The 144,179-nt window shown below is 39.0% G+C and overlaps 1 protein-coding gene across 4 annotated transcripts; it reads right to left on the reverse strand.

The window, feature by feature from the left end:
- Positions 1 to 8,981: 8,981 nt before the first annotated feature.
- epha3 (eph receptor A3) lies at positions 8,982 to 99,408 on the reverse strand. Of its 4 annotated transcripts, none has more exons than XM_082508966.1 (18): positions 99,164 to 99,407; positions 91,653 to 91,717; positions 81,953 to 82,613; positions 48,609 to 48,764; positions 43,370 to 43,729; positions 38,991 to 39,115; positions 34,094 to 34,256; positions 33,316 to 33,418; positions 32,512 to 32,576; positions 31,211 to 31,336; positions 27,980 to 28,165; positions 24,511 to 24,572; positions 22,267 to 22,476; positions 19,407 to 19,556; positions 18,985 to 19,178; positions 14,655 to 14,810; positions 12,498 to 12,611; positions 11,118 to 11,229 (listed from the first exon to the last, which is right to left on the reverse strand). In XM_082508966.1, exons 1-17 carry the CDS (start codon positions 99,255 to 99,257, stop codon positions 12,530 to 12,532), a joined length of 2,958 nt encoding a protein of 985 aa, XP_082365092.1. In that variant the 5' UTR covers positions 99,258 to 99,407; the 3' UTR covers positions 11,118 to 11,229; positions 12,498 to 12,529. The 4 variants fall into 4 exon arrangements, with proteins under 4 accessions (XP_082365090.1, XP_082365089.1, XP_082365092.1 ...); XM_082508965.1 differs by having other exon boundaries at positions 33,316 to 33,421; positions 99,164 to 99,406; XM_082508964.1 differs by lacking the exon at positions 12,498 to 12,611 and having other exon boundaries at positions 8,982 to 11,229; positions 99,164 to 99,408.
- Between the last annotated feature and the right edge of the window lie 44,771 nt (positions 99,409 to 144,179).

Here is a 144,179-nt window from a genome sequence, read left to right on the forward strand (position 1 = left end):
TCTTTCATTTTTGCTTATTTTAGCATGAAGCACCTATGAAATCTTGGGAATAGTGACTACATTTTGCCCACTGGTAGATTTAGGTATACAATGACCCCTATAGTTGTAATGACAAGCAGATCTAGCTTGGCCAGACTTGCCCCTACACATTCGTTTAGAACTAAAATAGAATAGAATAAAGAGCACACTTAGGAGCAAGGATTTCCGCACACGTACTTCCTCCTCCGCACACAAAAACAATAAGGTCCCCATGAAAGAAGGGCTGAGATCTAAGGAGATCTAACCAAGTTTGACAGTCAACAGCCCTATTCAAGCAGGGCTGGCTGCAACCAAACACAGTCGTAATTGTAAATGTCAGGCAGAATTAACACAAAAATAAATAGCTTAACCTCCCTTACATGTATATGTGAGCAGGGACAAGGGAAAAACATTATAGCAGAGCCAGAGGACACAGCTTTCTGCAAGTCAGTCATCGGCTAGTTTCATAGCATCAAGTCTGTATAATTCGGATTGTAAATGAAATATGATCCATGCTCACAAACATTACACATAAATTACTCACAATTACACTTTTTGACTATATAAACAGATTACGCACATGTGAACCGTGTAACATTTATGGCTTTTCAACAAAATACATGCCATTACACTTATATCTAAGTTTCCACAATTTCTTTTTCACTGTGATCACACTGTGAATGATATGGCTGATGTTTAAGGGACTAACTGAGGGTTGACGGATGGAGTGTGTTAAACTGACTTACTTTGAGGAAAGACAGGGGAGAACTTCATATGGTTTTACCAAACATGGAAACATGTTAGAGGAAAAAATGAATGAAGGAAAGAAAGAATAAAAAAGACAATAAATCACAGGGATAGAAAGCTCTTTACGTACTGCTTCTATCATGTGTGCAAGCACAGATCTAATGTTCACTGGTTAGACCGTGATTCATGGATTAGTCATTCTGGGGTAGTCATGATTAGCCTGTAACTGTTTGTGCTTAGGGACTTAGGGATTTTTTTAAATTTGGGGTCAATATTAACTTAAAAAAATAAATGATAATGATGATGACAACAAATAATTAATTTAGATGGGAAAACTTAAGTTAAAAATGGCTGTAATAAGTTTTAGCTTGTTACAGCTATCTTTTCCCATAAAGTTTATTATAAATGTCAACACTTTTCTAATTACATTTTACAAAAAAACCCCACAAAGACCAAAAAAGAAAAAGAATAAATAAATATTCAAAAAAGAAAAAAACCATAAACAGTGATAATAATATAGTTCCATTGTGCATTTGATTACCACCTGATTTTTAAGCAGCTTTCTAAATTTGAGTATTAATTCCCCATCACAGTTACTCTAAGTTTGACCCTTTTACAGATACACATCTTTTTTATATTTTAAATTTCTTATATTTCTTTTGAATGCTTTTTTGAACATGCGTTTTCCTGTGGAAGTTTATGCTCAAACTTTATCGTTCTAATTTCAAAAAACCTCTCAATACAATTTGGAAGGCAATTATTTTGTGCTTTACATTATTGGTGCAGTGAAATCAAGTAAATCATTACATTTTAAGATGTGTAGTTTAATGACTCATATGTGGATTGGCTTGTTATTAATCTGATCCATATAGAATATGCGTAGCTTTCTTCTGTAGGATATAAACTGGATTACTGCTTACTTTGTATGTTTCCCCATACATATATGGAGCTATTAGGGAACAATAGAGTATGGATAATATTTTTAGATTCAATATCTTTTCTATGGGCATTTTTGTTTTTACATGGTTTATATGAGCCTTCCAAGATAAGCTCTGATTAAAAAAAAAACACTGGTGTTGGCAGTTGGTGTATGTCAAACACTTTTATTAAAACTTTCAATTCAATTTCCACTGCATTCAGAATGTTTTTTTTTAATTTTTCAGAGAGCCAAAATAAATCAGTGTCATCAACATATAAAGTGTTTTTAAACAAGTTAGAAGACTGGATTGTTATCATCAAGTTCATTATTTATTACTTAACCACGAGTGTGCTATCCCTCTTATACTGCATTATTGTATTTGTACTGTATATGTACTGTGTTTCTCCAGCTTTTTCACAAATCATTTCCAGATTTTGTATATAAATGAAAACACGCCCTTTGATCTTTGTGCAGTAGAAAAAGAATAATTAGATAATATAAGAACTGGTGAAACTAAAAATAACATAATATTGCAGAAACAATTTAGTGTAAATTTAGTACCGTAAAAATACAAATTTGATAGATCTTGAAATCATGATGTTGACCCATACTCTTTGGTACATTACATGTTTTCTCTCAAGTACATTTAGAAATAATGTTGCAACATTATGGCAACCCACTAAAGAATAAATATGGCCATCCCTTAACCACAGTAGCAGCTGGTGATCCTTGGATCCAATATCTTCTGAAACTCAGCTGTTTAAGTCAATAGTAGCATTAACATGTGGCCTTGCAATTCACTGAGGTCAAACAGAGTGAAAAGGCATGAAAAGTGGCGAGAATACCAGTAGTCATAGAGAGACCTTGTCAGAAATGTATCCCTGTGTCCATGGCCCTCGACCCCAGTCATAAAACTAGCAGACACAGAGGAAACCGAGCAGTAAATCAGCCCTTTGCTGCCTCTCACACACTGATTTTGATCCTGGTGATATATGCCTTTAATATGTTTATGGAAGCATGGCACAATGAAGAGAATAAAAGTAGACAGGAAGAGAGAGACAGAGGGCACACTGATTGTTTTATTTGTTTTGGGGTTTTTTTTTTTCAAAAGTGCTCGTACATCAGAGGAAATCTTAATAGCATTTAAAAAATGTGCTCCTCCTTTGTCATTACATTTTAGTTTGATTATTAAAGAAACAATTTATTAAGCTACTTATAACAAACACAAGTATAATCATTATAGCCACATTTCAGGCATTATTGACATAACAGATACTTTCATTTTAGTCCAACAAAATGCAAACTACTTACTGTTAAATCAACAAATGTTTTTTAATAAGGACAATAAAGGAGAAGGTCGAAGGAGAATATGAACTAGATAAAATCCATGTTGTTCCAAACTGACTACCATGCTCAACTGTGTGAAATTAAGTGAATGATGCAAAAATACGACAACAGTGGAAATATGACTCTTTTTTTAGGATAATGATCTTGTCATGTAATCACCCTTCCTGTTGCTATAGAAAGAAAAAGAGATGAGACCAGCATGGTATGATGAAATTGTGTGTTTTTGTCTTTTACTTGCCAGTTTGCACAGTGTAGTGTCAACTAAGGATAACTCAGACTCGACCCTTAGCCCAGCCTTAAAGATTTGGAGTGCCATTTAACACCACATCATGGCATTCAAAAAGCATCTCTGTAATATCACACAGCAAAGGAAAAGGCATGAAAGGCATTACTATAGCTGATTCCTTTGTAATAAAATTATTACTAATGAGCTGTTCATATATAAATTGACTATGGAACTTACTACGTGATGGGAGAGAAGCAAGAAGCTGAGGAAAGGCAAGAGAGCAGGAAAGAGGAAAGCCGAGGAAAATCATGAGGAAAACTGGCAGCGAGGAGAAGAGTGAGGAAAAGAGAGGGAGGGTAAAAAGATGGGGGAGAAGAAAAACTGAAAGGAGAATGGTGAATGACAAAGAAAATGCAGAGTGAGAGAGAGATGACAGAGTGCTGACATCAGAGGGCTAGCAGTCCCTTCACATCATTCAGCATTCATGGAAAATCCATTCTCCCTGGTATGGACAATGGTGTCAGCAGGCGGCAAGACCAGCCCCTCTGTGGCCTTCGTTCTGCCATTAACACTAAAAGACAGAGTGGTAATAACACCTTCTCTAGAGGTTAACCCCATACTGATTTGTTAAATATCCCAAATCAGTAATCAAAATTATATAGTGTGATTATTTCATAAAAGACCGTGAATATGAATATAAATATGGCAGGGTTCTAGCGACAATTGAGGTCCTGTAAGCAAAAGGGATACAACTGTGTAGTCTAGCATATCCTATTATTTAGCAGGCATGGAACACCTCAGTCTAAATAATCTCTATAAGCAACAACCAATGGTACTGCAAAAAAACAAGTTCATCACTCTATACGACAGAGGCTAAGGGTGACAGGCTGGGATAAATAAATTAAACACAAAAATTTGCATAGGCATTAAGTATGCCTTGCTAGTACAGTTCCTTCAGAACTGCATTAATTAACAAGGTGCTGGGAAGAAATGCTGTCCCATACTGACATGATAGCATCACACAGTTGCTGCAGGTTTTTGTTTTTCTTCATGTGCATATCTCCCACTCCATCATTTAACAAAGGTGCACTGTTGGAAATTTGATAACTGTGGTGGCCATTTATGTGCAGTGAACTAATTCTCATGTTCAAATAACCATTTTGACCATTTTTTATGAGCCTGTGCAAATTATAGCCTTCCTGTTCTTAGCTGACAAGACTGGCACCAGGTGTGGTCTTCTCTGTAGCCCATCTTCTTCAAGGTTTGACAAGTTGCCAGGTGTTCTGCTGAATACCTTTATTGTAATGAGTCATTTGAGATATTCTTGCCTTCCTAAGTGTTCAAAGCAGGCAGGACATTCTCCTCCGACTTTCACTTTCAACAGGGCATTTTCACCCAGAGAACTGCCCTCACTACAAATTTTGTCTTTCTCAGACTGTTCTCTCTAAACCCTAGAGATGGTAGGGTGAGAAAATCCCAGCTGATCAGTAGTTTCTGAAATACCAGCTTGCCCTGCACCAACAATCATGTCCAATTCAAAGTCACTTAAATAATCTTACTTGCCCATTCTGATGCGTAATCTAAACTTCAAGAGGTTGTTTTGAACATGAATTGAGCTGCTGCCATGTGACTGGCTAATCAAATACGTGTGTTAACGGGCAGCTGAACAGCCATACCTAACAAAGTAACTGGTAAGCGTATTCATGCAGTTATTTACAAAAACACTATTTTAACTTCTTAAGCCCCAACGCCCCCTGATATGGGGGCAAAAGGCAGGAGATCAGGTAGGCTTGGGGCTTAAGAGGTTAATGTAGTTCTAATGTAGGTATAAATTCAGGTCTATAAAGAACACATTTTTAAATTGGCTTTCACCCGCATAAATAATCCTTTTGGAGAACTATTCTAACATTTGAAATCAAAAAATCAAACCATATACAAACATTAAAATGTTAACGTTAATCCAAAAAGAAATCATAAGACAGGGTTTGCGCTGAGAATGCACTCAATCAAACAACACAACAAAAAGTTTTTCGAGGTAATTTCATTTGAGACGACTCAGTGACAGTGATTCCACCTGGGGCCCAAGTTGATCAAAAAGCACACCTACTTGTAGTTTCCACTTAAAAAAAGACAAATATCCAGTAGTGGTGTAGAGGCTGTGATGATAGCTTCACTTCCCTTTGTGATGGTGCCATTTGTTAAAATGACAGAAGCAGTCTGAGCACTGTAGTCCTGGGACCTGTGTGTTAGTGTGTGCTGTGATGATAGCGCAGAATGTGGTAATAAAATGATTGAAGAGTTAGGATGTGTTTAGGTTCCATAGAGAACACAGACATTACAAAGCCACCAACAAACATCCATCTACAGTATCTTTGAATGTGTGCACCGGTACGTGTGTGACAGCTTAGTGGTCCCTGCAGTGTATATGTTTTCATATAAGATTTCCGTTGTGTCAGCACTGCCCCGCTCTGTGTGTGCTCTTGCACATTCTGAAGAACACTGGAGGTACACAGCTTGTATTTATTCATAATATGCTGCTGCAGACAGATAAACCTGGTGTGAAACAAAGATAATTAACACATGACACCCTGGTTCCTTTTCAGTGAAGTTTAAATCCGGGAAGTAAAGTTACAAGGATGTCATCCTCACAGCAGAACTGGCTCACCAGAGCAACAGAAGTTTGCAACATGTCGTCAGGCCCTGTAAAGCAGCTGCACACAGCTGGAGACCTGTTTTTACCAAAGACCAAAAGGGAAGATAGGGGAGACAGAGCGATGAGGGTAGGCCACAGAACAGGGTTCAAAGGAAGGAGATATCTCTACATGGGGAGGATAGGACTCGTTCTCCATAAGAATCAGGTTAATTTCCATCAGCTGTATTTATGTGGCTACAAAAGCTCCACAGGATGTGTACACCAACAAGTTTCAAGAATTAACCACAACTTCAGCAGAAAATCTAAACACAAACTACGGACCCTTGAAGATGATGGAAAAATGACTGACACCAGATTAAAAACACTGGCCTCAAGTCAACATAAAACATTTTTTTTATTGTTCTTCATTGTCCTGGTGTCTAACACACAGGGTTGGGGAGATGATTTGAAAACCACAGCAATAACAGTTTCATTGACTGTTCTGAAATGTCTGAGGCCAAACGGAAACAGTGGTGTTTGGCAGATCCTAGAAAGAGGACCAGTATGTTACTGTAAAGCTGTATTTTTCATGATTGCATGTTACCCCTGCTCAAAGTGAGAAATTCATTTTACACATCATGACTCTGTTTTCTCATTATCATTACTCTCCAACTGGAACCGTGCTTTCTGTATCTGCCAAGCAGGGTGATGAATACTGTTGGCTAATCTTCTCTTGCATTATTCCGTGATAGTATGCCGTTGTTTGAAAAGTTCTTATCTGCTTAGGCAGAACTACCACCGGCATCATGTGTTTAGCACACCTTCCTTCTATCCTCTGGTCTGTGGCTTCATAATCTGTTAACATTCACTCTCTGTACCTCCCCCACTTTCATTCTCCCTCTGTTTTTTCTCATCACCCTTGCAATTTCAGTGCCACAAAGGTCTTCCAGATAAAAAACAAGAGAAAAATTGGTGGCGGTGTCAAGCATACTGTGTTCATTGTTTGAGGAGGGCAATGTCCTCTTATTTCACTGTGCACATCTGCCTGGGACCATCTGGATAATGTCAGCATTCAACACTGAGCAGAGCAACCATCACTCTTTCCCCTCTCTGACACATCTCATCTCCTCCCAGTGAGGAAAAAATAGAGAGAAAACACAGATCTTCCGCATTAAAGTCATGAAACAAATCAACTTTAACCATGGATGATCGGAAGCAAAATGCTTTATTAGATGTGGCTGTGGACACAAGGAGGAGAGTGGAAGAGATTAAAAACAGAGGCAGAGGTGGGAAGCTGGTTAACAGATGTGGAGGATGTGGAAGAGCTGGGTCCAGCATGGATGAGTAGAGTAATAAGTGGTTTGGAATGTGTCTTGTGACAAACCTATAACAGACAGGATGTTAGTAAAAGACAGATTACTACAAATTAATGACAAAATGTTTCAATGTTAAATGTAAGCTTTTTAAAAGTTGTTTATTTAAAAAGTTGGTGTGCATTGATACAATGGGAAAAATACATCATTTGGTTTAGTTTGGGGAATTTTGGAATCTTAATACTTTGTTTAATATACACACATGGAGTTATTCTTTTATCCTGGTAAGTGTTTATAGGTAGACATCAAAGACAGAATATGAATAATTACAAAATTGCTGGCTTGTTTTATCAATCTGAGATTCCTATTTAAGTGGCAGAGGCATGTTTGCATATATCTGTGTCTTTTTTTAAATCAATTGCAATCAATCAGTCATAGTTTTGAAACTGATTTATTCGTTAACCATTCCAATAAAGGTATTATTCATCCTGATACCCCACCTGCTGGTAAAATATGTTCTTATAACATCATGTTGAACTCATTCCAGCAGTTAAAGAAAGTTTCTTGAAAATTAATGTGACACACGTGTACTCTCTTTAATTCTGTTTTATTTATGTTGCACCAAATCACAACAATAGTTGTCTCAAGGCGTTTTATGTTGTAAGGTAAAGATCTTACAATAATACAAAGAACAAAGGACAGAAAAAACCCAAACAATCACGATCCCCTTTCAGAAAGTGCTTTGACGACAGTGGGAGGGAAAAACTCCCTTTAACAGGAAGAAACCTCCAGCACAACCAGGATCAGGGACAGGCAGCTATGGGCCATAACCAGTTGGGGTGAGGGGAGGTAGATAGGACATCATGGTTATAAGAACTAAATTGAAATGGTTATTTAACTAACAAGCTAAACCAAGTTAAATAAAATAACATTAAACTCTAAGATCTAATCATTTCTTTCATTTGGAATTTTGATTCTGTGTATTTTAATTACATGATAAATTACCTGTTTTTTATTTATATTTCACAAACATACAGAGTTTAAAATGAAGGTTCAGTTATTTTCTTATTGTAAAGTACCCTACATTGTTATTACCAGTTCCATGAGTGCGGTTTTTGATGGTGCCTATCAGTGATCATTTGGACTATATACTTCAAATGTTAATTTTGGGATTGCTTGAATTCTTATTAAAAAATTCTCTTGGGTGTAAAATTATAAAAAAGAAAGACATTTAATAATGTTTTAGATTAAAAAAACAACAACTTCCACTTGTGATCTATTTAACATGTGAATCATGCGCTCGTAATAAAAATTGTCGGCCTGCATGACTACGACATGATCAAATAAAAAAACACAGGAGCAGGTCTGTCATCATCCGTTTTTTGGAAAATATTTTGAGAATATTTATTATAAAAATATAAATGTTTCCACTACAAATCATTTTACATTAGTAGACAAGGCGATCTACATTTCCACACATAAACTCTCACACAGACACTCGAATCAGACTTGAAACATAAATTTAGGAATCTGGATATAGGGCTCATAACAGTATTGCTCTCTCAGGTGTGTCATTTTTATAAAGTAAGTCTAGAACCAAAACACAGACAGCATTGACACAGTATTTACTCTACGCCCCTCCCCCCACCCTCCCAAAAAACGAACAATGCACTGTATAATGTTAACAAATAAATAACGTAATCATAATTGCCTTTTTATTGTAGAAAAAAAAACAAAGCTGACAAATATAATTCAAAACAAGATAAAATAAAATACAAATGCTTTTTCTCTTTTTTTTAATTAAAAATGTTGCACAATTTTTATTCAGGCTTTTATACATACAAACATTTGTACAAAAAAGGGATGGACATGTACATATAGTGGGATCTGTAGTGCTAGTTGCCATAATAACAATGGTTTACATTATGTACATGCTAATTAAAACACATAGCAGCAACAGTAGCATCCACAGGTAGACCAAAGAAAAGAAGACAGGACTGACAGACTGACCAAGGCTGGGTTTCCCAAAAGCACCAAAATCACCCCGTCTGTTAGACAAGTTTAATCTAGCGCCAAGGCAATAACATTTAATTTCAAAGTGCTGCAATACTGCGTACTAAGTGCTTGAAGAAACTTAAATATTGCATCCTTCTTGTTACATATTACCCAACCAAAAGCACAAAGTACCAAAGTGCCAGTTAAAAAAATCTGGGTACATGTTGCACTGAGGGATTGACTGGGTGACATCAAAGCAGGAGACTAGCATCGTAAAGTACTTCACTGTACAAAGGTCTTCTAAGGTGCTTTTAGGAAAGCCCATACTGGAGATATGACGCACTTGGATACTATCTCAGAAAGCAATCATCTATTAGATATGCTGCATCTCTTCCAGGGCAAAATCTAGTTAGTTTAGGTAATAACCAACTCTATATCCCAAAGAGAACAGAGAAAGAAGGCCAAGACTTTCTTGACGTCAAACCAAAACCAAGTCCAACTACAGGAGGCACTCAACTTTTTTTTTTGCATTAAACACACCAAAAATAATCGGTTAAAGTTAATTTTACAATATAACAAACTATTTTTTACACAAATTTTTCCAATCAAACAAAATGACAACTCCTAAATGGCTTTTATTAATAAATTATGAATTCAAACCTAAGTTACTGGACTATAACCTCAGATAGGCAGTGTTAATCTCAACCTACTAAACCGATCTTACACAGGCAAAAATTACACTCTTTAGAAAGAAAACGAGAGTTGTGAGAGTTTGATGATGCTAACTTGTCTTCCTTAAAGAAGAAACGTGAGCTCTGAGTATATTACACTTCTGCAATACATCAGCAGCAGTAGCAGAGGGCTGACATTGATTTTACTTGTTGTCTCTCATCATCATCTCTCTGTTTTCCCTTTTCTTGCACATGTATCTTAACCTGAATTCTCAGTTCTAGTTTGCTCCATTTTCCCCATCAGTTTGTCCTTGCTTGAGAAAACATAAGGAAGTATACATCCTGAGATTTCACACAAAGGGGTTACAGAGAGAACTGCACTAAAACTGTACAATATCTGTTCATAAGCACACAGAACACAGATGTCACCATAAAGAAAAATCTGTGGGTGAAGTGATTTATGGCCCCTGTTATTTTTAAAGCACAGCATTCAATACATTTTACATGTGATAGACTCATGGCTTCCATACAATGAAATTATTCCACTGATTATATCATTATTGCTTTTAAGTGACATGTCTACTGAATGCAAATGCTATAGATCAGAGCTACAGAGTAAAATGGCTCGGTCAGCATCTCGGTGTGTCCATTCCAGCTGAGATCTCACATGGATAGAGACGGTAAATGAAGGTAGTTGCAACAAAATCTCACGCTTCAGACTTCCTCACTCCAGGAGGGCTCTACAAGTGGGTCAGCTGCTGCTGTCCGTCGTACCCTTCTTGGCAAGGTGTTTCAGTTGTTTCACTGCCTTGGACTACAGGCTGATTCTCGGGCGTGCTGTGGGTAAGCCATAATCATGGAGACGTCCGGCTATATGTTAATGCAGTCCTTGCCCTGCATCCCAGTACAGTTCTCCATTGTCTTCCTGATCAGGTCTCTCTGACCTTCTTCTCTTTTCTCTGCTCTCTACCCCCCTCTTAGTCTGTAAGGCAACTCAACATGGGCACAGAGGGGCAGAGGGTTGAGTCAGCCAGTTACCTAGCAGGTAGAACTGAACTGAGCTCTTCTCCACTTCTCTGCCGGGACATCTTTCAAATGAATCAATGAAAGACATCATTTGAATCATGCCATATTTTTCCGCCATTTTCAGTCTGAATATGCAGCCACTGTGTTAGAGTGCAATTAGCAAACACAGTCTGTCAACACAGACCAACAGATAGGTCTCTGGTGGTTTTCATTTGTCGGGTCCATTTTTTTAAACAGGTACTGGGCCATTCTTGTTGTGAGAATCTAGGGCTTTCAAGCTGCTCACTATCTTCTTCTGCGGTCCTACAATAGTCACTCCAACCTTTTTTAGATCCCTGGTTTGCAAGAAAAGCGAGAAAGGGGGAGAGAGGGGCAGAGTGAGGTTGAAAAATAAATGGGACAAAATCAGACAGAGAGAAAGATGGGAAGGAAAAAAATGGAAACGTGTGCGTTAGTGATAGTAAATATGACATCCGTGTGACAATAGTGGCATGCTCCCAGTGTTGCTCCCTTCGCTTCGCTGTGCGCCTGTCATTTGCAAAGGACTGCATTTCCCAGAAGGCTTCACTGACAGCTGCCATTATGACCCTGTCAGGGTAGAAAACAATAAAATACAAGGGCCACAGTGGCAGAACAGAACTACTCTTCTGCATTGCATTAAGCTGGATTTTTTTTGACAGGTACACTTAATTTTGTGGAGAGGAGCAGCACAGGGACATGTGTTGAACACGACACTGGTTCATAAAGTGCTTCTGTTAAAGCGTTAATACTCTTAAAAGCTCTTAGAAGGTTGGTTACTTGCATTCAAAGAAAAGACCACTTGAGTTAACTAGAATACAGTTGTTAAGAGTGTTATACAGTGTAAACCTACAGTTTACACTGTATACAGTGTATTGATTTTACAGCACACAGCAATCACAGCACATGTTAGGACTCCTTTCTCCTAAATAGTGTATTGTATTAGTAGAAGCAGTGGGATTATGGCATTACTGCAAGAAACTCTTTCAGCCATTTAGTGCTTTTTAAAAAAACAAAAAAAACAATGTTTTTATTTTCCATATGCAAGCAGAAAGTTTAGTTTGAAATAGAGTTAAAAAAAATACAGATACAATTTGAAAACCCAGAAACTGACAGTGATCCAAATTACAGATTCTGCCTTACTTTGTGTGACGATTTTAAGGGATAGTTTCTTCAGTGTTGATTATACAAATTATTCTGTTGTCAAGTTGGCACAATACTTGGGTTTACAACTATCTACCTTTGCAACAATAAAGATAAATAATTAATCTGTAATTTATAAGCTTTTTATTTGGTCTGTTTTCTGGTCATTAGCATGCAAAAGAGGCTGAAACCAGCATCTACTGCTGATTATGTGTGCAATACTAATCAACATTTACACTGTATTAGTATTTTGAGCACCAAATCAGTAGCCCTGTTTTAGAACATGTGGCATTTTACTCTTTTTTTATAATTACAGCCTAAAATGGGATGAAGTTACCACTCAATAAAAACTAACTATCCCTTCAAAGGTCAGACAAGTAAAAGCCCATCAGTGGTTCTGGAGGTTATTGATCTTAGACCTAGGCCTTGGTCCTCCACCCACCATCCAGAGCTTGAGTAGGGTGGAGCTGGGTGTTAGAGAGTGGTGATCCCCATGGATGGCTCCCATTCTGGGCAAGTGGCTTGTGTGACATGGACCTCCGTCAGAACCACTCTACTGAGAAACAGCCAGGCCCAGCAATGTTAACACATTAAACTAGATATTATTGTTATGGGTGGTATTAGCACATTTTGTAAGAATAAACACAAACTGCTTATCTCACCTCTGTGGCAGACAAGACACCAATGATGACTTGTCTGCCACTGCAATGAGAATGTTTTCTTTAACGGGCAATAAAAATAAAGTGTATAGATTGTGATTATATTGTATGCTGATTTAATTTTTTTTTGTGTGTGTGTCTATCACATTGTAAAAGAAAATCTAAAAAAAAAAAAAAAAAGATCCTAAAATGATTTGAAAACATTTTGACATTGACAGTGTAAAGGTAAAAAAAATACTCCAAATGATGCAGTATTTATATGTCAGTCCATCTTCTCTTCTTGAAAAAGGATTAATCAATTACTCCAACAGATGACTCAGCACACTGCGGCCGAGTATGATAACTGTTCCTCTGAGGTCAGAGCATTGCCAGGCCTTGTGCTGAATATCAAGGACTAGATTAAGACTGTACAGATCAATACAGAAATCTATACAGTGCAATTCATAGTCTGAGCCAAGGCTTCTGCCTTGTAGCTGAGCTTAGGTGCCTTAGATGAAGCCTTCAGTGGATTAATACTGCGGTGATCCAATTTAGCATCTAGCCACTGAAAAGGCATTGTAGACCAATATATTATGTTTAGTGCACGATTCCTTCAGTGCAATTTGTCTTTGATGTATTTTGTCAATACTGATTGTGGATTTCCACCTAGTCTGTGCACTAAATACAACATTTTAAGATAACCTTTTCATAGATTAAACACATTCATTTGTCACATTGGATAGTGACTTATAAGAGAAGAGAAAAAAACATTTTGTGTAGTACTCCTACATAAGAAAAGAACCATAATAAAAATTACAGGAAGCTGAAAGTATATATTTCAGAATTAAGCACTCTGTGTGGAAAATAAACACACTTGAGCTTGTCTTAAGGTAGTACAGAGCATTACGTATAATATTTCCAGGAAAAACTATTCTGTTCCAGTTACAAGTCAATGAAGTCTACAGTTGGCACTGTGAGGAGGTCTGCTAAACAACAGCTTTTTTTAATATCAGCTCCAACCAATTTAACATAGTTTAAACTCATGCACAACACACAATCCTTCTTTCCAGCATATTAAGCCCAACACAGTTAATGACTCCCTGCTTTGTACAGTTATTGAGTTACAACTGCTTGTAGTACTGACCACCAGTCCCCAATTGCCCCCGCAACTGCTATCAACGCAGAGAATGGCTGCTTTGATCACAATGATTAGAAATGTCCAATTATTTACTCTGTCACATACCACATCAATTAAACTAGCAGCAGGCCAACAGAGCGAGGAAAAAGGAGGACAGGGAGAGGGAAAGAAAGGGACCGAACAACAATACACACTGTAGGACCTACTTTCTTACCAAGTGAACATACTGTAGGTCCTATATTGTGTGCTCGCCAGTTGTGATTTCTCTGGATGTGGCTGCCAAATAATTTTCTAGCAATCTATCCTTGCTCTATTCTTTGCATTTTAATGCTTTACAGCACAGAGAATGCCATGTCTTTGCACACCTACTTGACAGCTATGCCTTCATTTTCTCTTTCAAAGGCCCCTCTCGCTATCTTGTCAAATCTCCCCTTTCATTCTCTCTCTCAATAGCGTCTCTCTTATTCCCTTTCCCTCATGGAACTCACAACTCTTCTACCCTCTTTCTCTTTTTTTTTGGTTTCTCTTTTTTTTTCTCTTTCTTTCAATGCTCTCACCTTCCCCTCTGGTCATACTTGCAGCATTGAAAGCATAGCTAAAGACCTGTCTTTATGAGTTACCATGAGTCTCATCTGGACACCTTTAGTAATGGCTCTATAGCTTTCTTTACTTAGTGAGAACAAGAGAATGTGTGTGCTTGTTCTTCACCAAGAGTCTCTTCAAATTCCTGGGCCTTACCTCTGATACTTGGGCCCTGTAAACACTGCTGACATGAATAGGCAAAGAAGCCTAATGTGTGTGTCTCTGTGTGTTGTTGCCTTACTCTGTGGAGGTTTTGGCCAGTGTGTCACAGGAGCTGTAGCTGACCCCAGAGAAGGCCTCCTTGCAGGGCAAGGTCCTCATTCCATCCATCCAGTCGCCCATTGTTCCCACTGAGGGAACCTCTGAACTGCTTCTGTCCAACAACAAGTTGGCTGGCCTGACAGAGAGGAGAAGAATAGTCAAGGGAGAAGCAAACATATCAATAAGTGATGATGAACCACTTGTAAGATTTTCGTGTCCCAGATGTCATTAGAGTTCACAGCATACTGTAGTTTAAGGAAAACAGGAGAATAAACACCACCAGGTATCACAGTTTCTGTTTTATCTACAGCCAGCTGATGTCATAGTGAACTAGTCCTACAACTATGTATATTGTCTTTTCAAGCATACACTATTGCACCATTTACAGAGTCTGAAGCATGTCAGACATGTCAGAGTGTGTGTGCAAAATGGTCTGCATGCTTTACGGTCTCAGAAACAGTTTGGCAACTGCATTTTCACAACAGACATCAGCCTTTGTTCATTGTTCATGCTATCACCAGCAGTCATTGCTTCACTGTCCTTTTTTATTATTTTGAGCTAGCAATGTTTCTGGCTAATTCCATCATTATTTCCTGTAGCAGATGTACCATGCAGCAGAACGTAACATTAGATTTGATTAGACTTGATGGTTTCAATTGGATCAAATCATATTAAATGCTCTGCGTTGGGCTTTAAAATGCTCAGTCAACTGTAGAGGGTGTAGGGAAAAACTGCAGGCACTGTTGTGACTAGCTCTGATTGATGTTTGCCAAAGGGAGGGGGGGCTGAGGAACAATGATGGGTAAAAAGACTTACAGAGAGTAAAGATACATTAGAGCTGGAGAGTGCAGAGGGCCCAAGGAAACAATGTGCTTTATTAATGGCGACTTTCAGATACCGCAACTCATGTTTATACAAATGTGATTCCCTCAGCTACTGTGAAACCTGAGCACATTAGTGCAGCGAACGGGAAACAAAGCCAAACCATATCAGGTCAAACTACAGCTCATAACACAATAATCAATCCACTAGTAGCACACTGTGCATTTTCATTTTGATTTTCTGAGTATCATCTAAAACTGGGTTCCAAAAATGAAGGACACACTGCATTTGTCACAAAGATCAGATAAATACACCTGTACCAAGATATGTATGGCACTCAAGGGAATACAGCAAAGCAGGTCAAAAAAAAAAGAACAACAAAAAAAACAGATAGCGCTCCCTTGGGGAAAACTATTTATAGCACTGTAAACAAACTCATTAGAATACCAGAAAGTCCACATCTGCCTAATTGACTTGGAAATTGGCAAGGAAGTTTAAAGCCACTCTAAATGTGCCAGGGTTTGTGTACCTACAAAAAAAAAAAGGTTTAATTTCATATAATATGTTACGTGCTTTCGTCACCTGCTCTAATTAAAATGTATTTTATTGATTTGATTTTCTTTAATGAAATCAATATAATATAATTAATGGTGTCAGAAACAGCACACTAAGCCAACAAAATATTAGGCACATTGAGATTATTGAGATGGTATCCCAAGTGGTGACAGGAGAAAAGAAGAAAAAGAAGGAGAAAAAAAGATGCACTTGAGGTGGTGGAGTGGGTGCTGTTACAGTGATTGAGTCTTTTCCTGCCAGATCAGAGGGTTGTCAAAATGCTGAGGGCCCCCAGGACCCCCTGGAAAGATGGTTTGTCTGCAAAGGAGGGAATTGAGGGCTAGATGGAGGGGGTGGTTTGCATGAGCACAAAAATAAAGTAATATGTGAATCTTCTGACAGTAGAAACCCATTTAAAAAATATTTTAAATATGTGTTACTTCTTTTTGAAAAAAGAGGAAGAGGAATCAATAGAGGTTTTTGCTGATATTTGCTAGAAAACAAATCAGGAAAAATCAATTAAGATATATAAAAGATAACTATCTTCCGTTTAAAGTTTTGGGCTATAAAAAAAAATTCTTTTTTCAGGATTATTGATCTTCTTCCCTCCCCTCCTACACCCCTTTTTCTTTCTATCTTTGATCTTTTTTCCTCTTTTTGTCTCATTTTTTCCCTTCTGCTGTCTCCACTGAGAGGTAAACTGCAGATGACCTTGATTCATCTCCCTTATCATTTTCAACGTTTCCTTTGTTGTTACATTTTCAGCAACATCTTGTTGCAGCTCAAGAGACACGATGATTGGTGAGGAAACAGAGAGATGTGATGAATTGGAAAATCATAAAAAAAGCATCTGTCTGAGACTTGGGGTTTGGGGCGGGGGGGTATAATGTCTACTTAATACTATATAGCAAAGCAGAAAACACCCACTTGAAAATATAGATGAAAATATGACTACATCAGAGAGAAAGGGAGTCGGGTTATATATTCCCTTTTTTCATCTTTTGTTCTGTACTCCTTGTTTTAATCTCCAAATAATCTTCTGATTTTTGAGCTCACAAAAAAGGGAATGAAATTACCTTTCAGCGTGACAGCTCCAAGGCAATTCAAGGACAGTTTAGACTGATATTTAGGGGTAATATTAGCCCTTTCAGGTGCAGCCCTTTGCTGCCACTGCCAAATTGGATGATATCATGTAGTTTTAACCAGTACTCTGGTGGGCTGAGGAAAGCTAAACTGACATTTTGATTTGATTTCAGCAACAATACGTGACTGTGCTCCGAATTCTTTGTTCAATTTATTTTCACTCTGAAGTTTTGGTAGTGTCTGAGCTAACAGTTTAAGAATTTTTGGTAACTGAATTGAAGTATTGCTCATTATAAAACTATTCTATTTAACTTCTATCCAGTTTTTCATACTTGTGACTTTTTAGATATTCTCATCAACATATACCTCTCTGTGATAAATGCCTGTGTTCTTTTCTACTATCAGGCGGTTTCCATTCACAGGTGAATGTTTGCCCATTGCAATTGCCAAGCATAGACCAGGCACCAATCCTTGTTGCTTCCCAAGTCCTTTTATCCAACCTATGTTCCTGGCCTCTCTGGATAAAGGTTGATATTTGAGATATTCTCTATATAAATATTTTAGATTTGATAAAACTTTGAGTGTTATGTATTTAAAGGTAATACTGTAAGCAGCCATTGGCATGCTTTGTTGTGCAGAAAAAAAACTATCTTTGATTTAGAAAGTGCGATTGCAGCAATCTCACGTAATTTAGACACCCTGAAAGTTAAGTCAGATACCCAATGGCTGCTAACCTCTACTGGACACCAGTTGGCCCATAATTAGCCCCTGACAGTCAACCTTGGCCTTCTGACTCTCTCATCATCCATATGCAGGAAGAGTAAACTGACCAGGTCCCACCCTCGAAGTTTCCAGATGCTCTACTTGGTTCACAGGCTTTGTTCTGGGCTTTGTGGAGGAGGGGGTATTGCATTAGCAAGCCAGGACAGCCCTGAGACAAACGAGGTGTGTGGAGCTGAGTGCAGCTGCTCCCGCTGTGCAACTGCCGCCGCCACCACACACATACACACATACGCACAGAGAGTTCTCATAAATCAACGCACCAGCCTCTGTCGGCCAGCCTGTGCTCACCCAGTGTTAAAAGCCAATCAGGAAAATTACGTGCAAACTCCAAGGGACCTATTTTCACTTTCTTAAGAAATCATTAGTCAATGTTACTAGCTTTGACATCTACATAATACCATGGCCGTCTGCTGCAGACCCAATGCCTGTATTCCTTCTTGCCCAGGACTGACAAGTGTATCTTGCCCTGCTTACCCACACACCCCTGGGAGAAAATGACTGATTCAATAAAGGCAAGGAACAAAGCATTAACAAGGGCAAAAAAGAAAGTAATGTGAGAAACAAATAAGATAACATTTGTAAAAATATCAGAAAAGAGATCTGATACATTTTCTAGTGGTGCTAATTTGCATTTAAATCTTACAAGCAGAAAAAATAGGCGGTGTTTATATTGAGCTCCTTTGTGTACAGGTGGTAAAACAAGTGAAAGAAACTTCCCCATCCCAAATTTTCATGACATTAAAAATGTTAAATTATGTTATTGAGAAGTAGAACTTTCATAAATATGCTGATAATATGTCTAGTGATCACCAGCCAGAACTTTATATGACCTAAAATACAGTACTGGATTGTCTAGTACATGGCAATAAAATTAAAAGAAGAAGAGAAAAAAAGAACAACTTAGAAACCATTCAAGACTAAGAGACATTCACCAGCCTTGCATGGTTTTGACCACCAGTTCTGGGTTTTTCTTTTCGTATTTTCTTAAGTGTAAAGTTTTATATATGCAAGTGACAAGCACCTAAAAATAATAATGAAAACAAATACACGTAAGATAGCTTTGATACCTGGATGTGGTGTTCGCTGTGATTTTGAGGCTACTGGGGTTGCGGATGAGTTTATCCAGGATGCTAACTATCTGCTCAAACTTGGGTCGATTGTTCCTCTCTTTTTGCCAGCAGTCCAACATGAGCTGGTAGAGAGTGGCAGGGCAGTCCATGGGTGGGGGCAGTCGGTAACCTTCATCTACAGCCTTTATTACCTTTATGAGGAACAACACGGACAGCATTTGAAAAAAGGCAGATAATATTCAAAACAAAATACATTGTAATAGTAAGTGATTTTTTTCTCAGTTTTGTAAGAATACTTTACTAGAGTATGTCTTTCTGTATCTCAGATGAGATACAGAAATTATTCAGATGTGCAAAGGTGGTAGCCCTGCATGTGTAGCTATTAAAGGAATGCAACTTTGCAAATAAATAGAACTTACATCCTGATTGGACATCTCCCAGTATGGTCGTTCCCCATATGACATCACCTCCCATAGCACAATGCCATAACTCCAAGCATCACTGGCAGATGTAAACTTCCTGTAGGCGATAGCCTCTGGAGCAGTCCACCGAATAGGGATTTTACCTCCCTGAAATACAGACAATGAGAGGTCATTCATTGAGCTCATTTTGTATTTCAGTCATTCAATCTGTCATTGAAAAACATCAATAATTCTTGAGCATAACTAATTTTCTACCTAAAATTATGGTTTTTTTTGGATAAACCTTTTAATATTACATCTTAAAATCTTTAAAAACTTTTTAAAAATAGAATTTCAAAGTTTAGTACTGCTCGTGGATATAAATATTTAAAACTGGATGTATTCTTGAGCAAAATTTCTGAAAACCAGGATTTGGATCTGAGGTGCAGGTTTGTGTCCAATGCAAGAATATTTCTTATGAATATTATTTAGGGTGTTCTGAAACCCCTAAATCCTGGTGGTCTTCGTGGTTTGGATTTAAGGTTTGAGATCACAGCTTCAGATTCAAAACTGTAACAATTGTAAAAATAATATTTTTATTATTTTTTCCAGTCTGGTCTGGAAGAGTCTAAAGTCCATGTTTCATCACAGAAAGGTGAACCATGCATAAGCTTTTTTTTTACCTTTCACTTTCATTTCATTGTCTTTAATTAATTTGTTTTCCCAGACTGGCAAAAAAAAGTCTAAGACTTCTAAAAAAGACTTTAAAATTGTCACATAAGGGGACATTGAACTTTATTGTAACAAAACACATTATATTAAGATTTAATCAAAATGGATTATCATCAGTCTTAAAGAAAGTTGAAGCCAGAAAGAAAAACCCATTCATCAAATTGTAATCCAAGGTGTCCTGGATAACCCCATACTACAGTGTGTAGCTGTATTTGTCATTTTAGCTAAAAATCAAGACAGATGAACAAAATGGATCATAGGGTAGGAGGCTGATGGTAGCCAAAGTTAACAGAAACCTTGGCCCAATCAGTTGGGTTTTGCCCAATGCTGTGCAGTCACACTCTAAACTTTACATTCCTCTATTACTATTTCCATACTGAAGTTATGGAAATAATGGGGAATGTATGTGAGAATGAAATGCAGACAGCCAACAAATGGCGGCACACATAAAGCAGTTTACAAAGAAACACTTTATAAATACAAACAAGAAAATACACTCTGCTCTTGCACTTATACTATACCCAGCTGCTGCACAAAGATATTAAAGTCTAAAATGTGCAGAAATACCCTTAAACGTGGGACGCACATGCATGTAAACATGCACATACGACCACAAACTTTTGATTTTTTCCTAAAAAACAATGACTAAAGAAGTGGAGAGAAAAAAATCCACTGAAGCCCACATGTGCTAGCATTGTCAGTTACTTTAATGCGGCAGAGTTTATTATTCTGTCTCATTATTTCAGATTATGAATTTCTGGGAGAAAGGCAAACGGCACATTGACTGTTTATTTGACAAGCCATTCTCAGCCAGAAAATTATACTCTGTCTAAAAGGCTGCACGCACGGTTAAGACCACAGATTCCTCAGTTGAGAATGGCCACACACGCACACACTTCCAACGGTTAAGATCAGTGTCTGGATCATAATTTGCCTACTGGGTGTGTTTCAATTTGAGCATCTAATGCTAAGGCAAATAAAAAATGCTTTTACAATATTTTTTGTTTTTTAACTTTAATGGAAATGGTGGAAAGAAATCAATAAATCAATAAATGGCATAAAACATCCAGGTTCTGGTACTCAAGGTAGGTTTGAAAAAGCAATCAAGGGCCTTTATTTCACAGGGCTAATGACATTAAAAATACATGAATGCATACCAGGTTATGCTTCTTCAGGATGTAGAGATGCAAAGACACAAACAGAGCAATTAGAGCTTCTCTCACCACAGGTGTGCAAATCTAATTACATGCATACACTTCTTTCTGAAAAATTGAATTGCCCAAACTTACTGGGAGACCATCTGTAGGATTCCATTTTTATGATCTTTCTCATAATACTAATTTTCCATTGCCTATGTGCTATTATTACATTGTTATGGGAAGTATCCTAAGTGGATTTCCAAGGTAAGTTGAAACACAGATTTTCCATCATCGTAAGAAGCACTGTAAATGTCTGAAATTGTCTTCTTGGCATGTGTGCCTATGCCTCTAAAAGCGAGACATGATACTTTTTGAAAGTATCGGTGCTTTTCCTCCTAAAGGATGAACTTTATCAACTTCTGTGTATCACCAAAAAGCAACCAATTCAGAATTTATTAGCATGTCAAACGGCTTTTATAAGTTGTAATCAGCCCAATAGATCTGGTCAGTAGATGCCTTCTCTACTAGCTAGCAGCCTCAAGAGGCAGTTCCTGCCATTGTTGCACCAACAGATTATGCAGGATACCTCAAAGAGTTATCTGAAAAAAGTTCAATCTAAGAAGTAAAAACCTCTGTCATATACATCATGAAAGCAAATGACAGTGGCAAAGCCCAACAATATTCTTCTCAATGAGACGCATCGTCTTATGGCACATGGGGCTTTAATGGTCTTCCCTATGACCTTCCAGTTTAGGATATGTGGATTTATGTCTGCCCTTTAACAACTAGTTTTTTATGTGTCGTTCACCCTTGCTGTGATATGTGAGGGGAACAGGTGCACAGTATCTGTGTATGTGTGATGACAAAAACAAAGACAAAGACCGGAAGAGGATGGAGTGTGTTGCTTTTTGGTGGGGGGATTATTTTTGCTGGAGAGGATATATATAGAATTGATATAAAACAGTGTTGTCTTTAAATGTTTTATTTGTATTTGTATTCCAACTCACCCTAGTTGTGTAAGCAGCCTCCGGGTCATCCTCCAGCACCCGGGACAAGCCAAAGTCTGACACTTTACACACCAGATTGCTGTTGACCAAAATGTTTCGAGCGGCCAAGTCTCTATGAACGTAACCCATGTCTGACAGATACTTCATGCCTGAAGCAATACCGCGCAGCATGCCAACCAACTGGATTCCTGTGAACTGGGCATCATGTTTCTAAAAAGGGAGATAAAAGAAATAATTATAGAAAGAAAAGCGTGCTTTTCCCTTTATGTTACACGTTAACATACATTATATAGTACACAAAGGGAATCTGACCTTTTGGGGTATTTGCATAAAATGAAACTTTTCTGCATTACTGTCCACAAGATTTTCATTAACCTTTAAAAATCACCTTTGACATTATGTACCTCATCTTTCGTTTCAACTATGAAATCCCAGAGCCAAATACAGAGTAATGTATGGAAATAAGGATTAGACCATAAAAATGAATTTCTTTTTTAAATAAATCACTGCTGTTATTGTGGAGCAGTTTTCATATGCTACATATGTGATGACACACATAGACAATATGAACACTGGCATCCACATATATATATTTGAATGCTGTATATTCATCAGAAAATCATATCATGTGGAAAAAAGGGATATAATGCATTTTCATGGCACATTATCCAATGGATTTTTATAGCCAAATGTTTGCCAGGTGTTGAGTTGCAGCAGTCAAACATATAGTGGGTGAGATGTAAACACAAAGCATATTTTATTGTTTGCATTGGCAAGCAGCGGTGTTTACACTGATTCAAACTGGCAAGAGTTCATAACTAGGCATATATGTTCTATGATCTGCTGCTACTATCTGAATATGAGATAAATATAAACTGAGGAAACATGAGGAGAGCCATATGAATTTTTTTTTGTGCTCATTATCCATAGCGCTTTCATTTTGTCTGTTCTTGCTGCTCTTTGTATCTTCTGTTGCCCTGCATTGTCAAATTCATTCCATTCAGAATTTGAGCATAAATACTCTTATCCTATGGTTTATGTGTCTGTGTTGTCTGTTTAAGGCAATCGTCCAGTCTTCTCTATAAATTCAATTTAAATAATCATCTCTTCCAAGTAACTGCAAGTTATGTAAATTTTGCATGGTCACAGTTTTTGAAGTAACTTTTACATTTTTCGTTCAAAACTATGGTAAATGGCCTGCATTTGTATAGCGCTTTACTCAGTCCCTAAGACCCCAAAGCGCTTCACACTACATTCAGCCATTCACCCATTCACACACACATTCACACACTGGTGATGGCAAGCTACATGTAGCCACAGCTGCCCTGGGGCGCACTGACAGAGGCGAGGCTGCCGGACACCGGGCCCTCTGACCACCACCTATCTATCTAAACTATCTATCAATAGGCTTTCATTAGGCTCGTTTTAGCTAGTATGGCTTGTCTGTTTACATTGATAAAGATTTATTTTCACATGAAATGGCTTATTCTGAGTGTATGATAAGTATGTTTTTCTCTAAAAACCAACCAGACCTTCCACTTCATTTTGAACCATTAGTGGCCAGGACACCTGGTTTAGTCACTTCAAAGCTTTGTAGATTCATAACACAGACATAAGCTAAAGCGCAAAGCTATGAATTTCCGTGTGCGTGCTTGTGTGTTTATGACACATTTTCAATGATGAAGTGCAGGCCTCTGTCAAAACGTCGGCAGACAACAGCTACACGTCCTGGATTTGTCTATGTGTGTTGCAGACGCATGTGGAAAAAGGCTAAAACAGGCATTAGTACACATGCTTTCATGCCAGTGTTGCGGCTTGGCTGCCGTGCTTTGGGTAATTTCAGTAAGGCAGGTCAATTTCTCTGTAAGAGACTGAGGCATGGCAAGAATCACATTCAGTCCTGGCTGAAAGAGCAGTTCAAAATATTTTGTTCGCTGACAAGGTGTAAGAAGAGTACAGCTGAAAGAAATCTGCTAAAGCCAGCATATCTCAGGTACTTTATAGTGTATACAGTGCAATGTGTTATAGTGTAGTGTTAAAACTTACTATATTAGCTGACTGTCCTAATTCGTTTCATATATAAAATATAAATAATACTTACATAAATTATAAAATAAGAACCTATGACAAAGCTGACATTGAATGTTTCTTAATTTTCAACTAGCCATTAATCGTTCATTGCAAAACTGGTTTGGGTTTTCAGTGCATTAAAATTTCATAAGTGTGTTTTTAATTATTACTCACTCTTAAGAAGCTGTCAAGAGATCCATTTTCCATGTACTCGGTGACGATCATGACAGGTTTACCTACAACAGGAAGATTTCAATAAATTCCCATATCATACCAGCAACAGGACTAAAAAAATTTAGTGCAATAACATCCTGAATACTTATATAAAAAAAACAACGAAAGAAAACCCTCTTTTGTGCCAGTATTGTATTGATTTTAGATTTATTCTCTGAAACAAGCAAAAATAATAATGAGTGGACATTAAGAGCTGTACTTCGACATTAAACAGACGTACACAGACCCTGAGAGTGACCAGGCTGAACGTACTCTCTTTTCTCTCAGTTACACTCACATGCACGCCTACATACACACACGCCCACACACACCAGAATGAAATGATCCTAGTCATAGTTTTAGGGTCCCAGCAGGTCACCTGTCAGAGTGTGACATCTTTATTTCTGTGGAAGATCTGGCTGTAAATCCATGCTGCCTGCTATCATCTGTACCTGATCAGACTGTGGCCAGCACAAAGTTTATTACAGAGGGGGGAAAGGGGGGGAAAAAACTCTTTAAGAAAGCTTTAAATCAGCCATGGTTAAATGAACAGCATCCGTGTCAGGACTTGTTTGTGCCACAGATGGCTTTGTTCTCTCAGCTTCACTCTTGACTTACCACCAGCCATATTCTTCTTTTCCATTTTTTATTCTGATTAATGTGCCCTGCTCCCTCCTCTTTCATTCCTGACCTACCTTTTCTCTATCATACCTGCCTCTCTTTCCCCATCACCCCATCCCTCCCTCTCATCTCCATCCCTCTTGCATGTATTAATGTGAACCAACCCCACATCTGGAAAGAAAGGGACTTTTTTTCAGGAATCGCGCAGGCTGAAGGGAGAGGGTGATGGAATTAGTTGCGAAAAGAAGCAAATCTATTAAACTCAATGGAAATTTTAAGAAAAGGGCCGTTTCATGAATCTGCATTGCACTGGTAATTCATTTTCTTTATCACAGCACATTTAAACAAAACAGATGTTGTCAATTTCAGCTTGAAATGACTCTGAAAGATTTTGAATCTATTTCAACTGATTCTGTTTATTTACATCTTACCAGAGTAAGCGTAGCTAAAAATGTGACGTTGACAAAATAAAAATAAACCTTTTTTTAAAAAAAAGGGGGAGATTAAACTCACAGAACAGCATGTCTCAGGAAAGTTGCACCAATTTCACTTAGCAAAAATCTCTCATCATTTAAACACCGTCACAGGACCAGTACAACACCCTCCACCCACACCCTGTCCCAAAAAGGCTGTGATGGATTGTTCAGTTTAACAGAGAACTGCTTTTATAGTTGCAGACAGGCATGCACGCACCCGGTCCTCCCTCCTGTCCTCCGCCCCTTCCTTTCCCCTCTTTCTCTCTACTTTCAACATTGGCAACAAAGATAAAGGCCCCCAAGCCCCTTTGTTCTGCGGACCCAAGTGTGAGTGTACTTGTATGTGTGCAAGTGTGGATGTATGAACTTGAGCAAGAAGTGTGCATGTGTGCGCGTGTGTGTGTGCTCCTGCAAATATGCAGCCTGTGGATCAGCCAAAAGCAGCAGCAAGGTAAATGGGGTGTGAAAGTCTCAGGATTATTAAGAATTAACAGGAGCAGCTTAATAAATCACCCGACAGCAGCGTGCATTTGTGTGTGTGTTTGTGTGTGTGTAGGTGTGTGTCTGTGTGTGGGAGCATATCAAATGGACCTCCTAAAACTATGCCCTGCACTCATGCTGCTCCTACTTATGCACATGTGCTCAGGGCATCTCTCCAAATGTCATGTGCGAAGTAGTGAATTTGGGGCCTCCCCTATTAGTCTCAAACCAGCAAATGAAACCGCAGTCTTGTGTTATTGCAGCATTTCTCACAGGTCGGACATTAACAGGAAGAGTGGTTTAAGATGTATTAGGCAAACAATGTGTGATGAGGGATCACACACATGCACACACACACACAGACTTTCACTTTCAGAGTGGACTGATTTCATTCATCAGTACAGTGCAGAACCATGCCGTACGTTCTAACTGAAAAATTATTCTAAAAGAGACAAAACTGGATGAAGGAGTATGATTAGCTTCTGTTGTTCTGGTTACTGTTTTCTATTATTTGACCTTATTTACTGACATTATTTTACAAATACATGCGTATTAGCATGTTTAACAAGTTTCTCCTACAAAAACTGCATAAGTGACAGTTTAGTAGCATAATTTGTGCCACTGTTGACTCAAAATGATATGTTATAAGATATTAACTGGTGTTGTTCTGTCTTCCTTCTATTGTTTTGTCCTTCATCCCTCCTTCCTTCCTGCTTCCTTTGTGTTATTTCTTTGTGTTTTTCAATTTTTCCATCCTTCCTCCCTTCCTTCCATCCTTTCTATTGTTTGTTTATTTATTTATTTGATTCTACTGTCATTACTTTCTTTCTCCCTTTGTTCCTTCTCTTGTTCCTTTCTTAACTTCTTTTTTGCTTCTTTCCTTCCCTCCTGTTTCCTGCCTTCTATCATTCTTTCCTTGTTTCCTTTGTTTCTTTTGGCGTTCCATCCCTCCTTTCTTTTTTCTACTTTCCTTCCATCCTTCATTCCTTCCCTCCCTCCTTTCCTTCCCTTCTTTTTTCTTTTTTTCCTTCTTTCTTTGTAGAGATGAAGCATAATCAGAACAATATGGTTTACATGCCCAGTTCATTGCTGTTTGGAAATTACATTACATTGTAAGACTGGGCTGTTTTTGATTACAAGTCACGGCAGTAAGTTGCTAAGAAGATAAGTTAGGGAAGCAGGTAAAACAAGTTGATGTAAGACAAGGTGGAGACGAGGAAGCAAAGAACAAATGAGACGGAACAGAAGAACCTAAAATCCAGAATAATAAAGAGAAGGCAAGTTCACTTGGTATTTTATTCTACTCTTTAGAATAACAATACTGGCAGAACTACTTAACAAGCCAAGTGCCGCAGGGAAATATAGAGGCCAGGACTGTTTCTTTGCGACAAAGTTCAGACTCATTATTTCCCTTTTCTGCAGTCATTCCATTTTAAAGAGGCCTTCTGTGTGCTAATGATAGTCTTATAAAGAGGCCCAGAGGGAAGCTAGTCAGAGATATGGATTTATGGATTTATGCCTGCTTTGGACACAGGCTTTGATCAGAGCACATTGATCTGCAGAGATTTACACCACGGCAACTCAATAAAACTCCTTTGCTCTTTCACAGAAGTGTCGGCCACTTTAGAGCCATTTGTCAAAGACAACTGCAAATCCGGAATCGGTAAAAAGACTCTCAGGAGAAGCCTGCTCTCTTATGGAATGTGACTAAAAATTGTTGTGTTCTCTGAAACATCATGCTTCTGAAAAAGTAAGTGCTTCATAGATTAATATTCTCCAAGAACCAGAGTAACATATAATTATCAAAATAGCACCTGGTAATTCAATTCTCTTCAGTTTGTCGTGGAACTTACTGCGTGTTACCACCCCCTCCAGCCTGATGATGTTAGGGTGGTCAAACTGTCCCATGATTGATGCCTCAGAAAGGAAGTCCCGCCTCTGTTTGTCTGTATATCCACCTTTGAGAGTTTTGATGGCCACGCAGATCTCCTTTTTGCTGGGCAACTTCAGGCGACCACTGCAGACTTCTCCAAATTCACCTAAAGATAAAATAAAGGCAAGTTTTATGTATGATGTCTATGACATTGCCATGAAAAGCATTTTGGAGTGAATATGGCTAACTTAACTAGCTCTCTTGTACCAGAGTACATGATCAGCAGTAAAACCACAAAGACAGGTTGCATGCTGATACTCCTTAAACCTACGGCTAGGTCAGCTTCACAACTGAGAGCCCAGCATCTAGCATAGCATGAGTCAGAAAATCCTGACTGCTCTGATGTACAACAGGGGTTCAGATGTGTTTTAAGGTGTTACAACATGTGATTTTTACAGCTGCCTGTCAGTGATTCATTCAGACAAAGCTGCAGATCATGAAGGATCTTAAAATTTCCATCTGTAATAACTTAACTCCAATTAATCAGGAAATGCTTTGGTTGATGTTGGACAAAAAACAGCATTTCCTGATTAATGCATAGCGTGTACCCATAGCCAAAATAACAAAGTGAATAGACACCAATACAACTTTTCAGCTTCATTTATATGTCGAATTAAAACACAAAATTACTTAACATCCACTCGGGGAGAGCTCAATTAGCATTCTTCGCTGGTGAGGGGATGCATGAATTTAAGTTACTACTTGTAAGTATGTGCATGCAATGGGGAGCTATCCAGAAGGTACTGTAAGTTTTGTAGGTATGCTGGCCACTTCAAAGGCAGTCCTGGAGACAGAGTTTTGGCTGGACTGCAGAAGATGAGGGGTGTGTGTATATGTGTGTGTATATATATATGTGTGTGTATGTGTGTGTGTGTGTACTGAATGTAGGTGTTTGAACAGAACGTACATGCATGCTGAGTGTGCTCAAGAATGGTGATGTCAGAACTAAGATATGCAGATCTCACTCTTCATCCAGTACAATCATGTCCCATAGCTGCTCTGGATCAGAGAGCATGGGTCAAATCCTGGACTTGAAGCAATGGCATCTGGAAGGACTTAAGCCTGAATAATTATAACCTGTCTAAATACCCAGACCATCCCTGTTCTTTCCTTCTCTGCTTTGCACCTCTTGTCCTGAGCAGTGGACAGGCAAGTCAAGCCAAGGCACCTTTTTATGTGGTCACTCAGAGAAAGAAGATCTTCGTCTAATAAGGCTTGATTAGGGACACTCGTTCCTTTCCTGTTATGAGTAGAGCTAGGTATCTCACTTTGATGTTAAAGTCTAACCCATGTAAGCAGAGTGGAGCATGTGTTTCATGTCTTTTAACACACAATCACCGATTGGCAAGAGGATCAAAGTCCCTTTAACGTGTTTAATGAAGACAGATGGAGTTGAGGCAGGAATGGAGAAAGAGAAGGTATGTTGTATATTGTTCAGAGTGCTTATGTGGCTTTATAAAAATCACACAGATGGGTGGCAGGGTGCATTGAAGCTGACGGACAAAAATGTTTACATCATGGCTGGAGCTTTAATGTTCACCTCTGGTGTTCGGTTCACATTTTATGAAGTTAAAATAGATTAGCAAGAGCAGGCCAAAGTCCCCTTTCTTCTCCTCTCATCTCACATTTGGATCTGTAAATTTATGGTTTTCTCATATAAGGTTTCTGGCTTTTATCTGAAAATCTTTCAGGGATTTTCTGTCCATCTTTCTAAAATTAAACTGCTCTGAACTACTAAGTTGCTTTTCAAAAGTAATCACCCTGTCAACTTGTCATTTTATTTATATTGTCCAGAACTTGTTCTCAAAGTTGCACTCTCCCTTCTTTGTGTTACTATGGAAGAACACTAAAATAAATACACTTTGAATCAGCTGTGCACTGTACACATTAAAAATGTATAGTACAGTATAGACTTTTCTGCTGTAAATCGACTATGGGTTAAGGTATTAGTCAGCTAATACTGGTTTAGAATGATGATAAATTGGAGCTACTCTTCATCTATTTGCATTTTCGATAGATTATGTTTCACTGCTGTTTCACTTTTCATGCCTCAAACATCAAATTGCATGTATTTAATAATATTAAATGAAGTATGGACATTAGTTTGTGTGCATTTCTTGCAAATGGTCATGCAGATTTGAAGAAGTTCATGCTTGTGTAAAATCAAAATGACAGCCACAGTGAACTGTGGACAAATGTGTACCACATTTTTTATTATATTAAAAGAGAACAGCTGATTTTGTTTTTTATATGTGGTTTTAATATATAAACAGTTATCTCCTATGTACCATTGCAGCCCTGTGAAAATCATTGTGCTTTGTGTCTGCTATGTATGAAAAATATATTGTGGTTAGCACTGCAGAGTGTGAGTCCAGTGTATACTCAGGTAATAGACTCTCAGGCTGTCCTGACAGTTTTACAGTGTGAAGGGCCGGTGGGACTCTGGAGACCAGTCTGCTGTTATGTGCTGTGTGCTTTAGTCTCCATCTATTCTGACTGCACTCGACATGAATCATAATGCATTACCCTCCCGTCTGCACTCCTGCTCAAGTTATCAGGGAGTACATGAGTGGAGAGGAAAAGAGGAGACAAGGCTTCAATTACTATTGCAATTACTGTACATCGGGAGTTACGAACTTGAGCATAAGCTACGGAAAATGGAAAGAAAAATAAAGGAAGGAAAGAAAGGGTTAAAGGAGACATGAACCAACTGAAGGTTTTCTCATTTCACCACCTTTCCCTCCATCCTAGGTGAGGGCTGGAAAGAAGAGACATCAAGCTGGGGCACAGAATGCTTTCTCATTCCTGGCTGTGCAGCATGACGCATAGATAACTAGCTCACTGCTATGAAAATATAGATGTATAGGAGCTCTGTATATACTCCATTTTCCTTAAAGTGGTTGTGCACTTGGTTTGTCTTTGTCATTTAAATAGAGCATGAAAGAGTGCAAAAGTAAAAGGAAGTAACTGATACGAAAGTGGGAAAAGTCTTTTTTGATTTCCCTTTTTTTATGTATCCCACCAAGCTCATTTTGATTATTGTTTTGAAAATATTAGAAATGACATGAATTTTTTGCAAAGTTGCCAAACCTATATGGAAGCTATACAAGCAGCAGCATCTGGCCATACACTTTCCTTTGCCTATTCTCACCTGCTCCCACCACTTTATCTATGGCAATGCAGGAGGCATCCAGTTCCTTGGCAAATTCGTGCACAGCCTGGCTCGGGTCCTCATATGTGTGGGGGTCCACATAGGTTCTGATCCCTGGCAGACGCACTGCAGCAGCACAGGAAAGTTGCATTGGTTACCAACTAGTTAAAAACTCCAAAATAGCACAGCTTACAGTAATATTGCACTTTCAGAGGAGTCTAGGAAACACACAGGGTGGCAAAAGATCCAACTAACCCTGCACAATGAAACCAAAACCATGAAGACGATATAGTCCTGAGTATTTCAATGATTGAATTTTAGTGAAGAATTTCCCTCAAGGAGCAGGCAGGGCTGAGATTTTCTCACTTAATATATTATGCATTAAAGCAACAGTCACTTATCAAATGGATATGAAGACACTTTTAGCTGTTTTAATGGAAAGAGTTTTTTTTACAATTCCCTCTTTTCTCTTTCCCCAGAGAGTCTCTCTTATTGAGATTTGATGGAGGAACAATAACAAAAAGAGGAATTATACCCTTCATAACACATCAAGTTTAAGAAACACTATGTTTCAGAGATATGTTTTATTTTATGATAAACTTGAAAACAAAGGGAAGATATGTAACACAGCTGTATTTTAGTAGTCCCTGTGTGTTAAAATTTATGCTCTGGGTTTGACCCATCCAAACTACTCATGAAGCAGTGGGCAGTACCCTGAGGAATTCTAGAAGCCTAGGTCAAATTTAAAGGTAGGACTATTTCAAATAAATAACATCTCGTAAAGACAGAAAGAGAGAAGAAACAAGGAATAAAGGGATGAGGAAGTAGCATGAAAAGAAAATTAAATTACTATTTATTTAGTACTGACTCTAATAGTAGAAGTAATATCAAGAAACTTTTTTATTTGGAAAGTAGAAACTAAAGCGCAGATTTAGCCACTTCACTTGGCTGGTTTGGAAAACGGTGTTATTTTGTTCTCCTTTTAAATGAAGCCTCAAGTACTTGTTTCTAAATGGGCCAAAAACATGGTCATAACATGGTCTTGTTTGATTATTGTCTTCTCGTATGAAAAAACAAAGATATATCTAAACTTAAAGGGGAAATCCACTTCAAGCTTTGACATATCTACTCTAAAACAACCGCTATTGGTCAAAAGGTTCTCAGAAGGACATGCATATTCAAATAACATCCCTCAAATTATCTTTTATGTAACTAGCTAGTTCTATCTGTATTCAGTGACTAGTAAAGTACGGCAAGGAGAGACAGAGCCAATTCTCAGATAAACAAAGTCCAGTACTTACAGTGTCCATTGCCAAAATGCAGTCTTTTTTCATCAGGATGTTTGGATTTGCTCCGGCAACAAAACCTGCCAATGCAAACAGAGAAAGACCAGAAGTAGTGCCACATCTTCAATAAAAATTCGCCCACAAGCCCAGCCCAAACGCTACCAAGATCCATGTGTGCATACTTATGTCTGTGTGTATATACTTCTGGCTCTTATAACCCAAAAGAGTATCAGTAAGTCTTATAATGTGATGTGGATTTATACTCTTTCCTGAAACCTGCTGACCACCAACTTCAGCCGCGCTCACATTGGCATTCAAACGCCCGTGTTGTGCATGAACGCACTGAAAAGATTCCATTTATTGAAGATGCTCATGTTTTTTGATTGAGTGGCAACTAAGCCAAGAGCAACTTCAGCTGAAGTGTGTATAGATCTGGACTTTAAAGGACCATACAGGCTATCAGAATGTGTACTTCCTGAGAAAGCTGACGAAGCTGTTCTAAAAAGAACTTCTTTGAACAAATTTAGAACACGTTCTCAAATATTTAATGAATAATGATAGCATTACAATTACAAGGAATCATCAACAAGGTTAAAACACCTTGTAAACCACAGCGGTAAAAGTTCCTTTGGTTATTAACTGGTGTTTTTTAATTTGCCCTCTTTTATGGCACATCATTTAACTTGTTTCTTCTAAGCTTTTGAAAGTACATTTTGGAAAAGTGCACACAGAATCAACTGAAAGGAGAGAGTACAGATGGTGTGACTAAAGGAGACAATGCTCAAGGCGAGAATCCAGGCAAGTGATTGGTGGACAGACCTGCTAATCAGGACGTAGAGAAGCACAGTGAGCAGGATGATGGCTACGGCAGAAGAAATGGCAATCAAAACAACCTGGCTGCTTTCACTTGAGATAGAGAAGGCTGCTGAAAGACAGAAAGAAACAAGTAATAAGCAGTGCTAACTTTGTTTTGTTAACATTACAGCACATCACAATACAAACTTCAATTACCTGCTAGTCCTATTCCAACGTACTGCATGCACATCAAGAATAAATATACCTTTGATTCAATAAGATATTGTATTTAGTTCCCACAAGAGCAGGTAAAGGTGATTCAGCTCACTCTAGAGACACTTACACATATTTGGCAGCAAAATTGATATAAACAGTAATGTGCTTTCACAGCTTTTATCCCATGGAACAGTAACAGCTAAATGAAACAACTTAGGCGTGTAACAGACACAAAGTAAAGCAAAAATCTTGGGCAGTATTTTCACATTTTCCCCAAAGCACTTGCATGTTTGCTGCAATAAAAAATGCGATGGTTGAATTCACTTCTGAAATTCTGCCAAAGTTACTGCATGAATATCTAAATTTCACCAACAGCAAGAAAGGAAAGAAAATTGTTCTTGTCAGCGAACATGTTTGAAACAGCTGCTACACAACTGGACATAAGGTCTTCCAACAAAAAAAATTAACATGCACACATCCTGCCAGAGAGGTTTCATAACCCCACAATTCAAAATAAAAAATTGTATGTAAAAGGCTAATGGACTATCATATAATTTAATTTCATTTTAATCTCTACTGAGCTTACAGTCAGGGCTGGTCTCGAACTGGAAAGTGGGGCTGCTGGCTCCATATCCTGCTGCGGTACGGGCTCTGATTTGAAGTAAGTAGGCAGTGTTGGGCTTCAAACCATTCAGGGTCACATTACAACCTCGAGCACGGAGGATTGTGTAGCTGGTCTCCTGCTCCTCCTGTAGAAAAAAGAGAAAAAAGAAACAGGATGACAGATGAGAAATCAAATCGTTTTGAGGAATTAAATATTTATTTAACATACTGATTTAGTACTATGTAATTTATAGACGCAGTAGTGTAAACTAATAATGAATACAATGTGTGTACATATATATATATATATATATATATATATATATAGACATAAAGTTTTCCATAGTATAATCATGTATCTCTCTTTTTGTACTGATGCAAATGCGTAAACATCCCAGACAGTTTGATAGCATTCTTGCAAATCTGATAAATTTTCCCCTTACGTTTTATGACTTCTCTCCTACTGATCTCCACTGATAAAACAACAAGAGGATTTACACACCAGGTCTGTATTCAACACATTGTTTCCAGATGTGGAAGGAAAAGAAAAAAGAGAGAAAAAAAAAAACAAACTGAAAGAAAAGAGAGGGCAGAGAAAAAGTGGGATGGTGGAAAGTAGCACTCTATGAAATTAATTAACACTGAGTACATCTTACAGAGGTACAAAACAAGATCTCATTGTATAATAGAATACACGTGCACACAGTTCTGTATTTTATAGCCTTCAACTGTCCTGAGTAAAATTTGCTAGATTTGTCCATGCCCACAGAGGACTGCAGGCACATTATTGCTGACCCAGTTCTGGTATAAAACAAACTTTGGATTAAGAGGAAAACCGCACAAGGCCACTTGTTAATATTAATGACAACCTATTAGGGATGACTTCAGCGATCCTAAAAATGAGCTACATGTTTTGCAATGTAGCCAATGTTATAAAATTCCTGACACTGTCATATTCTCTTTTTTCAAAGACCCTGGCATGTAAAAATTCTGTCCCCCAAAGAAACTTAATGCTTATTAATGGACTAGATCAGAGTTTTATGGTGCACAAAGCTTTTTAAAACGGGCATGTGTGTGAGGCAGTAACTGATACACCAGACCTGCACTGGAACAACCCTTCATCACAGCTATAAATCTCTTACAGCTTGTCATTGTTCAGGACAGCATGTCATCCCCTGAAAATCATACACAGGTGTGGCACAAGTATCTTTGTGTGTGTGTGTATATATATATATATATATATATATATATATATATATATATATATATATATATATATATATATATATATATATAGATAGATAGATAGATAGATAGATAGATAGATAGATAGATAGATAGATAGATAGATAGATAGATAGATAGATAGGTGTGTGTGTGTGTGTGTGTGTATGTGTGGGTGTGCATGTGTACTTTCTGTTCTGTGCATGAGCCTCCATGTACTTTTTTGTGTGTTGAACACCAGAACGCTGTAAGGATTTAATATGGTCTCAGTGCTGAATTGTGCTTTGATAACATAAACAAAGCTGCAGTAAATTATAGCTTAAACACACACACACAAGACACAGAGGCAAAAAAACATACAGATCCTAAGATGGGTGATGTACAGCAGAAGTCTTGTGAATTGTTTTAGTAAAAATCCCTTTTGTCTAAGACTAAATAAACAGCCTAAATTAATTTTATCTGGAGTTCTCTCTCGGCTCTCGGCTCTTTAGATTATAGTGATAAAACACGCAAAAATAATTAGCAAAGTGTATTCGCACAAATTCGATTTCCACAAAGTGCACTAGGAACTGTCTTATCGGTCTGCCCTTTAGCTTGTTTAACGGACACGGAGAGCATGGAGCTACCATGGGATTTCCAAAAGATGAAACACCTCTCTTCTTCTGGGAAGCCTTCTAGTTGGAAATTCCCAAGATTATTACAAAACCTCCCCATCCCCAAATATGGGACATAAAATGTGCAGCCCCTGCAATTCAGACATTCTGACCCATCAGTTTTACAAGTGTGCTAGCGAGAGCAAAGTGAGCAAAGCCAGAGGTAGAAAACTGGTTAGCTGTGGTTCATTTAATTATAATGAGTTGGCTTGTTTGTCTGGTATAACCCTTCCCAGGTAGTATTCATTTTAGATTTAAGCTCCTCAATGTATAGTGATTTATTGAGGCCTCTCTTTAATGTTTTTTTTTTTTTTACTTTTCAGAACAGTTCTATGTTGACACAATATTTGCGATGTTTTTTACAGCTCTGGGTTTTATTTGGTTTGTTTTTGTTAGGTTTTGGCTGCTGCTAACCTCAACTTTTGGGATTAAAAAAAAGTATCTCTCTTTTTATTATTATTCCTGCCATTCTGCAATAAAACACTTTTTTGTATCCAGTGCTTTTTTTCACTTATGTTATATATAAAATTTCACATCTGTTGAATACTGGATATCAAAGGAATATGATTATTTTTAATCAAGCCGCTAACACTATACTTAGTGCCTTAGCTTCACGTGGTTTTATCTTGAAGTAACGTGGTCTATTAAGTTTACACAGATGTCTGGAAAATACACATTTTTATCAGTTAGCAGAAAATACATTGCAATTTGGTGCATTAGGAAGGCCAATAATCACAGGATTTAGAGCGGTAGCCCACAATATGAGATGAAATGACTTGTGACAAATAACATTTTTGTTTTGCCTCACATTAACATCCCAGTAGAGAACTCCTGTTTTTAAATTTTACCAGTGAAATATGTTATGGTCCAAAATTAAACTATGAAGTGTTTATATAAAACAGTATTTGATTTTATCACCCAACAAAAACAACAAGGCTGTAATTTTATAACTTTCCTTTCTGGTTTCAGTGGGTTAACCCCCCCCCAAAAAATGTTGGTCCACTGAGGATCCATTACTCTATGCACTATATGCTCGGCATTTTTTGATATGACTGCAGTTTCTACAGTGACAGATGCTAGGCTGGAGTCGCTGGTAAATTTCTACTGGATTACTGAATTCTTCTCACTACAAATGTCTGTTTTAAACTTGTTTAAATCCAGACAGGAAACCACAGCAAAAAAAAGAAAAAAAAAGTCTGGCTGTTGATGTAAACCTGAACATCACTTCCTTGGTAAAAGCTCTCTCTTTTAATCTCTTTAATCTTAGTCTGTTTTTGTGTTCTGTTTCACCATCCTGTTTATGTCTATGTGCAATTATATCTGTGTGTCTGTGCATGTGTCTCTAAAAGCCTCTTTCTGTCTCATAAGTGAGTCATGGTGTGGTCTTGGTGTGGGGAATTCGTGTTCCAGTGTTTCTCCTTCTGTGGCCTTTATCCTTGGCATGCTAGTTGCCCTCAGTGTCCCTGTGCCTACAACAAGAAGAGGCCTCTGTCTGGCATTCGTCTTGGGATCTACCATGATTCTCCAAGTTTGCTCTTCTGCGTGGAAGAGCCTTTTGTCAGGGGTTTAAAATCCCTGGGTATGTATGTCTAGTGAGGAGAATCCTATGGGAACTTGCTTTGTGGGTATGCGTGTTTGTGTCTCCAGCACTTCCTGAAAGATAATGCGGTTACCAAGCAAAATACCCAGAAGGCTTTATTACAAAATGCTTTACTTTAGCTCCACCCTCATATTTTTCCTGTCCTTTTTGAACGAGCGTGCATTGGTGATAAGTGAGCATGTGTGTGCAATTGGAAAACCACAGCTGAGAATAAGACCTGCAGTGAGCTCTGACCCAGCATCACTCATTAACTTTTCCTCTCACTGTTTTCCGGCCTTGTTTTAACATCTTAGGTAGGGATGGCTGAGCAGAGACCAGAGTTTAGAGAGGAAACAGCTTCTGTCAGCCTACTAATCAAGAGATTAGGGGCCACTGTTGGCATTCAAGCAAACTGATTTGGGGCACACACACACACATATACACACACAAACACACAGACACACACACTGAATCTGCCAGAGTGATTAAACTTGCATCCACGGCTAATTTCACCATCAAATGTCAGCCATAGCCCAGCATTGGTGCTGAAAGCCAGTGTAATTCGTTCTGCACTAATTTCCCTCACAGAAGAATGAGGGACCCCACAGATGCATTTACTGTCTGCCATAAAACTTGTCTCCATTAAGGAGTGGACTAGAGAGGAGGGCAGCATGAGAGATGGAAGGATAGATAGAAAGAGAAGAGAAGCAAAAAGAAAGGAAGAATGTAAAAATTGTCACATGAAAAAGAAAACATGGTGGAAAGGGAGGTCTTCTGATGAAGAGATTTCTTTTATTGTAAAAATAAAACATTATGCACAACATAACGACAACTACATTTTCATTTCATTTTAATTTATATTAACTTAAATTGTACCTGAAAACCCAAAACTACAACTCGCATTAGTTCGAATAACATTTACAAAGACTAGAAGGGTTAGAGTTGAGTTAAATTTTATTATTTTCACAGAAATTCAGTCTACTAGGCCAGAGAATAAGTCCAGGATGTGCTTCCAAATGTTAGAGAAAGACTGATGGATATACTACATGGACCTAAAAAGGTGGAAATGTAAGTAAACCTTTTCAGTCTATTCCCCTGGTGAGAAATATTTTCAGGAAATTCAAGTGACCAGTTTTCAGGGTATTTATTTCTCTTTGATGCCTAAATTGGAGACACAGCTGGATTGAAATAATAAAATACTAGAATCTATTCACAAGCGGCTCACGAATTACTATGCCATGTGCGTTTATCTTCTGAATTTAGCATCATTCTTACCAGACGTTTAGAGAATGCTTACAATCTTCCCATCTTAGGTGTACTCCCCCAAATGAGTTAGGGTTAGATATTTTTTCTCTTAGAGAGGCACATTTTATGATGCAAATGCACACAAGGAAAACTTTAACAGTGATATATACTGAACCAACCTTTTCGTAGTATTTGATCTCATAGTCAAGGATGATACCGTTGGGTCTTTCTGGCTCCTGCCAGGACAGGGAGACACTGCTTCGAGTTGTCTTCTCCTTTTTGATCACTGCTACTGGAGAGGGAGCTGGGCAGGAGACATAGACAGTCAGAGAGTGAGTTCCGTTAGTGTAAGGTTCAGTGGAAGTTCAGTCCACAGTGTTGAATCCTGGCAATTGTCTATAGTTCCTGTTAGCCTAATTCAGTTTGCTGCTTGGTGGGGTGGCATTCTAAAGCAAAGGCCCAGGGTTGTGAGTGGAACAAGACCGTGTGAAGTAATGTACAAGAAACTGCACTGGATCAACATATCGGAATTTTCTACTGGTTTTAAATTTATCAAAATGTGTATCGATATTTGTCGTTTTAAGTAAAGATTAGGACCAGTAAGATTTACATGTGTACCAAAAACAAGCAAAAGCACGATCATTTCTGCTATTTCTGATCAGAGTATAGTAGTTTGTCCTCCATCACTTATATTTAAAACACTATAAACAATTTCCTCTCTGCTGTCCTCATCCATTTTGGTTAGTCGCTTTCTCTCTCGCCAATCTTCCTCGCCAATCCTTTGCCCATGCACCGCTTTGCCTCAGGGAGTTCACATGGTCCCAATCTAGTAATTCAGCACATCTCTCCTTCTATCAAGACTCGCACCCCTCTCTCGTTCTGTGTCTCTCTCCTCACTCCCTTTCTCATTTCCCTTTTTTACTGCTCTCTAATTGCCAGGCAGCTCCAGGGCCAGCTCGGCATCTGAGGCATCGACTTTTAATTTTATTAGACCACAGGAAAAAACATGTTTGTCTTTGAAATGTTCAAGCCTTTCTTGATTGTGATTATATGGCTGCAGAATGCGTCTGAGTGTGTGTGTACATTTACTCGTGTGTATTTCCGCGGGAAGTTATTTTTTCTCCTGTAATGAATCCAGATGGGGAGAATCTGTTTCTATACCCCCTGCTCCTCCTCTTCTCCTCTCCCTCTGCTTCTGATAGTGGGGTGAGGCTGTGCTTTTTATTGGCTCTGTGGTTTATGGTGGTAATGATTTACTGTGTCTGGGTTGCTTAGAGGCAGCTTCAAGTTCCTCTACTCCTCTGTTTCCTTTGCCTTGCTTCCCTTTCTATCTTCCTCGGCATGTCTACTGCTAAGCACTTAATTTGCTGTCACTCTGTTTTTTGTCTGAGGCATAACTGATACAGTATACCAGGCCTGTACTGGTGTTAAAAACTGTCCTTCTTTGTCATTCACTCGTAATTTGAGGGCCATGCTGCAGATGTTGAAACAGTGACCTCTACAACACTGGCACACAGTTAGAAGTAATTATTATTGGAAACTAAATTAAACAAGATGCTATTCAATGGCAAAAATCATTGCCCAAATGAGAGAAAATATACAACTTTGCCTTTACTTTCTCATTGTTTAACAGCTACCATCACCAACCATATTATCATATCACTAGAGATATGCAACTAGATATTACTCTGCATCTGAATCACAGTTACTCTGTTCTTAGCATAGTTATGAAATAAGTGGAGGGCAAAGGAGGCGAGAGGCGGAGAACTGTCTGACAGCACCTTGACAGCACAACCAGGACACACTGCTCCTTCCAGGGAAACACTTAATCCAGCTTTTAACAGCTTTGGCATCTATACGTGTGTGCTGGTGTGTAAGTATGTGTGTTTATTCGAGGGAAAGCATATAGACGGGTGGGGCAAGTGCACTGACATACTTAATCCTTGTAAACTCTGAGGGCTGATGGAGAGTGTGCAGCTGCAGGCTGAGATATTTGTTAAAGAGAGAGGGGATTGTAAGTGTGAATAGCCGGGACAGAGGGTGTAGTACCGAGGTGTGTATGTTGTCCTTCTCGGTGTGTAAATCTGCTTGCATCTATGTGAGCACACTGATAAATGGTAAGTAAAGATGAGTTTCATTTCATCTGATTATCACTTAGACACTAAGATGGCTTTTGATATTCTGTGCACACACAGACCTCTTAGTATTGATAAGCCCTCTTCAAATCTAATATATATTCAGATTGCAGAGATAATCCTACTAACTAACCACACACTTACAATATAATGCTTACTAAAAATGTGCTTATTTTTTATTTTTTTGTCCAAATTTGTATATTTTTAATTTTGCTTTAATCTGAACTTTTGATGCATGTGCACTTAAACATACGAGCACCCAGAAAGACACTTAAAATCTACATTTAACGCTTATTTGCCTATTTGCACTACTCTGCCTGGTTTACACCCAATGTCACTTACCCATTATATTGTATATTATATAGCTTTCTTGTTATATGTAAAATTGTATTTATTTAAATTTTTACTTTTTAATTATTTTACTTGCATTTTTTAATCACTTTTATATTTAAATATATTTAAATGTTCATTTGCTATTTATCTAGGGATTGAAGAGTAACGCAATTTCTATTCTCCGTATGTCCTGTACATGTGGCAGAATCGACAAATAAAGTTGACTTTGACTTTGACTTTGACTTTTGACTTATCCCTATTTTGTCACTTAAAAGGCACACACACAGCAGACTCTTTATATGGTATGTGATTTATATATATCAAAGCTCCTGCATTTGTATTTGTGTGTCTAGTTTCCATAAGTACACTGTTTACTCTATGCAGTGCCTCTTTTGAGTCTCTCTCTTGGAACTCTCTGAACCTTAAACTACATGCTGTAGTACATGCATGTTTTCTATCACAAGAAAATCAGCCTGTCACCAAGTCAGCCCAACACGACATTTCACAAAGACTGCTGCAAGTAGCAAGATCTGAATCAGTTATCCAATACAATCCAACCCTCATGGTATTTCCCGTTTAGCGTACCCACAGGTGTGAGGCTGTTTTTACAATTTTGGATCTGTTGTTATAATATTTAACATTTTACATTACTTGATTTTCATTTTTCTCCACACAGCTTTCCTGATTTACAGGCATGTGAATTCCAAGGGGACTACATTACTGATACTGATACTAAGAATAATCAGTACACCCTGTAACCTGTGAGAGAAAGCGTCTCTTTCATTCATAAAGCAGAGGCACCAAGACTCGACATTTGCATGTAACTTTTAAAACAAGCAAAAGACTTGAAGTACTAAAGGTTTCATTGCATTTTGCTTGAAGGCATCTCTACTCTGACTCTGTTTAAATTCATTGCTCTTGCCATCTGCCTATCATCATCGATGTGATGGAGTCTGACCTTGCTGTATGACAGCTTATGAGAGAAATTCACATCTGTCTGGTCTGTAAAAAAAAAAAAAAACACCCTTCCAGGTGCTAAATCAACCTTCAAGGTTTAGAAGAAGAGCCATACAGAAAAATAGAGGAACACAGAAAAACTGGGTGTGGGGTTGGTTTGGGACATGACAGGTAGAAGTAAAGGAGGTCGGTAGGGCGGTGGGGGGGATGTAGGGAACCACACTGCTTGAGAAAAAAATGCTGAGCTTCCAAACACAAAGGCAAAATGTGTAGGGGAACACTGAAGGAATGGCAAAAAGAAGAAAATAAGCTGATGAACTAGACTGGGACCTTTGCACATTCCTTGCTAGAGTCATGGATTTCTGAGGTTTGGCACTTTCTGCTGCAGCTAGATTTATTTTACCCTTGGAATTTCACGGCACTGCTTTCCTTTGCCGTCTTTTTCTTGTAAGAACTGGATGTGTGGAGACATATTTGTATAAAAAGATTGATGGGAGTTTTAGGAGCCCATCCTCACGTTAAGAGAGTATGTTAAAAGGAGGAGTTATATTTTGGAAAAGGAGGAGGACATTCGATCCTGGTCGTTAAACAAGAGAATAGCGGCCTGGGATCGCCTTGTAAATGTCCAGGGTTGATGGTTGTAGTACATATGTTTGAGGTATATAAACCATAGGCTAGGGTATTATTTTATGAGAATATTCAGAAGCACAGGGGGAGGAGGAGGAGAAGCTTGTGTATGTTATCAACATGGTAGCTATTTTTTTTATTTACACACAGTACTTGTTATTACACATATAATACACTTGTATTAAATGCACTTTTCTTCATGCATGAATCAGCCACTCCATAGTTCCCAGTCCTCAGACCAGCTAAAAATAGAGATAAGCAAAATCTTGCAACCTGCATGAGATGACCAACCTGCTTAACCTAAGATCTGCCAGAGGCTATTTTTTCTTTGTTGTTGGAGAATGGGCCTATGTTTTTTACATCAGTGATCTATCTTTTTTATTGATTATACGCAGACAACTTTCAATCAATATCCAAAATGGTTCAAAAGTATTGCTGTTATTGTGTATAGTCAATCGTCTCAGCTCATATCTTTAGCTAGCCACCCATACATCATGACATCTCACCCGCTTGGTTGGTGGTGATGGTGACGGCAGCGTACTGTCTCATCTTTGGTGCCAGCGATGACACACCGTTCTGTGCTTCAATCTCAAATGTGTAGTTAGTGTGGGCTAACAAGTCGCCAACCGTCACTGTGGTGTTGTGCAGTCCCATGGCTCTTGGCAGGAAGCGAACATTGCTCCGGCAAGGTTCACAGCGCTGGGTCCCACTGCTGCTGCCATTAGCAGCAACAGCACGGCAACGTTTGCAAAGGACAGTGAAGGTGATATCCCTGCGCCCTCCGGTGTCCTCAGGCCAGCTCCATTCCAGGATAACAGAAGTCTCATTGATGGAAGAGATTACGTTCCGGGGAGCTGAAGGAGGTCCTGGTAGACAGAAGGAGATGAGGTGAGATCGAGAGGCAGGTCACTGGATTTACAGAAGGACAGAACGCTTAGTAGTATAAAAAACACACAAAAACTGATTAGTATAGTATAAAAAGGCAGATTGAAAGGAAAGAACACAAAGAAAGGAAAATGCAGCAGCATAACAGACGAAAAGCAATATTAACATCAGTCAGTAGACTGGCATTAAACTGAATTACATTTAACAGCAAAGTCATATGCTAAGTGTAGTACACAGAACATGTAACATGAACTTTAACTCTAACTATATGGTCATTTTACTTCTTTGCTGTTATGTCTTTCTCTTTGAGAATTGGAGCAGGGTTGTGAAAAATCACCCATTTATAGCTGGATTTGGTGTTTATTCTTCCTTAAATTTCCCAAAGTTTTTCCTTTTTCTTTCATAAGGAAGACAATTCACAAAAAATTAAAAAAAAAAAAAAAAAAAATATATATATATATATATATATATATATTTCACAATGCATTATTTGCCTACTTGGACATCTTCATGGAAGAAAATTCTTACTATGAGTGCTATACAGTGAATGAGTTGTCGTAATACTAGGGTTATGTTAATGTAAATAGGTGAATCTACTACAGTATGTATGTGTTTACATCTCACTTTCAAATTCCGTAAGAAATAAGAGGAGCATGGCACAGTCGGAGCAAGTGAGTCTGACTCACTCAGACTAACATAAAATCTGTCTTATTACAAACAGATTTCCAGATACTCATATGAAAAACTATGACTAATTACATGGGGGACATAGCAAAACTGCCAAATAGCTCAGTGGGGGAAACTGAGAAGGCAGAGGAAGGAAAAAAAAGATTCAAATGGGCTTACTGGATTGTGTCTTGAGATAAAACGCTTTGTTTAGTTTGTTTTGCTGAATTTACTTCACTCCCAAACTATGCGTAGTGGCTGTCTCAGTTATCTGCATCGCAGATATTTATGTGCTTGAGCCAGAGAAATCAAAAGAAAAATACACACACGATTTGGCTGCAAAGAAGTTCTGATAACTGCAAGTCTCATGAATCTAACTTTGAAAGACATGTGAAATTACATGTCAAGTTACATGATTCAAACTTTTTAACTCTAAATACAGTTGCACACAAGAAGTTTCTAAAAGTCAGTCATTTAAATATCTAAGTGGTAAAAAAAAAAGGTCTGAAACATCAGTAAAAAAATGTACAACTAACATAACATCCACTGACCACATCAGAGTTTTGAGTCTGCATTTCAGCTTAGCTTTACCCATATGTGCATACATGTATATGCACTGCACTGCTTGTATGCACATGCATACAGGGAAGCTAAAGTAAAAGTCAAAATGATTGAACACATCTTGACTGGCACGTGAAACCAAACACAATGTGTTAAAGCTAAAGGTGCAAAACTACTGTGGAAGAAGTTTCAGTCACTTATATTTTCTTTAACTTTAACAGTTTGGATTCGTCATTGAAAATTAAATTCCTCCAAGAAGTCAGTTAACTCATTTTACTTTCAGCAATGTACATTTTTGCTGTGTACTGCATGTACTGCAACTTAGAACTTCAAACTCAGAATTAACACCCATGAAAATACTCAATACTCAAATACTCAGATCAATACTCAGAGTTATCCACAAATACAGTAACAGTGGTGCCTCTGCTTTTGAACACAAATTAGTTTGTTATCCTACTAAACTAACACTGTTTATTAATGTTACAGATGCGCTGGGCTGCGCCATTAACATTATTGTTTTATTATATATATAGTAGCTAGCCAGTAAACGCCTTAGTTAAATGACAAACGTTATCATGTGCTATTTAATGCTTCCGTGATGTATAAACGGGAGCATCAGTGACCTCTCCAAATCCCTCAGTGTTGTTCATTGTTCTGAAGGTCAGCTACCTTACCTGCTAGCAAGGAGAGGGGCTGCGTACCTGCCTGTCTGCAACTGTGCTGTGTGATAGGGTTGTGCTGATGAGCGACGATGTCGTGGATCAACAATGATCGAAGTAAGCGCAATAGCTCATAACTCAAGGTGAATTTTATTTCATTTACCAATTGGTGCATGAAATCAATATCATTATTATAAGGTTCATAATAAACTTCAAATAGCACCTTCACATATAAGCAATATTTGTAAGAAAGACATGTCTGGGCATGCAGCGGCGTGCAAACACAAGTTTACACCCAGAATTCTGTATGCTTTGAAGTTAATGCGCGTGGAGCAGCTACACTAATCCATCATCAGCATCAAGTGAGAGAAAACAGAAGAAGATACTTTTGACTGCTGGATGGATTTTTAAAACCCCATTATGTGACTTTCATTTGCAGATGCTGGCTTATCTTGTTAACTTTTTTTTTCTCCACAGTGTGTATGCAGCGCATGGTGAAGACCGAAGGGAAGACAGATGAAATATTTAACGCCTAAACAAACAAACAAAAAAAAGAACTGTAGGACAGCTATACTATAGGTCTAATTTAAAAAAGTAACAAGCCAGAAAATGTGATGAATTAATACAGTTTTAGCTGTTCAGCTGCTATCTGTCTAATTATGGCCAGCTCTGACCTCTGCGCCTTTTACATGTGGGCCACACTTTGTGTGTCATGAACGGTGCTACCATAATTGTGCAGTTTAACTTCCTCTGCTGCCCTGCAGCAATGCTATCGGTCATCGGCAATGGCACGGTCATGATCATGTGCAAAGCGCCTAACCCTAATGTGTGAAGTGGTCAGCTAAAGCAGGAAAAAGTGGCCCTAATCTCTAATTATTAGTCGGTCAACATTACAATACGGTTGTGGAAAAGTCAAGTCAAGATGAACAGCAACATACTATAATTTTTTAACGTCATATGTAAGTGGTACTGTGCGACATGTGTTACATTTTAATAATAGCAATAATGCAATGATTCATACAGGGAGCGCAGAATTATTAGGCAAATGAGTATTTTGTCCACATCATCCTCTTCATGCATGTTGTCTTACTCCAAGCTGTATAGGCTCGAAAGCCTACTACCAATTAAGCATATTAGGTGATGTGCATCTCTGTAATGAGAAGGGGTGTGGTCTAATGACATCAACACCCTATATCAGGTGTGCATAATTATTAGGCAACGTCCTTTCCTTTGGCAAAATGGGTCAAAAGAAGGACTTGACAGGCTCAGAAAAGTCAAAAATAGTGAGATATCTTGCAGAGGGATGCAGCAGTCTCAAAATTGCAAAGCTTCTGAAGCGTGATCATCGAACAATCAAGCGTTTCATTCAAAATAGTCAACAGGGTCCGTGGCTGGATTGGTAAAGGGCAGAGAGCTCCAGTCCGACTCAGACGCCAGCAAGGTGGAGGTGGGGTACTGGTTTGGGCTGGTATCATCAAAGATGAGCTTGTGGGGCCTTGGTAAGGTAAAAATTTCACTGGCAGCACGGTGGCACGGTGGTTAGCACAGTTGCCGCACAGCAAGAAGGTCCTGAGTTCAATTCCACCATCAGGCCGGGGTCTTTCTGTGTGGAGTTTGCATGTTCTCCCCGTGTTTGCGTGGGTTCTCTCCGGGTACTCCGGCTTCCTCCCACCGTCCAAAGACATGCAACTTGTGGGGATAGGTTAATTGGATAATCCAAATTGCCACTAGGTGTGAATGTGAGTGTGAATGGTTGTCTGTCCCTATGTGTTAGCCCTGCGACAGACTGGCGACCTGTCCAGGGTGTACCCTGCCTCTCGCCCTATGACAGCTGGGATAGGCTCCAGCGCCCCCTGCGACCCTGAAAAGGATAAGCGGAAGCGAATGGATGGATGGATGGTAAAAATTAAATAATTGAAATGGGTATATATTTGTTTTTTGTTAAGTTGCCTAATAATTATGCACAGTAATAGTCACCTGCACACACAGATATCCCCCTAAAATAGCTAAAACTAAAAACAAACTAAAAACTACTTCCACAAACATTCAGCTTTGATATTAATGAGTTTTTTGGGTTCATTGAGAACATGGTTGTTGTTCAATAATAAAATTATTCCTCAAAAATACAACTTGCCTAATAATTCTGCACTCCCTGTACTGAATGAAGAACAAAATAGAAACATTTTCTCCTTTTCTTCAACCTTCCCTCTGACCTTTGAAATTTTCTTGCCAACAAATTTCCAAAGTCAGCTTGAAACAACCTTTATCACACCGCTAACAGTAAAAGACCTCTCCTGAGATAATCACGATTATTATCTCCTAACAACTTATCTATTCATTTTCAGCTCTAGCGTTGCTCAGTTTGTCCCAATGAGATGAAATTTGCGTAGTTGACAAGATGATGTTGAGATAATCACAACAGGGACCTGCTGTGGTGATTGTCGTTATAATTAGCATTCTGTCTGCGGCTGCGGGCGTTATATTTTCCACCATTCCCCACACAGTTTTTTTTTTCTTCCTAGCCCCGTTAGTAACGGATGTATCAATAATCTGACATCAGGGAATGCAGTGATTTATTGGTTTAGAGAGAATGCATTTTTGAATACTTGCAGGAGTCGTCTGCATCTGCAATCCATTTGCATGAGATGGAGGCAAACAGATTCACACAGGAAGTGCAAAAGGTGGTAGAAAATGTGACCTTTTAAAAAAATGAGGGATTTTTATCTTCCTGTGTCCACTTATTCACTGTTTTCCCAGTGTGTTATCTCTGGAATTCCAATGTTGTGCTGAAGGTGTTTATTTTCATGGGCAAACATGGACGACTGCAAAACAATAAGTTGTTTAAAATGTCTGGAAACCTTTATATTAGTGACACAAAATACAAACTGCAACATATGAGACTCACTGACTCACTATGTGATAGCTCACCAGGAAATGTTAGTGCTATTTACACTGGGGGAAAATGCACACTTACGAGTACAGGCCATAGAAGCAGGATCTCCCTCAGCACGGAAGTAGTTTTTCTCACAGCCACAGTGAAGAGACCCCTCATGGTGAGAGAAACTATGAGGTGGACACTTTGAGCACTCCATATTCCCGAGAGTAGATTTGTAGAAGCCTGCCCTGCACGCTGAAAACAAAAACAACACAGACAGATACATGAGCATCGCGCTGAACCAGCACATCGGCAGCTGTGTAATAGCTGCATTCTTCTTCAGAGCACCTTCAACAATTGCAAGTCAAAAAATGAAAGATTGGACATGTTTAATGCACTCTCTTTGTCTCTCACATACACACAAACACACAGACACACTGACACCAACAAAGTGCTGGAAGGAGACAGAATGTATATCTCCTGTTAATGTAACAGGAATCCATTGGCTGCTAGTAAAAACAATAATTCTCTGAAATGTATTTGCATCTATTTCCTCCTCCCTTCAACTCTCAGAGGGCACAGCATGAATAATGCAGATTGTCCCCTCAGATAAAAGGGATGTTCTCTTTAAATATCTGTGGTATTAAATGTGCACTCAGCAGCTCTTTTAACTCCTACTCACCACTAATCTGTTGCAATCTGTGCAAGTAGGGTGACACTCTACCTGTGTAAAGTATATTGCATGTGAAAGTAGACTGTATGTGTGTCTGTTTTTCTGTGTAGGATGGAAGATCAAGGGGGGAAGATTAAAAAAAAGACTTTCCCTTGTGTTTTTTTCTGTTCTTCTTCCTTTCTCTACATATTTAGTTCCACTCTACTTTATTCAGTGCTCCCCTTTTCTCCCACCACCAAAGGTTGAAACCTCTGTCAACTTATCCAGAGTTATAGTGAGATAAAAAGCATTTAGGCATACAAACTGTCTCTTTCCATGATGGTCAACTGCATTTAGAGTTCACCATCAACAGTACTGTATTTCCAAGCATGAGCGGTATCTCCACTGCCGAACCACAGTAACTGGAAATTCAAGCTCCTATAACCATTCCTCCAGTTCCTGCCACAAAAATGGCAGAAATTTTATATCTTAGAATTGGAATACTGTATGAATGTCCTATCCATCTATCCATTTTCTTAAACATATCCAAGTCAAAGTCAAAGTGATTATAAAATCAATTCAGCTAAGTGTGCATAAGCTGTCTAGATGGGATGTGCTAATATGATGTTAATATAGTACGATTTTTACTTATGGCAGCTCATAGGTGTGTCTTTATGGCATGCTTTTATGGATGGATCTCTTAGGCATGTGTTTCACCAGCTCTTTGAAGACAGATATTTATCATCTGTTTAGCGTAGTACTGCTTTTAATTCTTCATCTCTTACAGCTTATAAATTAAAAGTAAAAAAACAAGGTCTCAGAGGACAATATCAGTTTGCAAGTCTTCTTTGTTTGGAAGGAAAAAAAGAGCATAATGTATTCCAAGACTGAGTCCATGTGCAGAAAGATCGAGGCAAGGAAGTAATCAGGTTTAAATGTTTATTTTGTGCATTTTTCACTTTTTATGAAAAAGTTTAAACCAACAGCTACTGTGTTTGTCTTTTTATGGCCATTAAGGTGTATTTGATGACCTTTTTATTTTCTGCTGGATTTATAACCAATTGCAGTTGTAATATATGCTCCTTGTAAACCCAGTGTTGTGCACATACTCAGACAAGCTTGCGCTCTGTCTCTCTCTCTCTCTCTCTCGCTCTCTCTCACTCACACACACACACACACACACACACACACACACACACACACACACACACACACACACACACACACACACACACACACACAAGCGATTAAAGAAATAGCTAGCAGCAATAGCAGCCAGCCAGCAGAATGTGTGGGCTCAGCAGAACAGATCTGACAGATCCCAGTGGTGGACAACACACTTCTGCAAAAGCCAAGACTGCTGATCCTACTGCCATATCCATCACTGACACTGCCACACCAAGGTCCCTGTGCTGCACTAAATACTACCTCTCCTCCACAATGTGGTAGTCTGTAAGAGAGGGTACATGCATGCTTGTGTGAGAGAGTAATATAATGTGAAGCTGATTCAAACACCCCCAGTATGATCCTACTGATGGAAGAGCAACCCCAACACTTGCTGACACACAGAAAACAGACCACCCTGATTGGAGGACACGCCAGGAAATTACACCTGACAGCCAATCGTATAACAGAAGCAGAGGAAATTGCTGGGTTAACAGAATTGTGGAATATAAAAGAGAATTATAGATAATGGGCAAGAGTTAAAATGCATTAGTCTCATACTAGCGGGAGAGACTGATTAGTCTAGCCATGAGCAGACTTTGATAGAGTATGTATGCCACTAACAATTCACCACTGGATAACACCAAACAAAGATGCATTTACCATATATACTGGCCAGCTAAGTCACTGGGCTCAAGTCCAAGTAGATCTGTTTTCTTTTAGGTACCGTATTATACCAACTTCACTCAAGGGTAGAAACAAATCACTTATGCAGACACATGCATATTTATAGGAGAAGCTATTTTTCACATGTGGCAGATTTTTTTCCAAGTCATTTATATCATAGCTTAGAGTTTTGCATGGATATTGCCAGAGAATGTAAATCAAGTTGTTTTTTCCCCTGCATACATGTTAGAAATAGAAAAAAAAAAGGCATGTATATATATACATGTTTTTGTTTTTGTTTTTTAGCAAAGCTTGCTCGCACAATAAGGCATTGCAAATTAGCTTGGACTATTTCCAGCTATAGATTAATACACATCTTAAGTACTTGAGCTCATTTATAAATTTCATAAATTTGTGGAACTAAAATTAAATTACTGAGTAGCTTTATTAACCTCTGCACCTACTAAATGAACTTCACATCTTCCATCCATTTATCCATTTTCTTAACTGCTACAGTGTCATTATCCTATTCATCACAGGGCCAGAGGCGGGGCATAGCGTGTAAAGGTGGCCAGTCCATTGCAGGGCATACTAAATGACTCTGGCGAGTCAACACTGAAGACTTTTCAACACATCTATGAAACTTATTGGATACCGAGAGGATCTTAGAGAACAAAATCTCTACTTACAGTATGAGATTTTTCATATGTCAGTGTACAGATTTTTTTCATGACCACAACCATATTTTTACAACTGCTGGAAACGGATAATATAGGTCTGCCAGAATAAAAAGCCGCTCTAAAAGAGACTGATGGTAAAATCATATTTGTACCGAGGGGATTAACTCCTCATCCAATCAGGAAGTGTTACACTGACATTCAGAGAAAAATATGAAGGTTTTCCACCATTAATTATCTTTTATTTATTCGCAGTCAATAGCGTGCAAAGGCTCTGTCACTATTCCTACAAGTACTCATTTCTTTAACCATATAAACAGCCGTTCAACTGATGGTCTTAAATACTCACGCACACATAAAGGTATAACATGATGTCTTTTTACTTTCTACATATCAGCAGATGGAACAATCCTTTTACACACTTTGAAACAGCAGTTATACACGCACAGAAGTACACACGTGTACACATACACAGCTGCAGAAGCCACATGACATGGTGGTTGAAAAATAACTGGGAATGCATTCTGCTCAATCAATACTCCTCTTCTTGTTTCAGCTGGTCCCTTTAGGGGTCGCCACAGCGGATCATCTGCCTCCATCTCACCCTATCCCTAGCATCCTCCTGTGTAATACAAACCCTCTGCATGTTCTCCTTCACTAAATCCATGAATCTTCTCTGTGGTCTTCCTCTTTTTGTCCTGCCTAGATCTTCAGCATCCTTTGTCGAATATATCATCTCAGCCTTTCCTGTCTAACTCTGTCTCAAAATGCTTAACCTGAGCTGTGCCTCTGACATGTTCATTTCTAATTTTTTCCATCCCGGTCTCTTCCAATGAAAACCTTAACATCTTTAACTCAGCTACCCTACAATTTAGCCTCCTGTCTTTTTGTTAAAGCCATCATTTCCAAACCGTACATCACAGCAGATCTAACTATTATCTTGTAAACCTTCCTTTTCACTCTTGCAGCTGTTCTTCTGACACAAACTTCCTCTGACACTCACCTCCAGCTATTCCACTCTCTTCTTCACCTTTCTTGTGTATTGTCCATTGCTTTGAATTTGGTTGACATTGGGTATCTAATCTCATCTTCTGTACATTTAATACCTCTACTTCTTGGATCTTCACTGTTCACCACTCTTCATCTCATTCAAACACATGCTTTCTGCATTACTTCTACTGACTTTCATTCCAGAGCATACCTCCACCTGTTCAGGTTCTCTTTCACCTGCGCTTCACACTCACTATAGGTCATAGTGTTGTCTGCGAACATCACAGTCCATGGAGTCTCCTGCCTGACCTCATTTATCAACATATCCATGACCACTGCAAACAAGAAGGGGCTTCCTTTCCAATAATTAGCATAAGTGCTAGATCATTGGTTTCATTTTGTTGTATTTATCCACAAGGCCGGTCCGTGAAAACATTGCCGGACATAAACTGGTCCGTGAAAAAAGGTTGGGGACTGCTGTACTAGATGGTCTAGCCATCATCCATCCATCCACTTCCGCTACACCCCAGACAAGTCACCAGTCTGTCATAGGGCTAACACATAGACACAGACAACCATTCACACTCACATTCACTTCCACAGTCACACCTATGGGCAATTAAGAATTTCCATTTAACCTATTCCCACTAACTACATGTCTTTGGATTGTGGATCTAGTTCCTTGATTTTTTTTTACTAGTAGTGACCATTACCAGTAGTGATCATTATTATAATTTGGTGTCCAGTCCAGTACTTCAACAATTCTACATGCTTTGACTGCTGTTTAGGATGGAAGGTCTCATTTCGTACAAGACTTCCGTTCAATGTCTTTATCATCTTCCATTAAAGGAACTCAAGGGGAAGAAAAATCCTGTTACGCTGATGCTGTTTCCCTTTTTTTTAAGTAGAAAATCTGTGATATACAGCTTTCAAGTGGCACCTGCAGTCTGTGTGTGAAAGGTCGCCAAAACTCAGCTACAAGGTAAAGAACTGGGAAAATCCAAATCACTACACTATTAAAAGATATTAAGCTCATTTTATTAAACTACCTTGTGATAATTTTATCAAAATGTGATGACATTCAGAATGTTACTTGTCACATGATCAGTGTCTTAACCCCTGAAGATAACTTGCAAATTGATACAATTTACAACAATCAATTTACAGTGGGAAAGTGGGAAAGTGCTCTGCCCTTGACTCCCTATCATTGCATCATGCTTCAGTCTTGATCCCAGCATAGTGCTTTCTCCCATTCACACACTTCAAGGTTAAGTCAAGCTGCAAACAGAGCCAAACCAAAACGCAGGCCCAACAATTGATTTCCTGTTTCCAAACCACCTCTCTTTTTCACTCCAATAAGATTGCAATGACTTTCACTCTTTCTCTCCTCCTCTTCCATTTCCCTCCATGTCCGCTTCCCTTCATCTTGCACTCCCTCCTTGAGTTCTTTTCTGCGGCTTTTCCCTCTCATTCTTTTGCTCCAACTTTCTTTCCTTAATTGGAATAGCTCTCTTTGAAATGGAAAAGTTATTTACTTTGACAGCTTAGGCATTTGGCTGGCGGTCTTATCCGGAGCCACTTGTAATGTTACTGGAGACATGGCAACAGTAAACATCTTGCCCCCTGCCATGAAATCCTGCTTCAGGCAGAACCAGTAACAAGTTACAGAAATCTCAGAAAGGTCAAAGTCTTTTATGAAAGGGTGGCATATTTTGGTGGGATTTTTTTGTCTTCCTAATAATGGGGTTGATGTAGAAACATGTTAAGCAAACTGTTGACTAACGCATAAAAATACACATGTTTTTTTTTTAATATTCAAAGTGCAGTTTTGCTGTTATTTTATGATCTCCCATCTTAAGTTTTTTCAATGCACTTCAGTTTGGCATGAAATGTTAGATATAAGCGGCTATAATACACTAATATTGCCATTTTTATTACCTTAAAAAAACCTGCAAAATATACCCTAGAAAGTCTTATTGAGGTAAGAAAAACTAATTTATGAATATATAACTCAGTATTCTGATATACAGAGTAACATGGATATCCAGTGCGCTGAATTGCAAACAATTTGCTGAAGTTAATATGTCTGTAACCCAATAGACCAAATTAATTTTGTCAGAAATATAAATGAAAACAATCATCAGAATTGATAGGCTGTGTCTCAAGGCAAATCACTACACATTTTTATCTCTTTATGTTCAATTATCATGTCATTTACCCTGCTAATCACTACAGGGACATGTGAGAATATATTCAGATGTCAGTAGTCAGTATTGTCGACCAATGCAGAAGTTATTCTCTGCATTTTCAAGCCTCCAGAAGGTCAGGAGCAAGAATTCATTTTAACAGTGCCTCCAATTCAGGTTTGTTTTTTGTTTTTTGTAAATGGGATGAAAGCTACTGAAGCCAATTGAATAACAAGAAGGGTTTTATTAGACTCTAAACTTTCAGGGTCATATTTTTTGATCCTTTTACTGTTTTTGTTTGGGTCACTTGTTTGCACATAGCTTGCAAGAAGAAGAGGGGATGTAGAAGTGACAACAAGTTTATTACAGTTTCTTATTTTTTCTTTCTTTTTTTTGCTAGATTTAAACTATAAATATATATTTTTTTGTTTGCTACTTTTTAATACCAGTAAATAAACCAATCTGTATCGAAAAACTTTGGTATTGCTGTATTTAATTAAGACTAAGTTCAAATTCCTCACTAATATTAATTAATGAGCTAGCTCTGTCAAGAGCACCTATACATGCTACATCAGTTTCAGACCATGCTATTTAGTTTTGCCACCACAATCTCATAAGTAGCACTTTTAGGAGCAATAGGAATGAAGCAGTTGGCATTGCAAGGTGAGCAGCGGAGGGCCAGATTGGAGTATAGATACTAACTGCAGGCTAATGACTTGGGAAAACCCTGCTATTCAAGTCTTTTTATCTGCACTCACTCAAAGAGGTGCTTTTGCTGCACAGAGGGACCGCTTGTGTGTTTGTGAGCATGATTTCAGACTCCGAATACCAATCATTAAACCTCCCAGTTCCTTTAATGTTTGTTTAAAAGTTAGGATGAGTATGTGTTATTGTGCCTGAGAGTGTGCTTTGTACATGTGTGTTAGATTTCACACGCAAACTGGCATAGTAAAGCTTAATTAAGTGATGCGGTCCAACAATGATTTGCATAATAAAGCAGCCTGATGAGAGGGTAAGTGGAGGACCAAAGGAAATAGAGGAGGATGAAAGGAGGAAGAGGAGGAGGAGGATAGGATGAGTTGAAGAAAGGATGAAGAGGAGGAGGACAGTTTATACTACTGATACTTTGATACACAAGCAAAAAAAGCATATATTTTTGAAGTTAGATACTCAAAGGCACATCATCATAGTAACAAACCAAATACTATATGTGTTTGTTTTAAATATATATAAAAGCAAATTATATGATACAGGGTTTATGTGAAGTAACGGATCATTCTTTGTGTTTTCTAAAAGCAGATTCACCAGATGTAGCCTTTGAAATTAAACTTCATTAATTCCAGCAAATTAAAATCATGTTAATTAGTGTAATGTAATCATAAAACAAGCAGTGTGCTAACTGCACTATATTAGATTTTAATTGGAGCAAGTATCGGCCTTCATATATCAGTCTAATCTTCTTGATTTAATAAAAAGAGGAAACTCAAGCTCCCCCCCCCCCCCCTCCCTTTCATATTCACAAAAGCTTCAGTTTGAGAGAAAATGATCAAAATCAACAGAACAGATGCCAATTAGAATATATTGTTTACTGAGATGCTACACGGTGAAATCAGCGTAGCATTTTTAAATCAGAAAAGCACTGAGATGAAAACACGACATGTTTTGAATCTCATATTTATAGTAAATTTCACATTTTTGTTGTTTGTATCTGCGCAAATTACATAGGTCAAAAAAATCTCCCCATCATCAGGAATTTAAAATGTCTTGCTAATTTATTTTTTCCATTTTATTATTAGCAAATACAATGAAAGCTACTCTAAGTCACATTACTCCACATTGCATTTGATTTGACAAGGGCACTTTTATTAAAATAGCATGTGTGCGTATGTATGTGTGCAAAGCTGCTGTGAAGGACAATAAACTGGGACAAAACAGGGCAAGGACTCTACTAACCCCACACATGCAGAGGCATGGATCAACTCCCTGCTGTATCCATCAAGGATGCAATAACTGTTTCCTACACACTCCACACTCCAGAGATTAGCCAGGTCAGTAAGAAAATCCAGGGCAACCGGCACACCAGCCGGAACAAACTTCAGAAACATACACACACGTACCCCCACACACCCACACCCCTACACACCCACCCACCCACACAGTGAGGTTATGTTAATTTCAATAATAAAGGGGTGATGTGACTGTAAGGAGGCAGAAGTTTAACCTTGCACTTGATGGAGTGATAGTGGAGAAAGTATATACCACCTTTTTTTTTTCGTTGCTATATACTTTGGTTTTTCTACCAAGAAAAATTTTTCCGATGTCTCTATTCTGCAACTGGCTCAGGATTTTAATTTGTACCTGCCACACATACTACGAGGCATAAAAGTGTGAGAGACATAGACTCTGGGGACTAAATTTTCCATCTCTAGCATTAAAGGAAGGAAATGCTTGTTATATATCAATAAACAATGAATTATGGTTAACCTCATTCCAAAGACACAAATGATTTCACCTTCCCTAATTACTGAAAATGAGTGGACAGATATCAGTTGAACAACTTAGGGTAACAATGTTATTAGCAAATTACTCCCCCCCTTTTTTTTTTACCTCTTTGTACTCATTTTATGAGCATTTACCAAACAATATAGGCATTTTACTTTATAGTTAATGCTTGTTTCTAGAAAACCTTTTCAAAATATTTCTGAGTGGTTGACTTTTGCTAAAGTGCTGAGCGTCCCCCCAAAACCTGGATTCAATTCTTGTTTAAACGTTTATGATACAGGTTATAGTCAGTGCACCATTTATTTAACTGCATGCTACATCACTGAGTTTGCTCGCTGCAAATAATAAAAAGTGTGTACTTACTAAGTGTGTACATTTAACAGATGGATTCTAGGTCTTATATTAATGATCCCATGAAGAAATTTCTACACTTTACATAAGCCCTTTTTTTTCATTGTCCTGATGTCTGCGGAAATGTTGCTTGTCAATAAAAAGCGAGTAACTCATTTCTAGATATCATACTCTTTATCATCATATTAACTTTTCTGCCTTTATCCACTACACAAGAAAAAAAAAACAGTCCTTGTTTTTAAATTCAACACATGTGGGGTGTTTATCTGTTTGTATGCAGTCACTGTGTTTGAAGAAGACATTGGCCTCTTATTGCCCTCGCACTTGCCCAAATGCAAGTGCACACACATACATAGACATTCCACTTTTACAGTCCCTGGCAACACAGCAGTCAACCCAATCAGCATTTAAACCCATTTGTCTCCCCTCATGCTTTACAGGGCTATTGTGCTTCTGTTAACACTAGCGATAACCAGTCATGTACACATGTCGTCATCTTGTTGATTTAGCTGGCCAGGCTATAGTACCCTAAACCCATTTATGGCAGTAGTAACAAATGGCAACTGCATTACTATTTGCAAGCTTGTTTATGAGAAACTGATCTGTAGTTGACAGATTCCCATCTCTTGCTTTATTTTCTAGTTTATTTTTCCAGAAAGTTTTTTTTTTATTATCGCTATTGAAAAAAACTTCATAATAACAGTACTGAGCATAAGCAATCCATTATTCGAGATGATGAAACTCACAACATCCTCTCTTTAAGTGCATGTCAAGCATTCTGTGTCGCTGTTATTCTCTGAAGAAATACTTCAAAGCCAAACATATTTATCATTTGAAATCATTTACTGTAAGAGCGAATACGAGAAACGGAAACTGTTTTTAATGAACGATATTTTTTTTGTATGTTTTATGCGTATTGGGGGTTCTTAACAGGAAAGAAAAATATTTTTTAAGATGCAGACAGATAAAGAGTATAACAAAGAATGGATAATGGGAAAACTGAAAAACATACTCAAGTTGTAGTGCAGTTTTCAATAAAATGAGGAAATGTGCTCATATTTGCATGTCTGCTTGGGTGCGTGTGTGTGTGTATGCGTGTGTGTGTTTGTGTGTGTGTTTGTGTGTGTGTGTGTGTGCGTGTGTGTGTGTGTGTATAGGGGGAAAAAAAATCCTTGCTTGTCCCCCCCTGTTTTTAGAGTTAAGCTCCAACAGGGCAGTTTTATTGACCAGTGCTGCAGAGGACATGCTCTTTTCTTTAAAAGAAAATAGGTCAGCTGCACTGCTGCTGGACACACACACACACACACACACAATGAAAGTGCAATGACAGTGACCCACTTCACCGAATGAACTCAGTCGGCAATACTTTAACAACTAGTAGTAATTGATGTGATGATTGCCTGCCCACAAGACTACAATATTGAAATACTACAATAATGATGCATATTACACTATCACACTGTGTACTGGAAGTGATTACAAAAAGGCATTCTGTTTAAATGTAATTCAAATATTTTCTCCTTGTTTAAAATTAATGATGATACAAATTTTATTTTAAAGGCTTCCCCAACATTACATCTATATCTATATTTATTTGATGTCTTATAAATATGGCTCATGCGTTCTCACTCCAGTTTAAAGTCCCCTCAGTACTGTAATTCAGATTAATAGGCATCCATGTGATTGCTGACACTGAGCCTCAGTCGGGGACATGTTACTCTGCCTGCTGAGGTGCGTGTGTGGGGAATTAGAGTAAAGAACACTTTATTGCCAGAACACCTGAGAACAGCTGAAGGAAACATGCAGACAGATGCATACTAACACGCACATAAACACACATCGCATATGACTATGCTGACAGGCACCTCAGGCACAAGCCTCAGAATGTAGCTGCTGCCATATGCTAAAGAGCCCCCGGGCTCCTTTCACTTCAGACAATATGACACTCTGGTTTTCATATAGCCCACAGTGTTACTCTCAATGGGATCTATGTAACCAGTACTGACGAGGGGTTGTTGGGAAACAATTTAAATAGAAGAGAGAAATATTTATTGGAAACTGGTAAATCCTGGGGGTTGCTTTCTCAGTTTTGATATGCTTTATTGCCGAGTTAACACATATAAGTTTAAAATCTGATCAGCACTTAGTGTCGATTCACTCTTTCTTGTTTTAATAATGTGTCAATTATGCAGTCTTTCATTCTGAAAACAAATAGCCACAACACTGGCGTTCTGTAATCTGACACCCCAACATCTGGTTTTCATTTGTTACTAAGGGAAACAACATAAACTACTGTAAAAACAGGGATATAATTCAAGCAATTGTATCCACTTTGAGTTTCCACTGTGTAAAGCTAAAAATGTTTTTTCACTTGGGCTTCAGTGAGAGCCTTCTTAGATCATGCTTCCTAAGAGTGTGTTTTGCCATGTCTTGGACTTTGGAAGGAAAATAAACATCCATATGTGTTGAAATTTAAATTGAGTAGAAAACTGTTGTTTTCAAGAGTTTAGAAATGGTAAAAAAAAAAAAAAGGTCCTTCATCTAAAGCTAGGATGCACCTGATTTTAAAGACTTAATTACCCTAGTGCATTGCAATGTTATCTCAAAAATCACATTAAATCAGATATGTTGCACGTACCTCATTAGTTCTCACCTTGAAAGTGAACAACAGAACAAATTTCTGACAAAGACAGGAAGGTCAGAATGTATTTGTACAGTGCAGGCGTGAGGGGGCCAATAAGATTCCCCCATATGTAGCAGGGAATATAACAGGCAATTTAATCAAGGTTTCATATAAACATAATAATAATGAAAATCTCAGCTTTATACCAACATTGAAGCCCATTCTACTTACAGTGTTGACCATTCAGATTAGTGTTGTTTTATGCTTTATTCCATTATATACAATGTGCAAAATCAAGCTTTTTTAATGCTGTCCATTACAGCCAGTAACTGTATTATACTGCTGTAATGGAAAAACACATCTCCTCAAGGAAATAATGTACAAATGCTGTTACATATTTTGGATTACTTTTAGAGGAGCTTGAATAAATTGTTGCCATATAATTAGTGAACAGTGTTTCAACATCTTTGAAACTGGACAGTGGCCACTTACAGGTCCCCTTGTAAAAGATTAATTAGCTAGTAAAAAATGGGGAATATACAGAAGAATGCCTCAGTTCATGATCCACTCAGAGCTGGTGTGTAAGAATTTGTGAAAATAGCACAATGGGGTCTAATCAGGCTGTAGAGACCAGAGCATTTAGAGGTTTTGGTAGTGCTTAACCACTTTGTTAGTATGTGTCCATCATATGCTTGCATCTGTGTGTAAATGTGTGTCTCTGTGTGTGTATAGAGCAGGATTCCTGGGGCAGGTGGCTCAGCAGTGGTTGGGGTAGAACAGCACTAAATCACTCCTCAAATGACACACCTCACCACGGGTGTCCCACCATGTGTTGCTGCTAAGAAAGAGGAGAGAGAGAGAGACGGCGGGAGGGAGGCAGAGAGAAAAACTCATGGGCAATGGTTACTGGGTCACACAGAGAGAAAGACAGAGAGACAGAATGAGGAGAAACCTCTCTAAAACCTTCCTATGAAACAGAAACTTTTGATTGAGATGTGTGTATGTTATGCTTTGCCTATTCCTATCAGTGTTATGAGGTTACGCGTGCGTGTGTGGGCTTGTGTGAGTGACAGACCAGCGCAGGTGAACCACAGACAGGGCCAGACATCCTGGCACGATCAAAATACACATCAGGACTCTCGTCTTACCCTCTTCTTCCCAGCTCTTCTCTCTGCCCCTACTCTCAGTCTCCCATCACCCTCGGCTGGCGCAGCGTACAGACATGTAAGGTGAGTTAATGTCAGCGAGTAATGCTTATTTTTACACATTTGTAATTATTTTCACATGTGATTACACACCATCCTATGTGTTACTGTGTGTGACATTTAATACCTATGAGCGCATGTGTATTCAGATGAGCGCACACCCGCTTTAATCAAATTAAAGGCACATGCCCAAACATACAAAGACAGGCACAAAATCCTGCTGAGTGTGTAAACAAGATGTTGTGTGGAAAGTGGGTTTGGGATAATGAGTCAGCACTGACTCATAGATAGAATTCACATGAGTCCATTTAAAACAAACTCCTTGAACACGCACACAGATAAACCGCACACCACCACAGTTGCTGTGGGAATGAATAAAAGCCCTGTGAAACAATGCACTGGAAACAAATTAAGATCAATTGAAATAATGGCAAAACCTTAATTATTAAACATGCAAAGACTGTTTAGGATGAGGAACAATATATGCAGTTTATAAATATGAAAGAAGAGCTACACTAGCATATTTTAACTGATATCATTGTCATATAGCTGCAATACCTGGTAGGTTCATGGGGAATGTGGACTTAATTACCAAGGCGGAGCCATAGATTACTGAAAAAACTGTAAGCTGTATCATAGAGCATTATTATATTAAATGTAATTAATGTGTGCTTTATATGGTTATAAAAGTATCCATGACTAAAGAGTTATCCTAAACAATGCTAATAAATCAAAAATCTGAAATGCTTTTCACCTTCATTTATTCAGAACTGACACAATCATGCCTTCCCAAACTTTTGTTTCGGTGACTTTCTGTGCCCTTGGGATGCAGAGAAGATGATGTTTGGTGATAGTGAGGCTGAGATACTTGGAGAAGTGCAGGTTCAGCAAAAGTGTATTTCTAGTGTGGCGCCCTGCAGAGCTAATGTTAGTGGGAGATTGTGAAGCTCCAGCACATTGCAGTGGGACACAAATGTTAAATGACAATTACAAAATATGCTCTGCTCTGGATCCTACATTCTTACAGGCACTCATACAAACCTTGCACACTAACTGATAAACTCAATCATGTATATTGTGTCGCCAGTTAGTCACGCTGATGGAACTGGCAACTGAGACAAGAAATACAACATTTCCAGACACCACTTATGTCATTTTTGCATCCCTACAAATACAATCTAGTGACACAAACATATTGTACATGAATGCATATACACAATCAACAATGAACTTCACACTGTGTAAAACGTCCCTCACTCTATCTCAAAAAGCTCAAGACTTATAGTACGTCATGATAGTCTAAAAACCGTTTCAGAAGCTTTACCTGCCATGGGAACAGTTACATGTTGCAGACACAAAGAAATCCAGTTTTAAGGTCTTATCCCAAGTGCCTTATGTGAAATTAATGAATACAATGACAATCTGCCAAGGACAGCATCAACTTAGTTAAGCTCCTCTTTTCCCACAGTCTATACTGTTTGTGGAACATTTAATTGACGGCATTACTAATTCTCTTGTATTTTCCATAGGAACCAGAAACCACAACAGTAAATCAATTAATTAATCCTTCCTCCTGAAAATTTCCCTTCTTAAAGATATTAGTTAGCATTACTTAAAGTTGTTATTATGAGGAATGGCAGGAGCCAGAAAGGTTCTCACTGGCATCATTCATCAAGGGAGAAAGAGGACATTCATCATAGGGTTGCTAAAGAGTCTTGTAAAGAATGTGCTTCCATGGGCCATTTAAGCTGAAACCACAATTTGAATCCTTTTGTGTATTATTTTAGCATTAAGCAACATTATTAAGGAACCATGTATATTGTTTCTTTCTACTTGAGAAATGGTCTGCAATTAGGGTAATGGCAAATATTTAGGAAAACACATAGCTGGATGGACATTGTCTGTTTCCCCCGTTTCACACACACAGAGACAATCATGCATAAATACGCTGGTGTCCCCCCTTAATACTGGGGCTAGTGACAGGCTGAAAGGCGAGAGTGATGGATGGGAAGGGCTTAATCACCTTTAATCAGCTCTGTCCTTGAATAATGATGAACAGCCATCTTTGCACACACACAATGCCGGAAAAAAGGGAGAATCTTTGAGAAAAGATGTGTGACGCATACTCGTTGAATTTATAAGTAGTGGCAGATGTTGTTCTTCTTGCTCTGCTTTCACTCCACACATCCACTTTGTCAATGCAGCAGATGCTGTGAATTCTTCTGCTTTGCTCAGGCAACGTCATGAAATTATCTTTTGTATGTAAAGGGATCAAATAGCATTTAACTCAGAAAATAGCAGGCGGTTTGGATTTCCTTTGTTATGTGCCTGCCACTTTAATACATATATTTCATGTTAAGCTGAGACAGAGATGAAATCAAGAGACAAATCGAGAGCGAAGTGTAGTTTAAGGCAATTGATTTTCTTCTTTGCCACTAACTTTTCCCCTCAATTTTTAGTTTATGAATTATACTTCACGCCTCATATGAGGAAATCTAAAATATGCACTTGTGATAAGCAATTCAAATTTTGCCAGAAACTTATGAAAGTCATACTTGTGGTGAAAAAAAAATGAATAAAAAATAATTCAAGCTAACTAAAAGCTATATTAACCCCATCCTTGACCCCATTCTCCCATTGAGCTCCCATCAACCATCGTGGACTTGGTGTGGCTGACAGGCAGCTGAAGGGCAGTGCTGTCAGGGAGGCCAAAGGGGGAAACGTGGGGGGCCTAGTGGGGCAGCTGAGCCCCAGTACAATGCCATTACAGTGGGGATGAGAACTGCATGAATGACCTGAGGAAATCATGGGGCCAGCAGGAATGTTATCCTGCTGGGCGAGCACATGGTATTTCACTCTACAGCAGGGTGATAACCCCACTCTTCCCAATAACAGCTACTCACGGTAGTCCATCATTAAAAAGAAACTTGGTGAACGATTGTCATGTCAGGCAGATGCAGAATGCATAGAAATGTGAAAACAACTTCAGGATCTTTACACGTTATCTCCTGAACTCATCACACTCTTTATTTCTTTTTAGATAACTGATTAGTTGCACCGACAAGAGATTTTCCGAGTTATGATGATATTCTCAGATCTTCTTTCAAACCTTCAGAGTACTCTACTGCTTAAGCAAACATAAAATCATCCTTCCAGTGTATCTGACAACAGTACATGTGAGCGGCCTCCTGTTAGGGTTACCTTGAGTTCTATGTATTCTCATGTAAGCCCATTTTTTTAAGCTTTAAAAGACCCAGCAAGCATGTTACAACCCCTCACAGACTAATCTTTAGTGCATTTTACACTTCATTGTTAGTCACTACAGGTTACCCAGGTTCACTGGCTGACAGAAAGTCTTGCAGTTTAAAGTCACTGGACCTCAAATGGTAGGGAGAACATTCCCAGGACTACAGGGTATGGGTAAGGAATAACTGCACAGTTGTCAGCCAGGCTAACTATGACCTTATTTTTGTCCCCACAAATCTAATTCTGATCATACTGTGTTTTTAACAGTGAGTTATAATACAAATTTAATTCAGCTGTCAATCAGCTTTCCACTGACAGATTACAAATAAAAATAAGCAACAGTCATGTTCATGTAATCAAAAACCCACATGTATTTTAAACACTGTCTTACTCGCACACTAATGTCGTTTATTTTGATCACACAATTCCAGATTGGCATCATCAAGAAGCACAGTACCAGACTTTTGTCTATCTGTTGTTGTTGACAGTTCTCTTGGAACAATGCTTTATTTTTTCAGCTGGATAACAGAGATAAGGCTGCTGTAGATGTTCTACATCTCACTGCTGAAGTTTATTCAACTTGAGGCATGAAGAAACAATAGAGGCCTATTGGGTAGATATGGTTATGGGTGCTGCAAATATACAAAGTGAGGCATCAGCTTCTAAAGACAAATTATAGCATGTTAAACTTACACCATACTTGTGACAGAGGTGAAGTAAGTGCACCCAGTACAAACTTGTATATGTAAGGGTAAACATACAAAAATTACCACAATAACACAATTTAAATATGTGCTTTTTACAAACAGTAAAAAATAGCTTCTCAATTACTTTGTTTCACGGACATGCTAAAGATGATTGAGCTTTCCTGCCATCATGAGCTATTTGGGGTAGAGGGTTTTGACCAAAGACATTTGAGTGGAGTGTCATGGATCAAACCACTAATGTCAGGAAAACCTGCTCTACCACCTGAGGCATGGCTGCTCATATTAAAATTGATATGAAGTTTACAGTTCAACAGTTTGTGAAAGTTTAAGAATGTGCTCTAATTGTCCTACAATGCTACCTTCAATATTAATGAATTCTAACCTCAACTTATTGCATTGTAGCCTGTGTTTGGTTTTCTAAAAATCTGTCTGCATAGCCAGAGTAAATTCCCATTTATTTATTTATTTTAGTTTTTGTATGAAATATTGACTTAAGTACTTTTAATTTTTCAAATGAATACTGGGTATTTGTAACCATTGTCCAATGTTAACCAGATGTTAAGGGTCAAGTGCAATTAACTGAAAATTATGTGGTATGCTCCATCTAATTTGACAGGCTTCCTCATCTTTCCCATGCTTTGGAAGTATCTTTTTTTGCCAGTAAAACCCTTACTCTCTTTCCTTATTGTTTTTATAGGCCCATAAATAGTCCGGGCTAAATTAATGAGGCCACAGAGACAGTGATGGAGGAGTGAGGGGATAAAGGAATGGAGAGATGAAAGGAATGATAGATGGCATCATTATAACACAGCACATCTCACTTAACAGAACTGTTGGCTTTGGAAGTTTCGTGTTTTAGCATGTGCCAATTGTAGTCTCGCCATGCTTGAATGTACAAACACACCCACCCACACACACACACACACACACACACACACACACACAGAAAAAGTGCTTCAAAGCATCATATCTACTCGCACACACAACTCCAAACAGATATACATAAACATATACACAGACATACACACACACAGTGTACACCAAAGCATACACATACAAATGCACGTAGAAGCTTCCACTCTCAAGTGGCCCTAAACATACACAGATGACAGAAAAGGCTTTGCCAGCACAAGCCGCTTGCACACACTCACCATCATAATTAGCTCAACTGCAGTTATGAGAAATGACGATAGAGCCTATTCTTTCCCCACCTGGGGACAATTTACTGAGTATCTCAGTTAAGCTGAGCACATTCGTAATTAAAGCTGAACCTCAGCCAGTATGCTAGTTGATAGCAAGACTCGGGAAGAGCACAGCTAGGATGAGCTATTCTTCACACTTAAAGGAAACTTAAAACTGATACTTGGAATATCAATTACTGTAAAACTAGAATAGGTTTGCAAGAGAGGAATGCAGAATAATTGTTTATCATGTCACACCCAAATGACACTTTCATGATCACAGATATTACAGAGTACAGAAAGGTAAGATTATTTCTTATCATTATAAATTTTATGACTATTTCTAGCTTTTGAGACAGTAATGAAACACAAAAACTCAAATAACTACCTTTTTTTTTTTTTTTTTTTTACCAAATTATGAATATCAATGAAGTAAAAAAAATATTGAACCTACATTAAAAAAACTCCTCATGTGCAGGGGTCTAGTGGGAGATTGACAGATCAAAGATGTTTGTTTCGTAATTAAAAGGTGTGTGCACCCACAGTTGATGTATGGCATTGCAATTAACACCCTATTTTGCAGATAATGGGATGTGGCGCAATCTATCAAAGATCAAGCAGTCATGTCTCTCTCTCTCCCTGAGACACTTTTAGTCTCTCAGCTCCTAAATTTCTGCATTCGTGTTGAGTGTCACTCAGCACAACATTAGCATGGTAAGTACATGCAGATGGCAGCCACAGCCAGTAACCTTTCAGGAGTCATTTACATGTAAATCGATGGATTAATTGGCTAAAGCTCATTAGATTTGAGGTCTCATCAATACAATACACCTAAATTACCTCTGGCACTGAGCTGTCATCCTCAGCCCACCCCCACTGACACACACATGCATAGCAACGAGTGAGGCTCTTTGACCAGGAAATTGCAATTCACCAAGAATGAAAATAAATAGTCTGAAAAGTGGAAATTTCTTTAATATCTTCTTCTTATTATTATCATTATTGTTCTATTGTCTGAATGCTGCTATTATTCTATTAATTCATATTTATCACATGCTCACTGGAGAGCTTTTCTGCCATATTGTATTGACATCTGATAATACTAAATCCACACACACATACACAAGAAAAATATTGCAGCGTCACACTGCATAATTAATTTCTAACTCAATTTAGGGAATCAGCTGTCCTGTTTACGTGTTTATGAAATTAATGTATCAGATGGACAGGACAAAACAAAACAGATTTTTGTGCAACACAAGTATCAGCACAGTGCACATCACTGTAGGCATTTGCATCAACAGCAGTACAAAGCCACTAGAAACAGGCAGGAGTGAGTGCAGGGGTGTTGCATTAATCAGTGAGATTTCTCTAACATTCCTGGAGGCTTTGCTCTTTGGCATCACCTCCAGGTGCTGAAATTGAACACTTAATAGCAAAAGACTAGCAGAGCGGAAGAATGGAAAAATTGGTTGGTTGTATTGCGAGGCATGGGGCGCTCTACCTTCACCTTGACAAATGTCTGGTGCCATCCATTTGAACAGACAGAGGCGGAAGGAAATGAATTGGTGGAGGTTGGAAATCTGTGGATGATGAGTACAGTAATCTTGTTGGACATTGCTGTCTGCCATTTTACTTTGCTCATCTTCACACTGCACCCCCAACCTTCCATGCATATTTGTGCGTGTGTGTGTGTGTGTGTGTGTGTAGTGAGTGTGTGTAATTGTAAGAAAGGTCATCTCTGCAATATCCCTCAACCTTTAAAGGTTGGATTCTTTGTCCTGGTATAAGTGGCACTTCACTCAAGCCTCTAGAAGAGGAGAGGCTGAGAGAAAGGCACACAGAGACACCTCTGTTTTGAGGGAAGTGGCGTTTAACATTTTTGGCAGTGCAAACACTTCCTGGCACACAAATCTGGGATTAATAAAAGACAGCATTATGGGGCTATGCTGAAAAAAAAAAGAAAGGGCTGCACGAATGATTTTGAAATAGGTGTTGCATCATGCATCTTATCATGATATTATTGTGATGGCTCAATAAGTCTGCAAGAACTTGCAACACAAAAACATTAATATTGACCAAGTTCTTGGAACAGACGTTTCCTTTAAATGTCAGGGTGATGAATTGTGGCGTCGAAACTCCCATAGTCTAACTTTTGCTCGTACAGCATGAATGGCTTAAAAGTTTGCTTGACAAATCAGAGTTAAAGCTTAGGAAGGAATACATAAAGACTAAGACTCGCACACTCAGTAGTGCTTTGTTTAGATGCCGAAAATTGGAAGATGGAGAAAAAGTGGCTTTTTGAAAACTTTTTTTCCCCATCTATATAACTTTATGTTGTCTGTGAAGAGCATAAAGGAGAATAAAAAGATGAAAAACATGCACACAGCTGCAGTCCTTTAAGGTTGTCCAGTGTGGTCTAGCATTGCAGACTCTATGCTTGGCTGCACTGGGAATCCTCGGTTGTGTTTGGCATTCGAAGTGCGAGCAGAAGGCCTGATCACTGAGGCCTGACTGCCTTTAATCAGCACCAAAAACTGTGCATGCACTCACATGCATACATAGCAGCAGCATATTTCTCACACACAAATGACCCATTCCTCTCTCACAGATGAACACTTTCCCACACACACAGATGCATGCACATTTACACCGCCGGGCATGTCGTTCCATTTGACACCATTTTTAAGTTAACCGCCACTGATGAAGGTAAAATGTCACCACTCTTCTTCGTGCGAAAGGATGGGGATGGCTAGAGTATGCATTAAATGAGTGCAGAGACCTTTTACTTTATCTCTATCAACTGTTGGAGGAGGAAGAATCAAGGATGCGTGGCGTCTGAGTCTATGGATCATTTCAGGAAGACAGCACTGTCTGGGACATCAGAAACTTCTGCAGGGGCACCAAAACAGATATATATTATCCTCTGCTTACTTTATTTTGTGTTTCTTCACATAAAGAAGAAGGCAATGCAAGGAGGAATGAGTAAGTAGAGTACACTTATTTGTCTGTGCCATTCGCTGATTTTTCATTTTTTTCAGCAAAATGGCCTGTCAAAAAAACTAAACAAAAACCAAAAATAAAGAGATAAAATAAACCTTTTCAGGTAAATATCAGATCTACCTTGAAGTACCACTCATTTCGGCCTATTTTGTCATGGTCTGGGTGAGTGCGGGATTTTCCAGCATGCCAGTGAATCCATCACTGGGCAGGGGTTTGCCACACCTCCTCGTTTGTTGCACCTGTGTGCAATCAGCTGGCAGGCTCTTAAGACCAGCGTTCTCAAACTTTCGTTGCTGGAACGTCAGCTAACTCTCGTCAGTGAAAGTCACAGACATGTAAATCCTGTTTTAGTGTGTCTTCTGGAGCTAAACTTGTCTTCTCGCCCTCTGCAGCTTCAGGGAAATTTGGATCTCGCCGTCATAAACCTGCTCAACTCTCAGTCGCTGGTTTGTTTTCTTTTCTCGGCGTAGTCACCTGCCTGCCTCCCTGCCCAAGACCTCGTCGTGAGTGACGTGAACTGTTTTAGCCTCACCTGGACTTTCTTCCCCCCAAGCCTCACCTCCACCTAGAAAAGTAAGACTAATGCATTTTAGCCCTCACTCCCCAGACTGCTGCTTGGGCTCGCTCTGACTTCACTCTCCTTTGTTTCAGTGACTCAGTGAGTGTTGCCCTGTAATCTTCCACCTAAGTGTGCCTGCTCCGGAAAATACCCAGTATCGAGCCCAGGCTGTTTTTCCCCAGTTCATTAAGAGCGACCTTTTCTTTTGGACTCTGCTGCTGTACTCGCGGTGTGATTCTTGTTTACATGTTTGATTATCATTGAGATTGCTCTAGCCAAGAATAGTGCTTCATAGTTTTGCTTGCGTCACAGCATCTCATAGAGTACTTTTGTGTAATATTTAGTGATTTTGAAGTTCTTGCCAGTCACAGTGTCTGTTACAGGTTCTTAGTCCCCTGGTGTGAAGCTTTACGTTAGTATTGTAATTGAGCAAACTCAGAGGTTTAGTGTTTTCCCTCTCGCCCTTAGTTCATGTTTAGTACTTCTGTTTGCGTGTTCCATTTTCATGTGCCAAAATAAATCTTCACAAATCTTTTTTTTTTTTTTTTTTTTTTTCCACTATACCTCCGAGTCTCCATATGCTATCTGCATTTGAGTCCACTTTCCAGCGTTCGACCTCCCGGTTGTGACATACCTGATATTATTACCAGGTTTGCCACCTTCATTGAGCTCTTGCACCAACTAAAGGAGCCTAAAGTTCAACTTCAACTGCTGTCTCCACAGTGCTTGTCGTCATAATTCTATAATTTTCCAGGAGCAAACTTAAGTTTGCGGGTCAAAACAAAAACACATGTAAGTCATTTTTTCTCTTAACCACAGAGGCACAATATATATACATATAAAACCACAGACATATTCCCAACATGTTTTTCATGCACACTTGTAAACAAAATCAAAGTACACCTAAATTCAGGGCAGCAGGCACTGGTTCAGTCCATTTCCTGTACAGCTTCAACATGGAAACCGATCCAATCATGGCCTCTTTAACTAAAAGCACAGCTCAATATACAGAAAAGTAAGGCACTTCTTTATCAAAGCCTTAATCCTACTCTCAAAGGCAACATATTCTGTTATTACATACAACTAACTGCGCCTTAGGCATAGAAATACAGAAATTGGATCTGGAAACTCAAAAACAAAATCTTTTTAAAGGCTAGAAGTGCTGTATTGAAACAAACAACTTCTGCTGGGGTTTATTTAAAACATAAAGCGGGAAAGTCATTTATGGCATCTATTTAAAAAAATGTAATAAAAGAATTAAATAATACTCCACCAGTAAAAACAGACTCAGATTTGGTGTGTGTGTGTGTGTGTGTGTGTGTGTGTGTGTGTATGTGTGTGTGTGTGTGTGTGTGTGTGTGTCGACATGTGTCAGTGGTTGCTGTCATAGTAAGCACCTTCTCTCTAATGATCGCTGTAACATTAAAAGGCTTACTGTACGTCACGTACTAATTCTCACTCTTATACACATAAGCACATATAGATCCCAGAGGAACTGTGAAGCCCCACATCTTTCAGAAGTGATTAAGATGGAAGACGCAAACAATATTAGCACCAAGGTCACGGTAGTAAGGTCAATGACTCACAAGCAAACACACGTAGAAGGAAACAAGCGCATTCAAATATACAAAAGAGGGTAAAGAAGGAATAAAAGCCCCACTCTTAGATATACAGGGACCAGAGACCATAGACATTCGAGGACTAAATGTGAAAAAAATAAATAATATATAATTTTAAAAAACTGTGAGCACGTCCCACTAAACTTTTCTCAACTTTGAGGTGAGTGATTTAAGTATCCAGCGCAGCTATTGGTGACTGACTAATGGCAGAGTAGTAAATAAATTAGAGGGTTACCTAGGCAACTGGACCCTGGGATGAATAGTCCTTGCTCACTCTGTCATCTTCTCCTCCTTCCTCTATGTAGGCACTCTCCTCCCTCATCTCAATGTCATTCCATCCTCCTTACTTAAAGCCTCATGTCCTGAACTACAATCAATACTTTAGCATGCAAAAAACCCATACATAAACAGCATTGTTGCATTTAGCTAAGTTATTGTTAGCAGATGAGATGTGAAACTCTCCTGCAGAGGAAAGTAAATCGTCTCCGGACAGCTGACCATTAGCAACTATAGCAACAACAACAACACCAGTTTATAAGCTAAAATTATACCAGGACCATAATTTGGACTCAAGTATCCTAAAAAAAGAGCATACTTTCCCTGCACTGAACAGTTTAATTTCATAGAAACCAGCTGCTGAGAGGATTAGCTTTACTTCAAATAACACTTCAGTAACACCACCTAACAGAGGCTAACAATTCCTAACACCACTGGCAGTCATTAGCTAACACTAACAAAAAAAAAGCACCTAAGGCAGTAAAGTATCACCTCAGTATCACTGTCACTAAACAGAATTGATGCTCCATTGACTCATTGCCTTTCCTTGGACTCCTTTCACAAAGATTTTCAGCTTCTTGAAGAGTTAATAGACATGCCACACTGACAGGCTATTCTTATTACAGACGAATGCCATCAAGGCATTTGAGGTGACTCAGGAGGAAAAACTGAAAAATACTGCGAAAATATGTAATTGACATACGAGAATTGATATTATTCACATAGAATAAAAAACAGTCTGTATAACAATGTTTTCATACATAGACAATCATAGAAACTACGCAACAGAAAAACAATGAATTGTATGAATTTAGAAGAGCTGCCCTCAGGTGCTATGGGATATACGGGGTTAAATCAAAACTGGGCTAAATAAAACAATTAAACTTGATTTGACTTTGTGTAACAAGGAATTGGGTTAGGTGGACATTGTGCCGTCCTTGTTGCCCTTGCAGATCATTTGTGGTTGCTTTTGCAGACTGTAGGCTGCTGTGTCAAATTAGCCGTCAATTGCATTATAGTATGCTAATTAAGTCTTACCTCTGATGTTTACCTGCTTTACCATATATAGCATATAGAGATTCCCTGTTTGTATATTGCGCAGTACAAATAATTGACTTAAACTGGCTATAGCCAAGTCTAAAATACTGTTATCTTACACAACAACCTTCCACAACAAAGTCAGTCTGACAAGGTTTTAGATAATACTGATTATGATGTATTGATATGTGTCACATAACTTAGCATTAGAGCAGCATATGAATGCAGAAAAGAAAAAAATATCAGATATCATAAAACATCTGAATGTCTAGGAGGCTTCTGTAGCAACAGAGGTATCTGACAAATAAGTACATCAGTTCTAATGTGCCACCACATCAACGGTAACTGTCTCTACATTAACTGACTCAGGCCTCACTGCAGAATTACCACCAGACTTCCATGCTGTGCCCTAACCTTCAGAAGTTTTAAAACAGACACTGCCTTTTGTTTTCATTTTTCCTTTTTTTCTTTTTGCTTGGCTGACATTAAAGAATGTAGCGTTTGTTAAAACGGAAAGGTTGTTATGCTGACATCTGTGATGCAGCAGCACAGCAAGATCAGACAGCTGCTCGAAGACAGACATTTATGTGGTGACGCTAGGGTTTTTCAACTGAAATGACACTGAGAGGGCTCTCTCCACTGAACGCATCTCATCTATACAATAAGATGATGCTTCTGACAACTACTCAGTGTCACTATACATGCCTGTAGTGCGGGCTTAGATAAGTGAGACACTTGACAGTCGCAGCCTAGAAGTGTCTGAGGTTGCAGCTTCAGCACCAAGGACAGCAGAGATCACACAAAATAGATTTACATTATTAGGCCTCTTTTATTCATAACTTTAATTAAGAATGTGATATAAGTGTAGGCTGAATATCAATTTCTAGTATAAGTAGGCATATTATTGGTAGTAGTAGCATTCTAATGAATGTTTCATTACAGTATTTTCTGACATTATATGGTCCTCTAATATGTCTTTTGTGCAGTCAGTCAGCTCCATTACCAACTGAAAGTGGTAATGGAGCTTGGTTATGGTTGCACAGATATACAAAAAAAAGTCATTGCAGAAAGTGGAGAAATAATTTAAAATACAAAAGAGCTTCTGATTATGCTGCATCCAGTTTCCCAAGAAAGAATCACACACACACACACACAAATATATATATATATATATATATATATATATATATATATATCTATATATATATATAGATATAGATATATATAGATAGATAGATAAGGCTTGCTTACTAATGGTGTTTCTAGAATTCCTTTTGTAATAATATTGTGTTTTCCTTTGATTCGTCTTTTTTAAATAAAAAGTGAACATACAACTGAGTAGAATATGTTAAGGTGATAGGTTAAATTACAATAAGTTAAGCAGTTCCAAAGAAAAGCTAAATATGCACTGACTTTTGTAAATGTCACACATAGTCATTTCATCTTGTGACACACCTGCCTGTTTTAAACTATCGTGGATAATCACTGCATGGGTTAATATGCAGAAATGTTTTAAAATAGCACAAGTGGAAAACAATTTGAGGAGCAAAGCAGAAAGAATGACGCAGATGTCAAATTAATGCCGGTGACATCATAAATCATAAAACCGACATTCAGCACCAGTTAACAGCGGGGGTCTACATCCCAATGACAGCTGCTTTCTTTCTTCCTTGCCTTCACCTCCCCATCTCCTCCTCCAGCTCTTTCCAACTACTTGCTTCTCATCTATCAGAAATGATGGAGTGACTGCCGTATTGTACTGCACCGTTTCCCTCCTGTGTTACATTACATGTATACTAAACATTTACTCTGGTGTCCATCCTTCAGTCCTTGACTTTCCACTGAAACAATGACACATATGCTCACATGCATTCTTGGAGTGGTCAAATACTGATGCCAAACCTGTTGCAGTTGCGGATTTGGTGACAATATTATGATGGGGTTTTTTTTTGGTAATGGTAAGGAAGATCCTAATTATGAATCAACATATAACTGTTGTTTAGGCCCCCTCGGCTTCTTATTTAAATGTTTTGTCTATGCTTAAGTAGCCTAAAACTTTTTTTTTTCACCAAAGCTTATTTTCCTAAACTTAACCACATACTTGTACAAGCACTGAAAGCAAATGAAGATGAAATTTATTGTCAAACAAAGCAAAGTACAAACACAAAACTTCCAAACTTTCACAAAGTGATCAACTTTGGCTGATGTATCACGGCACTGAAGCCAAACAGACACTTTGCGCATATGTCTGTGATAGAGCTGCTTTTGGCAAAATGGGAGTACTAGATGCCCTGAGATTAAAATGTATTGCTAAATCCACAGTTATCATCCATCAGTATTAAGCTACACCCATGGGCTGCATCTGTGGATATGGCGTAACACCAAAATCAAAGCTATGCATGTCCATCTATACATATGCTGTTCTTTTTTTTTGTGTATTTGTTTTCTGTCTGGACACACATACTGCCTGTACACTCTATCTCTGTGAACAGATCAGGCACAAACACCCACATGCATCACACACATACACAAAGACTGGCTGCTGTGAAGAGGTTCGGTCAACTGGCAGGGGCCTCTCCAACAAATAAACACCCCATCTATCTATCCCTCTTGTTTCTGCTACAGGCACGGTTTTGTGTGTGCATTTGTGTATATTTGTCTGTGACTGTGTGTTAACTTGAATTCCTGAGCCTGTGGTTACCAAAAGCTTTGAAGTCCCAACAGCACCAGTGCTCTGGGTTGACAGGCTTACCCGCTACCCCCAGCCTGCACTGGAAGGCTCATAAAGAGAAAAGTAAACAGGCAATAATACCAAGAATGAGCAAACCTTTCCTGCTTCCTTGGCTACCGCTTCCTGAATGCCAGCCACATATGCACACACACACACCTACACACACAAACGATGCATCAATATACTATAAGACTACACAAAGAGATAAGGAAGTACACAGTGATTTAAAGATGAACTGAGACTTTGATGCTATATTTCAGGCTGCAAATGAATCAGTGGATGAATGTGGTCTCTCTCTCTTTGTCTCATATACACCGTATACGCCCTACAGTAAATAAGCATATTCAAGATCATTGCTGAGGTTTTTCATCCACTTACACTACAGCTCAATAAAATCTGTAATTATGTCTGTTTTTGTGACACTTCTTGTCCTTTTTACCTGCTTGAACACACAAACACACACATAATTCACACATACAGTATAGTCTCCTAGCTGCTGTGAAATGAGAGTTAGTATAAGGGTGGCAGGGCGATTGATATGAATCCCCCCCGATATTTTTTTAACCTATTTTTAACAAAGACTGTGTAAAATTAATTTTGATCTACATCAGGGTGGGGTGTAAATTTTGTGTAACTACATATAATGTAGAGTTAGCATCATGATCTTGAACCTTTCTCTCCGAAGCACTCAATCCACCCCTTGTCTTTTTTCTCTAGCCTCTTTTCTTCTTTTCAGCTCCAAAGCGGCTACATGCCAGGCAGCACACAGCCAAAACGCTGCAGCAGAAAAAGCATCCCCACTAAGCTAAACTGACAAGAGATGAGGAGACCGATGCAACGGAACACCAGTGTTAGAACAGAGCCGTGTACTGTATAATGCTCAATTCACCCATCCAAACACACACACGCAAACACACACAGTGACACATGGGACAGATTTAACTGATGTGATTGCCTGGATTCGATTTTTAAATGTGTGTGTGGCAATAGTCTAAAAAAGACCTCCATTCTCAACCACAAAGAGCAAAGGTGCCCTTCATTAAAGAACCAAATACCGAATAGTACAGGCTATTGCTATACTGAGCTAGGCTGCTTTCTTCATCATGAATGTGGGAAGGACGGTATATGAAGTGCAGGAGGATTCTGCTGGAAAACTGAATAATGTCCCACCACACCACTCAGTGAACTGGACACATAAGTGCTACAACAGACAGATGTGTAAAAATGTACCTGAATGCAGAAAAGAAGGCATGACAAATTTTAGTTTTGTCGTGGGTTAGAAATAATAAATGCAGTTTAGAAGGCAGTGCTACGTATATGTGCATTTCAATTGGTTTGTGGGTTTGTGTAAATTTGCGGGTACAAGTGACATGTTTTGTGAGAGCTGGGCAGTTATATAATGGCCAACACAAACAAACAGAGTCCTTCCAAAGCACCAGAGGAGAGCCAGCAGCTCCATGAATTCACAGCACTCAACTTCAACAGTCTGACAGAAAAGTATACAACAAAGACACTACAGCAACAGCATGGAAAAAACACACACACACGAAAAATATTAAGCATAACTGTAGGAGCTCTGCAGGGATATTAAGAGTATTTTTCTCACGTGTGTGTGCATAAAATACATGGGCCATTGACAATGTAATATTTTTTTTTTTATAAATCCAGGGTTTTTATATGAAACATGTAGTTGCATTAAAGGATTGCTGATCACTAGGGGGCAGGGAGAGTCCAAAACAAAAATAGATGGACATTTGTCACAAAAAGAACAACAGTGAATCCATGCTGGCATTTAGCTCTTACAACCAGCTTCATGCAAATTGGATTGGCCATATATTTTCCTGTTATGGTGATAATATATGGGCCATCCAAATTGCATGATAGCGAGTCAGTAGATTGGGAATAAACAACAAATAAGTGTTTCAGGGAAGAAGTTATTTTCTTGTCTTTCTATACATAATCGTCTTATAAGATGCTAAAGTCGGTGTTGAATATCTTCAGGCTAAGCTTGAGTATTTCTTTGACCAAGCTGTTGCAGGTTTGCGTGACAGTGTCAGTGAAAGATGTATAATGTGAGTCCAGAATGTCTGCTTGAAAGCCATGCAGTTCAGTGCACGAGGGCAGCAGCTAAATCACTTAAGTGAAAGAGTGGAGAGTGAAATAAAACATTTGACATGAGATGGACGATGGGCTTTGATCCGGCAGCCAAGTCGATCGGGCGCTGGGATGAATGGAGAGGAAGGAAACAGAAAGGGAAAATGATCTTTTATTTGGTGTTGGTCCAGTCGCCAGTGGCAAATGATTTTAAAAAGAGAAGTTAAAACCACTTTTAAAACAGCTCGCCTTCCTCCTCTTATCGTGAAAGCATACGGTAAGCAATGCTGGCGAGTAACAACTGAGGCTTATGTGTGATACTTTGTCTGTGTAATTGTAATAAGCTTTACGTTACTGGAAGGTTTCAGGATTGTGTGTCTTGATAAATCCAGCAAGAATGTAAACTTAGGTCTCTCGTCAACGTATGAGCGAACAGCTGCTTGCATTTGCAACGTGCATGCGCAAACACACAGTCGCACACGCGTACACAAACTGGCATGCGTTTGCTGTTTTAGGATCAAATTAGGGTTGCAGGAATTTCACACTGATGGTAGATAGGAGTTGGTTCACCTGCTCCAGTCTGTTCTGACAGATGAAAGAGTGCCTTAGCGAGATTAAATCTGGCCTCACATTCTCTGTGTGGAAAGGCTGAAGGCTGCTCACAAAACATACAGTAATCCAGGCGATCAGCGACACGTCCATTCGCATTGTACTGTATTATAATCTTCATCTTATCTTTTCACAGAGTTTCATCGCAACAAAAATTGGATAAAAGTCGCGGCTCTGACATGGATTCAAACCACACACACACACACATATATATACATATATATATATATATATATATATATATAGACATAGCGGAATATTGTAAAGTTTATATTGACACACAGTCTGACTCAGATGCACAAAAGAGCATGCACATGCTCGTATAACTGCCGTGTCCCTTTGCCTAAGCCAGACAGAATTCACATGGTCCTTTGAAGGCGCCACTGAAACAACATCCTTGCTTTGACAAACATTGCTGACTATGGACACAAACACGCACATACACACATACACAGTCCAGAAAGATAATGATGGTTTAATGCTAGAGTCGACTTTATTAAAGCCCTTAAACACACTTTGGAGTCTGTGTAAACAAAAGCAACTGCTTGCGAACTCTTTCTCTTCCCCCTTCACTCGATCAAAAACAGACAGACAGACTCACAAAGTAGAGAAGGAGGAGAGGAGGTGCTGCAACAAGGCATCTTATCAAAGAAAACAAAGCATAAAATATTCAGTAAAGGTGCTTAATCTTCACTGTCAACAATACTTAGTCCAAGCATTTTTGTCTTTAAATCCACCTTGTTATTCCTGCCAGAAAAAATAAATGTTTCATCAGTTCAATGTTTGTCTGTGTTTTTAAGCATCTTAATAACATATTTGTTTATTTTTGTCAAATACCAACAGAAATTTCTCAGGACACCGGGGTGCCTCGGAAGAGTTTACCAACAGAAGAGTTTTCTTTGTCTATAATTAATATCACTGAAGTATCTCTCTACAATATACAGTGCTATTTATTCTCCACTTCTCCATTTTCTTTTTCCCAGAAAATGTTGTGGCTTGTTGTTCGTAGCACTGTAAATATGTCTTTTTTTTCTTTTTGCTATCAGTTTGGGATGACCTAACCCCATTCAGCCATCTATCTGTTAACACAGAAGGCCTGGAGAGCAAGCTGCATGATGGGGCCCCCAACGGCTGCATGCAGGGATTGTGGGGGCCTGTTGGTGCAGCTGTCCCACTCCATGGTAACATAAGACCTTATTAGAGTCCATTAGACCACTCTGAAACTAATAAGAGATTGTCAAATACATCTAAACATTCACACAATTCACAGAGGCAGGAAGTAAGAGGAGGGGGGGGGAGCAGGGGGGGACAGGGGTGAGCCATTTGTCTGTACAATGTCCCATTCTTGAAATGACATGTCGTACTCTTTCAAATATAGGGACAAAAAGCAGAAAAATAAGAAAGATATAAATGAAAAATTACACTTTTTCTGTGTAATTTGGAAAAACAAAACCAAAATAAATGCAATCCAAAAATGAAAATCACAGGTGACACTTGGGAGAAATTCTAATTACTCTGAAGATGTTAATCAACGGGGACAAAGGGGTTCAGCAGTAGATACCTTTGGCTTTTAATGAGTAAATTCAGAAAAATATACTGACAAGTGTGGAAAAAGTTTTCCCTCCTATCTGTACAGTTAGACAGGTTGGCCTGGAGTTCACAGCAACAGAAAAAAAAAAAAAAACACTTCCCCCTGGCCCTGACAGCAGGAGCTTGACCTGGGAGACCATCTTTGATCTTTAATTAACACTGGGCATGGCTCTGGAAAAGAGAGAACTGATGAACAAGGGACCATTTGGGACCCACTATAATAACCTAGAATGCTAAAGATGGATTTCCTTTTCAGAAACTTCAACACCGTTTTAATTTAAGTCATTCTGGGACAGCCGCAGTGCAGGGGTGGCTGCTTTCAGATGGATGCTGTGTCTGGCTTCTTAAGCAGAGAAGATCTCACAGAAAATAAGTAAAGAGGAGCAGATATAGAGCATCATGGAAGCCTTCAGCTAACTTTGGTCTTGTTTGCCACTATTTTATATTTTGTATAATCAAACAAAAATGTATAAATGTAATATAATGTAATCATATCTATAGTGGCATTTACATTTATATGAACTGAACACATCTGCATTGTATTGTTCACACCAGGGACCACTTTCTACTTCTTCTTTTTTTTATGCATGGAAACACTGATGAAGTACTGTAACTGTAATTGATGAAAGCTGTTATAGCAGCCACAGAAGCAAAACAGAGGAAATTTAATTTTGTGTAAAGTGTAAAGTGGTGTAATGATGTCCTATCTGTGTACATGTCTACAAGATTTAAAACCCAGATCCAAATATATATGTTTGGGAAGTTTATGATGCATTACACCATGGATATTGAAGACTTTGAAATTTTCATTTTTTTATGCTAATCCCTTTTTTTTTTTAATCTCAAAATGGATAACTTTACTTCTTTTGACAAAGTTGTTAAGGCAAAATGATGTGAGGAGGAACAACAACAATCAGAGGCATTTTACATGTTTTCTACTATACTTTAAACTCTCATGTAGAGATGTGTTGCAGAGCAAGGTGTCACCCCACTGGCCAAGCACAACTCTTTAACTCTAGCAGCCAAAGTATCACTACAATCATTCTGACAAGCTCACTTTAAAAACCATCCAGCAGCAACAAAAAATAGTCCCCTGCATAACATGTGTGACGATAGTACGGAAGACCAGTCCTGTTGGTCAGGACATGAAAGGCAATTTTAGGCATGCAGATTTGCATACTTTTGAAAGCACATCAAATGACTACTCATTGCTACCTTCACCAACACCCACAACAATCACCGCAGCTATCCCATCATTCACCATCCACTCCAGCCCACTCCTTTCTTCTGTGTTATCAGTCCCATCTTTCTGCTCTGCTTAAAATCTTCCCATAGCTAATGATGTGTCACAGAGAAAATTACTATTGAACCTCTATATGCTGCACCCTGGACCTGGACAACACTCTACTCACATGTATGGGAATATGCACGTATAACTACCGACCAATCACCTAGCACCTTGGGAATTTGGGGTTAGTTTGAAGAGCTCACATAAACAATGCATACACACACAAACATATACACACATGCACACAGAGAGTGTATTTGACATTAAACCTTCTGGACTGACAGATATGAAGCGTGAGAGTCCTGATATCACACTGTTTACTTTTACAGCTTTAAAAAAATCTGCTTGTTTAGGCCAAAGGTTCAAATAAGGGAAATGTGTAGAAGAGAAGTGACACGTGCATTTATACATGCAGAATCAATGCATGGCAAGGCATGTGTGAGAGCACTGTTGAGAAATAGTTGCAAAAAAAAATATGTTTCTTACTTTGGCAGGTGCTGCTTCTCTCCTCATATCCTGGGTTACACAGACACTTCCCAATAGGCACAAGCCACTCCCCTTCTGTGCTACAGTACATTCGAGGAGGCTCTTCCTCTTTGGAGTGATTGACGCATGAGCCTTTGACTTCCACCAGTGACTGGGAGTCCATGGGCACAGTATCAGGGAAAGAGGCAAGATTCCTCACAGTGTGTGGGCACTTCTTGAAGTAAACCCTTACTGACACTAAAGCTACACAGGCGCCCACGTCCTGGAATGCGAGGTAGAAACCCTTCTTGGTCATGGGACCCACCTCGCGTACCTCAGTATTGAGCTTGAGAATGCGATCTCCAAGGTCAGTTTGAGTAAAACTCTCATCAGCAGCAATGGTATCAATCTTGGAGAACTGATGCTCTTGGAAGTGGCTGCCCTGGTCATCATCTGCCTCTAGGTAGAGGAGGTTGAATGTCTCCTTGCAGGTGCCCAGTACCAACGGGATTGAGTTGCAGTCCCTCAGAGTGAACTTCAGCTCTACATAGATCTTCTGAGCAGATTGGCGAGGGATCCAGTTGGTCCGAAGCCAGTTGTTCTGGCTGTAGTCCATCACATTGCAGACCTGAAAGGTCCTGATGGGAGTGTAGTGCTCATCCACCCCACTGATCTCCTCCCACTGGAAAAAATAGAGACAAGGAAAGGTCGAAGGGAGAAACAGAGGAAGACAAGGAAGAATAATAGACAAGAGAGACCAAATACAGAAAAAAGGGGAGAAGGTAGATTTAAAGATTGAGAGCGATAGATAACAAGGAATGGATGCAACAGAAGGAAAAGTAGAAGAAGCATAGATACAGGAAAGACAGATTTTTTTATGAGTAATGAAAAGGATCAAGTGAAAATATATTAGATTTAAAAAAGGAAAGCAAGGGGATTGGGAAGTTTGGGGTCAAAAGAGAAGCAAAGGGAGTAAAGGGAATGGGGTGAGTTAAAGATAGAACAAATGAGGAAAGTGAGAATTTGCAGTCAAAGAAGGAGGAATAAGAGGAAAGGAGGGGAAGATAGCAGAGAAAAAATAAAGTTATCTCCACCCTGTAAGCATTTAGGGATGAATTATTTAGATCCAGAAACATTCTTGCTGAATACTAAGCATCTAATAAACACTTAAGGGTGAAAAATCACACTACCAGATCTCTTGTAAATTGTTGAAATTAATTAAAAGCAAACTTGCTGGCTTAGCCAAATTTTCTACATTAGAAGGCTCTGAAAATATCGCCAAGAAAAAAAGCTAGAAAACGTGATCTTCAATTTTTTTTAAATTTGTGTGAGGCAGCTTAATTAATTTTAAATATTAACAAAATCTCATAGTGTTTCTTTTTTCCACCCTTATACTAAAATGTTTTTCTCTAAAAGTGAGGACTTTCAAGCTGCAGTCTTGGTTATTTACATCACACTACTACTTCTACTAAAGGAAACGTGCTGAATCCACTATGAAACAAAAGGAGCTACGACGTATAGACAGATGAGAGTGTATACCAGGAACGTTTGTGTCTATCTTACATTTTCCCTCCACTGGGAGAAAGCAAAGAGAGAGGAGAGGAGAAAAAGAAAGTGGGGTCATTCCTTTTGAATTCAACACAGCGGGTAGACTCATTGATCATGTGCTTTGGCTTTGCTGTCCCGGCAAATCAACGCTGAATCGGAGTGATGATGAATGGACAAACACCTGAAATAGCGGGCTCATAGTGGCTGAAATGGCAGTCATTAGAACAAATGGGCGTAAATGCGTAAATGGATGCTTTTGTGTATATTTTCTCATGGTGAAATCCAGAATGCATGTGTGTCTAAATGAGCAGCACTTTCTTCAGAGACGGAGAGATATACAGAGAAAGAATTTCGTGGTAACTGGAACCTAAATTATTGCTCCTTTCACCCACAAGCATTAATGGTAACATAAACCCACACACGCACTCACATAAAGCTCATGTGAAGTGTTTAAAGTCTCATAGCAGGCAAACACAGCAGGTGCCTTCAGCTGAACTCAGAAATTAATGACGAGCTAAGAAGGAGTTGGTTCTCTGTTACATGTTTTTGTCTGCCTGTGTGTGGGGGTGTGCGGGTGTAAAGCATATGTATGAATGTCTGATGTTCAAGAGGCTCTCAGGCTGAGGGATAGCCACTCACTTTTCATCTCACGGCAAAGTTAATGAAACACCCCTGAGAGAGCGAGAGAATGAGGAGGACAGGGGAGAGAAAACAAGAGGAAATAAAGGAAAGCGCTAAAAAAAAAAGGAAAAAGAAGAAAGCAAGAGATAAAGTGAAATGAAAACTGAGGGCCGATACTTCTTTGGTGTTTAGTCTCCCCCATCACCCTCTTTGGTATCACGTCATTCATCAGCCAGTAGTCCTAGCTCTTTGGAGGTCTAACAATAACAGGGAAATGTCTGCAGGAGTGAGTGGGACTAAATATAGAGAGGTAAAGCTAAACTTAACATTTCACCTTGTTTTACTCAAAGGTGTAAGAGCACGACTTTAAACAGAAGCATAAAAATGATGTGATGACATGCAAAAAGCTATGTTGAAAGACTTTGACATAACAAAAAGGAAAGTGAAGGCAAGGACTCCCACTTTGATTAATGATTTTGCTGACATTAAATTTTACAATATAATAGACTTCCGTGAACATGAGAATAATAATATATCCTATTATGCTTGTCCTTTATATAGATGTGTGCTTTTTGTCATGGTTAAAGCAATGTGTTTCTGCCAGGAGAGTTCAACCAGTAATTTAACTTTTTTTTGTGGTGACCTGCTTAAAAGAGAAGTGACAGATGTTTGCGTTCTGTCTAAAAATACATGAAATTGGGTGACTTGTGCCAGTGAAGGTGCTAAGAACGGCAACAAAAAAGATTAAAGCTGAGGATAGAACCATACTGCATATGAGTAAATTGTAGCATATCAATCCCATAATACAGCATATATCATTCAATATTACAGTGGAAGAACAGTTATTTTACAAAAATTGGATGAAAAACTACGGTTTTGTCATGTAAAACATCAACATTTTTTCAGTTGCTGTTTATTCACTTTTTATACATTTTTTAGGATTAACAAAGGATGATACTGTGGACAAAGGCTGTATCAGGTGACCCTGAATGTTCTATGTTACGCTGCAATAGGCCTAGTGTTTGTTCTTTACTCACCTATTTTCACTCACAATGTCTTTATCACCACTTAATATACCAGATTGGTTACTATTAATCTCTGGATTTCTTTCTCAGTGGGTCTTTTGTCCTCCCTCCCATTGCCGCTAACAGGTCGCAGCAGATGGCAGTGCCTCCCTGAGTCTGGTTCTGCCAGAGGTTTCTGTTAAAAGGGAGTTTTGCCTTCCCATTGTCGTCAACTTCTTGCTCATAGGGGGTCGTCTAATTGTTGGGGTTTCCTTTCTATTAAAGGAGGGTCTTTACCCTACAATATAAAGTCCCTTGGGGTGACTGTTGTTGTGGTTTGGCATTATTATAAATTAAATTGAACTTAACAGGAATGAAATATAGCAGTTTATGAACTTCTACCATTCTGCAAACAGCCTTCTCCTCCATTTTCCTTTTTTTTTTTTAACAGGTGACAAGTCCAGTGAGACAGTGTACTTCTTCTTCAAGTTAGGCTCATAGAGTACCCCTTCAGGTAGGGGTACTACCTACTGTACTTTACAATGAGGTAACAGACTGCCCTGTTCAACCATCAGTTCTTTGTGTAATGAGTTTGGAGTGAGACAGCCTTTGTGTGAATCCTGTTTATTCTCAGTAGTGCAGATCTCAGTGTGAGCTACTAGCTTTGTGTCATTCCTTTTTATACTCGTCCAGTATGCTCCAAACTGGGCTTAATCTAAAGCAACTATGACTGATGGCAGTCTGTAAGCTGTCTTATGGAGAAGCTTGCCAAACACAAACACAGAAAGGTTTTCAAATCAAATCCAGTATATGTCTGTATGTGCCTGCGCATGTGTGCATTAAGTACGCTATATGAGAATATGACTCAGCTTCAGCAACTTTCTGCCAAAGTAAATGAGAGGGATATAAATGTCTCCCCATCACTGTCCCTAAATATTACATCATGGGAGTTAACTTGTCTAACCTTGAATCACTTCACTTTATTTCTAAGTTGCAACTCTCTGTCCTTTAGACCAGAAGTAAAAAAGAAATAAGAAGAAATAGAGAATATGTTAACATCATTATCCGTATTTAGTTGATTGTTACATTATGTGTGGGTCAGTGGAGGTGTACCACAGTACCCATGAGTTTCTAGACCCAACATTTCCACTAATATTGCTATTACTCACTCATTGCAATACATGAAATACACAAGAAACGCTGAATGTCAGTCAGGATGAAAAAAAGATCTAGTCAGCAGCTATTCCCTTGTTTCTCTTCAAGGGGTTGAGGGTGTAACTCCCATCCCCCTGCCCTCTAATTGATATATAACAACACTAGGACCCTACAGCAGTCCACGTGACCTTTGACCCTGACCCCTGATGGTCACAGCTGGGACAAAGTTCAGTGTAATCTTGCCCCTGGTTTCTCTGATCTGTGCTGTAGGTGAAGTAGCTAAAGGGACAGTAAAATGAAGTGTGGTAACTTGATCTGCTCTGGACATACCTAGAGCAACAGGCACATCTCTGAGTCACAGAGTCAGCACACCAGTTTATCCACTTCAAAGACACTCAGGTCAATGGTAGTTAATGGGCCAGTATATGGACTTGTAAAGGGCAGCAATACATTAAAAGCAAGTCTTGTTAAGTGTAAGAAAACAAGCTCAATCATGCTCTTATCACAAGTCTAACTTGCTCAACAAGAGCTTAACATAACAAATGTTTCATTATGTTATAGTTTAGATAATTTATAACATAGTGCATAATTCAGTTTAATCAAGTTATGTAAAATATATTTTTTTATTTAAAGATTTAGATAATTATTTCAACTTAATTTGCGGGAGAAAAACAATTACTTGCTGTTAAAATCAAAACCATAATGGTTCACATTTTGGTTTTTACTTTTAAAATAAGCTCTTTATTTACTCATTTGCCAAAATTGGCTATTTGTGATTTTGGGATATCAGATTACTGAACGGAAAAAGAAAACAATTATAATTAAAACGTTCTGTTAAATCTCTACAGCTGGAGATGGTGATCCTAAAAGCCGGAGTGTCTGCAACAAATGCTGGTCGAGAAGCTTAGAGCACAGAGGTCTTTGGGGTTACAGGCTCAACAACTGCAACATATCAAATAGAGGATATTTCATCACTCTGTCCGGCCAAAGGAAAACCTGAATGTTTATGTGATCCCTCCTTGTATTCATCCCATCTCTTGTTTATGTGCGACCCTGAGCTTTGCCTGACGAATCATTGTTTGTGTTTTGTTCAAGGACAGACTAGCTGATGGCAATTGTTTGGGGATGCTGGAATCACAAATGCTGTTCATTTATATTTAAACAGTACTCAAGAAAGAAAAATGTGAGTACTGTAATTGTCAAAGTTCTTAATGTTCTTTTTCTTTACTTTTTTCATTTTTTAAGACACGCTTGCCTCAAAAATGTCATGATCTTCACTGCACTGGTAAAATATATGTTTACTCGTTACTAATGCTTCTTTGTAACACCGAGGTGTAAGATTTTCATAGTTTAGGGAGGTTTAGTACAAAATCTGACTGTGCTTATCAGTACAGTTGTATAATGCATACAACTTTTAATAGGATGTAATAAAATAAACTCCTCAGGATTTGTGCCAACTTATCTCAGGAACACGAAAGTAACAATAAATCATTTTACCCTCCCCCTTCCTCCTTACCTCTGGTCTCTTGCATTACCAAACTAATCCTTGTTTAAGGATAGGTTTGCTCTCTTTCTCCCTTTAAAGCAGTTTATCTGCTCAGGCTGATTTTGCACATGAAGTAGACGCAGTTCGCGGGGGCTTTTAAGCACTTGGATGATTAAAGAAGCTGAAACAGCAGTTGTCAAAATGAAAGAAGACAGATAGAGAAAGAGAAAGAGTAGGCTGACTGGTGGGCCTGATCCCAAAGCATAATCAGCCCTGCTATTATTTGCCTGTCACCTCACCCTCTCATTCCAGACCTGAGAATTGGAATGTGAGGTGTGAATGTGTTTTGGTTCAATTTTTGTGCGAGTCCAGACACTATAAGCAAAGTTCACATACTGTGAGCACTGGCTTTTTATTCTACAGATGTCAAGCTTCTTTATCATCAACAATACAAATGTTACTGCGCTTTTACTAAAGTCTGACACAGTAATGTAGACTGTTGAACCCATGTAAAAACAATTACAAGGCAATGTTTTTACTGTATAAATAGTTTTAAACTTTTTTATTTTTGCTGATTAGCATGTAGCAAATAACTGACATAAACTTGGTATTTAATCAGAAAATCAAACTAGAGTTAAGCTATAACTTGTGGTAAACACTTTGGGTCTAAATGCTGCAGCGACTTTATTTATTTGAAAAACAATGAATCTAAGTTCCAAGTACAACCAGAAAGGACATTGTATTCTCCCTTCTTATGAAGAATGGACTTTAGTTTGTAATTATCCATTAATTCTATTTTGTATGCACAGCCAGTGTCTAGGGTGTTGGTTTGTTGCTGAAGAATGCTTTCAAAGCATGCAAGAATGTAATCTTTAACACTCTTTAGTGATGGGCTAAGCCCCCTGGACACTGCTAAGCAATCAGCCAGCTTCCAAGACAGATAACTGTATATCTGGATCACACGCACACAGACACACACGCACACACACTCATGCACTCATCAGTCCAGTCGGTGGCTCTGGAGTGAACATCCTGGGGAGGCTAAGCTCTTAATTTGTTCTGACCGGAGCACGTTGTGTCTCGGTAGGCCAATAGCCACGGCCTCTCCATCAATGTGAATGAGTGTTTGTCTGTGTATGTATGTGTGCGTGAGAAAGGGAGGGAGTGAGGGCTCAGTGCCACTGCCACATTATGAGAAATCATTTGTGAGCAGGAGTCTCTCAGGGCACTCTGCTTATCGGAGCGCAGTCAGTGGATGACGTGAGTAATTACAGATGATTCACCTTGAGGACTTGATCATCAGCAATATCTCTGTGTGTGTGACTCTCTCTCCCTTCCTGTCCTTTCCTCTCCCTGCTTCCGTCTCCCTCTCCCCACCCCTCTCTCTTCATCCCTTTTGCCTCTATCAGTCTCCTTCTTTTTGATCCTCCCCCCATTCCCTTCTCTATCTCTCTGGAGTTATTCTCATTTAACAATGACATTGACTCACATTCCTGCAGCATTTTTATGAATTATATAACCACACGCTCTTCATCTGAACTTGGTCAAAGCAAAAAACTTGAAGTAAAACAGACATGGTTGCACAAATTGCCTAACCTCTGTCAAAAAAGTCTGGTGTCCAGCGCTGGATCAAATAGCCGTATCAATGAGTATTTCCCTAGCTGCTTACATGTGAATAATGTCTATCAACACAACATCAATCTGGCCTGTCAGCTGGTCATGCAGTTGTTGTGTAGGTTGCAATTGTCTTTTGACTAAATACATTTTAAGTACCTGAAGTTTTTCCTTTGGGTAATTTTTTCATTGTGGTTGAACCTCATGAAAAAACCGAGTGCTCTGTTAGTGCCAGCTCTGTATATGGCCGAGAGAAACAAGGTTTGGCAGCTCAATGGAACAAATGACTGGATTACCTTAAGCCACTGCCAAGGAGTAATTCTAACACTTAATAAAGGAGAAAGAAGGAAGTGTGTGTGTGCGTGTGTGAATGAGTGTGTGTGTTTGTGTGTGAGAGAGAGACAGTGGGCTTGCTCAGAGGCACAGAAGTCTAACTAGTTGGAGAAATAAACACTGAACGAGAGCCCATTGGAGGATTTTAGAAGCAGAGACTGATATATGACCTTTTTTTTTTACATCCAATGAAATAATGCTAATACTAAAAACAATATTAATGTGACTCCTCCTTGTGCTCCTGTTAATTTCAATTGCATTAATGGATAAAACAAACTTGGAAAAATGCTTGATAAAAGGTTACAGTAGTTTCTGTAATATAATGAAAGACAGACAAAATGAAGTGTTGCATATTATGGATTAGCAAATCAAAGGTTTACTTGATATTGCCATGTGGGTGGGTGTTGTTTATACTACTATAAATTAATGTTGGTCCATGGCGACTGATTGAACTGACCTATCAGATTGCTGTGATGTCCTAGCTGTGCTACTCTGAGAATAAGGCCATAAAACACTAGCACCATTAGCCCTGTGGGGCAGAAGTATTATCAATAGAAGAAAATACATAGAGTTGACATTGTGGTAAATGAATAGATTAAAACACATGTGTTTATGAAAGTCAAAGTTGAGTTAATATTTTTAGATGAAGTTAATGTTTTTGCTTGTTTTCAGTCACATTCTGTTAATTTTACACAATACTTGTGTAGGCTTCAGCAACACGGGCCTAGAGGTTGATACATGACCCCTTTGTCAACCTGCAGGTCACTAGGGATAAATATATATTCCCCAACCGGATGGCAAGCAGTTGCTGACTGATTGAAATCGGTCGCAAAAAGGGTGCTCTAAAAACTTCCTTGCGATTGCTTTAGTGACTAGCAGTATGACACAACTGCCCATCGTTTGCAACGAAACTTGAAACTTGTCCACAAACACTCACTAAGTAACCACGGAGTGATAGTGAGACATAAAAAAGTGCAACACAAACTGGAAACAGAGAACACCATCTCCATTTCCGATTGCACTGTTCACAATTCCATAACCTCTCCGTAAGCAATTGGTGCATTTTTTGCAGACAACTCATCATCTTCCAAAGAAATTACTGGCATCCGCGCCAATGTGGTAGCGATCAAAGCAATCACAAGAACCTTTTCAGTGCATCACTGTTCATGACCAATTTCACAAAACAACACAAAGCTACATCTCACAACCATTCGCCAGTCAGTCAGGGAATGAACATTTTTTCCAAGTGACCGCTAGTTATCATGGGGTCATTGACCAGTGTTTAGGCCTGCATAACTGAGATGTAATTTGTTTGGTTTAATCACCAAAACTACTTGATGTTAAGAAAACAAAAATATGATTTGGGTTAATATAAACCCATTTGATGATGATTATATAAACCCATGATTTCTGGAACAAAGGTATTAAAAGTATGACATGAGAACAGTGTGTCTAGTCAGTGATGGCCATTTAACACCATTATTTAAGATACTGTAGGAACAATACTAACATGGCAATATCACATTGTGCAACAAGTCAGCTTTTGATGGAATTTCCTGTTAAACGCTATCTGAGTTGTTAATGGGAGGCTGGAAGTAAATCTGGAATTCTTTTGCAGATGTTTTTGGACCAAAAGTCCAAAATGTATGCTTTTTCATGTTTAATCTTTATTTATACATACATGTATTCAAAAACACAAACACATATATAGGCAGTATGATTGTATGGTAAGCTCTGAATACTTTACCCTGCTAGATAAAAAAATGAACAAAATGCCTAAAAAAGTGGGTTAATCGTCATTGGATGATTGTTTCAACACGGCATAGTGAGAACGACAAAAATCTGAAAAAGCTTATTTCACGGTTGAAGCTGACATTCAATTCATGTTATTGGATCTGTCTCCTAAATGCAAACATATTCAGGCATGATGTGGGTAAATATAGAGATGGAAGATACTCACCCCATGTAATGGGTAGGAAATCCATCCTAACTCCCCTTGGCTTGCTTTTGAGTCTAACAGGTTGACTGTGGTGAGGAAGAGAGAGAGGAAAAACAAAGAAAACATATGAGTGTCTAGCCCTTGTTAGCCCCAATTAGCCTTTATCTAATCCCACAGGAGGATTCACCAACCTCAAGCACTGATCATGACTCTATTTACTCAGCTGCCCCCCACGCACACACAGACATATGCACATACACACAACCACAAGCACTTGTACTGATGTCTTTGTGAGGAGATTCATTGATATAACCCATTCCCTAGACCCTTAGCCTACCCGTCCCTAAACCGATTTAACTCTAAAACTAAGTGTTAACACTTAAGGGGCTCTTGGAAGAGAGAAGAAAGTTAAGACTGGTCAAATTGTCCTCACTTCTCCAACACATCCTTGTTCTGAAGGTAAGTGAATAAAGTAGGCTTTGTATCCTTGCTTTGTAAGGCATCAAATCAAAACTTCACTGGGCAAACAATGAAAATATCCTGAAAAGGTACTGAACTAAAGTACAGTCAGTTTTTCAAAAACCACCAGGTGTCTTTTTTCCTTTTTTTTCTTTCTTTTTTTAAAGACTTTTCTTTTGACCCATCTGACCCCCATTCTACCAACCCACACACATATCCATGGAAAATAGAGTGTAACCAGGTGAAGCAAAACTCTATTGGATCTAAATTCAAATGCAATCACCGGTTTCAGAGGTGGTCCGAAATTCAATTGGCCACACTGAAATCAAAATATAAATCCAATCCAGAATGAATGGAAAAAAACAGTTTTAAGTGTGTCTCCTGCCAGAAATTCGTTCTTTTCAAACACACATCAAGCAGCAGAAGGGGATCCATGTCTAATAGAGGAAATATGACTGAGGACAAATAAGACAAGGAGCTTCAGTGGTTAAATCATGCAAGTGCAGGCTCTGGCTTAGCAAAACAGGATTCAAATTATGGAATTTAAGGGACCGAACGAATAACTATGTCTGTTGTGCAGAAGTTTTGAAGTCACAAATTACTTGTGAAAGCGCTTTTATTGCCTACCTCCACAGAACATAATTAGAAGTACACTTGTGAATAGTAGATGTGATGGCCAAATTGACTCTGACACAGAGTATCTTAAAAGGAGCTGAAGCATTTTCTATTCTTAGTGTATACACTTGGCTGTGGAGTGAATAATTGTCATTGAATACAACTGTCAGCATGGGTCATGACACATGGAGTGAGGAATGTGAAGGCAGCTTTATGCTCAAAGGATGCCCCACTTCAGCAACCAAACTGTCACGAGCAATTTGGCAATAGATTCTGTCTAGCGACACAAAGCTCAGACTAATAAAGCTTAGTGCTCTCACCTCAAACAACAATTTATGTAGTTAGAATAAAATACACAAAAAGATTTTGGTGGTGTTCATGACGTAAATTATTTACAGTTAATCCCTTTTAGTCCTGTTTTTCAAACAGTACTGAGGAAAAATAGGATGCTTAAATATAATGTTTCTGACAAGCAATGGTATGGTGGAGAAAAAACGCACATAAACCTACAGTGGGCTAAATTGGGACACATTATACTTTTAATATGTTACTGTGCAATAGAAAATGTAGCTTAGGATTATGTGAATTTGGTAAAAAAGTAAAGGACAGACAACCATTTATTATAAAGAAAAAAAGAGCAATACACTTCATCAGTTCCAGCAACACTGACTCAGCCTCTTTTTACTTATCCCGTTGAGAGCAAAGCAGTCGACAGCTCTGAACACTCAAACAAGTAGCAAACACTTAGCAACGCAAGTGGACACATACAGCAAAGTGAAGCAGCAGTGCAGTAGAGGCCCTGCAGCTGTAACTCTATTCACTGTGAGAATATGAAGAATGCATTCTTCCTTCATTCTCCTGTGCAAGGCTTCAGTAAGCAAGAATGTCCACATATCAAGTGTTTATCAAGTCATGATGGACCGCTGGCTCACAGGGAAGCCTTTTAAGTCAAACACAATCTACCCCTGTCAAGCACCGGGATCTAAATTTGCAAGAAGAAGCGATCTCACTTCTCTGTGAATGGGTTGTTGTTTTGTACTACAGAAAAAGTTGGAGAAGGAAGTGATTCTTTGTTTCAGACTTATCAGGTAAACATCAGCCAATGTGGCATAAAAGGACCTTAAAATGAAGCATAGAAAGGCAGACACAAACACCTAGATTTATTATTCTGGACTCAAAACACAATAGATGTTCACCTGAGCTGCAGTCATGCTAAACCGCTGAGCCAGTTGAGTGGCAGTGGACACATTCATATTAGAGTTTAATGAAGCTATCTGTTCATGTCAGATAATAGCAGCTCAGCATCCAGGGCCATTGCTTCCAATTTACATTTCTCAACGAGCCGAGCCCAACACTCAAATTGAGCCGAGTGAGGGAATTTGAGAGCAGAAAATTAGACAGCTCTCATATCGCAGGAGTAAAAAGCCCCCTCCAGCTGCACTTGGCTGAAGAAATCAGTACCCACACATGCGCACAAATGCATGTACGTTCACAAATACATGCAAAGCACAACAAACACAAAGGACGCATCCTCAACTAAGAAGCAAGAAGAACTGAGATACTCTGAAACACAAAAAACGCTATATACTGAGAGGTAGTCAAATGATGCCAACACATGAAATCCTCCAAAGGAAAGCGTTTGCAAGCACATGATGTAGTTGGACATGGACACGCACATCTACTGTATGCATTCATTTTTTGTAGAACCTGACCAAAACGTGCAGTTTTTCTCACACATGCGCATTCAAGCAAACACAAGTGCACACATCAACATTTGCTGACAGTCTTTTTACTCTCTCGCTCAATCTCTCTCTCTCTCTCTCTCTCTCTCTCTCTCTCACACACACACACACACACAGTCAGTTAGCAAGCTAGCGTCAGCCAAGCATATAGCCCCTGCCCCAACAGGGAGTGCCTCTAAACGGGAACTACGAGTATTAATAGCAAACTCAGCCAGCCTGTCTGGGAGGGAGCAAAACATCACAGAGGTAGAAACAGGTGAATCAATATATAAAGCAAACTAAGGTCACCATCAAACGCCCACACTCATAACCCTAGCCCCGAGGAATGGAAGACATCCTTTTTTCACTTGCTGGTGACCTATATCGCTTGGCATATTATGTGTTGAACACTGTAGCAAACAAAGCAAGAAAGGGTACTTTTTCTGATGCCAGTGTTACCATGAGTAACGGCTCAGATGAAAATAATAACTGTACAATACAAAATCTCATGAAATAGTTCTCCACTGCAGCCACATATTTCACAGCTGATGTTAGAGGGGAGAAAGAAGAGTCAGTCAGTCAGAGAATAAGGAGAGGGGCATGACCAAAGAATCAGCTTCCTCCATAATAGAATAGCATAGAACACATGTCCTTATCTATCAATATCTGCTATTTGAAAGAGTGGATGATGCTTTGCAGCCTGGTTCCATGCATCTGAAGGTTGGCAGGCCGCAGTGCAGGCAAAGCAAGCGACTTGTGTCTGTGTTAAAGGGTGAAGTGTTCACCTCCCATTATGAATTATTCAAGAGCAGAGTCGCTCTGTCTGATGTTGCTGCTGCTTGCCCAGCCCCTCTGCTCCCATTTTTCTTTCTTTCTTTCTTTCTTTCTTTCTTTCTTTCTTTCTTTCTTTCTTTCTTTCTTTCTTTCTCATATAATTTACACAGACATAAAGGCATAGAGCACTCCTGCACACCATGACCACGTACTGTATATCTACACATGTAGTCTCCCTAAATACGGATTTTTTTTCGCCTAACTCTGAAGATGAAACGTTAAAATGAGGATGACACCCTTCGGTCAGCATACACATATAAATATAGGCATTTAGAATACATGGGGACGGGAGTGAGGGGTATTTTGCGTCTGCGCACATTTCCATCCCCTCTGAAAAGTACCATCGCTCTGAGACGCACATCAGCCCCAGCGGGACTGCTGAGCCGGGCTCTCCGGGCCAAGCCTCCCTAACGCCGACTAAAAATACCAGAGGCCTCCGGACGTCCCGCAGCGAGCCAGCATTACACCACCTAGAAGGACATGCTGCACCACATCATAGAAACTAATGACTTTCGAAACTTTAGATATTTTTTTCTTCTAATTATGTGGAATTTAAACGATATCGGATAGCTAATGTCAGCACAAAGTCTCCTCGAAGGCTTCTCAAAGTGAAAATGAATCCTCTCCGCTGAAATCTATTACTGAGGCGTTTCTCTGTATTTCCTTAAACTTTCCCTAAAGTTTTACGGGATCATTAAGACCTAATGAAAACCACACAGTAAAATTAAATAAAAATGCTTGCTGAGGTGCGGTGCGGAGACGGAAAATTCAACGAAGTACAGACGCGAGGAAAACATCATAAGTTTGTCGTCATCCTTTTAAACTTGAGGTTTCTTTTCTATACTGATGCTTTTTTTTCCTTTACTTGTTATAACGCACTTGATTCATTTCCTAATTTACTGATAGCTTATATAAACTACAGTAAGACGTCAGCGAAGTCACAGAAGATGTTTTTATGGCCATCGAGTTTTAAACGTACAAACAGCCCCCCATGGTCAAGTGGACTGTTTTATAATCTCTGCGCCAGGGTAGATTTTATCACCTTCAACTTATTGGCGTGAAATAAAAAATAAAGCCTGTAAAAGTGACGTTATGTTTCGGTCGTGTAAACAGTGACCTACAGTTCAACGTAAAAGATCATGAAAAAAGAGTGTCTTCGAATTCGTCACATTATGTTTATGAAAATCAGTATTTTCAAAATTGGTACAGCTTTCCAGCGTGTTTATTGTCTGCTTTATTTTTAAAGCAAAAGTTTATGATCTAAATAAAGATTAAGAAAGATCCAAGAAAGCCCTTTAAGTGCATATATACTCTGTGATTATACCTCTGATTTTCTTTTGTGTCACGGAAAAAAATGTGTGTGGACCTCATTCTAAGGTTTGTAGTAAATTACTATGTTTTTCTACTTTGTTACTTGTAGAAATTAATGATCGATATGAGTTCTCTTTCATCGTGAGGACTGTCAAAGTTGACCAAAACAGACGTGTGTTTCCATCTGTTTAACTTTTAACCCGAACCGGAGAAACAGCGCTTAAGTGATTCAAAACGTCTTTGTCGTCTTCATATTTGTGGTGTACAAGTCTATATGAATTTCTATACAATGTGCTGTATAGACGAGGCAGCTCGATACTGACACTCTCTGGCTGATTTATGACTCTGGAGGGCGAACGTAATTGCCTGATTTCTTCATTGTATTGACACTTTCCCTGTTCCAGCTAACATGCAAACTGTTTAGTTAGTTTATCTGTTTGTGTGTGTGTGTGTGTGTGTGTCTTCTCATCGTTTCTTTTCTCTCTGATATTCACTCGTATAAATTACACGTTTATCCTAAACTCTTAAATTATCCCCCGCCCCACTCACTCCGCGTTCTGTATCGTCTCACTTTCTCCCTTTCCTCCAAACGCACAATAAAATACTAACACACTCCTACCAGTGGAATTGTGTGTATTTTTTTAGGGTCAATGTGTATTTGCTTATTTTTTTACCATCGTGAGCCAAACTAAAACTTCACCAGTCTTATTTTTCAATCAAATGCTTATATGTGGATTTGCATTAGGCCTGGGTGGCTTTCACTCTTTTCTATTTTTTTTTTTTTTTTGCTTCACCACAGAACTGCACATTTTCCCGACCCATGCCTTCGTGTCAAACACCATAAATTAAATCGTATGCTCTCTTGCATTGCGTTAACAACTAAGGAGATATATTTCCCAGACACCAAATGCTGTGCATAAAAAAGGGGACAGTCTTTTTTTTTTTTTTTTGCATCAAATGAATGGTTTACATTCCACAAACATTTTTCGTTAAGAAAACATTGATTTTAGGCTTGATGGCTTAAAAGAAATCACAAAACTTATAGGGTCAGAAGAAAATCCACTGAAATGTGACTGGCCTGATGAATTAATTCATTTATTAAGTGCGCGACAAGTGAAACTTTTAGTTTGATAATCGTTGGATTATAAAACAGATCCTTTGGCGTGACCTACAAACTAACGTCCAAAACTTTCCAAACTTCTCCAACAACATCAGCCTTGATCTGGAAGTTTACACGGGGTGGGTTTGTCTCTGAACATTCAATTACTGTGGTGTAAACTGAAACATCTACAGTATACGGACGGATTCCATTACTTTCTCGCCATTAAGGTTTAAACTGTTGGGTATCCTAAACTGAGACCTTTGTGCTGATAATTCACATAAAGCACCATTTAGATGGCTATCGTGTTAATAGGTTCTATTCACATTTACAGACTCATTTTTCATTTTTTCTTTCGGACTTTTACCCAGAATAACTTTAAACATTATCCCTTACTTGATGTGACATAAACCACAGAGAACTGGACATTAAAAATAAACTCAATTACATTTTTTTCTGTCTCTTGTGGAGTGCTAAGGGTTGGAGCTCATCCTCAGAGTGCATTTGCATTTACTGCCCCTGCTTAACACACACACATACACACACTTTGACCCGAACATGTTAAAGTTTTAAAGATGTCAGGATGTAAACCAATAATTTACAAAGTTCAAACCAAATCTCCCTCTGTTGTGTAAAGGTTTTTTTTTCCCTTTCTTTATTGTTTGTAGTTTAGTTTCATATGTTTGAATAAATGACTGTGCTGCTAGTGGACGTGTCTACCGTAGCCTTTTTCTGCCCCGGCTTCAAAATACTGCCACAAGCTTATATTCGCCTAGAAAGCGACCAAGACCTAAAGAGAGATAAAGTGCAACGTCTTTGTCGCTCATTTATCATGAAATCGGCTTTAAATGCAACTTTTAAAAAAGTCGTGAAACTGCAGATTTACATGATCACAAAGATAGACTTAATCTTTATTCGAGTCGAACCCATTAAAAAAGCAGCCACGTTTTTACGCACTATGCGAATATTCTCATATTCTATTTATTGCCTTAAAACTGAGTTAAGCTCACAGTTACCCAGTAACTGGGGCGTCTACCCCAAATGGATTCTTGGGTAAAACAGACAGACACGCACATCTCATATAAACACAAATATCGGAGTTTCTTTACGTCCATTCGTCCCACAATCACGCGTCTTTGGGAGCTGTCTCGACATCACTTAGTTTATTCATCTCTATTTGAAAACTATTAAGTCATCTTAGCCAAATTATCGGAAATCGCGCTACCTTGTCTGGCTTGTTCGGATTTGGATTCAAGTTTACTCTCTGATTATTACTATCTGCTGGCGATCTGATCCAGTTTTATCGGTGATGTCCGGTGTCACCGTGATTCGCTCTGGATAGTCCTTTGATTTTTGAGACTATAATTTAGACAGTAAGCCCTCGACGAGCGCACAGCTCTGACCGCGATACGTGCCGTAGCGCACCATTCATACATAAACACAAGTGCGCACATACACACAAACACACATGTCCGCAGCCTGAGTTCCCTTACCTTCATTGGGGGGATAGAAGACGGGAAACGCGGGGATAACGCAGGACAACAAAAGAAGTAAAACGAAAAGGAGTGATCGCGGATTGCAATCCATGGCGGCGGATCAGAGACACATAACTCCATGAAGCCACTGACTAATCTGGGAACGTCTTCTCCCCACTCAGCTTTCTCACTCTCTCTTGCTCCGTCTCCCTCCGGTTGGAGGAGTTTTCCGCTGGGTCCTACAGAGTCTTACATACATCAAAACAGCGTTCAAGTTCATCACAGGTCATTTTAGAATTTCTACCACAGGCGTCTTTAAAAAAGAAAAAGAAAGAAAGAAAAAGAATGACGAATTCAGCAGTTCAGCGTATTTTATCGTCTATTTCACCGAAATCTGTAACATGAATCAATTCGAATGGAGAGCAGGGGCTGAGATAAACGTAATGGGTTTATCTAGAAACAACAGTCTGCACTATGTTTTCTTTTACCAAATCTTTCCTTACACTTAAAGAGTGTTTATTCTCTCCCAAAATATCTGATCATAATGGATTACATTTGGCTCAGTTACTATTATGAATGAAAATGCAGTGTGAGCCCGTGTTTAAACAAAGCCACATAAGCACCATGAGAAACTTTATTTATTTATTAAATATATAAATAACATAAAGTCTGTGGTTAAAGGCCATACTTTAATTTATTTGTTCGTTTTGGTTTAAGCTTTGACTTTTAGTGACCTCTTGTTTTTAAACTGGAAACTGGGGCAGACAACAGTATGATGTTATGGTGTCAATCCTGCTTTGGCAAAAACTGTAAAGCACTGCAAAAGTGCAAAAGAACAGTGAGTCACACAGGATTATTAAATAAGGGTACAAACACAATTGTTTTGTCATATTATGCGGCTGTTTTGTAATATAACATTGACAAATTTATATTATATTTAAGCTTCTAGCTATGTTTAACCTATAATTCATACTATATAAACATATAATTCTGAAGAACCAAAATACCTATTTGTTTATACTGTTTTCCATGTTGTAATACTCACCCACAGTAGGATGAAATTGTATTTATCTTTGTGCTGAAGGACATATGTCGTATGTGTATTTCGTTCTACTGTCTGCATTTTACTTTGAAGGCCATTAGGGGCCCCTGACACCACAATACTTGACGTATACTGAAAGGCTGGGGTGGCAGTGTAACGTCATGGCACTTGCTGAGACGCCAGCTGTTGTGGTGGGGGGTTGAAGGCTTGTGATGTATGGGAAAAGTTAAAGGACATAGCACACACAGAGAAACAATGCCGCTTCACTTGGATTTGAAATATCTGCTTGTGAATATAAATCATTTTATCAGTTTACTGATGAAATATCTTTTATCCTGTCATACATTCATCTTAAATCAAATAAAAATAAATATTGTTTTAGCCTCTATTGAAGGTTTAATTTACAAATAAGGCTGCTAAGGAATATAGTACCCAGTTGAAGTAATGATAATAATATGGAGTCACTGAATTAAACTAAACTTTAAAACAAACCACTGAACACACAGCTAAATGTGATGTCAACAAACCTACAGATTTCACAGCTTTAGAATAACATTTGCGCCATTAAATTATTGCATATATAACACAATCCTGCAAATCAAGGACAGCAGTTTTAATTTCGCCATCTGTCGAGCTCAGTGAGTTATGTAGCTTGTAGGATGTTAAACCATCCTTCGGTAAATCAGTTGTTAGTTTGCAGTATATTTAACCTAAATATTAGAAACAATAATAACTTAGCAGTCAGCTTAAAAAACCACCAGAGAAATTTATGAGCTTCAGGTTGTCAATGGATACAGTGAAGAATGATGCCAGGAGGTCTCTGACTGCATTATTAAGTGACTGTGGCATGTGGATTTACAGCAGGTTTTAGACATGCCAGCCTTTGTCATACATCATCTTCTACATCCCACTAATTCACTTATTACACACTGAACGAGATTAATACAAGAGGCCCCACAGCTAGCAATCAATTCAAAGGATGGTCATTCTGGGCTCACAGTTTACAGGCTTTAGCTTCACAGCAGAATCTCCTTTTATTTTTTTCATTCTGCATGTTTGTAGAATATTAGATGAATTATACTCAAATCTGGAAAGGATTTTATTTCTTTTAGACACCAAAGTCACTGCTGCCACAAAAGAGCACAATTAAAAATGGCAAACTCCCATTAGAATGAAAAGAATGTGAACAAATTCAAGTTCTAAGTGACTAAGATTATAACTTGGCATTTAAAGGATCTTCATTCTGACAGTCAAACACAATTAGTAGTTATCGTTTTCATTTGGTCGTCTGAGAGGCACTGTCACTATGTTTTTAGTCAATAAACCTGCAAGTTAGTTCAGACTAATTGCTGGAAATCTGTTTCTGATTGTGGTGAATTGAAAGAATGCAATGGGTGCCTCCCATCTATCCACTCCAGCATCCCCCCCCCCCCCCCCCCTTCTCAATGAGCGCTTGTCCATCTTGAACTCTTGCCAGTGGAACAATCCAGTATGAGATGGAGGAAAATATTGATTTAAAGCCGCAATTGTAAGTCATCATGTGCTCTGACAAGGCTGTTTTAGCGTTCCAAACTCATAGAACAGATGTTTTTTAGAAGCAGCTTTGAAGCCTCCAAGACTTGGCCTTCTTATGCAGTAACATACATGCAAACAAACAAACAAACAGAAAAGCTGACTGTGATTATTGCTTGCTGTCAGTACTCTCTTCCTCCCTGTGGTTCTCAGACGGCACATTCCTCCATACGCACAGCGTACAGCAGGAGGAGAAGCCAGCAGGCTGCTGGCATGTAACACTATCCTCCCCACACCAAACATCATACCACGGAGGCTTTCTTACCATTGCCAGCACCACAACTTTTCACCCTTTCCCCCCCATCCTTTTATTTTCTTAGAAGGATTATTTACAATATTATACTCATGTGGACTAGAAGAACACAACTAAAAAATTTTATGCATCCATTAAAGAGAAATACTAATATTTGTTTTTAAAGTAACATTTGTTCGACAGTACCATGTGTCAGCTTGCTATCAGAAATTGAATGGAGGTGCAATATTTCTTTGAATGTACTGAAAACAACGTAGTATAGACAGGATTATTCCCCGTCTTGAATTTGCTGATGGTGTCAAATTTATTAAAAGTTGATTAAAGGGAGTCGAAGCATCTGATTACAAAAACCTTCGTGTTTTTCACAGATGCAACCAATTCCCCGTGAACGTCTGTGATCTAAGATCAAGGAAAGGAAATCTTTATGCTGGGAAAAGACGTTAATTACAGCATCACACATGGAGCATTCACTCTTATCGTATGAAGAATGTGTTCAGTTGAGTGTGTCTAACTACACAACTAAACAAAAACCCAACTGCCCCTCCATTTCCTGGATTTGCACCAATGAATAATTGGGTTATGGTTCATGTGGTAAATCCCCCCACTCTTACCCTTAGAGAGAGATGGCTCTGATAAGTCTGAATGACCAGCCATGACAGAGTGAAGCAGAGCAAGGCGTCTTTCCACATCCACTCATGATCATGTCCTCTACTGTCACACTTTAGTGGGTGGGGGTGACAAGGCCAAATTTATAAATCATGTTGGGGCAGATTTTTCAGTTGTTTCGTGAGTTTGTTTTGATATAAATAGGAAAAAGACTGGTTGTTAAATGTGACTATTGTTCTCTGTTAACACTGTCAATAAACAGTTCCCATCAACAAAACCTCAAACTATATGGAGCTCTTGCAGAAATCGGCATGCTCTTCAGTTTATCATTAATTTCCTATGTTTTCCTGCATGACTCTTGACTGGCTTGTTTCTGCTTTGGTGCAAGTATCGGTTAAATCTGTGTCCACTCATGTAGCACAAAACCAGTGTTAGACAAAAAGTCTTTAACTAAAATCAAAGGACCAATACTGCAGTGCAACGCTATGTTGCTCTATTCAAAGTATTGCTTAAGACATATAAACAATTTCCAGCCCAATCTTGTAAAATTGCTGCAAGCGAATGCTTTGGACTGTCCAGGGGATGTTCCTGGTTTGAGATCAGTTACAGAATGATGCCAAAAAAAAAAAAAATCAGAAAGAAGACAGAAAGAACTGGTGTGTTTAACCCTCTGAAGCACTTATGCATTTTTTAATCCCATATAAAGTAAACATGTGCAAAAGTTTCCTTCCTTTCTGTCTTTCCTTCGGTATTTTGAGACATGACATTTCAATTACCTTTTATTGAGACAAGGAATTTCTGCTAGTTTTTAACTTTTTTAATTAAAAAAAAACAGTTACTTGTAAATGAAACCGTGTGGAAATGGTTTATTTTTATTTCCCGCCTCTCTCTGTCTTTCCTCTTCTTTCTCACCTCTTTTCTCTGACTACATAGCCAAAGTGGGTATTGTTGGTCAAACCTGTTCCCTACTTTTTGTTTTCTTTTTTTTTTCACTTATGATTACATTTGGTTGCAACATAATTGCTGGCTGGTTAACCTTGTTATGTGAATGAATGCATTGGCATGTTATGTTGTCAGCAGGGGGTGATAAGGAGTGGATGTCAGGTGTGCACAAGTTGCACAACTCTCACCAAACAAGGAAACCTGGGAGTTCCCTCAGTGGTTAGATTTGCGAGACAAAAACACTTCATGTTTAAGAAAATAAATGTAATCTTAAATATCAAATAAATAAGACATGCCTTGGGCCAATATAAACATCTTTCTCACAGCTTAACCAAGCCGAAAGATGACAAAAGATTTCAAATATATTCCGTTTTTCTTAAGTTTCTACAAATGTAAAAAGAGATATTGTCAATGAATATATTACTGATGCATATGTGTGGCTTTATGAAAATGTTAGTTAAAGGAATTTTGTTATTAGATTCATTAAAAAAGTAATTGGTTTTCCTCAAAATAATTTGCTGATGCAATTAAGTTTTATACAGACGTAAACTGTCAGAGAGCGGCTTGTGTTGCTGTTGCGTACAGACCATTTCAAACTAATTAACTAGCAAAATGACAAACACATAACTTCCCACATGCCTGAGGATTCTCCCTTGGGAAAGCAAATCCGTCATGAATTTGCTACAGCTAACAGCTTTACTCATGTATGTCTACCGTATACGTTAGCAACAAGGAACACAGTGACATACATGTGGATACTTTTTTCCTCTAAAAGAATGTACACAAAAACTCAGTCCCACCTGGCAGCATATTTAGCTAAAGAATTGCTCGAAACTAAACAGTCTGACATAAGGGTTTATTTACTGTAGGACAACTAAACAAGGCTAGACCATAAGAGCCGGTAATTAGAGAGCGAGGAAACAACATGGTCTCCTTGATGGCATTGAGGTTTTGTCACGAGGAGACACAAAAATCCAAACATGCTGACAGAAACTTTCTTTCTGAAACTCAGAAAGAAAGTTTCCTCTCTCTCCTTTTACTTTTTTCTTTCTGCTCCCTCTCTCACACACACATGCATATGCACACACACACACGGCCTCGACTGTGTTTTGGAGACATTCAAGGAGTTGGCTGTAAATGTTTAAAACTGCCCCGATGATACATGTACTTGAAATTTAATGAATATGAATCCATAACTAATCCAATTATATTTACTTCTGCACTCCTTTATGATTTTATAATACGCAAAATAAATAAATATGTAAAATAATGATCATATGCATGCTATCTCCAACTCAACTCAAACTGAAAAGCTGTTTTGGCTTCATATGTGAAAAATCTATTGTTTCCACAGGCGAAAAAAAGAAAAGAAAACCCTCCTGTGAAGCACTTGATCACTAATTTTACTGTAATAATAAACTCATTTCATGGTGTTGCAACATAAGAGTTCAGGCCAAATACTGCTTGAGATAATTAGCTCAAGTGAATGAAAGGGTTGTGTTTTGTGGGCTACGCGGAGACGGCTCTGTCCTGATACAACAATGTGTTCATATTAGAACCAGTTTTATTCAACCTTTGAAAGACAGCGTCCTTACTCCCATCTCACTCCCTATAACGTTCCTTCTGCCAGTATTGCCTTGGATACCAATCCTCCTCCATCTGCTAGGATTAAACTTCTGCACACCCCAACACACATGCCTCCCACCCCCCCAAGACAGGTTTTATAACTATGCCAAATGAGACCTGGACGGCAGTGCACTCCACTTCCTAAACAAATCCACTCTTTTTAAAATTCTTTACTTGAAAAGTTTAGCATTTTGCATCTCTGGTATTTAGTTTTAATAAACAATAACTATTTAGAAGGAATCAGTAATAAAAGTCTGTATTTCCACTGATTATTCTTTCAGAGTGTAGTTAGATTGCATTTTAAATCTCAGTGTAAAAATGTTCAATGTGAAGGTCTAACCAACATAATGTTATCGAATGAATAATTGTAATCACGCCTGTGTAGTCTGTGTGATTTCTAATGGTTTCACTCTGAGAGCAGCATACTTCAGTGAGAAGACAGCTCAAAGAAGGCTTGTTGCTGCACTGTTGCAGAGACACTTAACTAAAATATTCAGGAGAAAAGCACCTTAATTATACAGATGATAGAGTACAGGCCCTGAAGTTGTGCGCGTGAGTGTGTATCAACATTGCACAGCTTCCATAATAGCTGCTAATTGGCTAATGGCTCTACAGACTTGTCACTTTCATTGGTGCATCTTTGTTGCTGTTGTTGTCTAGACCAGTGGTTCCCAAACTTTTTTTGCTAGGCCCCCCTTTGTTTTACAAGAAAAATTTCCCCCCACCCCCTCCAGCGCACGTACAAACACATCCTCCAACCACACACACCCATATTTTGCTCCATTGCGGTTTATTTCACACCTCAAACAGTAAACAATTAAGCAAATACAAGTAATCTGCAATAAATTACAGGTAGTAAGAAAACAAACTACTAACTCTTTTACGCTACGTCCGCACCTACACGGGTATTTTTGAAAATGCAGCTGTTTCGTTCACACGTAAACGGCATTTCAAATCACCAAAAACTGAGATTTTTTAAAACTCCTTTTTTGCCTTTAGGTGTGGACGAGGAATACAGAGTTCGTCACGCAACGTCAAAGGTATGTGCCTTTTTCACGTCACGCTGTGCGCCGCGTTATTGTTTACATGAGATGAACTGCAGAATGGCAGATAGTCAGATTAACAGTATTTTGTCTCTATCTTCAGGTTTTACATGGTTACATAAACATGGGCAGTTACTGTCCCTCCATTTAGAAAGGCTGAGGCATCACGATGTAATTACTTTAGGTGCAATTGTTTTTTTTCCTGTGTAATAATATTCAACATTGCTATCAATACATTTTTCAAAAAATGCCTCTCTGTGCAAAATGGGTTTAAAAACATAAACAGCTGTGGGATACTGTTTGTCTGTGATTTGAACCGGAGGAACAAATCATGGCAGGGTCAGCCTGATATTATTTGTATCCCGCTGTAACTTTACTGTGTAAAGAGCTAACATCTCCAAAATGTCAGGAGTAGTTAGTCATTACAAGTGTTTGTGAACTAAAAATCAAGAATGTGGGATACTTTTTGCCCGTGATTTGGAGAGCCCAGCGTGTGCTCCCGACCAAGGGAAAACCAATTATGCAGAAGAGACCTACCTTGGCACTTGTGCAGGTGAAACCAAAGGGAAAATATGCTTCACCATATTTTCTAGTCTTTGGCTTAGAATGAAGTTGGTTTGGAAACATATTCAACTATGCTTCATCTCCTGCTTTGCGTTTGTGTGAGCGCCCCGTGCTAGCAGTGTCCAAGCCTTGTTTTTTTGTTTTTTTCCCTTTTCATACCGCGCCCCCTGCAATGGCTAGGGGGAGCGGGCCCCACACTTTGGGAAGGTCTGGTCTAGACTGTTGCTGCACTTTTTATTTTTAATACTCAAACATGCGTGTATGTATATATAAATGCAAAGGCACAAAGTGTCTCTGAATATTTGCACACCATAAACATGTAAAAGACACAGTGATCCACAGTTAAAGTAAACATTTCACATCAGTAAAAACAAAGATGGGTGAATCGTGCAAGACTATTGGTTTTAAGTCTTGTGAAGATACACAGATGCACACACACAGATGCACACACACACACACACACACACACACACACACACACACACACACACACACACACACACGTGTTGCTTGAATCCTGCCAAAGCTACAAAATGAGGTGTTCCTTTCTAATTAATCATGGCTGCTTATAAGGTTACCTGAACAACAGTTCAAGCTGTTGAGCCAAAAAGCAAGACAGCTGGAGCACTGAGTGACACTGAACAGTGTCACGTGAGTCCTAATTACATCACATTAATATGATTATTTCAGCACTTATTCATCAAATTACACTCTTGCAGACTGAACATTTACACTGAAGGTTGATTTAGGCGTGTAAAGAAAATGAACAGGGGTCTGACACAGAAGAAAGTGCTGCAGATACAGAATGGCATCAAAATTAATGTGCCCTTTGACAGATGATGCAAAACAAGTCCTAGCCAAAGCTAAAACAGAACCGAATGTAAAGTGAAAATCCTAATAATAACACCTTTTTCCAAGGCCGTAGACCTAAACTACCCTAGTTTCTGTCATCTGCTTCTAGTCTTGCCTGTGGAGCTGTAACAATTTGGCATGCCTGGTGAAAACCAAGCCTATGGGTGTGGTGCACAGCTACAAATTTAATCCCAACTGCGTTACTAAGACCCTGTGTTGAAACATTATGAATGTCCGGGCTAAGTTCTTACTCGAGGTCTCACGGGAATGTTGTTTTGTTTGTGGCAACACTCTTGAGTGTGCTACTATGCATAAAATGCAAATTACAAGCCCACTGGAAACCCAGCTAGACATTTCGTACAATATAGTTATTCATTAGTCAAACTTCTTAACCACAATATATTTCACTTTAACAGTGAATCAGTATGTATGGTATTTCACAGAAGGAAAGATAAACTTTTCTTATCATCTAACAACTTTAACAAGCTATGAGATTTAATACTGCCTTTGGCTACGCTGTTGACCGAAAAAGTGCAAAACCTCCACCTTTTACATACTGGATGGGGCTTTGAATGCAGCTATAAACACACATTTACAGGGCAGTTATGGATCATTAAAAGCTTTATAGAAACTGCAGTTGTTCATGCGTAAGCAAGCAAAACTCTGCCACAGAACTCAAAAGTAAAACGTTTGAGGGAAAGTGATGCTGAGCTGCTGATGTGAGCAAGTGAATAATTGGTGTGCTTCTCGGACTGGGGGTGATTGTGTTTGTTCGGTTGAAAATAATCACCTCAACTCATAATAAGAGGTTGTCACATCCATGATTACACATTGCTGACTCATCAAATTAAGTTGCACACTCAGATAAAAACAGCCATGTATGATTATTAACACATCGTATTGCTTTCCCACAGCAAGTGAGTTGAATGTTTTCATGCTTTTCTAGCTATACAATAACACTTCTAAGATATTAAGTACAACCAGTTCAATGTGCCTGCACTAAGAATTTCTAAGCTTAAGCTCTTGAAAACAAAGCCTAATCAGTGTATTTTCTTTTCTCGAAATTTGAACCAATTTGTTTGCCAGATTTGTGTTTTGAAGAAATAAATGATCTGCCAAAGGTTCTGACACATGAAAGCATTTAGGCATTATTGAAAGCTACAGTAAAGTATAGGCAAAGGCTCTTAGCTTTGCTGATCATAACCGAGCCTGTTCCCGTAAAACCCACATGGCACTTCATCATGGAACAGGTATGCTGGCAAGCATTAGTGTATTATTTGTCAGCACAGTCAAAGTATGTATGTCCTCTGGAAACACATGGTTACCATCAGCACAACTCAAGCCACAAAACCACAGTGTTAGTCTAATCTCTAAATACCGTGTGTAATGGACTCTGTGTCATTATGCTCCTTTGCTTTATGACACACACGAAACAGCGCAATGTATTTGTAGCACATTTAACCAGAGAACTGAGTGGGAAAACCTTCATCAGTCATCAGTCGTGACTCTTTCATGTAAAACGTGTCTGATGCTCTTCCTGTCTTGTTTAAGTCGTTTTGAAATGATTCTGGGGAAGGATTCGCAAGCTTTTGATAACAAGCACACTCAGTGGCTGAATACGAGTTTGAGCAAATCTTTGTGATTTAGCGTCTGGTTTCTGGCCTGGCTTGAGGTGTGGCCTGACTGTCTTTAGCCTACACCGCTTCTCTGACTAAGTGTCTCCGGCTCATCTTTTCCTCTACAAAGAAAAAACCGAGATTACATCAATTTGCCTGGATTAGAGTATTTTGCAGGACATTGCTTCAAGATAGCTTCAAGCTAAACCACTGAAGGAATCCATGTATGGACTTTGGAGAACTTCAACGTGCCTCTCTTGTCTTGTTCGCCTCTCTTCTGCATCATATCTATGTGTGTGTGTAAGAGTGAGCGTGTGCGCGTTCACCTCATGTGAGAGAGTGCGGGAAGTATTGAGAAGACAACAAACCAGAAAATTACCCTGCGCAGCCAGCTGTTTCTGAATCTCATCATAGAAATTTATCAACATGCATATTTCTGGCTCCAACCTCCTACGGTGCTACAAATATTTCTGTGAAAAGAATAATCATACAACTTTCTCTCTCTTTCTTGAGAGCTAGCTGCTTATCATGGGTATTTTGAGTTTTTCATTTCATTCGGATGAATGCATAAATGAATTATTCTTGCATATCTGAAATTCTAGGGAGGAGAGGGTGTTTGATCCATTCTAATATATGGATGATTGCAATACACTGTGATTCAAATTATGAAGCATGTACTCATCCTCAAAAACACAGTATACAGTCCAACTGGCAGCTGAAATGCTCCTAATTGCAAAGCAAAAACAAACATGAAAAATGAAGCAACTGTGCCCAATTAGGAGATATTTTTTGCTTTGCATTCTATGGTTCTATGGATGATTAGATGCCTGTATAGGTAAGCAGTTAGAAAGGAGTGCTTTTGAAATGCGAATAGTCAGGTCAGAAGTGAGGATCCAAAACTTGGAGTTGTGCTATACCATGATGTATTCTTGGCATGTTAATTATGCTCAATTGTTAATTGAAATGTGAGGAGTTAATTGTGTTGTAACATACTTGTTTTCACTTGTCCAAATGTCTTACTGAACATGCACAGGGATAGGAAACCGACAATGACTAAAGGTGGTTTCCGTTGGAAGACAGCTTTCCACTCCTCTTCTTCTTTGAAAAAATATCACAAGTGATTAGTTTAGTGACTTAAAATTTTAGAATTTGATCCCTTTTTGTGATGGTCAAAACCAAGCACTACTGGTGTCCACAGTAAATTAAATTACATAAAATTAAGAACAACTTCAGTGTAAAAGGTATTTGGATCTTTGCTGCGTACGCCTATGATCAATAAACTTCTACTGATGTAGCGCTTTAAGAAGTCTAAGCACTTTTTTAGCACAAGCCTCATTTACACACACATTCATACACCCACCTTTCTATGCCCAAGCCATTTTTTTAACTCAACACTTACACATTCAAACTCCGATGGATACATTAGGGGCAACTTTGGATTCAGTATCTTGCCCAAGGACACTTTAGCAAGTGGACTAGGCAACCTCCTGAGCCACAACTGCCCAGTATTTGCCCAGTAAAAAATAATCAATCATGAATATATAAAAAACACTCTGACAGCTTTCCACAGATTTCAATATGGTGACTAAAATCTTGATGGTTTTTTTTTATGCAACACAAAAATAATATAAAGAACTATTTGTGCCATTAAAACGTGACAACACTGACCATTTGTGTGTGGTTGCTGGAGGTTGCTGTCACCTTATAAAGAATGATGGAATCAGTTGCAAAGAGGCGCTACATCAAAAACCTTCTCATGATTGCTTTATTTGTGACCAAATGCATCTCTTTGCAACTAGTTTCATGCTAATGACTCCTAGCACTCACCAACTTTTCACGGGCTAGACGCTTTTCCCTAGGTGCTAATGATTGCCATTGGTCACTATGCCTGTGTGAATGGGGCTTTAGTAGTTGATTTCATAGTGACTGCCAGCAACCGCTCAAAAGTGCACAGACATTCCTGGTTGTCAGTTGGTTGCAGATAGGTCACTAGGCCTGTGTGACTGAGGCCACATTCAGAACTAGTGAGGTAATGTTTGTTAGGCTTGTTGTAGGCTTGAAATTCAGTGGCTACAGTTAATTAGCTTACCTCCAAATCAGTGCACAGGTTAGATGTTTAGATTTGGTAAGAGGTTATATAAACATTAGTGGGTAAATAAACTTTACTTAAATATGGATAAAAATTCAGCCTCAGCATTAAATGATTCAAATCAGATTTATTAAGGCCTGTGTTTAAGTCTTATGTGCTCAGTACACACACATAAATCTACTTTGTCAAAGTAATTTAAGTAATTGTACTTCCAACTTTTGCTTCCAATTTTGCTTGACAAGCAGCAAGTCTTTATGGACTTGGCCCAATAATCATAGCACTATTCCCATCACACAAATTATTTGCACACTTTTCCCATGTGAAAATTGTGCAAGCACCTTCCTTGTGTATAGCATACCTAGTTTGCTTAAGTGAACATACTGTAAAAATCCTGTTATAATCCCAAAGGGCAACATTGCATCACTGTTGGTTCAGAGGGTAACAACAGAGAAGGGCAAGCACTAAAACAAAAACATGCAGAATGCTGAATGTATCTCGTGTCAGTGTCAGGACACAGTGCACTGAATTTGCATGATGTCTCTGGCTTGCGTGTATACACAAGCTAATATACACACACATGCATGTTAGACAGACTTAAGCGTTGTGACACAGGCCCAGTGGCACAATTTCTCTGACACACAAGCTTAGCATCATGGCATCCATTACTTTGCTTCCAAATGACTATTTTCTTGTAACTTCTCAGCAGACCTGCTGTCATTAATTGGGGCTGGCCTTAAGCCAAATGTGCTCTTTTCTTTCGCAATCTGTGCAACAATGCACACGACTATTGGTGCCTTTCTTTAGTCATTATCTCAGGTCAGTGGAGTGCCTAACAAGGGATGGCATTAACACATAAAACAATGTTTCGCTAATTTCAAATGAGTTGACATGCCAACAAAGATGTTGTTTTACAAAGTTACAACTACTCTGACAAGATTTTTTTTTTAAACTTAAGATAGTCCTCTGATTGCTATCAGCTGGACTAATAGACTAATAGTGTATGAGATACATTCTTACAGGGAGATGTCATGTGTGAGAGGCACTTACCAGGGTTTGTTTATAACTGAAAGGTTTACAATCCAAACACCTTGATTTTTGGCAAAAAGAAATAGGATTCACACAAGAAAAGGAAACCATAAAAGTAGGTCTGCTATTCAAAAATGTGTTACTTACTATATAAATATAATATAAAATCCGTTATAAAATGTGAACGCTACAACAACTGAAAACATTGTTGTACATGGAACACAGTGTGCTTATTCTAACAAAGTCAAAAGATTTGAATACCATTATAGCATAATCAAAACATTAGTAACCAGTTTTGAGCTTTGGAGGCTGTGATGATCACAACTTTAGATGGGCCTGCAGTAAGAGAAGAGAGAAAAGAAGGACATAAAGAGAAAAAGACTAGATGCACACTATGGGAGAGAGAAGAAAATGCAGTAATGGCATGTAATAGTGGCACATAAATGCATGGCGAGTGAAAAATGGGGCGGTCCTTACTGTATCATGGGAAGTCCCACAGCAGCCTGAAGCTATAGCAACAGAACCCAGGGATGATTCAAGGTCAACGGATTGAGTGCTAGCGCTGTTATAAACCTAATCTTAAAAGTCGAGAGGATGTCTGTCCAAACTGGGAGCAGCACTTTTAATGTTGGAAGAAGAATTTAAATTTAAATTCTTGAATTAATAAGGAGTGATTGAAGAATTCCCAGTATGAGAGAAATATAATTTCTCCTTCCAGTTCCCTCTACTACTTTCACCATGTCTTTTCAGGAAGATTTTAGAATTGCGTGTTAATACAGAATTACAATTGTCTAGCCTAAAAGTAACAAATGTTTGAGCTAGGTTTTCAGCATCACTCTGAGTCAAGATGTTTCTGCTAAATAGTCTTGGGTCAGAGCACAGCTATCTTCAAATTTAGCTTCAACTAGCCCTCTCATGCACAACACTGGTGAGAGACTGGTGGAGTTTGGTAGTGATGTTGGCTTGGGCTTTCTACAGAGGATTGATTCAATGTGATTAGAGGTGCCATGCTGTCTGCCAGAGTACTCAGGCACCACTTAGATTCTGCTCAATTTGCCAACCCAGTGTTATACTTCCACTGTCCTCCCATCCTTTATTTCCTCCCATCCATTGGAGAGTATGCCAGGGCCAGAACCACACGGGCAGTTTCACAGAGAACAGCATTGTAATTGCACTGAGCGAAAAAAAAAAAAAAAGTCCTCAGTTGACCTGTTTGGTTAACCGAAGAAGGGTAATACCATCCCCTTTTTCCACACATGGTTTGTCCTGTCTTTCTTCACTTCCTTCCCTCACTGCCTCCTATCCTTCAAAGTCAAGGCCATTCCAAGCCTTGCCAAGTTGAAGAATTCAGCTGCACGTCAGAGATCTCACTTTAATACACTACTGCTGCATTTTATTTTATTTTTCTGCCAGCCTCCCACCTCACCATTCCTCAGGCTTTCATGGAAAATCACGCCCTTTGTTTTGCCAAAAGTTGCATCCTAACACCCCATCCCTCCTTCTTTCAAGGTATTGAGTGGGAGCCGAGAACTTCAAGAAGGATTATTTTGCTTCTTAACAAAGTAATAAATCATACTGTGGGCCATCCAAGGAAGGGCATTGCCATTTTTCCCATTCCAAAATAACAGCAATCAGGGCAGCCAGAGTGTTGCCTGTTCAAGGATAAACAGCCACAGAGTTACTCTGATATCTTCTTTGGGTTTCACACAAATATTGGATCAATCCAAGTAAACTTGAAGTTCTGAAAAAAATATGCTTGAATATGTTAGTTAGATTTTTTAGTTTCAGCAGGAGTAATTTTCAGTGCTTATATTGATGTTAGAGTAGAAATCTGACACTCAATTTACAACTCCACATCACCACTATAGTAACAATTATATTAGTAAATGTCTAACAAGTTTATAGACACATTTTTTAATCAATTCCTGTTTAGCTCATCAGATGACAGTCACTGTAATACCAATCAATGACAGCCTCTTGGATATAGCTGGCTGGTATTTAGCTTAACATATGGAAAAACTGACATGCTGGCTGAAATCTTGCAAGCTCAAACATATGCAGGCATACTGCCAGAACAGTGGGCCAAAATTTAGACATCTTTCCACTAAGAACACGCAGACTCCCACCTTCACCCCTCATAGCCATTTATGTTCTGTTTGTTTCTCTCTGATCACCTATAGATTTACACCAGACCACCAGCACGGTTACAAACCAAGCATATACACAGACATGCACAGACAGATTCACACACGAAATATAACCAGAACCTGAATCTCAGGAAAGGAAGTGCTGTGATTGATGTCTAAACACCGAGGAACAAATGAAACCAATCAGAACTAATCAGGACTGGCAGCTCTATACAGCGGAAGCTGAGCAAACATAAGGAATATGTCCGCAGGTTGACAAGGATGCAGCTACATCCTCTGATTACAATACCAGCGTGCCGTACTTTGTACAGTTTGCTTCAGCGTGAGTCTCACTTCAGTGTACAAATGTTTACTTTGAGCAGCGGATGATGAACAATGACTTTCGTGGGAAATGCTGCAAATAAACATTGTTTTACTGACAGTTACTTGCAACATTCAAGAGGTGTTTTGGTCAGAGACGGTGCAGAAGTAAACAGACCGATCCACATTCGTCCTCACATTGCAAAGCTATAGGGAGGCAGATTAAAACTGTAGAATGTGAACTGCCATTTGATGCTTTTAACTCCAGACTGTTAAATTATAAATGTGAACGATGGTCTGTACATCATATTGTTTATTATGATAAGACCTTGGGATAAGCAATTAAAAAGGAAGTAGTATGATAATGGTTGCAGTACAGCACTGTCGATGTATGCTAATATCCTTGAAAGTCTTACAGTTATGAGCACTATTTTTACAATATATTTAGAATTGTTACTTGAATCGTGTAGAGGCCTTCTCTAACTCAGTGTTATGCTGTCCTGCACAACTTCACCGTTTTGGTTTTTCACTTCTTTTAGAGTGTCCTTTATAGATAAAACAAGCACCTGTTGAAAAATAAAATAAAATAAACTGCTCCCATAAACCATAGCATATACTAACATAAATGAAAACATTATTCCACAGGTGCTTTGTAAGCAGATGTTAAATCAATTTCACAACTATCCCTAAACTGGCTTACCATATATATATTTTTTTGAATAACAAAAAAACAGCTATTTAGTTTTATAACTCGTGCATTCACTGATGCTGTTGGGATATAGGGATTCATGAAATTAATTTCAAAAACATAAAAGGTATTAAAAGATACCTGATATTGTTTTCACTGTACGCAACATGAAATAACATATGGAAAGCATTCATACATCGGAAAATCACTTTGCATGTTATCGCATTGCATTACATATTTTGTGTGAAGTTACACCAATATGTAAAGTGACACAAGGCTTGACCCTTACGTAACCTGCTTACATTTAATTCAACATGATAAAATAATAGGCAGATGGTTAAAAGTGTATGTATGACTCCATCACTAAAAAAGAAAGAATTTCCTACTTTTGGTCAGGAAGGGGTTTTAGCCACTTTATTGGTGCACAAAAAGGAACATCTGGGGGGCTGTATATTGGCTTCAAAGCTCAGAAATGTATGAAATCAACAAATAATGGATAAACGACGAGAAAGAAATTTTCAATAAAACAGGGTGGGTATCTTTTAATGGTTCCAAAGAAATGAACAGAATACAGTAATTGAGTGTTGCCAGAATTACAGTCACAAAACTGCAGAAATCCTTTGATTTTAATTAGAAACAGGGGATTGGAGCCATATTAATGACTTTGACTTTGAATGACTTTCTCCAGTCTGAAGGTTATTCATGAATCCTTCATTGTTATTATTGTTCTGCATGTTGATGACAGATGTCTCTCGTGTCAGCCAGTTACTGGCATTGCAAACTGCCTGTAATAAAATGTAGTAACAGTAACTGTACCATTGACCACGTGTCTGTGGTGAACTTACTCACCCCTCACAGCAAACACAGATATATAAACACATTAGCACATAACGGTGGTGCAGTTATTCATTCTTAATAAAAAGAACCTTGTTTACTTAAGCAACCGCTACAAGTAATGAAGTTAAACTCTACATATAAGGCATAAAGTGCACGAAAAAGCACAAATCACTTCAAGGGAGACACAAACATGACTTTTACGACGAGATGCTATTTTTGGGGAGGGTTTACAATTATTATGGCTTTATCTTGGACCTCAGGAGGAAAAAATTTGGAAGAAAGCCACGTCTTACTGCCGCATGCAAGTTTAAATGAGGAGTAACCCATCAACTCACCTGAGTTTTCAGACAATATCAGCTATTCAGCCTTATGTCTTAAATATTAGTAGAGTTACAGTGTTTTGTTCTGCTCACTCTACTTCCAAACATACAAAAAACATATTTAATATTAAATTTAATTAAATATTAAATTATTATTACTATTACATTTATATTAAAATAATGAAAATATTAACATGAAATGTAAACCTTTAAATTGCATTTTGTTTTACCCCAAATTGTTCAAATTTCCAAGATGGGAACACATGGCTCATAGCTTTAGATGTTTGAAGAAATAGTAAAACCAAAAAAAAAAGTCAGCAACTCAACCAAAGCATAACCTTATCAATCAAACATGTTTGGATTCTGTTATGGCTTAGACATTTACTGCTGGCAGTGGAACTGTAACTGGCATTTATGGCTATTTACATGAATAGTCTATGTGCTCAAATGCAGATAAATGCATCAAAACATATTTGTGCTGTAGACATTTCACCAGGCAGCAGTTCAAAGGCATACAGTGCTTAAAAAAAATTATTAGACCACCGCCCAATGTAAGGGGTGCAAGCCTAAAATAACACAAACTTATTAAATGGTGTGCTTGATTAATTTCTGACATTTCCAGTGTGCTGGCTCAAATCGTGAAAAATGTGATTTCTGTTTAGTGAATTCAATAATTTAAAGTTTTGAAAGAAAATTGTCTTCTTGTTTTAATGACAGGTGATCTTATAACTTTCTTTAGCACTGTACATCAGTAAAAAAAAAAAAAATACCTGCAATGCAATCAAAGTACTTTTCAGACTGATGAGTTGGAATCTGGTTGAGTAAATCATGTGATCTCAAACCAAAGAGGCGAAAAATGTTTCTTGTTCCTATATATTACAAGAATTCGATTACCTATTATACATTTTAAAGCCTTATAAAATCCGTCCCAACCTATATTTTATTCTCTAAATTGTATTCTAAAGTGAAATTATAAGTAGTGAGAGTATTTGCTTGTATAAGCCAAGTTTCGTAGGCCTCATTCCTACTTTTGTGTTGTGATGTCCTGTTTGTGCTCATTAGTATTCTTGTTGCTTACCCCTCTCAATAGCCCATTAGATTTTATGCTGGAAGAGCACCCACTATATTATAATGCTGGTACTGTATCCAGTTAGCTGACTCTACATAATTTGGCAGTTGTTAGTACACGGATCGTGCAACGTTGTCTACACAACATGGCCAAAGCACAGCAACAATGCTGTGTGAGGAAAGAAACAATGACTCATGTCACCCAGTAACAGCCTTGGGCCATGTTTTAAGCAGACTTTGGTGTGTGCATCAAAGGCATATGCCCGGTGCAACTTCATTATTGCAGATTTTTATGTTATTGTCTTTGTACTTATTTCAAGAAATAATTAACTGAAAAGCTAAAACCTCTTAGACTCGATAAATATCACAATAAGAATCATATGGACAAACATTTTCTGCAGATATAAAGTAGTGGATAAACAATGACTGAGGTGTTTATATTTATTTTTCTTTCTTTTTCTTTGATCACTTTTCAAAAAATCAAAAGCAGTGCTGTGATTTCTTGACCTTAGGTTGTATTTTACAATTTACCTTCTCACACAGCCAGTCAAATCTACTCTAAAAGGATCAATATTTGTAAAACTTTAAAACCTAACCGGCTAGTCTTCGCTTCAGCTAAAGTCATTAAGGCCACATGCCATCAGTGAACCACCTTGGAAAGGAGTACATCCTGTTTTCCAGACAATCACAGTATTGAGTTGTTCTCCCAACAGGCCTTTCCTCTGCTCCAGACACGTTAAGTCATTACACAGCGTGAGGACGATGAAGTCTCCCCTGGAGGTGGTGAAGAAGTAAATTGGAACTGAAGTGAGGGGTTCTGTGTCCACGGTGCAGAGCAGGGTCCGGAGAAACCCTGGGGTCTTCGGGCCCTTCGTTAGCAGACTGGCCTAAATGTTTTCATTTGCTGGCAGACTGCAGGAGGTCAATTGCTGCTAAATTACAAGCTTTGGCTGGGAAAACAGCATGCAGATAATTAGTTCACTCTGCCTGTCCACACGATTAGGTTTTCTGAAAAACATTCTAAGAGATGATTCAGGGCTCCAGTGCTGCAATTAGACCTACATTAGTCCAGCTTTCGTGCCTGCATGTGGATCTGTTGCTGAGGGGCAAGTGGGAAGCATGAGAGAAGAACACTGCTCAGTGTTTAACACATAAAAGCATCTCTTGTGTCTGATGCAGCTGCAAATATGAGAACCTGTGTTGGCTGAATTTTGTTGAAATTACATGTATTTTTGACAGTTCAAACATATACTACTGAATATGGTAAATAACATGTTGTTTGCTATTTTCAAATCTAAACAAAATACAACCTAAACTTGATTTAAGTGATAAATCTCATTTTTTTAGAGTGAAAATTACAGATAAATTAGCTTTATTTTTTGCCAGTTTCCAAGTACTTCTCTAACTTTTAAAAGCAGTTTGTGCAAACCCTTAAAGTTCATGTAAACGGTCTTTATATCCATGCTGGATATTGCAGTTTAATTTCATATTTTATTATTATTGTTGTTACTTTACGCCTGTCTAACTATTTCTTTAACAGGAGATTGCACATGTGAGTAAGTATGTGTGTCCACTTGTCTTTCTTTATTCTTTAGAGACACCGCCGAGACTTTTAATTAGCAGGCAAACCAAAGAGAATTCGAAAGAATATATTGTTTAAAATGAATGGAACTGGTGTAAGCACTTAAGTAAAATATATATATATATAATATTTTTCTTGAGTTTCCCATTTTTGTCTAAGACAAAAACAAATATTCACATTTGAAATGGAAAGGTTAATGGCACCATTGCCCGGTGATAGAAGCAACACTGACAGACTCTATAAGCAAGCTTGTTATCTCTAATTATCTGCAGTTTATAATCCATAGGATAAACAGAAAGTAATATTTGGGTTGTGGACACAAGGATTTCCTCTCTTATGTGCAGAATCAGGGATGCAAACACAATTATCTGTGACACATCCATCCAGCCGCAGGAGAACTGCTCAGTTTTAAATGCAAGATTCATGCAAGCAAACAGACAAAGCAAACGTAAGCTTACACTAATTACTTGCATGCATGCTTTAAATGGGCAAACATAGTGAATGGGAGAATTCATGCATGTGTGCAGGCTGTGCACAAGGGCATATAAAACACAAGACATAATATATATTGTTATTCTATTATCTGACCCTCTCGGGTATCTCCATCATACAGGCCTCCTGTGACCTCAGGGGTCAAAGCAGGGTGTGTGTCCTCCCCCACAATCAATGACCTTTGTTGAGATTTGCTGAGGAGACCCCCAGGGATGCTCTGCAGCAAGGACACATGCACACGTGCACACAGACGCACACACACTTCCCACACGCTTCATACTGTGAAATAAAGATATAACAATATATATAACAGGATAAGCATAGTCATAAAGTTCCTGTCATATGGACTGGTTGGGACAGAAGAAGAAAGAAAGTACAATAAAGAAGCCTAATAAATATTTTTATGCTGAGACACTTGCAAGCTATCATTTTTGAACCAACACATCCCTTCTTAGCTGAACAGGATCAAACTGCATCATTCTCTTATGTGTATCACCAAGTTATGTGCTGATGTTCAGAAATAAGTCAGTTTATTATTGCTTGGTTACTTGGACATCTAGTTAATGGTTCATTCTATTCAGCAGTGAAACATAAGACTTGAGGTTTCCTTGTTAGAAATTATAGTGCAGTCTCAGTCTCCCACAACTGAACATTTCTCAGATGTGCATAACTGCATTAAATTTTAATTAAACTTGTGGTAGAGAAAGGATGTAATTATGGACTTACCCTACTATATGTGACCATTTGTGTGTGTGGCTATGTTACAGAGCAAGAAAGTGTGTATTCCATTGTCCCAACAATACTTCTTTTTGTTTTGCAAAATTACTTTTAGGTGTGAGATATCAGTCCAGAGAATCAGTTTGGTTAAAAACTCAAAAATAAAGCCATCTTCCAGTCTGTATGACATCATTACCACCATTTTCAATGTGCAAATCTGAGGGGTCATTACTGGCCAAATCTCCCCCCATCAAGGATTGGCTTCCAGTTAATCCAGCAATTGTTATTCATTAGGCCTGTCTCGTATCTGAGCTTCATCGGTGACCTTTGACTCTTCTGTCGAAACAGATTAGCTCATCATCTTTAGTTAGGGCATCATCTGCCCCACCTCAGGGGTCAAGTTCATTATGCACCATCCTAATTACAGATTTACCTTGCTTAATTGGATGTTTGTGGCTGAGGAACACAGGGTCATTTGAAGATGGATTAAGAGTTGAAGTTAAACTTTATCATATAACAGGAAATTTGGGAATTAGATTATATGGGCCAGAATTAGGTGCTGATTTTGAATATATTATGCTGAGTGAGTAAGGATAATGTAAGTGAGTCTCCACAGAGCACTACTGGGAATAAATGAGTGTCATCATAAAAAATGTCCTGAGACCAACCATCAAAATAATTGAACCTTCCATTGAAGTGCTTCACCCTGGTTCTCTCATCTATTTCCAATTCATGTTGCAAAAGTCGCCTTTATCTGGCTGGTATATGCGATTGCTGGCCATAACTCAAGGAGATGGAGTGAAAGGAATGAGAAAAGGAAAGGAGTGTGAACAGTAAAGTGAAATATACACCTGACGCTTAGAAAGGAGCTTTTTTTTTTGTCCTTTTTTTCTCTTTCTGAATCAAACTGGTAGAAATGGAATATGTAATGAGGTTATATTTAGGGGCTGATAACATGACTCCAATGAGTAATGGAACTGCAAAGGTGAAGATTCATTACCTGCCACATTATGATTTAATCAAACTGCATAGAATTATATTCATTTTTCTCTCACAAAGGGCTCCTTCTTATGTGGCCTTTCCCCCGTGTGCATGCATTAGGAAGGTGGTTTTACAGGAGAAATCTTGGGCCTATAGCTTAAGGTCTGCAGCAGAGAAAAAGAAAAATCCTTTAATTTCACAAGCAGTAAGGAAAATAAAAGGATTGAATTTTTAAGATACTTGCTGTTTTATATATTAAATGGTCCCTTTAATTAACCGAATCTGCAGAATTTAATTAATAATTGAATAATGTGTTGTAATAATGTGCAGTCCTATGGTTGAAACGCATACATCACCAGTAGGCTGAATATGCAAGTGTGTAAAGACCCACCATAGGAAGCCTTTCTGGAAGGAAGGCCATTTACCATTATGCACTAAAGGGAAACGCCCCTGACTATGGTTGTTGTTTTTCCAGAATTGTGACTCATTAATTCCAATGTTTCTCCAGGAACATTAAGAATGTGTGTGTGTGTTTTCTTTTTTCTGAATACCTTCAATATGGCAATATCAGATACATCTGCAAAGCATACCTCCTAACTTAACTAAGCATACCTCAAAAAAACTATACTGCCATCACACAAATTCGAATGCTTTGCAGAAGTCTTGAGCCATCCCTTATTTCTTTGTATTTTGATAGGACAATGGGAAACATGTGCAGCAATTTATTGAAACTTGTGCAAACACACATGGTAATACAGTATATGCAGAAAAACAGAGTCTGCACAATGTTATGAGGCTTAAAAGCCAATATTTATGTAGTATATTATATGACCAGATCTTCTCTTCAACACAGTCTGAACTCTCTTAAACAAGCATTCTTGTAATTTCTTTAAGTAGTCTTCAGGAACAGGCTTGCAACAAGCTCATTTTTGAATGTTGGTTCCTTTTTGTTCTGTTCTCTGTCAAGATAATCCCACAATGCTTCAATAATGTTAAGGTCTCAGTCTGGGGAGGTGAATCCATGACTGACAGTGTTCCACCGTGTGATTTTCTATCCAGGTATTATTTTAGTAAATGCTAAAAAATTTCCAGACAGTATTGTATGGTGGATCTAAATCTGAGCCATTCATAATTCCACCTATTTTTCTGACAAGATCCCCAACACCGTGGCTGAAATGTATCCCCAAACCACAACAAAGTTGATACCATATTTTACAGATGGCTGTTGACAATGTTTCCACTGATTTCCAGTCCAGATCTTTTGGATCCCTTTGGTTTCCCCTTTGTAAAAATGTTTGTTTTGTTTTTTTTTCATTCCATTCATCCATCACTGCATCTTTCAGTCCATTTTCCTCTGCTATGTGTATCCAGGTTGTGGGAGCAGCAGCCTAAGCACAGAAGCCCACACCTACCTCTCCCTAGGCACCACCTCCAGTTTTTCCAGGGGAACACTGAGGCGTTTCCAGGCCAGCAGAGAGATATAATCTCTCTAGCATGTCCTGGGTCTACCCCCCGAGATCCTCCCGTGTGACATGCCCAGAACACCTAATCCAGGAGGCGTCCTTGTCAGATGCCCCAACCACCTCAACTGTCGCCTTTTGACATGGAAGAGTAGCGGCTCTACTCTGAGCACCTCCTGGATGGCTGAGCTCCTCAACCCCTATTTCCACAGTCTCAATCTTTCAGTCACTACCCAGAGCTCGTGACCACAGGTGGAGATAGAGACATAGATCAACCGGTAAATCGAGACTTTCGCTTTCATGCTCAGCTCTCTCTTCACCAAGATGGACCGGTACAGCATCAACATCACTACAGAGCAGCCCCAATCTGTCTGTTGATCTGCTTCTCCCCTCACTCCTGACCAAGACCCCCAGACACTTAAATACCTCTACTTAGGGTAGAAATTTGTCTCTGATTGGGATTGGATTCTCCACCCTTTTCTGTATGTGTGTGTGTACACAACCATTCCATTCAGTGAACAGTAAATGGATCAACTGAAGGACCAGATGAGTCTCTTGTGTCCTGTATGAGTGTAAAAGTTTTAAACAAGATTTTTAAACAAGATTTTTTTTTCCTATTTCTTAAGGACATTACTTTCAGATACTCTTGATCTATTTTCATGCACAAGAACACTTGGGTCTTTCAGATCAAAGCATAAAGAAACGAGGGGTGGATCATAAATTTTACACACACTGTATGCAAGGACCAAATTTATAATATTACATCCATTTTCATTTTTAGGTGAAAAAACAACATTTTTTAAGGAGTTGTCTTTTTCTGCTTAAGAGGTGGTCACATTAATGTTGAAAAACATTCTATTCTGAGAACTGTTTTGAGAATTTACAGTGAAAAAGATCAGGAGTTTGTATCTTTGTGTATTTCCTGCTCTCAATCCATCTTTCGATATAATCATAGTTCTCGGCTCCAGGAAAAGTGATGAGAGCCTCAAAGAAAAACTTGCTTTGGGTCCTGTGTTGTCTAGAGCCAGCCCTGCACATTCCACAATGCAGCGTCAACAGTTTGATTCCTGACCCAGAGATCCTTGTTGCCATTATAACAATGGCCCTTGTTTCCTTTCCCTTCAAATCTGTTGACTGTTACATATTGTCACAACCCGGCTCATAGGAAGTGACAATCAAGAGGGAGACCACACACAGGTTTTTAAAGATTTCTTGTCTGGCGATCCGGGGTAGCAATCAGATAATTCTGTTCAGACCGTTTCTGTACCACGGTGTAAGGCCCAGCAAACCGTGCCTGGAATGGTGACCCTGCAATCGGCAGTAAAGCCAAAACCTGGTCACCCGCACTAAACTGCTGCTCTTCAGAACGCCGGTCATGAAAATATTTCATCTTGACCTGAGCCTTTTCAAGGTTCTGTTTTGCCAATCGACCTGCCACATACAGTCTGTGCCAAAAATCATTAACATAATCTATCAAGTTCACTGGTGGTTCACCTGACAACCACTTATCACACAGCACTTTCAAGGGTCCCCGAACTTTGTGGCCAAAGACCAAGTCATTTGGGCTAAACCCAGTACTCTCCTGGCACACTTCTCACGCTGCCAACAGAAGCCACAGTAAACCTTCCTCCCAGTCACTCCTCATTTCGGTGCAATAGGCACGTAACAAGGACTTCAGTGTTTGATGGGAGCGCTCTAAAGCACCTTGGCTCTGTGGATGATAAGGAGAGGCTTTATTATGTGTGATGTTCAACAGCTTGAGAACAAACAGTCAATGAGCAAATGTTCAAATGGGTTACTCACAGCAGGGATGGGACAAAGTGGAGCAGGTTTAATAGACTGATTGAAACATCACGCTTAAGACGTGGCCAAAAGAAGTAGCGCAAGATGTAATTGTAAGTCTTCGTCACTCCCAAATGCCCAGATTTGTCATGAGAACACTTCAACACCTCATCTCGGATTTAGTCGGAACCACAATCTGGACAACTGGACTTCCAACACAGTCCAACCCTTGCAGAATCCAGCTACGGACTAGTACATCCTTCTCCAGGAAATAACCAGAGGCCGCACTTCTAGCGTCAACACTAGGTTGCACTTTGTGAAACAGCTCAGTCAGTGAAGCATCAGCACGCTGTGCTTGAATTAACTCTTGCTGGGAAACTGACAAATGTTCAGGAACAATCAAATCTGGTTCAACCTGACACTCTTCTGCTTGAGTTACAGGCTCTGCATCCCTTTTAGCTGCAGCCGTTGTAACAGCACAAGCTGCAAAGTCAGAAAAACCCTGTTCACACTCAGGGGACTCATTCAGAACTCTAGATTCAAAAGGTAAAGAACTGTCAGCCCAGACTCTATTTCCAGCCAAATCATTCCCCACGCCCTCAAGTAGCAAAGCAGGACGAACACCAAGGCAGATATCATCATCCACAAAACTGCATGACAGCCTGACTTTATGCAATGGGGCACAGATAGTGGTTAAACCCATGCCTTGAACAAGTACACACTCACCAGTACCAGTAACCTGTGAAAATGGCAACACGGAGGCTAAGACAAAAGAATCCTTCGCTCCTGTGTCACGCAAAATCTTTACAGGAACTTTATGAACATCACCTGGGAGTGATACAAACCCATCTGACACAAAATCCTTTAAAACCCCGAATAGCTCTCTGAGTCAGACTTAGGCAAAACTAGCGTTTCCCGAGAGACTACTGAAACTTCCCGTGCAGGAATGGTAAGAGCCACAGGCTTAACCTTTTTGCCTGTACGCACTAACTTGCTTTTCAACAAGGGACATTCTGCTTTCCAGTGTCCATTGCCATGGCAGTAGTTGCAAGCTTGACCAAACTTACTGGGCTTCACACCACCATTGGCCTTCGCAGGAACCGATGACATAAATTTAGTTTGACCAAAAGCTCTAGCGGGAGCACCAACTGAAAAACAGTTTCTACCAACCTGCCCCTTATGTGCCAAGATATATTCATGTGCCAAGATATATTCATCTGCCAATTTAGCAGCGTCAGAAACTGTTGTCACTTCCTGTTCAGCAATGTAAGTGGCAACCACAGGAGGAACACACTCTTTAAACTGCTCCAATACCATTAACTCACATAAATCCTGAAAAGTAATCACTCCCAGTGCAGAACACCATCTGTTGAAGTGCTTAGTTAAATCCCTCGCAAACTCTACATGCGACTGCTTATCAGACTTCCTCCATGATCTGAAACGTTGACGGTAAGCTTCCGGTACCAACTCATACGCTTTCAGAACTGCATCTTTAACAGTAGCAAAACTCTGACAATCAACTGCACTGAGTGCTGAATAAGCTTCCTGAGTCTTTCCAGTCAAAACAGACTCTAACATAATCACACAGTCAGCTTCTGGCCATCCTCTCAATTCGGCAATGCGTTCAAAAAGGGGGAAAAGGGCATCTGGCTCTCTTTCATCAAATTTTGGCACCAAACGCAAATTACGCACAATATCAAAAATTTCAAATCCTTGTAGAGAAGACTCTTCAGCCTCAACACCACCTGATAACTTGCCCGCCTTGATTAGGTCTAGGCGATACTGCTCTAGCTCCATCTTTTCCTTTTCTAAAGAATGCCTCACACGTTCTTTCTCAATGCTCAGCTTGTCCCTTTCCATTTGTAAGAGTAACAACTCCTTTTGCTGCTCAAAAGACAAAGCAACTGTAGTCAAGACCACAGACTGATCAACATCAGCCACTAAAGTCTTCATTTTACCTGGCAACACGCCTTTCTTTACTAATGCAGCCTTTAACACTCCTTTAACTTCATCTTTCAACCGTTTATCCCCAACATCGGCATCATAATGTTCAACAAGTTTCAACAGTTGTTCTTTAGTACAACTATTCAAGAGTTCCTCCGATGGAGACTGAACAAAAGCATCAACTGTAGCCATAACAAAGTATTGATCCTTGACATGCAATTGAAAACAGCACTTTCCCACTAACTGCCTAACCAAAATCTACTTAACTAAAGCCTAGTCTTCATGCAGTTACTTACAGTGGGTACTTATGCACTAAAAACTGCCAGAAAGAGAAAAGCAACTGCACAAACAGCGACCCCCTCAATTCTGGGGACGTGCTCCTGAGACAACTGCTCTAACCGTGTTCACCGCAACAGAAATTTCATGAATGATTCTCAAGAGAGAAACACTCCTTCAACCTAACAGGGAAAGCACTGATTTTAACTTGTGCATATTCAATAATCAATACAGCTCATACTGCATTTCACACAAAGTTCACACAAGACAGCACACCAATAGTAGCGCCAGTAAACTTAAGTCTATAGCAAAACAACAGTATTAACATGACTGCCGCCACTTAATCTTCCTAACCATGTGGCCTCCCAAAAACAATACACAGCAAACCCAGAATATCAAATCACCACAAATAACCAAACTCATCAGCAATCAACTCAACAATTGCCTACAAGGCAAGTCCTAGCCAAGACACAACTAGACAAAGTCACCTAAACAGATGACATCAAACAGCACTAGTTGCAATCAGCTGCAAACAGACCAGCTCTCAATCAAATGTTAGAAAGCTTACCAAACCAGGATAATTGCACAGACGAGCCCCCATTTGTCACAACCCGGCTCATAGGAAGTGACAAGTAAGAGGGAGACCACACACAGGCTTTTAAAGGCTGTAAGACATTTAATGAAAATAAGGTAAGGCAACTTAAACAGAATTTAAAGGACATAACAGCCATAACTGAAACTTCCAAATGAACATGATGGGTGCCAGACAGAGAGAGCCAGAGCCAGAACAAGACAGCTGGTTCAGTCAAGGTGTCTTTATATACACTGGGACTGGGCTTCTCAGGTGTGCTCCATCTATAATTGGGTCAGCTCCACCTACCTGCAAGAAACAGGTAACAGAAAAAGCAAAACACAAGGCCAGCCCACTGGCCATCACAATACAGACATAAATGTCAAAATATTAAATAGGGTTTTGCATATTAAATCTTTCACTTTCTTTTTGATCTGACTTACACAAGCATGTAAGAAAGATCCTCTCACCCTTCTGGCACAACTGGTGCTTTCAAAATCCAGTACTGGTCAAAGTTCTCCTGGCTGTAAGCCAAAATCGAATAAGCAATGTCTACTTTGTTTTAAATCAGCCACACAGACTTACATTAGATATGTATAGACATGAACAACATGAACCTAGCATCCCAGTAGCTCCATGAACAGGTCAGCAGGGCACACAAAGGGAAATGGCAGGAAAATGGGACTCACCTGTGAATATAGTTCACATTTGGTAGTAGAATTAGTTGCTTTATACGATAACTAAAATTTAGTTTGATGATTAATTACATGAGACTTCATTACCATTTTCTTTTACACTGTTAATATAATAATTACTAACCAATACCGCTATTAATGTGATGTTGTTATTTGTTTCTCAAAAAAAAAAAAAATTTTTACTTTTCCCATCAACTCCAGCCTGGTCTATGCTTTGTGGGTGAAAAACAATATGAAAGTTACAAATACCCAATATATTAATAATAACCAAAACTTATAACTACATGCTAACTTAATCCCTAACATTTCAGTGTAATGATATAATTGAAACGTTTGCTTGTTTGACTTTCCTTGTATGTATGAATGGATGTTTGTGTGCTGTCCCTTCAATAGACTGGTGACCTATCCAGGGTATAACCCACCTCTCACCCCTCAGCAGCTGGGACAGGCCCCAGCCCTCCAGCAATCCTGGATTGTGCAATCCCGGATAAGTTGATAAGAAATGAATGGACTGATGGATGTTTTAATTAATGATCTACTCTCAAATAAAATGAAATGTCCAGTTCACTTCTTGCTAAAGCCAACTTTTTTATAGGGTTCTGTGTATCGTTCCACTTAAAGTTGCAGTGCAATACCATAATTGTTTTGCAATACAGTTTGTTTCAGTATGGCCTATATTGAGGACTAAATGTTGTCATAGTGTCATTTCACGAGTTACCCATGACTCTCAGCCTTATATCCGTGTCTCCATGGTGCCAAGTAAAATCATTCGCTCAAGAAGATTGTTTGTTAATACCACTGACCCTGTTATGCTTGCTGCCACTGCAATACCTCATTGAGATGCACACTTTGCAAGGTAAACAGTGTTCTAAAGGATTCTAAATGAGGTAATCCAGCTGTGGCCTCTCCTCCTCTTGCCTCAGGCAGGGTTTTCAATGCAAGAACTGTTACACACCCTCTTTTATGTTAATCTGCTGCGCTGGCTGCAAAATAGGAACCACATGTCTGGCACAAAGTGCTTGAGAGAGCAATGACAGACTGGTCTTTCACAGGGTGGATGCTGTAGGACCTGGCAGAGACACAAGCGGACTGCCTGAAAGACAGAGGCATGCAATCTTGAAAGGATCTTACCACATCTTAGAAGATCAGATAAAATTATTTAATAAGCCTCACACTGATAAATCTTGATTGAGGGACACTGACTTCATAGATTCCATTGCAGATCTGTTAGAACTAATAGCTTCATAATACTCAATGCACTGCTACCCGTTTCTCTCTGTGACATACTTGTACACAGCTATTTCTGTCATACTTGTATCCACCTATTTCATTGATTTGTAAAATGCCAAAACGTGGGTTAAGTGCTGAGAGGGGAGCAGGACGTGAACATTTTAGTCAAGGGTTCCTCAGTGACATCCCCAGGCCAGAGAAAATGGAGGATGACAGTAAGCACCTATACCATAAAGGGCTGTTTTGAGAAGGACGACTTCCGTGCTGTTAAAATGCTGAATGCAGTGAGCTCTACCAGGTCAAGTTACTGACTCCAGCCCAATAATTCCTGAAACTGGAGAAGTAAAAGTGTGAGAGATGAAGATAAGATTTGGATTTGGTAAATTATTTTGCTACAGCAATAAATAACAACAACAACAACAGCAACCACAAGAGCTGGCCCTAACAATACGAAATAACAGCAGGAAATTGTGCAGGTAAGAGGTAAACAGAGGTTACACTCAGCCAGAGTTCCAGAATTGATCTTAATTTTAGAAGGAAGTGGAGTTGGTGGGTTACTTGGTTATCTTTATTAACAGACTGCGGAGAACATACTAAATGGCCAGAGGACTCCAGAGTAGACTGGGAGAGAGCAGTGGAGGATGGGCAGGCAGATAATTCCAACTTTTACTGCAAGTATTCCTGAAGTAGCTGCTAGCCGACTTGTAATAACAGGTTGAAGCAGTAGCAGCTTTGGACTCTTGAATCACCACAACAATACAGGAATAGCAAAGGAAAACATCAACCATCCTTTCACAGGAGCCAATCAAGAGAGCACAGTTAAACAGGGCACAAAGCAAAAAACAGCTCGGAGTATGAGGGAGCCAAAAACACTTCCATCAATGTGCAAAAACCTAGGGGAGAATGAAAACATAAGTTGGTCCTTAAGTACTACTCACTGATGAGAAGATGAGAGACAGGTGTGACAGCTGACACCTGGAAACAGAGGCTCCACCAGCAGGTGGGCCCGGGGAGAACAGCCGCCCGCAACTGCACCTGAAAAGAGAAAGAGAGCAAGAGTCAGAAAAGGGGGGGAGGGGGGGACAGACAACCCAGACCATGACAAACAATAAGATACGTAAATAAAATATCTCAGACTCAGTGAAGATTCAAATTCCTATATTTGTCATAAAGTCAATGCACAGAGAAAAACAAGAAAAACGCAATAAAAAAAATAAATGACAAATAAAAAAACAAGCTATAGAGCCAAATAAAATAAGGTATATAAAAAGATTTATGAAGCAAAGAACTAAATAAAGAATTTATTTAAAAACAAACATGCAAAGTAAAAACTGCCGCTGTTATTTGTGCTCAGCTATTGCACTGTATCTGTATATTGTGTAAGCAAAATAAAACTTTAAATATCAATAAAATGTTAGACTTAAAGAGTGGGTGACTCTCTGTCAGACAGATGTAGTGTATTATAAAGCTTTATTGCATGTGGTATGAATGATTTCCTGTATCTGACCTTCTGGCAGCAGAGCTAAATCAGTCTGTTAGAGAAAGTGCTCGGCTGCCTGTCCAGTAAGTGGTGCAAAGGGTGGTAATGAATATCTATAATGGATAACATTGTTCAGTGACCTCCTCTCCACCACAGCTTCAAAAGTGTGCAGTTTGCAGCCAATCTCATAGCCAGACTTCCTAATCAGTTTATTCAGTCTGTTGGTGCTGCACCTCCAGCTCTGATTCTGGTCCCCCAGCAGACCACAAACACTGCGCTCACCACACATGACTGATCTCCAACATTTTGTTGCACATGTAGAAGAATCTCAGCTTCCTTGGGAAAGCCAGACTGCTCAACCATTTTTTATTTATTTTATTTTTATTTATAAAGCCTCAGTGTTGGTAAGATTTCTGTCAGTTTTGACATTAAGGTAGTCCAGCACATCAAGACCCTGCCTGGGGATTGCCATGGACTGTGCAGCTGTCCTCATGCTCGAAGTAGATAACTATCTCTCTAGTCCAGGCCTATGTGGAGGTCTTTTAATGGACATCACCAACTTTGACAACCCAGTCCCACACACTGGAGCTGGTCGCTTATATGGTCAATATCCATGAGATAGTGGATGTGTTCACTGGCATTTCCTGCCACTTCTCTCTCAGTAGAAGGTTGGGGATCTAAATCCTGGCCAGGGCATGCATTTAGTACGCAAGCCTACCTGGTAACATGACTGAGAGATATGTAACTGAAGACTGCCATATGTGACAAGTTGGGAGTGACAGACCTGTCTCACTATTAACTAAAGGGATATCAGGGACAGATATCAAAGGATGCTTTGAAATCTGACGACATAAGTTGTTTTTATTAAACTTTCACAGCATGTCTTTTATCCTGTCTTCCTTCTCTAACCCCAACTGGTCGCGGCAGATGATCACTGACATTCATTCGCACTGGTTCACATGGACTACAAAGTTTCACAACTAAGAAAAATGTGTAATTGTGCACTGCCTCTTAAAGTACCTTTCCTTTGAGTAAACTGACAAATGTGACTCTAAGTTTCTCCTTGTAACTCCATCTTACTTTATCTCTTAGAGCTTTTATATGAATCCTCTGGCCAACACATCGATTTGCCGTCCAACTGTCTGTTACGACGCAGCGTTCTTCAAGCTGCTGTAAGCTCCCAGATGTGTTACTCTAATTAAATCTATAGTGTAGTTTACTTCATTGACAGCTCATTCTAAAAGTTATCCATCATTCCCTTGAAGCACGCTGGTACTCACTCTGTGTAATTGAAAGATTTCCCTGGAAATCTTCCAGGCTTAATGTGTCGGATATTTGCAGCCCATGGCTCTTTGCCTTTTTCTTTTGCACTTCTAATACATTAGCCATCTTGTTGTGATTTATAAAAGAAGTAGATCTTTCAAAAGGCCAAACGATTGGCAATTACAGTTATTGGTTTCCTGAATGCTTTTTACTTGTGGTATGAACTTCAATGCTAAAAAGTGAATATATTATAGGGATTGTATACTAAATGAGTAAGCAATATTTCTTTTAAAAACAACAGAGTTAGTTATTATTCAGCAAAAACCAACATAGCTATGGCTAAGCGTCTATATTTTGAACTGTTTCCTGGTCATGTCAAACAGAAGCATTACAAATTGTGACCCAAGTAATTATGACGAATTATACAATGTTCTATATTTCAGCATCTAACCACTCAATGATGCACATGGGAGGCCAGCAGACTGCAATCCGATCTCTGTGCTAGGTTTACTTTACCAGCACTATAAGTGTGGTGCAATTATACCAATTTTCAGGTGATAACACCATGTGTAATATTCATATAGGTTTACTGTTCAGTCTCAGTCTTCTCACGTTAAATTATTAACAGACCCAACTGACCAATTGAAGGACGAAAGGCAATATTCTTTGTTTAGCAAGAAACCTACTGTGGCCAACTGTACGTGCAGACATGTACAGCCACAAAAGAGAAAAGGGCCGTCGAAAAGAGAGGGCAGCAGTGGGTTGAGAGTATACATGTGTAAGCCATTTCATAGACCCACACCATGGGAAATAATCTGCCTTATACGCTCAGCTCCAGTTTCCATAAGATTAATTCAGGGAGAAATAATAACAAAACTGGAGCACTTGTTAATTGGGTCATATTTCAACACTTACACAAGCCCGTCTATTAATGAAACTAAAACACACAAAACTGAAATGTTTTTCTTATACCTAGGAAAGGTAGGGACTGCCCCATGTGCACAGAGAAGTTAGAAAAGGTATTTACATCTTTGTGGGAATGTACAGTAAAAGGTGGAGTGGATCACTTTTCTCATTTCCTCTTCCTGTTTCTACTCCTCAGGTGTATGTGTCTATGTGTGTCAGACTATGTCTCTAAACCTGAGCGGCGATCATTAACTATGAAAAGCTGTTACAGAATGTCTCAGTGGTCATTTCCCCTCCTAATACCAGCATTTACCACTTGAGCCTTTAATTTCCAGTTCTTAGGTAGAAGTACAGCAAGAGAGAGAGAGAGAGAGAGAGAGAGAGAGAGAGAGAGAGAGAAAGAGAGAGAGAGAGAAAGAGAGAGAGAGAGGAGTACTGGTGTTGCTAAATTTCCACAATTCAGAGAATGGATAGATAAGCATAGTCAGTAATACAAATTACAAATTAGTTAGTAAAATAAATTACAAACTATTTGAATAACCATTGTTTTTTTTTTGTTTTGTTTTGTTTCTTTCTTTCATGGATGAATATTACTAGATGCATGTTTTCACACATTTTTGTAACCTCGCAGTAGTTAGTCTCCCACTCTTTACCCCCATTGGTAACAGTTGTGGTCAGAAGTTTACATACACTCAATATAATAAAATAAAATGAACGGTCATTTGCGGCTTTTAATGATTTATCAGAACTGTTCTTTTTCCATTTTGGAATGATTGTACAGCATGCATCATTATACACCCCCATTAATATTTGGTTAAATGTCCCTGAGTAAGTTACACCTTGACCAGATGTCTTTAGTAGCCATTAACAAGTTTCTGACATACTTCTGGCTGGATATTTGACCACTGTTCTAGACAGAATTGGTAGAGTTTCATGTAAATTGGTTGGTTTCCTGGCATGGCCCTGATTTTTAAGCATACTTTGCAAATTGGGGTTGAGGTCAGTTCTTTGGGAAGCCTATTCCAGAAGCTTGAACTGATGATCTTGGAATCTGCAGTTGTTTAGAAATGAGTCCAAGAGACCTTCCCAACTTGTGTAAATCTGCAATTCTCCTTCTTAGATCTTCAGTGAGTTCCTTGGACATTCCCATTGTTCAGATTATTTGTCGATCCACCGAGTGCTGTCAGACAATTCCATTTTTTCTGCCAACGAGAAACTACCACTTTCGGTCAAGAAGGTAATAAGCTTTGGCGCTGTCAAGTTGAAAGACACTGTAGCACCCTGAGCACCACTTATTAAAAGGTTTAAGTGAGTGTGTTTATGTATTATAGCCTGTGTGTGTACTTTCAAACATGTGCACACAATACTTTTTATAGAGTCATTAAAGATGTATGCTGGAGAACCATTTCACACTGGAGAAAGACTAGTCCAAAGAAATCATTAAAAGCCCAGAATTAGCATGATATTCATGTTCATGATGAGTTTTTAAAAACTGCAAGTGTATGTAAAAATTGCTATGTTAAAATTATTCTTCATGTTTATGCCATTGATAGTCTTCTTATAAATACTGAAGATATTTACAATCATCTTTACAACTGTCAGTAGCATGCATCACCATGAAGAAGCCCTTAAAAGGAAACGCTGCATGAACATACTAAATAAACCATTAAAGAGAATCATTAAAATCTGCACATTTGCTCAAAATGGAACAAAATGCAGTCCCATACTTGTGCAAGAGATTAGGAACACAGGGGTCAGCCCTATCTGAACTCCCTTCACATAAATAACATCTCTAAAACTCCATTAACCACCCAAATCCCATCTGCAAGTGCTTATTATCTAATGGAGAGCAAGAATCCGGAAGTTTTAACCGAGATTCAGTTCACCCTTTATCCTTTCTTCACCCGTCTTTTCCTCCACCTCTCCGTCACCCTGTGTTGCTCATCTCCTACACTGCGGATGTGCTTGAGCATGTCTCCCTTCACCGTAGCCCGGTTTATCCAAAGACATTGTCCTGGCTCCTTAAGTAATTTCTCTCTCTGCCACCATTGCACAATGCCCTCTTACCAACAACTGTGTTACGACCGCTCAACTGTACACACATTACTATGGGAGCATAGATTGAGACCATGCTACAGGAATTAGGTGCACACAAACACATAACAACAAGTGCCACAATGCGCGCACACAAGATGCACACATATACACACAAAGAGAAAAGCACACCATAACTGCCAAGTGAATCATCGGATTTGCATCTCATTTCTCTATGTGTGTATTAGTTTTAGTGTGTGTGCGTGTGTGTTTTTAGCTCTCTGAATACCTTGGTGCCATAAAAAGGCTCCCCCCTTCTTCTCTCTCTCTCTCTCTCTCTCTCTCTCTCTCTCTCTCTCTCTCTCACTCGCTTGCTTTTTCTTTTTTCTTTTTTTTTTGCTCTCTTTCTCTTTCTCTCTCCAAAAAGGCCTGTACTATTGCAATAGGGAACAGATTTAGATGTGCAGTGACAGCTTAATAAACGGAATGTCTTTGGATGCCTCCGTCTGTAGGGGGAGGCGTCTAGGTGGTTCGGGGAGCCGCTCAAGATGCATCAATAGGAGGAGGATCTTTCTATGGTGCTGCTAAGGTCTTTACAAAGCCCGCAGTGGCTGACCTACAAAATGGTGGTCAAGATGGGGCTTTATGTTTAAGGGCTGAAAGGGAGGAGAGGTCTGATTAGTAGGTTAGGGAGAGTTCAGTGGCTCTGTAAGGCTCTGGAAGACCTGCTGACTGGGGTTTGAATAGCCCCGGTGGCATGGTAAACAAGCTGAATAGGAATCCAAGGCAAAGGGAGTGGAGCTGTAGCGCTAGGTGGGAGGGGTAACACTTGTCTGGGTTCAGGGAGCCCTCACAGGAGCTGTGTTGAGGGCACTGGCCCTGATTATAGAACCCACTGAGGCTGGCGCTCTGCAAAAATGGGGCTCCATGCAAGGTGTTAAACCAATCCTACTTCACAGCTAACCTCTCATTTATTCATCATCAAAGGAGCCTCCTGATCATAAAAGCCCCAGGGCAAACTTGGCAAAGTGGTGAACACTCTCCATATCAAATCTGAACACCTTTTCTCATTTTTCTAATATGTTTTACATGCTTAAAGAGAGAAAATAAAATAAAACAAATAAAATTATATATATATATATATCACAATTTAAGTTCCTTTTGTTCATGAAGCCAATTCCCAGACTTTCATTCATTGATCTGTCTGCTTTTCATAATGCACTCATCTGTTTTTTATCTTGCTTTTTGTTTTTATTTGTTTGTTTTTTTGTTTTTAGTATCCAAAAAATCAAGCCTCTCCAACGCTGTTTTTCATTATTGTTATTGAGTTCAAAATAGAACCCAAACTAGGACTAGGGGGATTGTGTGCACATGAGTGTTTTGAGACATGGAGAGAGAATGAGAGAGAAAAGTGAGAGTGTCGATGTCAGCCACAATAAGATCTCTTTCTTTATGTAGTCAGACTTACTGTAAAGCAGAAATGTGTAGCAGGAGTGTCCTTGGTCTCTCACAACTTACCAACAATTCCAGGAACTACACTACAGCTTTACTACTACATATTACAGAATGCGTACTTCATGCAGTACTATATCTTCTATAATCCCTCTATCAAGAGATCCACCAATCCTCTTCCCCCATCCCAGGGCAATTCATGGAGTTCAGCACCAGTCCTCCCAGCTCAATCAGAGTGAATTAGGTGAGCTGGAATGGAAAATGCTCGGTAACTTCTGCTGTGCTTCAGTGTCCAGCAATTATGCTAATACTAATCAGTGACCCTGTGTGCCTAGCCCCAGGCCAGAGAAAGTGGACCACTCCCCATTCAGGCATTTATCCCCAATCTAATGCTCCATTAGACCCACAGTACTATACCTTTCAGTTTGAATGGAAACTGGCTGCTTTTTTGGGGGGGAAGACCGGCTGTGTGTAATCCACCCTTTTGCTTTCAACATGTGTTTGTTTGAAAGGATTTTTGTGAGACTAGAATGAACAATAGTATGGTAACCATTCACATTCTAGTTTTATGCAAATGAGTGAATAAACAATGTGATCCTGATGGAAAAACTTTATTTTTCCTATCCTTTCCTTTCCTATCCTGCATATTAGATGGTGTCTGATTAGTCCAATATATGTTTTCCTCCATGATAACGACCTGTAATGCCCGATGAAAGAACTACCAAGAACAAGAAGTCTTCAGACATAATAATAGAGACACTCAAATAATCCTGAATCTCTACAGGAGAATTCCATCATGTCAGTGATGGAAGTAATGGTTTACTCAAAGACATTCAACAGAAGAACTGGGAGTAACATGAGCCACTCTTATTGTTCCTCTAAGGCTTGCCCAGAGTGGAGATTCAAGACAGTTATAACTGTGTCGTATAGAGATAAGTGTACTTATCATATTTTCTACTTTAAAGGATAACATAAAGCCACCAAACCTTTGCATAATATAATATGTTTTGCTTTGATGGTGAATTGACTGTTTAGAAAATCACTTTTTGAAATTCTAAATACATCTACAAATTTTTCCTTGACTGTGTGTATCGCTCTGTTGCTCTGGTGAGAATAGAAGTATTCGTCCTGATAATGGGAATCATGCTTGTCTATTCAGAGTTGTTTGACGGTGCACGGCTAGCTTTTCACTCTTTACTGGAACAACTGAATCAGTCAAAACAATTCAGTGTCCTGAAACTGTATGAAAAGTGCTCCCTTCAATACAGAGCATCCATTATTCAAGTGAAATCTTACCCACACAGCTAGCATATTAGCATTGTCATGAATTTAATATCTCAGCCCGTGTGGACATCTCCTAATGAGTCTGTCTAGGCCTGTTTTCCCATAATATGACTGGATGCTACCTAACACTATGACAACATTAGCCTGGATCCTTAGATTTTTCTGCAGAGCGAGACAGAGGGGGAAACCATTATTAAATTCCAACAGCGATCCTCATTCTGAGCCAGACCTAGCTCATTAAATTAAAATGACGAGGATCTTTGTTTGCTGCAACAACAGAAGAATCTGCTAATTGCCTTTTTGATATGAGGAGCTTTCGACTCCAAAATAAATCAATTCAACTTCTTAAATAAGCCAAAGGAGCTGTGAGAAGCAGATGATTTTGGATAGTGTGGGAAAAAAAAGAAAAATATATTCTCATTTCTCACCAGTGCAAGTCTGATAATATAAATTCTTTTGCTAGTTGGTAGAAGAAGAAAAAAGAACACCCTTCAGCATTCAGAAAAGGGTAAACGATAATCCTTTATTTTACACCAATGGAATATGTAAGTCTGATCAAGCCTGTTAAAAGCCTTATCCTTGCCTGGCCTTCATTTGTTTTGGATGAACCAGAGTTCACCATGGTTAAGCTGAACCCGCTAGCCCACATCTCTTGGCTCACACCGTGCCCCTGACTATCTGTGCGTGTGTGTGCACGTGTGAGTGCGTGTGTGCGTGCAAACAGGATTTATCTAGCATGTCGTACAAAAGGCTGTGGTAACTGGCAATCTGGATGACCACAGTGGGAAACTGAGCCTCACAGTATTGAGTGGACTCCCTCTCTATGCACGCACACACACACACAGAGTGAGAGAGAAAAGAAAAAAAAATACTGAGAGAAAGATGCTTGAAAATCCCATTTGCTTTGTGCCTGGACATGGTATCCTAGAGCCACACAACTACACTCCTAAAAACTCCTGAAAACACCAAGCTTAGTCCTTAGTCCTATATCTGCCATTCCCATATAATAATATCCTTCACATATACACACACAAAAAGACCACATATACAACAAATTATGTCCATTCATTCATTCATTGTAATGAATGATATATGATGATTTCTTTTGTGTTATTCTTATGTTTCTCTGATCTATCTGATGTAACACTGTGAAGCCAAGCATTTTTAATTTTTACTGTTAAAGTGATGTCATAGTTGGCTAGACTGGCACATATCCACCCAATTAGAAAGTTCCTAATAAGCCTTTTTTTTAGTTTTGTTTTTCTTCTTTTTATGGCTGAATTTAAAATTTTCAAGCGTTTCCTTGCTGCTCCTTTACATCTCCTCTTCTATAGGAGAGCAGCTCAAAACAACAGACATCAATTACCACTTGAGTCTTCTGTTTCCTAGCTCACTGTCTTGCCTTCCAGTGTGCGATCCCTCTCGCTCCCTCTCTCACACACACACACACACACACACACACACACACACACACACACACACACACACACACACACACACACACACAGCCATAGGGTTTTGGCCAACGCAAGCAGAAACACACTTCTGCACAAGGACAAAGTAGTTGTTTTCCACCCTTTCCTGTTCTAGTCAGCAGCGAAATATTTCTCTCACGTCAAGCTGCACTGGAGGAACAAGTGAAAGGAGAAAGGTGTATTTATAGTGACTGCTTTGACATGCAACCTTTTCTTTCATCCGCTTACTAGTATTCCACATTCCATACACCTCCACTGTCTCCACTGCCTTTAAATCCAATGTGTCAAATGACCTGTCAGTTAAAAAATTTAATTTGCTAATTGATTGATTACTACGTGTTAGCTTCTATTACTGCCGGAAATGTATTATTTTCTTTCTTCACAAGTTTAAACATATGACATATTAGCAGTAAGGATACAATTACACGGGTGGAAGTGCTCATTGTAGTGGGATTCAAGTGAATTTAGTCTGCAAGTAAAATTTATCTTACTCCTGTGTTTCATATAACCGTATCATTATATTTGTATAAAGTTTGCTATAATTATAAAAGTGCTCTCCCAAACAACCATACACCACCATCCTGAATAATTATTTACAAATGCAAATAAAACTTCACCAGTATGCAGGGGTTTTGTCCCAGCAAAATAAGCTGTTAAACCACAGGTGGTAACAGTCAATGTCAAACACTGCACTGTCCCATCTTATTACTTTCAGGTTTATTTAAACAGGGGAATCGAGAATACTCAAGAGCTTTGCGTAAACTTTGGGTCTTGTAATCTTCTCATTAGCTGTTGAAGGAACACTTATTACTCCAACCCAAATGTAAAACTTCAGTTTTGACATGTCTGAAAAGATACAGTTACAGATATATTATTATGACTATGATTCTGATTACAGCAGTATTAGCTGTATGCTGTGTAATAGTAACAGATCGATAAACATATCTCTGTTTATAGAGAACTGAGCAAGAGTAATGATATATGAGTGATGAATTAAACACTTGCTTTTATACCTTATTAATGCTTAATAGTGTGACATTATTCTACAGTGATACTAAGTAGCTTTAAAGTAGTGAGCTTTCATTCTCTGAGCTAGAGTGGCAGTAACTTTCATTGGTTTTATTAAAGTATACTGAGAGCACTGGATAAAAAATATATATATATATATATATATATATATATATATATATATATATATATATATATATATATATATATATATATATATATATATATATATAAGAACAAGCGGGATCTACCAAGGAGATGCTCTGTCCCCACTGCTGTTCTGCATAGGCCTGAACCCCCTCAGTGAGATCATTAACAAGACTGGCTACGGATACCGACTACGGAACGGAGCAGTTGTCAGCCACCTCCTGTACATGGATGAAATTAAGCTGTATGCCAAGAGTGAACGAGACATCGATTCACTGATCCACACTACCAGGCTATACAGCAATGACATTGGAATGTCGTTCGGACTGGAGAAGTGTAGTCGGATGGTAACAAAGAGAGGGAAGGTAGTCAGAACTGAGGGGATTGAACTACCAGAAGGCAACATTGCAGACATAGAGGACAGTTACAAGTACTTGGGGATCCCGCAGGCGAATGGGAACCATGAAGAGGCCGCTAGAAAAGCTGCAACCACCAAGTACCTGCAGAGGGTCAGGCAAGTCCTGAGGAGTCAGCTGAATGGTAAGAACAAGATCCGGGCCATCAACACGTACGCCCTGCCCGTGATCAGGTACCCTGCTGGGGTAATAGGCTGGCCAAAGGAGGAGATAGAAGCCACTGACATAAAGACAAGAAAGCTCCTTACCATGCATGGAGGGTTTCACCCCAAGTCCAGCACCCTGAGGCTGTACGCTAAGCGGAAGGAAGGGGGCCGGGGACTGGTGAGTGTCAGCACCACAGTCCAGGATGAGACAACGAACATCCAAGAATACATTGGGAAGATGGCCCCAACTGACCGAGTGCTCAGTGAATACCTCAGGCAGCAGAAACCCAAGAAAGAGGAGGGAGACGAGGAACCATCATGGAAGGACAGGCCCCTGCACGGTATGTACCACCGGCAGATAGAGGAGGTGGCTGATATCCAGAAATCCTACCAGTGGCTGGACAAAGCTGGACTGAAAGACAGCACAGAGGCACTAATCATGGCAGCACAAGAACAAGCTCTGAGCACAAGATCCATAGAGGCTGGGGTCTATCACACCAGGCAAGACCCCAGGTGCAGGCTGTGTAAAGATGCCCCAGAGACAATCCAGCACATAACAGCAGGGTGCAAGATGCTAGCAGGCAAGGCATACATGGAACGCCATAACCAAGTGGCCGGCATAGTGTACAGGAACATCTGTGCGGAGTATAACCTGGAAGTCCCGAGGTCAAAATGGGAGATGCCCCCAAGGGTGGTGGAGAATGACCGAGCTAAGATCCTGTGGGACTTCCAGATACAGATGGACAAAATGGTGGTGGCTAACCAACCGGACATAGTGGTGGTAGACAAACAGAAGAAGACGGCCGTAGTGATCGATGTAGCGGTTCCGAATGACAGCAATATCAGGAAGAAGGAACACGAGAAGCTGGAGAAATACCAAGGGCTCAGAGAAGAGCTCGAGAGGATGTGGAGGGTGAAGGTAACGGTGGTCCCCGTGGTAATCGGAGCACTAGGTGCGGTGACTCCCAAGATAGGCGAGTGGCTCCAGCAGATCCCGGGAACAACATCGGAGATCTCTGTCCAGAAGAGCGCAGTCCTGGGAACAGCTAAGATACTGCGCAGGACCCTCAAGCTCCCAGGCCTCTGGTAGAGGACCCGAGCTTGAAGGATAAACCGCCCGCAGGGGCGTGCTGGGTGTTTTTTTTTTTTTATTTCAGATAATTCAATTTCAAAGTTTCTTGAATAACCACTGCACTTAAATTTTACAAATGCTTATTAATCAGTTCTTAAACATCACTGCAAAAAAACCCATTTAACTAGCTTGAAATGTATGATTACATAAAATCTATCTATCTATCTATCTATCTATCTATCTATCTATCTATCTATCTATCTATCTATCTATCGAAAAAGAGGGAGACTGTCAGGCGTAGCAGAAGGTACTCTAGTGTCATCAAAACAAGACGGGGAGCACAGAGAAATAAAACGACAACTTACAACGGGAGCACAACTGTTGATTGCAATTTGCTTTTATTGTTCGTGCTTCAAAGTGAATCATGTCTGCTGTGTCCTTGCCTTGCTCCCTCCACTGTATATGGAGATGGAGACACAAAGAACCAAAGAAAACATTTCTCTTTCCCCATTTCTCACCCTCCATTTATTCCTCCCTTCCGTAATTCTCACAAAAGATGGGGCCATTACAAATGTCACATTGACAGGTGGGAACTATCCATCACCCTATTAGAGCTCCAGTTTGTGGGATTTGTAGCCGCCCATTTCACAGCGCTGCTAAAGTGTGGGTGGGCTAAAAAAAGTGGCACAATTAGTTCCACTCAGATATAGTCAAATGTAAAGGTAAAAGTATCTTTCAAGAAACAACTCAAAATATTACTTTAAAAGAGAGGCCAGTAGATAATGAGTAAGAGGAGAAAATAAATGTGAGTAAAATATCTATAAAATATACCACTTTAGATCCATTTGATCATTTATCATGGTTTAAAGAATTATCACAACTTTTACATCTAGATAATATATACTATATACTTTAATATGTATGCACATTAAAGAAGAAGAAGAAATTAGATTTTTATCAGAAAACAGCATGTCAAGTAGCTAGTCCACTGCACAAAATTTTAAGATAGTTTTTAAAAGAAAAACTTCATTTGTGAGAAGGCTGCAATTTTAGCAGTGTGTTAAAAAATTGGGTATTGTGCAAAATTCTTGACCCAGCCTCATTTCTTTATATCTTGCTTCTAACGAGACAGACGTTTTTGTAATTTTTATTTAAAGTGGTCTTGAGCAGTAGCGTTCTGGGATTTCTTAAGGGCTGTCAAAGTTACTATTATTACTATTATTATTACTATAGCACTATAGTTTGTTACTATAACACCCTGTCATTAAAAAAAACATATTTTTTTCCCATTTCTTGAATTATATCTATAAAAAAAAGCAATGATAGCACAGCTTGACAGGCAAAAAAAAAAGCACTTTTGCACCAAGAAGGTGATTCCCAAAGAGTGAAAATTTGTCTTGCTGTGAAGAGTTGTGAAGAGTGCCCTTAAAAATATGAGTAAACTGGACAAATGGTGGAGAAAAGAAGTGGTATGTCTAAAACAAACAAATAAAAAAAATCCCTACAGCAGTTAAACTGTTTCTGAAAGTCATGTCATAAAGAAATAGGAGAAATCCATCAAAGACCTGACACAGGACCTGAGAGATGCATCTGGCCCTTGAGTTGATCCATCTACTGTTCACTGAAGCTTCACCAGAAATGATCTCAGTGGAAGGACGGCTGTCAGGAATCCATTCTTAAAGAAGGGAAACAGGAAGAAAAGGCTGTAGTATGCCAAATTACACAAGAACTGGACTGAAAATTAGTGGTAACAAGTTTTATGCAGTGACGTTTAAATATTATGGCTCAAATGTTATGCATGTGTGCCATACATAAGTACAGAGGAGGTCATGAGGGAAGTGTCTATAGAACACAGTTGAGGCTCTGTCAACAATTTGGACGGCATTTCAGCCAGTGGTGTTAGAGATCATGGAAAAAACTGAATTATGAATAGAGAAATGTACCCTTAGAGTTTGATCCACCATGCAAAATATGGAATGGCTTCATTTTTCAGCATGACAATAATCCCAAACACACTGCCAGACACAATG

This window comes from Aulonocara stuartgranti (assembly GCF_965226115.1).
Source record: "Aulonocara stuartgranti genome assembly, chromosome: 16".
Taxonomy (NCBI): domain Eukaryota; kingdom Metazoa; phylum Chordata; class Actinopteri; order Cichliformes; family Cichlidae; genus Aulonocara; species Aulonocara stuartgranti.

Bases quoted from the DNA above. Each gene is read 5' to 3' on its own strand.
- epha3 (XM_082508963.1), bottom strand. From the start codon at position 99,257: ATGGATTGCAATCCGCGATCACTCCTTTTCGTTTTACTTCTTTTGTTG. The intron at 48,765-81,952 runs GTAAGAAACATA...TTTTGTTTTCAG, and splicing joins GAGAAGCAGCACCTGCCAAA to CGTGCAGGGCAGGCTTCTAC. The intron at 19,179-19,406 runs GTAAGTTCTATT...TTCCTCATAAAG, and splicing joins GGGAGATGTCCAATCAGGAT to GTAATAAAGGCTGTAGATGA.